The 140889-nt window shown below is 48.4% G+C and overlaps 6 protein-coding genes and 1 pseudogene across 11 annotated transcripts in view; 2 read left to right on the top strand and 5 right to left on the bottom strand.

The window, feature by feature from the left end:
• Positions 1-18965, bottom strand: part of TMPRSS6 (transmembrane serine protease 6) — a 40016-nt gene extending 21051 nt beyond the window's left edge. The window contains exons 1-9 of the mRNA XM_059726417.1: positions 18574-18965; positions 16413-16566; positions 16064-16206; positions 15822-15889; positions 13565-13749; positions 9199-9240; positions 7615-7819; positions 6624-6760; positions 2831-2943 (exon numbers count right to left, since the gene is read on the bottom strand). Coding sequence (XP_059582400.1) covers positions 2831-2943; positions 6624-6760; positions 7615-7819; positions 9199-9240; positions 13565-13749; positions 15822-15889; positions 16064-16206; positions 16413-16566 — 1047 coding nt within the window. The 5' untranslated portion in view covers positions 18574-18965. The remainder of the gene's footprint in view (positions 1-2830; positions 2944-6623; positions 6761-7614; positions 7820-9198; positions 9241-13564; positions 13750-15821; positions 15890-16063; positions 16207-16412; positions 16567-18573) is intronic.
• A 3020-nt stretch (positions 18966-21985) lies between these two features.
• Positions 21986-39934, bottom strand: IL2RB (interleukin 2 receptor subunit beta). The gene is made up of 10 exons (XM_019489687.2): positions 39651-39934; positions 38079-38187; positions 37552-37681; positions 33711-33786; positions 32960-33068; positions 32116-32273; positions 31176-31347; positions 29159-29270; positions 26499-26583; positions 21986-25056 (listed from the first exon to the last, which is right to left on the bottom strand). The coding sequence occupies exons 2-10, from the start codon at positions 38158-38160 to the stop codon at positions 24226-24228; spliced, it is 1755 nt and encodes a 584-aa protein (XP_019345232.2). The 5' UTR covers positions 38161-38187; positions 39651-39934; the 3' UTR covers positions 21986-24225.
• A 12361-nt stretch (positions 39935-52295) lies between these two features.
• C1QTNF6 (C1q and TNF related 6) lies at positions 52296-60803 on the bottom strand. 5 transcript variants are annotated; one of them, XM_006270244.4, is made up of 3 exons: positions 60595-60803; positions 56387-56636; positions 52296-55055 (listed from the first exon to the last, which is right to left on the bottom strand). In XM_006270244.4, exons 2-3 carry the CDS (start codon positions 56628-56630, stop codon positions 54508-54510), a joined length of 792 nt encoding a protein of 263 aa, XP_006270306.1. In that variant the 5' UTR covers positions 56631-56636; positions 60595-60803; the 3' UTR covers positions 52296-54507. The 5 variants fall into 5 exon arrangements, with proteins under 5 accessions (XP_006270306.1, XP_006270307.1, XP_019345116.1 ...); XM_006270245.4 differs by lacking the exon at positions 60595-60803 and adding an exon at positions 57609-57795; XM_019489571.2 differs by lacking the exon at positions 60595-60803 and adding an exon at positions 57668-57775.
• A 7330-nt stretch (positions 60804-68133) lies between these two features.
• SSTR3 (somatostatin receptor 3) lies at positions 68134-74460 on the bottom strand. Of its 2 annotated transcripts, none has more exons than XM_006270243.3 (3): positions 73506-74460; positions 73288-73379; positions 68134-70222 (listed from the first exon to the last, which is right to left on the bottom strand). In XM_006270243.3, exon 3 carries the CDS (start codon positions 70174-70176, stop codon positions 68956-68958), a length of 1221 nt encoding a protein of 406 aa, XP_006270305.1. In that variant the 5' UTR covers positions 70177-70222; positions 73288-73379; positions 73506-74460; the 3' UTR covers positions 68134-68955. The 2 variants fall into 2 exon arrangements, with proteins under 2 accessions (XP_006270305.1, XP_019344773.1); XM_019489228.2 differs by having other exon boundaries at positions 73304-73379.
• Positions 74461-78448: 3988 nt separating this feature from the next.
• RAC2 (Rac family small GTPase 2) lies at positions 78449-89404 on the bottom strand. The gene is made up of 7 exons (XM_006270242.4): positions 89176-89404; positions 84680-84751; positions 82883-83000; positions 81666-81728; positions 80704-80863; positions 79419-79551; positions 78449-78692 (listed from the first exon to the last, which is right to left on the bottom strand). Exons 1-6 carry the CDS (start codon positions 89208-89210, stop codon positions 79421-79423), a joined length of 579 nt encoding a protein of 192 aa, XP_006270304.1. The 5' UTR covers positions 89211-89404; the 3' UTR covers positions 78449-78692; positions 79419-79420.
• A 1821-nt stretch (positions 89405-91225) lies between these two features.
• On the top strand, positions 91226-91344 carry LOC132250434 (5S ribosomal RNA; annotated as a pseudogene).
• Positions 91345-101660: 10316 nt separating this feature from the next.
• Positions 101661-123462, top strand: CYTH4 (cytohesin 4). The gene is made up of 13 exons (XM_006270241.4): positions 101661-102341; positions 108247-108329; positions 111856-111920; positions 112062-112128; positions 114547-114665; positions 115148-115228; positions 116015-116127; positions 117375-117523; positions 119496-119607; positions 120032-120108; positions 120475-120546; positions 121633-121787; positions 122446-123462. Exons 1-13 carry the CDS (start codon positions 102323-102325, stop codon positions 122516-122518), a joined length of 1185 nt encoding a protein of 394 aa, XP_006270303.1. The 5' UTR covers positions 101661-102322; the 3' UTR covers positions 122519-123462.
• The last annotated feature ends 17427 nt before the right edge of the window (positions 123463-140889 follow it).

Raw genomic sequence — 140889 nt, 5'->3', positions numbered from 1 at the left:
AAGGTATGACCATCCCTCATGGGCTCTCATCTCCTCTACCTTCTAGGCCCTTAGTGCCTCCCCCACTAGTCTCCTAAGCTCATTGAAGTTGGCCTTTCTGAAGTCAAGGGCTTTAGCCTTGGTGTGAGCCCTAGACGCCCTGCGTTGGATAGTGAAATCCAGCAGGTGATGATCGCTATTGCCCAGGTGGTCAAGGACCTGCAGTCCTCTCACCAGGTCATCCCCTGTGGCCAGGTCCAGGTCCAGCAAGGCGTTACCCCCAGTGGGGCTGTGCACTTCCTGGATAAGGTGAAGGTCCTGTAATACAGCCAGGAACCTACGCGAGCGGTCAGACCTGACTGTCTGCTCCTCCCAGCAAATGTCTGGGTAGTTTAGGTCATCCATGACAATAACATCCCTTGACCTAACCGCCTCCATAAGCTGACTGGAGAAGTCCTGGTCTAGCTCTTCCTCCTGGTTGGATGGTCTGTAGTAGACACCCACCGTAAGGTCCCTTTCGCCACGCCCCGCTTGTAGTTTGACCCATAGTATCTCTGCCCGACCCTCCTCTAACCTGAAGCTAATCCTTGATGATGTGAGGTGCTCTTTGACATAGAGCACAACCCCCTCACCTTTCCTCTCTGTCCTGTCTCTTCTATATAGGGTGTATCCCCAAATGCCCGCTGCCCAGTCGTAGGTAGGGTCCCACCAGGTTTCTGTGAGCCCTACTAGGTCTGGGTTCTTACTTGCAATCAAGAGGCATAGTTCCTCCTGCTTATACCCCATACTATGAGCATTAGTGGAGAGGCACCTGAGGCCTCCTGAGGGTGCTTGTGCCTTCCTCCCATTCCCAGGACTGTTGTGGCCCCCTGCTTCTCGGATGTGGCTTGTGGCTGCCTATAAATTCATCACGGAGGCGCAGCAGGGAATTGGTGAGGCTCTACTCACCAAGGTGCCCCTGGGGGTCACAAGAAATAATGGCTATAAGCTATCAGAGAGCAGATTTAGACTGGACATTAGGAAGAACTTCTTCACAGTTAGAGTGGCCAAGGTCTGGAATGGGCTCCCAAGGGAGGTGGTGCTCTCCCCTACCCTGGGGGTCTTCAAGAGAAGTTTAGATAGGCATCTGGCTGGGGTCATCTGGACCCAGCACACTTTTCTGCCTATGCAGGGGGTTGGACTTGATGATCTATTGAGGTCCCTTTCGACCCTAACATCTATGAATCTATGAATCTATGAATTACTACTCTCTGAGCACAATGCTCCAGCCAGTTTTCTATCCAACTTACAGTCCATTCATCCAGCCTGTACTTCCATAGTTTGCCTGCAAGAATGTTGTGGGAGACGGTACCAAAAGCCTTGCTAAGATCAAGGTATGGTCTCCCTGCATCCACAGAGCCAGTCATCTCACCATAGAAGGCAATCAGGTTGGTCAGGCATGATTTGCCCTTGGTGAATCCATGCTGACTGTTCCTAATCACCTTCTTTTCCTCCAAGTGCTTAGAAATGGATTCCTCAAGGACCTGCTCCATGATTTTTCTGGAGACTGAAGTGAGGCTGACTGGTCTGTAGTTCCCTGGACCCTCCTTTTTCCCTTTCTTAAATATGAGCACCATTTTGCCCTTTTCCAATCACCCAGGACCTCTCCTGATCTCCATGAGTTTTCAAAGATGATGGCCAGTGGCTCTGCAGTCACAACAGCCAACACTTTCAGCACGCTTGTGTGTATCCCATCTGGCCCCATGGACCTGTATATAACCAGCTTTTCTAAACAGTTCCTAACCTGTTCTTTCGCCACTGTTGGCTGCTCATCTCCTCCCCAAACTGTGCTGCCCAGTGCAATAGTCTGGGAGCTGACCGTGCCTGTGAAGACAGAGGTGAAAAAGGCATTGAGCACTTCAGCCTTTTCTGCATCCTCTGTCATAAGTTTGCCTCCCTCATTCAGTAAGGGACCCACAATTGTCCTGATCCTTCTTTTGCTACTGACATACTTGTAGAATCCCTTCTTGTTACCCTTGACATCCCTTGCTAGCTGCAACTCCAATTGTGCTTTGGCCTTCCTAACTTCTTCCCTGCATGCCTGAGCAATGTTCTTATACTCTTATACTTAGGAAGGGGAGAGCAGTGGATTTGAATGGTGCCAAAGTAGTAAAAGTGGGGCACAATCTATGCTGGTATTATGCTAGTGCCCCCAAAAACTCTGCACCTGAATCCCATTCTACACCCCCCTCCCCCACCCATACCCCAGCTCTGCCAAGGTCTTAGCTCCTGCTCCCAGGTCTGCCACAGCACTTTGGTTCCTGACATGCAATAGTCCTAGCTACCCCTGTCCTAGGGTTTCATGCAGAGCTTTGCCATTACCCCTGACTTCCCATCCTAGCTATTCTAAGCCTAAGTCCTGTTTGAACTGAGTCTGGCAGGTTGTGAAGAACAGCAGGTACTTCCCAAGTGACCTACTTGAACAGTCACAAGTCACAGATGTGGCCACAAGGATTTAATTCATTTGGATTCTATACAAGAGCTTGAATTGGCTCTCCACTTTAGCCCTGTGAGGAACCAGTCCCCCCCACCCAGCCATCCACCCATCTAGCTGGAACTTAGCCTGGACTTCCTTCTGTTCAACACCAGAAGAGCTGGCTGGTGGTGACCCTCTGGTACCTGCCCAGGCCCATCTCAGTGACAGCCTTAGCTGCAGACTCAAGAGAGAGAGGAATGACCATGATACTCAGCCCAGCACACTCCTGAATCAGAGAGGAAAGGGTGCTGGCGCAAAGCAGTGGGGAGTGGAAAGGTGCCAGGAGCTCTTTGGAAGGTTTGCATAGGGAATGAGAGGAAGCCAATGATCCCTTACCATCATGTGCCAGGTGCACTGTGTGTTGGGTGCATAGTAGCTGGGGTAGTATGGAGTGCTGATCTTCCCCCGCAGCTCCAGGTCTTCTGGAAGTGTGAGATTTACCTGACAGGCTGAAAACACAGTCACAGCCCACCTCAGTATAGCATTGGGCTGGGAACACAGAATCGTCACCCAAACCCTCGAAGGAGGCAAGGACCACATCCCACCCCAGGAAAAAGGATGCGTGGAAAGTGTGGAATAATGTGGCTGTTGGAGAAACTTGGGGCTGCTTGCTGAGTTTATGGGCTGGTGTGCTCTGCTTGGAGACTAATTTCAAACTTTCCAAGCTGTTCTGGGTGAGCATCCCAGAGACATCCCGCCTCATGCGACCTTATTCCCTAGCTGGGACCCCTCAAAGATGGAAAGCAGAAGGAATCACCTGTAGGGACAGGTATCTGCTCAGCTCCATGCACAACTATGCCATCTTTCCCGAGAGAATATACTTGGAAAAGGGAGACAGAGGCACCATATAGCACACAATGATAGTGAGAGGAAATCTCCAGAGAAATGAGGCAGTGGGAACAGCACAAAAGTTGGAGGGGGATGTAAACAGGAACACCTGCTTGGGAATGAGCTTCCACAGAACCACAGGCTAGGTTCTTACAAGCTAAGACATGTCAGGCCTGGCTAATGCATGTCTGTGCTCTTCCTTGTCATTCAGTGCTGTTGTGCCAACCTGGTGTGAGGGGCTGCTGGGTTCCTAGAGTTGCATCCTTTCAGCTGAAAACCAAAGCCATGACTGATTGTAGTTGTTAAAGATCCCAGGGCACTTGATACCATGTAATGCTTTTAGCTTCCTTCTCCTGGCCAAAGATGAGTAATTACAGTACGTTTTGCTGTGACTCCCCTGTTGCTTTAGTTGAATACAGTCTCATTCTTTCTTTCTATCCACCTAGGCACTTATCACAGTCCAGACAGGGGAAAAAAGGAAGAGCTATTGCCTTCTACATGAAAGAGATGTACATGTGTTCTCAAGTGCACTACAAAGTGGAAGGTAAGCCTGTTGAAAGTTTCTGGATAAAGGTTTGAGGAGAGAACAGCAATGGGGATATCATGGTGTGCATCTGCTATGGGCCTCCAAACCAGGAAAAAGAGGTTGACAAGGACTTCTTTAAACAACTGATGGAAGTTTCTAAATCATGAGACCTTGTTCTCATGGGGAACTTTAATTACTAAAACATCTGTTGAGGGTGAAACAGTGGTCCACAACCAGTTCAGCAAATCTGTGGAATGTGTTGAGGATAACTTTTTATACAGATGGTAAAGGGGCTAACTAGGGAGGAATTGGTTGAGAATGTGAAGGTGGAAGGTAACTTGGGTGACAGTGACCACAAAACGATAGAGTTCAAGATCCTATGGGGAGGAAGGAAGGAGAGCATCAAGGTAAAAACACTAGATTTCAGAAAAGCAGACTTTCACAAACTCAGGGAACTGGTAGGCAGGATCCCCTGGGAGGCAAATCTGAGGGGAAAAGGAGTCCAGGAGAGTTGGCTGTACTTTAAGGATGCTATATTAAGGGTGCAAGAGCAAGCAATCCCAATGTGATAGAAGAGTGGGAAGTTCAATAGGAGACCAGCCTGGATGGACAGCGGTCTCTTCAATGAGTTGAAACTCAAAAAGGAATCCTACAAAGTGGAGTAGGAGCATAAGAATAAATCACACACAGATTCAGGGAGAAAGTTAGGAAAGACAAGGCATGATTTGAGATGTTACTGGCAAGGGACATAAAGGGGGAAAAAAGGCTTCTACAAGTATGTTGAAAGTAAAAGGAAGACCAAAGACACTATAGGTCCTTATGGAATACTGAAGGCAACTTAGTTATGCATGATGCTGAAGAGAAGACTGAAGTATTTCATGGGGTTTTTTTTACTTTCATTTTCACAGATAAGGGCAACTATCAAATGATGAGCATAGCTGTCAGCCAAGATAGGAAAGAAGACGTATAGGCTAGAATAGAGGAAGAATTACATAGAGAATTACTTAGAGAGGGATTACTCAGAGAAGCTAGATGCTTTCAAGTTATCAGGGCCAGATGGGATGCATCCTAGGGTGCTGAAGGAATTGGCTGAGGTAGTTTTGGAACCATGTCTTCTTTGAAAACTTGTGGAGGTTGGGTGAGGTACTGGATGATTGGAAAAGGGCAAACATAGTGCTCATGTTTAAGAAAAGGAGGAGGAGGATCTGGGGAATTACAAATCAGTCCAGTCTGACCTTTATACCTGAAAAAATCATGGAGCAGGTCCTCAAGAAATCTGTTGTGAAGCACCTAGAGAACAAGGTGATCAGGAACAGCCAGCATTGATTCACAAGAGCAAGTCATGCCTGACCAACCTGATTTCTTCTATGATAAGATGACAGGCTCTGTGGATGGGGAGAAAGCAATGGATGTGATATCCTTGATTTAGCAAGGCTTTTGACACTTTCTCCCATGACAGTCTCATTAATAAGCTGAAGTGATACAGACTAGATGAAAGAATGGTGAGGTGGATACATAACTGGTGGATTCATCATGCTCAACAAGTAGTTATCATTTGTTCAATATCTAGTTGGGAGGAGGTATCAAGTGGGGTTCCCCAGGGGTCTGTCCTGGGTCCAGTGTTGTTATATATTCATTAATGCTTCGGATGATGGGCTTGAGTGCGCACTGAGCAAGGTTGCAGATGACCCCAAGTTGGGTGAAGCTGCAGACACTCTAAAGTCTAGAGAATAGGGCTAGGATCCAGAATGACCTGGATAGACTGGGAAAATGGTCTGGAATCAACCAGATGAAATCCAACAAGTCCTGAACCTGGAACAGAATAACAGCATGCACAAATACAAACTGGGGAACAACTGGCTAAGCTGCAATATTGCAGAGAAGGACCTGGGGGTTACAGCGGACCATAAGCTGAATAGAATTCAACAGTGCGCTCTTGTTGCAAAAAAAATCCAATGGCATACTGGGTTATATTAATGGGAGTATCACTTGAAAATCCAGAGAAGTAATTCTTCCACTCTATTCAGGACTGGTGAGGCCTCATCTGGAGTACTGTGTCCAGTTTTGGTCTCCACACTTCAAGAAAGATGTGGATAGATAGGAAAGAGTCCAGAAGAGAGAGGCAATAATGAGTAGAGGTCTGGAAAGCGTGACTTATGAGGACAGGCTGAAAGAACTAAGGATATTTAGTATGGAGAATAGAAAACAGAAGGGGATTTGATAAGTCTTCAAATACCTGCAGGGCAATTATAGAGAGGATGGAGATACACTATTTTCTGTCATTGTAGAGGACAGGACTAGGAGCAATGGCCTCAAGCCACAGCAGAAGAAATTTAGGGTGGAGATCAGGAAACACTTTCTGACTATGAGAGTAGTCAAGCAGTGGAACAGGCTACCTAGAGAAGTTGTGGAATCTCCATCTCGAAATTCTCAAAAGCAGGTTGCACAGACACTTAGCTGGGATGCTTTAGTCAGGGATGATCCTACCATGAGCAGGGGGCTGGGCTAGATGACCTCACCTTCCAGCCCTGATTCCCTAGGATCCTATGATCTGGCTCCATCACAGTAGCATCACACATTCTTCAGGGAGCTCCAAGTCCAAATTGTTGTGTAGTGCTTTGGAGCACTGTTGAACAGCTACCAAGCTCCTTGGAGCATTTCCAGGCAGTGGTGAGGAAGGCTACTTGATCCAGGGTCTAAAAATGTATGAGATCTTCTAGTGCCTTCAGTTCTCCTTCCCTCCTTCCCTCCCTCCCTGCCTCCCTATGTCCTCACCTTCAAGGGGTACAGCTTGGGCAGAGAGGATGAAAGGATCATAGTAACTGTACATTGCTTTCTTCCACACCACAGCCATGACATGACCTGAAGAAAGGACCTCCACTACGGGCTCCTGACGGTTGCAGCCATAGACTCTGAAACGAGAGACAGGAGGAAGTGAGAAGGGGGATAAGCATGTGTAAAGAAGGTAGGGAACTGAGGGAGAGAAGAGAGGGAGAAAGACAAGAAGCAGATGAGATTGTCCAGACCTCTAATGAGATTTGCATGTTGCTAGACACTAATAAAACAAATCAAGATGTAGCATAGGGAACAGGGCTCAGATCTGGGTATGAAAGGGTTTCCCCTTGTTAGGACCTTTTCTCAAGCCAAACCACTCTAATGATGAATATTAGACCAAAGGATATCCCCTTGTTTGGTTCCCAACTCTAAGCTGGGGGAACATTATCCCCTTCAAGAAACCCCTCATTTTACCCTTTACACTAATATATGACAGGTCCCTCCTCTGAGGAACCATGGCATCAAATCCAGAGCTGGCATAAAATCAGTACATTTCCCATGAAATCAAAGGAGCTACATCCATTTACATCAACTGAAGAACTGTCCGTAGGCTGCAATGCTCTTTATAAGGCCTCTGTACCTAAACAGAGCTGGGCTATTCTGAAGACAACTTTCATATTCTTAGGCCCTTACCAGATACTGTGGTCTCTGAAGCACTAAAAGTGCAAAACATTGCCATCGTATCCAGAGGCTGCTATGAACACCTTCACCTACTACTTTTTAAAAAACATGCTAAACTACAGGGATGCCTCAATAATATCCCCCAACACTGAGTTCTGCTACTGTGTTCTATTATCCTGCATCCAAGAGCATTTCCTCTCATCTGTGTTAGGGGCATTTCCTTGCCCTGGTGTTGTGAGTAGCACCCTGTGCTTTCCTTTCCTTCAACCACTCTCTAGATTTGGTACCACTGTCATAGGAAGCTACCTACGAGGTGATGAGACGGTTCTCCAGCGGCCCAGCCTCGTCATACATGGCCAGTCGGTCCCTGCAGTCTGGGAGGGTCCACTCCAGATGCAGCTTGATCATATGACCCTTGGGGCCATGGAGGTGCCAAAGACAACTGGAGGCCAAGTAGTCAGGGCCCTTCAGCTTTAGGGCTTCATCCTCCCGCACATAGCTGTATCTGTAACAACCTGAAGCCATGAAACAAGCAGAACATCAGAGTGTCATCAGTCTGAGGTGGGGTTCTTGGGGCGGTCTTGATAATATGGTCATCATTTAGGGCATTTATGTAAGCCCTTAGTATGGGGTTAGGCTCTCTGTTAGCCTAATTTCTCCCACTGATTTCAGTTTATTTTCAAACTTATCCCAGTTGCTCACACTGACTCTCAGTGCCACTGGTCCGTTTTCCCTGGAATCCTATTTCTTTCTAGCAACATCACGTCTGCCTCCCTGGTATCCCAGTGACAACAGCATCCTCTCACTAGCATCCTATTTCCTCTTGGTGAACCCATGCAATAGCATAACTGAGGGGGGAGACCCAGGCAGAAGCCCTGTATGCCATTTTTGCAGGGGAGTGCAAAAGCAGCCATTGCCATACTGATTGTACTGCTGCAATCATCAAAGCACGGGCTGGCAATGCTCCAGGCACTGGACAGCTGCCCCAAATACAGAGCTGTGCTGCTCTGCATCTGACACCATGACCTTTTACTGGTATCCTCATTCCTCACAGTGACTTCCCTCCTCTCTCAATGGTAACCCAATTCCTCCTAGTGACACCAATCTATTCTCTGTGGTCTAACAGTTCTTTCCACTGACATCACTTGTATTAGTCTTCTAGTTCTTCTCATTGACATCAGCTCCCTCCCCATATTTCTCACAGTGATAATAATCCCCTTGCACTGTATTTTAGTTCCCCTCAATTCCCCTTTCACTAGTATCTCAGTTCCTCTTAGTTGCCCTTTCACTAGTCCCAGTTCCTGTCAATGTTACCAGTCCCCACTCATGAGCTAACACCATGCTAATTATTTCATTCCTCTAATTACTAGGCAGACCTTCACTCAAACTTTACTTTCCACTTGCCTCATTCTCCTGGTTCGTGGCCCCTCTCTTCCTTACCCTATAACCTACCCTGCTTTACAGGGCATCCTGTCTCTTTTCCCTTTTACTCTTCTAAATCTCTCCAGGTCTGTAGCTGTGAAATGGTGAAATACAGGGAGAGTTTCTACATGCACACACATACCACAAAGCCTGAGCATGTAGAGCTATCGGCAATAGCATTTGTGACACAGGGCAAACGTTTCAAAAACACCCATGTGACTTCTAAGTCTCAGCTTCAAACATGATGTAGGCACCTGCAGGCCTTGAGAATCAACCTGACTTAGGCTCCTAAATCATGTAGCTGCTCTTGAAAGTGGTGTCCATCGTATGCACTGTTGCCTCCTGGGTATGATTCTCTCTGCCTCAACTACCCTGATGTCCTGGTTCAGAAAAGCCAATAATGATTCTGGCCACACCATAATTCCACCCAAAACATAACAAACTGAAAAAAGAAAGGGAAAAGATGGCCTACCCAGAGTGGATTTCAGCACTAATAAGTCTTTCACACTGGATTCTGTTAGAAAAGAAATATATAAAGATAGAAAAAAAATAAGACTGTAGCATCTAAAATCCCATGGACTTCCTTTCCATTCCCAAGGTGTCATCCTGACTGTCACTGGGCACTTCCCTTCCTTTCCATGGCCCTTATCTATCTAAGGCATCCCCCCTGTTTCCCATTTCACCTGGGCCCACCTCTCCCACCTCTGCCCAAGCTTTCACAGGCCTTGCCCCCCACAGCTCATGACCCTCACCCTGCCATGCATGTCTCCCCTTCTCTTATCCATCATCTGATGCTGTTGTAGGCATTTTCTGTCCTTCCTATTGACATCAGACATTAACCAGAGCCACCACTCCCATTCATACCTCAGCTAGCTCTCCTAACTATGCTTGTTGTCAGAGCTACCATAGGGAAGCACCTTCTTTCCCACACCTCCCATGACCACAACCCTCAGCTCTTGTCCCTCAAGCTAGGTGGAACACCCCCACCCTTTGGAATGAGCCAAGAGGAAGAAGCTGAAGGATCCAAATCCCACAGGGGTCCATCCACAGATTTCAGCAGGGTTTGGGACTGGCCCTAAAAGAAAGGGTCAGCAGGGGAAGAAACCGACTGGAAATGGGATAGGGATAAGGAAGATGGGTTCGAGCAACCACGAGATATATGCGTTTGGCTCAGGGAAGAATGCCTTAATAGGATGCTGCAATCCAAAGGGGGTATACTAGCAAGAACACCAATTAAAGGGAAGCACGAAATCAGAAGCCTGATTCTCAGCACTATAGACTCTGAATATCCCTTGCTGAAAACAATAGGGGTTATTTGTAGCCACTGAGGCAAAATGTTAGGGAGAGAATGGCCCCTTATGAGCAATGCCTTCCAAATGAACTGCCTTATAAAATCTCCCTTTACAAGGAACATAAAGAAAAGACTGTCAGCAAATGCTGGAAACCTGTAAAAAAATAGTGTCACATAGTAGTTAGCCTAGCTCTAGCTCTGACTGATCAGCTCTCTCTTGGCTGGGGTGATGAAGTCAAGGAAGAGATAAGAGATAGAAGATCACTTGGTCCTGATAAAAGCCAGCAACAGCTCATTTGACTAGGAAGGCTGTTATTTTTAAACACTTCAAGGGAAAGATTGCAATTCATTCAGTTCATATTTGGTGGGCTTGAAAAGAGGTGGAGGGACAGGTGAGAGAGAAGGGATCAGAGAGGCTTGTCTTGACTCTCAGGAAGATGTCCTGAGGGAATAGACAGACTCCAACAGCAGACTGGTTAGGGAGAAGGGAAAAACTGATCTGCTGGACCTGGGTTTGGGCCTGGACAAGTGATGCATTTACACTGGTGTGACTTATATCAGTTCTGAACACTAAGTGAACAGATGGTAGCTATCCCAGGAGAGCATTCAGTAAGTGGCTCTTACAGCACTTTTCCACTAAGTAGCAGAGAACAGGAAATAGCCCATTTGACTTAAACAAGCAGATACCTGCGATAAATTGAGGGCAGAGCACACTGACAGGGCAGTAACTTATACCAGTGTGCTCCTAGCTCTGTTTCTTGCAGAAATAATTCTACAGCGGAATGGACAAAATTACAATGGTATAGGTCTGTTCCTATACCATGTCTGTTCCTTTTATTTTATACCAGGATAAATGTAAATGACAGGTATAAATGTGCTGTCTCTCGAGGCTCCTAGATAGCTTTTGCTAGGGAGATATAAAACTGAGTCTTTGAAAGAAAAGCAATGAACTCCTGTAGTTGGAGCACATTCCCTGGTGCACATGCAGCTCAGATAGCCTGCTGCTTTGCGCATAGCTGTTAATAAAAACAGTGTAAGTGCAGGTTTGGGAGATTTGCATTGGCACAAATCAATAGGTTTGGGATCAAAGAGGCAGCTAACACACTTAGAAATAAGAACAACATATTTTTATACAGCAGCTTTCACTTGAGGACCCGGAGGATAAAACAAAACAAAACAAAACTTTCATGCCTGTTAATTAGCTAAGCCTCAACACCAGCAGGGGAAGGAAAGTGTTAACAAATTACTGTGTTTTATTACTCTGGCATTCCCATTTTACAGAATAAATACAATGCAAATCAAGTCACAGACCTAAGGTCACCCAGTAAAGCTCCTAAGATACAAGGAACCTGCTTGTCGTCTCCTGCTCTAACTACTTTGCCATACTCCTTTCGAAACTATTATATCTTACTCAGCTCCTAACAGTTCGTTTTGCAGTGTCTTGGAGAAATAAGAAGAGCTGGGGAAAATTACAGGTACGTGGTATTGATTTCCAAAACGGAAAGAAAAGTGATCATGACAATAAAACCAGCAAATCTAGCCTTAGATTCTAGTAAAATAATGACAAAAGTCAGGGTAGAAGAATTAAAAACTGGAAATATTGGTTGCTTTTCTTTGATAGCATTACAAAATTAGTGGAGAAAGGGAAAGCAGAAGATGAAGGGCAGCCATATTTTGGTGAAGCACTTGGCATGGTTTTTCATGACATTTCACTTGCAAAATGAATGCAAACAGGTTTGGATATGAGTGCTGCTACACAGAGTGCATTGGAAACTAAAAACTGCAAATAGCAGTTAATAATAAATGGCAACTTATAATTAAGTTGAGGGAGGTCTTCAGAGGGATGTTAGGTTTTGGTCTTATTTATCATCTTCATTAACAAGCTGGAAGAGGGAGTAAAGACAGACTTTTAATGAAATTCATTTATTCAAATTCTAAGGCACCAAAGTCAGCAATGAGGATAGAAGGAAAAGGGGCTTGTGAAGTTAAAAATATGGGTGGAGTATGCTGAACTCACTCATATTCATCTTAGAACAATGCAAGAAAGCATGTCTAGGGAAAAAAATTGGAAACACAGTGTTTAATGAGAAAGAGACACTTGGAAATTGGCAACAGTGAAAGAGGCCTAGGTAGGGAAAGGGATATCAAATGAGAGATGAATTTGCAATGCCATATTGAGTTAAAAATGTGATTTAGGCTTCCATGTACAGAGTTATAACATCACAGAACAGAAACATAACTCATTTTAGGACAGTTGTCCTCAAAATTGTTAGACTCATGACACCCCTCATGAGACTCAAGGTATCAATCAGGAAATGTGTGGTCTTAACTTTCACTCATTTCTTGATTGTGAAAAAATAATAGAGCAATTCTTCTGTTTCAAAGAAGTCAGAATGATCACAACAGTTTAAAGTGGTTTTGACACTAAGGATTCCTATTTGAAATCTCTGGGTTTATCTTGTGAATCATGTCTAGGTGTTTGCACATCTAACAATGCTAATACTACATGGCATGCTAAGAATCACTGTTTTAGTGGCCTGATCCAAGTCCAGCTGGATTGTGGATCAAGACCTGTACAGCATATGCATTACATTAAAATATCCAGTTCAGTTCTGGCCCCTTCCACACCAGAGCATTTTTTAGCAGGCAGTGACCTCTATTTTGGGCAGTGATAAAAAACAAACTTCCAAATAAAATATAAAGAACTGAAATTACAAAGTAATACAAACAAAAGTAGTGGGTGATCTAAGTGTGTTAGGTTCAATTCTCTTTTCAGGCTATTAGACTCTGGAACAGTTTCCCAAGGGAAATCATGGATATCTTCAACTGGACTGCTCAATGGGAGGCAGCACAGTGCATAAGAAACAACTCTGCACTGGCGAAAGCCGAGGGAGGTGGCAGAGAAAAGAAAAAGTTGTTACCTAATGAGTTGCTGCCATCTCTAACTCCGGGGCTCTATAATTCTTCAGGAGGAATAATTATATTCAATGAAAAGTGCATCCTCTGCAAGGAGGAAGTGCTATTTTGGGGGTTGTCAACCGGGGGTACATGTACCCCTAGGGGTACTTGAGAAGGCCCTGGGGGGGGGGGGGTATGCATGGGTAGGCAGGGATGGATTGCCGCCATGCACCATCCCACACTGCTGTGCAGGCACCACACACCCAGCCAGACGCGGGGGGCGGGGGAAACTCGCACATGGCGGCTGCTGTCACACCGCATTTGGCAGTGCACCTCCCCCACACATCCAGCAGCTGGGGGTACACGGCTCTGCGTCTGGCCACCGGGGCTATACTGATCCAAAAAGGTTGAAAACCCCTATGCTAGAGTCAGTTCCTGTATCCATTATTTCTTCTGCTTTCCCCTCTTCCATGTGTTTTGCCCACCCTCATTCCTGTCCCTCCTACCAGTCTTTAACACGCTTGTCTTCTTCCTCCTCTTCCTTCAGTAATACCGTATGGCTCAGACTCTCACCCTTCCCTGCAAGAATGTATAGGCCACAGTCCCTGTTTCTGATGGCTCAGGTCACACCTGAGCAGCTGATACTTACCCAGCAGAACCAGAGAATTTGGGTCGAGATTGTATTCTGTCTGGTAAGAGAGGCTGCCTGTGCTGTTGATGCTGGTGAGAAGCTCCCTGTCTAGTATCACCTTCACCCTCTCAGCAGTCATCCCCTTGTGCTGACTCTCAGGCGTTTGAAGGGCGAACCAGAAGAAGACCGTCAGGGGCCCCTCCCTAGCGGGGAAAGAGCACATTACATTCCTTCCTCCTGTTCATTTCAAATCAGATACATCTGCTGCAAATCATCATAACCACAGCCCTAGAGACAAGTGCTCTTTTTTATTCGCAGTGTGAGCTCCCCAAAATCCACAGTCTCACCAGTATGCCCTAGTCCTAACCTGTACAGACAACCTTGAGTAAAATAGAGGAGTTAGCATGTCTGTGGGCTGTTCAATACTTGTTCTCTCTGTTCCACCTCTCTGCAAGCCATTTTGTGCTAATGAGAATGGCAGTTTTAATGCCATTGACACCTTCCCAAAGTAGAGTAAGATCATAGAATCATAGACAATGAGGGTTGGAACGGACTTCAGGAGGTTATCTAGTCCAATCCCCCTGCTCATCCCCAACTAGATCATCCCAGCCAAAGCTCTGTCTAGCTGGGTCTTAAAAACATTCAAGGACGGAGCTTTCACCACTTCTCTGGGTAACCTATTCCAGTGCTTTACTACCCTCCTAGTGAGAAAAGTCTTCCTAATATCTAACCTAAACTTGAGACCGTTGCTCCTTGTTCTGTCATCTGTCACCACTGAGAACAATTTAGCTCCGTCCTCTTTTGAATCCCTGTTCAGGTAGTTGAAGCCTGCTATTAAATCCCCCCTCAGTCTTCTCTCCTCCAGACTAAATAAGCCCAGTTCTCTCAGCATCTCCTCAGAAGTCATGTCCCTCATCTCCCAAACCATTTTGTTGCCCTCCATTGGCCTCTCTCCAAGTTGTCCACATCCTCTCTGTAGTGGGGGGCCCAAACTGGACACAGTACTCCAGATGTGGCCTCACCAGTGCTGAATAGAGGGGAAGAATCACTTCTCTTTATCTGCTGGCAATGTTCCTACCAATGTAGCCCAGTATGCTGTTAGTCTTTTTGGCAACAAGGGCACAATGCTGGCTCACATTCAGCTTATTGTCCACTGTAACCCCCCAAGTCCTTTTCTGCAGAGCTGCTGCCCAGCCAGTCAGCCCCCAGCCTGTAGTGGTGCATGGGATTGTTCTGTCCTAAGTGCAGGACTTTGCACTTGTCCTTATTGAACATCATGAGATTTCTTTTGGCCCAATCCTCTGATTTGTCTAGGTCACTCTGAATCATTAATTTCATTTTCAGGATCATTAATTTCATTTTTATCATCTACTTAATGTTCCTCAAGTAGAAAAGACATTTATTCACTATTGACTATGGAGTTGAACTGTTGACCATTAAGGTCCAATATCCATATTTCAGGAGTGTCAATTCATGGTTCTGCTGGCCATTATAAACCTTTACTTTTGTGCTGGGGCCATTGGTACATTGCAGAAGACAGTGAGTGCAGACAGATCCTACAATACCCAGAACAGATCAAGCTGGAGAGACTGACATGTGAAGGCCAAACTTTTGTTCCAAGTAGGTCTGGTTAAAAATTCTGAATGAAACAATTTTTCCCATTGGAAATATACATTTGTTTTCACATTCAAAATTTTCCGTAGGTGCAGAACTAGTTTGGTGTGCTCTTCCTTGGGCAAATCAAAGTGAATTATTTTGTGTTAAGTTGACATTCCCTTTTGCATCTGCCTGAGTCATAAAGGTGCCCTTTGGGAGTGGCAGGTCTCAGGTCTTCTATTCCACTGTTTCCTTTAGGCCCAGTTTTCTGACCAGATTACATTTCCCATAATGCACCAGTGTCTACCAATAGAGCAGTTCATATTAGGTTGACAAACTAAATTCATGTTTTGATTCAAGAACAGGCAGATATTTCATTTGGACTAAAAAGTCAAAACAACACTTTTGATATTAAACATTTGATTTTTTTTTCCTGAATTTTTCATTCATGGGATATTCCAATATTTTGTTTCTCAAAATAAAAACATCTCAAGATATCAGTATTTCTGGCACGATGGAAATTCCTCTTTTTGTGCAGTCAAGTCTGCCTTAATCCAAAGCTCACATTGGCTAAGGACAGAGGCTGCAGCAGCTCTTGTCAGATAAGCAGGTGCCTATCAAACAAGGTTACAACCCAAGTATAACTTTCACATATGGGTGGCATGGGAGTAATACTCACCCAAAGGCATACACTGTGCTGGAGTTGTAATATGGACTCAGCTCTGTGGCACGAATAAGTTCCTTTATCTGTAATGACAATGCCATCTGATAACTACCTGGCTATGATACGACCCAGTAGTTCTGCCTTCTCTGCTTGTGGTATAATCCCGGCAAAAACTTAATCTGCATGAGTGCCTGTGACCCATAATCCCACTCCCTGAATTGCCTCAGGGGCAACCCTACTCATGAAACCATTCCCACCATCTTCTGTTGCTTGGCTGATTCAGTCCAGAAGGCTCTGGATTCCAGCCGTCCAAGGTCCAGCGAGTACTGGCGATTGAGGATCCGGAGGCTACCAGAGTAGAACTGCAGGATGGTTGGTTCCAGAAACCGTGGTCTGTAGTCTGCCAACAGATGACACAGATAGATTAGCCTGTGAATGTGGAGTCTAGTGAGGCACTGGTGTTTGTGTTTGTATACAGGGGATGGGGTGGTGGTCATCCACTGCTGTATGTCCAGAAGTCACTGACTCCCTTAGGACTGGATGTGGACCAGTTCCATCCTTGCCAGCCCATATCAGCCCCAGTGTAGAAAGCAAATCACCCATTACCTACAAAATACCAGGTCAGCACTCCAGCTCCAGCCAGAAGAACAAGGACAATCCAGAGAGGTGCATAGCGCAGGCAGTCCTGTGTCCTCCTCTTAGGTTCATCCTCAGATGGGGTTTTCACATCCTCCTGCTCTTTGGCCTCCATCATGGCCATCTAACGAAGCAGAAAACCAATGATCAGGCCAGCTCTTCTATATGCCACTTGCTCATTACCAGCAAGCCTTCTATCATCTATTATGTGCCTCTTCACTTATCTATGCATTCCCTTGTTGTTTACCTGCAAATACCAGAGACCTTGCCCCATGCTTTCACAAGTAAAACTACTCCCAAAATCCAGTTAGAGTTCATCCAGTTTTTGCTGAGGCAGGGACTGAGTTAGGCCTTTAGGATCTTGCCCTGTAAATACATTCCCTAAATATCTAATATCTTAATCTTTTGAGGCTTCCCTAGCCTAGCTAGGTGTTCTCCCCAAATGTCACTGAATGCACCAGCATCACCTCTGCTGAGATCACAGTGCTCCAGATCTTGCTCCCTTCATTCCATGCCCAGCTCCTAACTGAAAGGTGCATTGACTATGGAGAGCGCTATCACCCCATGGGCAGTAAGAACTGAGAGAATCCAAACCACTCCAAGCCAGACTTCCTGCTGCCTTGGCAAAAGTCAACTAAAATAGGCTGGTGATTTTTATACTCTCATCACACAGGTGAAAATGATGCCACAAGGTCCCTGGACTGGGAGAATCTGACTTAAAAACTCTATTCCAAAGGATTAATCGGACTGATACTTAACTGTGACAACTGTCCCTGTGGCTCATCTATAAGAAACATATTGCTCATTACAGGAAGATCCTGCTTTTAAAGTTAGTCTGGATATAAGATCGTAAATTCATGTTATGCTACATAAATCCAAGGTGAGAGTCAGGATGCTGGATTCTATTCCCATCTTTTGGTATTGGCTTGCCTATTAATGCTTCCCTGACTTGTCCCCTTCTCTAGTTATTTCATCTCATACTGATCTGTACTGTAACAAACTAGGGCCTTGCTTCCCCACCACAGTTATCCTGCTTTAATTATACTTTTATCATTATACATGTTTGTGTTCAGGTTAAGGTGTTAGACCACCAGGCCAGGAATAGCTTTAAGAGTTAAGTTCTATTAGAGGAGGTATCTGAACACACACCCACACACTCACAGCTTGCACAACCCTGTTACTGCTGGAAAGGTGCCCAGACGACACAATTCAGTGACACCTGACCACAGCTCCCTCAGAGCTAGGTCAGGCAAAGGAAGTAATATAACCATATTAACACAGTGCTGAGCCCTGGTTAATTAACTCTGCTGAGATCTCCATGTGGTGTTGCTCAGTCCCATGTATGTCCTTTCAGAGCACTCCAGTTTCTGCTACTGCAATCACACCCAGCCTCTCCAGTTCTTTCCCCTTTGGCCTCCTCAGCTGACCTTCAATCTGTAAAGGGACAGGTAAATATAACCCTGTCATTCCATATTACAAACTCAACAGGGGTAGTGGGCTCCAGCTGCTTTTGTATGGGACCTCAGAGCTATAACCCACTCAGGATATGACTGTGGCAAGGGGTAAATGCCCAAAGGCAATTGAGTCCTTTGTCTTCCTCACTGTCCTGCTGACCAACATCTTCTGATTGCCCTTAATCACAATTCAACAACAAATGGTCCATCTTCCTCCTGTCTGCTCCCTTTCCTGCAAGCTTCATGGTCCTCAGGTAAGACGTGCCATAACCTAACAAGATGGACTGCCACCTTGATGACCTACCGACACTCATGCCTGAGTGTATGTGTGGTAGTTTCCAGTCTATGAAAATGCTTACATGAGGATATGCCTCCTAGAGGACATGTTATCCCAAGCATTTATTTGATAATGCATGCACCTGAGTGTTTCCATGACTGTGAATGTATGAAGAGTGCCAGACAGTGTGTGAGAGGAAAACACGTGCTTGAATCCTCAGGTATTCATGCCTGTGGATCCATGTACAGTGGTCTGTGCTCGTATGTGTGCATGGATGTGTGTGAGTACCAGCCAGCCTTCTCTCTTCACCTGGTGCTGTGGCCCACCTCATATACCCACCCACCTGCCCACCCCTCAGTATAGAGACACATGAACACAGCGTAAAAATTAAGCAACTCACCAGAAATGTCGAACACAACCAAAGATGGCACAGAAATGCACGATGAATCCTTTAGCACTACCACATCCTGTCTCCTGCATGCACAGTTGAAATGGAAAGCACTGGTTTCCTTCTTTTGCTTCTCCGTGGTCACCTTTCATTCCCCATCTGGGTTCCCTCTCCCAAAGTGGGAGGGAACAGGTGAGGGTCTTTAGTCCACCTTCAAGGGTTCCCTTCAAAACAACAGCAGCAAAAAGGAACTACAAACCAAGCAGAAAAAAGCCTCCCTTTGTTAGATTAATTCTAGACACTGGGGTTTCCCCCCAGAGCTACAGACCTACCTTTGAAACATGCAGCTCTGTGTGTGACTGGCTACACACTCACGCACAGACATATCAAATGACATGTATTTACTCAGGCCAAGGCCTCCTCAGTGATCAATAATCTGACGCCATGTTCTTGCATTTTGGCCTTTGCCCCGTCTGGTCATACATAGAGTATTCAATGCGCTCGGGAGAGCTGTAGCTTTTTCTGATGGAGAAGGAGGAGGAATCCCATCCAAGGGAGACTGGCAAAAAGGGACAGTGTGCATGGATGGTGGTATAAACAGCCAGGATAAGAGCACTTCTCCACCTACCTGAGAAGGTCACCTGGGAAGGCAAGTGCAGGTGGATTGCTGTTTCCTCCTCGAGGGACCACTAGTTGCTCAGCAACTTCTTTCTCTCTTAGTTACACTCATTGGTCCCACTAGAGGGAAAGGAAAAATGGCACAGAGATAAAATGACTTGGGCAGGTGAAAGGTGTGTGTACATGCATATAAGTAGGCTTTTCTGAGGGCAGTGGGTGCCTTTGAGGAGGAAGGGAGAGAGGTGATGAAAAGACTAAAGAGACAAGCTGGGACAGATACAGCATTGTCCAAACTAATATCCCTGATAACGACTATGCACAGCTCTGCCAATGGCCTCAGTCCTGACCTGCTAGGCTCCTTTTCACAGCAGTTTTGAGCTCTTTCTCTTTTTGGCCAGAAGTCCTAATCCTGTCCCCCTAAGTGCATGCTACTGATCCAGTCTCAGGCTCCCACACAACTCTGTCAATGCCCTTTACTCCTGATCTGCGACCCCCTGCTTATAAGTCACCTCACCAGGCTCCTGTATAGCTGCATACATGTAACTCTTAAAAAAAAAAAAAAGCAACTATGCTTCAACCAGGACAAAGTAAACAGAATAATCTCATTGATAATCATTAGTGGAAATTACCTTTTAGAAAACAGGTATTATCCTGATGGGGAACCGAGGAACTTTGTTATTAGAATAGCATTAGTTGGCAAGGAATAGCTGTTCATCTCAAGGGCACTGATTCAAATCTAGTCTCAAGCCAAGGGAATTTGAAAGCCATTTCTGTACACTGTCTGTTTACTCAGATCTGTGTAGTAGAAGACCCTGGTTACAGTAACATCGGAGCAGCTTATGCATCTCAGTGAAGTCATCCCCTACTTTTACTCCCCAGGACTAGGAAGGATTATTATTGCCATTTTGCAGATAGGAAACTGATACACAGAGTAACAAAGGGTAAATTTTTCTGAAATGCCTAAGCAATTTAGGAGCCCCATTTTCAACAGGGACTTAGGGCCATGTTGTCAAGGTGTTAAACACCTATTTATATGTTTAGTGGCCTAAATACTATGACTACCTACCTGCTCCTTAACAGACTTAGGGGAAAAATTTAGAAAAGACAACATGATTCAGGTGCATCAGTTACATTGAAGTGAATTGGAATTTAAGTTTCTAAATGCTTTGAAATGAGATTCTGGCTTGCAAGCAATTTAGGTCTTTTTGAAAATATTATGGCAAGTGAACTGCTCAAGGTGGTGCGGGGAGCGAAACAATCAGGTCTCCCAAGTCCTGACTCTGCATTCCCAGTCCAGCAACTTAATCCCAGGACCATCCATTCCTCCTGAAAAGTGAATGCCCTCCTTATTAATAGTCTCAGTAGAAAAAGAACTATTGACTTTTGTTCTGTTCTAATATCTAAGCACATGAACCACATTTATCACTGTGGTATCTGTGAATCAACCAAGAACATAAAAGCAAAATCAGATTTAAAGGGCTGCGTCACCAGGGCTGAGTCCAGCCCCAAATTTCCAGTTAATCATGGGGCGGGGTGAAGAAACGAAATGAAAGGGACGATAGGGTATGGTGTGTGTGTATGTGATTTCATTGCAGCTATCTTTGTTGTACGTGTGCTCAGGCTAAGTAGAGGATTCTGCCCCAGGAGCTGCTGGCCCATCACCTGTCACTAGTGCTAGAGCTGACTCTGTGTGGGTTCTTTGTGGCTTTGTTTATATGGCACTTGGATAAGTCCCACTGGACCTTCAGGACACTTCAGAAGATCCCATTCAGGCTCAGACAAGAAGGGATTGAGGGAAAAAGGCTGTGTTGTGCCTCTTACATACACAGACACACAACACCAGCTAGTCACACATTTGCAGAACTTCACATCACATGACACAGGCTTCCTGGAAGAAAGGTCCGGTTATCTTCATATCTTACATTGAGGACTTCCTGCCACAGCGTGTTACACATTCACACCCAGAGTGGCTGCTTAATATGTCTGAAAACCATCAGCAATTTCAGAAGTAAGAAAATAGGCAGAGTGATTTTCAGTGACTTCCAGCAGATTCACTCCCAGTACTGCTTCATGAGATTGGCCAAAAAGAATTCAAGTGATTAGTCTCAATTGATTCAGACTATCCCCCACCCTCCACGTCACTGTCTGAGATGGGAGGATAATGCTTCTCTTACCGTTTTCCCATTCCCCTCAACCTGTTGTCTTCATCCTCACTTGTTTGGGGCAGAGAGTTAAATCCTCCTGAAGTCTGCCTTCTGCTTCCTGAACCCAGTGTGCAGGACCCATCTGTTTGTAATGAGGAAAAATCCCCATGATCTTCCTGTTCAAGGGGCTGACCCAAAGCCCACTGAAGTCAGTGAGAGTTTTTCCATTCACTTCCAAGACCCCAAGTGCTATGCTTTAAACAGTCTCCAAAACCACTTAGATGGTTTCCACTTGAATCAAATTTCCAACCGACCTTAGATAACAGCAAATCAGGGCCAGACACAGGCACAGGCGAACCAGGCAGCCACTCGGGGCCCAGACAGAAAGTGGGCCCCAAAATGGTCGTTTTTATTCTCTGGCGAAGGGGGGCCCGATACTAAAAGTTCACCCAGGGCCACCAGGAGCCGAGGTACAGTGCTGCAGCAAATCCTCTACTGGCCCCTGAACCCATTGTCTAGGTACCTGACTGCGAGGGGCAACCCCACAAGCCCTTTTCCAGCAGGGGTGGACTGTGGGAGGTCAGCAATTACAAACTTGCTTCCATCCAGCTAGGCAATACAAGCTAAAACACAAGTTCTGCTAATAAAAGAAAGAGACTTGCTGTTTTGAAAAGACAATTTTGTTTTATTGGCAAAAGGGAAGGTTTGGTTTTTTTACTTAGTTTAGCAGCAAGAATGATTAAGCTTATTAAAAAATACACAGGCTCAGGGAAAATGCCATGGTGGATAGGATTACCAGCCCATTGCAGCTAGCATCTTGTCTACCAGGGACCAGAAATTCAGTGATTTCTCCTAGCAGTTCATCTTGAAAGCTTCCCAGCACATACATAGGCATTGGGCAGGCTGTTGTCTTTCCTATACCTTCAGTCTCTGAGATCATGGCATAGTAGGCATCCAGAGGCATGTGCGATATAATGGAGATGGACAACCTACCACAGGAAGGGGTCTTCTCCCCAACAGTTCCACTTCTAAGCAGGCCAGGTTCCATTCAGCAGCTCTTTGGTCATGAAGTCAAACCCAGTGCGGGCTTACTTCTCTGATAAACACAATGTTCAGTTTAATAACTCAAGACAAGGGAATTTAATTGCAATTGTGGCTCTGGGACATACGTGCAGAAAAAAGGAAAGCGATTCTTTGCTACTGTGGAAACAGGCGGTAGTGAACAGGTGGTACTGAACTAGCTGTAAGTGAATTTCAGAAGTTTTATGGAAACACCCCAAACTTCTCTGGTCGGAGAATTTTTTGTAAGAGATCCAATCCTGCTATCTTGGGATTGATATTTTCCACTTCTAGACAGGTCTGGAAAATTGGAAAGGAAATCTTGATACAAAAAAGAATTGATACAAAAGGGAATGGCAAGAATGGATACCATAGGACCAATAGGAACAGCCCTCCCTTTGCATATCTCCCTCTCCTCTACTGTTTCTGTCCCAAATCAGGAACTTCAGAGGCAATTAAAAAAAATCCAAATTTCTTGGGGGTTGAACGAGCGGACTGAGTTTTTGTTTCAAGCAATGGTGCTGCAGTGACGTTACTTCGGGGAGCTGCTGATTCACTTCTCTTTGCCACTAGTTAGGCAATGGTTCCCCTCAAGCAATGGAAGGAATGGGCAGCAGCACTTAGATGGTTTCCACTAATACAGGATGTGGGATGGACTCTTCTGCAATCAGCTTATCATAGTGAAATAACTCTGTTTTTGCCAGCAGGGTGAACAGGCTTTCAATTTTGCAAAGAAACTGCATCAACAATGGGAAATTTTGTGCTCTGTCTCTTGCTACCAACATCGCTCTTGTTTCCCCTCCCCCCTGCAAAGTGGGGGGATTTTCCCCAGGATGTTTTACATGGCAAAGGGTTTTTTTTTTTAATTCCATCCCTTGCAGGGCTTGACAGTTGTAGTCATGAATTTTCTTTAAACATACAAGCCCAAGCCTAAACTTCTAGTTCTGACCAAGTTGATCAAAACACTGACTTTGTACCACCTGAGAGGGAAGAAAGCAGGCAGTGAACTAAATAATGATAATTATAATAGTAATAAAGAAGCAGAAGCTCTCACTAATGTCTTACTGCCTTCTTCATAGACTTATCACTGCCTTTTCAGACATTTCTTCTGCCCCGTGGAAGCATCTATGCTTGGCTGGCTAGAACATGAGAGGGAGAGAGAAAGCTTACCAGCTCAGCCTGAGAGCTAGATGTGATTTTCAAATCATTTTGCAGGGGAGGAAGTGTTCTGGCATGGGCTTCCCATAACAGTAGTGGGGACAAACAACATAGCTCCTTTCAAGATGGAACTTGACCAGTTTATGAACAGAATTACATGTCTGCCTGTGACAGTAGGTGACTGGAGTTGATGACTCAGGAGGCCCCTTACAATTCTATGCTCCTCTAAGTCCATATTCTGTCTAATATTTTAGAAGTGTTAATGCCTCTTTTCTCAAACTCTTTCTTATCCATCTTTCTAACAATTTATGTGTCCACTACTCCATACCTGGCATCCATTCATTTGCAGTTGCCATGGCATTGTCTGTGTTGTGGAGCTATATGTCTCCCTGACCATCCCCTTTTTAGTTTTTCGTCTATTTTAATTCTACCTTCTCCCCATTCACACCTTTCCATCTCCAAATATGACTTCCCTACCAGTTGTAGGCTTGGGCTGTGCTCACCACCTGTTTGTCTAATGGCCCCATTCCCTTGTACTAGTAGAGGATCTCCATGAATGCTAGTTTGAAGAGTGCTACCGGGTTTGATGAAGCTGAAGGATCAACTTCTTAGCAGACAGACAAAGTGTCTATTCTTCCCTCCAGTGGAAGTCTCCTGCTCTTACTTACAGTTCCTCAGGAATAGCTTAAACAGAACAATGGCTGTATTGGCTTTGAAGCTCCCTCAAAGACAGATAGGCTCCAGCGTTAGGGTCTTGGCTGGAGAAAGCAATTCTGCGGACGTCATCAATCTGCTCTTGACTCAGAGGCACGGGTTGAGAGGATGAAGAGCTAGCACTGTCCACAATATCAATGGAATTGACTTGAGGGGCAGTCTCCCTGACCCCTTCTACCATTTGAATGGCATCCCCTCCTTGATGCTTTGGAGTACTTGAGAAGACCACGCCAGCCTTGTCTGGGCACTCAGAGGACTCTAATACTGTATTATTTTCATTTCTCTTCTCATTCTGCTCCAGTGCTGCTGTCAGTGAGGCACTCTCATCTGATGGAGGAGTCTCAGAAGGCACCCTGACTTCACTGACTATGTCTTCTGTCTCTCCCACAAAGGATCTGTTTTGGAAACCTTGGGTGCCTTCAGTGGGGTGAAGAAAGTGGGAGGGGAACAGTGGGGTGTTATCCACCAGCATGCAGTGGTCTGGGGAGGGGAGTGCCCTGTAGGAGTCACCATCTTCACTGCTGCTGCTCTCTTGCGTGAAAGGCTCATAGGTGAAGTATACCTGGCATGGCTCAATCTCAAAAGAGTTGGGGAGATGGAAAAAGAAGTAGCCTTGGTTGGTGAAGCAGCTGGACACAGAGTGCCCACTGGTTTCTGGGGAGCCTCCAGAGGTGATGAATAGCTTGGGAAGGAGAAGCTGGGATTCTTGGTCCTTCTTCTGCATTACTTCGAGCACTGAGATCTCTGGGGAGATGTTGCTTAAACAGTAGGAAGACATGGAGAATGGAGAGGAGAACCATTTCTGATGGGAGAGGGAGGAGACGCACAAAAGAAACAGTGTTATATTCAAAGTGACAGGAATATTATACTCTCACAAGAGACAAACAGAGACCTAACATCATTCCTCCTACATGCCCACAGCGAATAGATTCGCAGCACCTCTCCTTTGGCTTTCCCATAGGGAACAGATGCTGCTGACGTCACTCCTCTGGGATCTCCATAGAGAATACAAGCTCCCCAGGCTGTCTGCCATTTTAAACTAAGAAGCAGGATGTGGGAGCCTTCCCTCTGTGATTACCATAGGGAAAGGGCAGAAAGTAGAAAAGGAGAACAGATTAAATAAAAGGGAGTCATAGAGAAAGAGGAAAGAGCAGAATGGAGCGAGATGAAGTGACTGAGAAATGACAGACATGTGGGGCTGGAAGGCATCTAAAGAATTAATCTAACCCACGACCATACTCAGAATCAAGACAAAATATACCTAGATCATCCTTGACAGATGTTTGTCTAACCTGTCTTTAAAAACCTCCAGTAACAGGAAATTCTCAGCCTCCCCAGGCAGCTTATTCCCACATACAACTCCCCTTAGTGTAAGGTTAGATATTCAGAAAACTCTTTTGGTTCCCTTGCTGCAATCAAATCCCATTTTTTCTTGGCCAACCTTCAGCAGACACAGGAAACAATTGATCACCACCCCTTTTGCAGAAAGGTCTGAACAATTTCATGACAGTACTCTGTGGCCCCTTTTAAGTCTTCCTTTTCTTAGATTAAGCAAACCTGCTTCTTTTAACTTTTTCTTATAGACCATGTTTTCTTAATCTCCTGTAATTTGTGTGGGACCTCCTCTAAACTCCCTCCCATTTGTCCCTGTTTTGAAGTGCAGTGTCCCAAATTGGGCACAGTGCTCCAGCAGAGGCCTCACCAGGGCCAAGAAGGGTATCTCGGGGGTGTTCCATACAACACTCCTGTTAGTATAGCACAGAATGGTGTTTGTGTTTTTTTCAACAGCATCACTCGGAAGGAGAAAAGGAGGAGGAGAAGTGGAGGCAGAAGGAGGGGGGTATGGAAGAATATGAGAAAAAAATAGAACATGGGAATGGGTCCCAGGAAGTAAATCCAGTAAAGACAGAAACAGGCTGGGGGGCAGAATCCAGGCAGCTCAAGCTGTCCTGCAAGCCCTTTGATCTCTCTCTCTCTCAAGCCTTCCTGTCAGTGGAGCAAGGCACTGAGGTTTGCGTGGTTTGTAGTTTCTCGGTTCTGTAATTAGAGACGCATCAGCCAAATGGCAATTTTTAAAAGGTCAAAAATAAAATTAAAGCCAATATCTTACAAGCCAGTGCTGGACAGTCCAGTACAATACATGCAAACCTGGATCACCATGCTCTTTGCAGCGCAAAGGAGGCAATGGGGCCCTCCCACTTCATTTGACCAGGCAAATGCCCAGCTTTTCCCTAGGCCTCATACCTGAACATCACCTCCTTGAATAGTGCCAAGCGGGGGGAAGAACTTGGCTGGGTCTGGAATGTGACTTTTCAGGAACTTCTTAAACCTTCAGGGGAGAGAAAAAAGAGTGCAAAGTGAACATGACCTTGAAGGAGAACAGCTTTAAATCAGTTTTTAAAGGGGTCAGATCCTTCACTCACAACAATATAAACTGAACTCATTTGAGCTACACTGGTATAAAAGTGGGGTGAATGAGGGAGAAGTGTGGCCTACAGCTCTCTATCCTTTCTTGTAATCTTAGAAAAAAACCCGGTTGCACTAGCAGATAAGCATATAAGAAATATAAAAGTTGATAGATGAACATGGTGCTAGAAGATCTGTTTCCCTGCAAGCCTGCCCCCAGGGAAGCAGAGCTAATAACAATGCCACCACCTACCAACCTCCACACCTGCCTCTCCTTGTTGCCCAGGTCTGTCCACTCCTTTCATTTCCTGCCAAGTTGGCAAGGTCGCCCTTGAGGCTGCCAATGGTTTCTAAAGCCTGGTCACCTCAAAGTGATACTGCCTCCCTTTATTGCCATCATAGCTACACAAAAGATTGCAGAGCCATGGAGGCTCAGCAGCAGGACATGGTGGTCTTTTTGGCAAGGTCATAGCTCAGCCCCCTATTTTTAGGTCACTGCATGGCACCACTGGAATATGCCAATGATGTGGCAGTAATTTATAACACTTGCAGCCCTTGTGGCACTGCTTGCTATACTGGAGCAAAGTTGCTGCCACACCAGAGCAGAGCCATGCCCATCCCATCTGCTTTGCTGCCGATACTGAATGGTTTAGGTGCCCAAAATCTCCTTGTGTGTCTTAACAGTGTGGCACTCTACTGTCAGAGATCATAGGATCATAAGACAGTAGGGCTGGAAGGCAAGGTCATCTAGTCCAGCCCCCTGCTCAGGGCAGGATCATCCCTGACCAGGACATCTCAGTTAAGTGTCTGTTTAATCTGCTTTTGAAAAATTCCAGGGCTGGCAATTCCACAACATCTCTAGGTAGTCTGTTGCAATACTTAACTGCACATATGGTGAGAAAGTTCTCCTGAATCTCCAACTTATATTTGCTCTGTTGCAGTTTGAGGCCAATACTCCTAGTCCTGTCCGCTAAAGCCGCAGAGAAAAGACTATCTTTATCTTCTTTCTGAAGCATGAGGATGTGACAGGCTAGCCCACATCATTGCAAATGGTATTCTTAGTCACACATATCTAATTCTTTCTAGAATCGTATTCAGCATTACCCTGCATTGCTGAGTTCTGTAGGTTAACTATGTACCAAGAGGAAAGGAGGTCTTTTTATCTGTCTATATTCGTTGTAAACTGACTGCTCCTTTGCCCTTGTTTTAAGACACAAGGTAAACAGGAGCAGCCAGTCATCTCTCTCTCTATTTTGGTAATTCATTTCTACATTCCCAATACTTTCCTTTTCTTCACAAGTGAAGCAGCACCATTCTGCAATCCCTCCTTATACAAGGCCCCCTTACCCTCCTACCCCCCTGGGTCCTTCCACCTCTGATGGCTGTGCTGCATCTGTCCTTCTCCTATTTCCGTGTGTCCCTCCTCAAGCTGAGGCAACTAAACTTGAGGCCTCTTAATTTCCATGATGCTGTCAGACTCCTCTCTTTATTGTTGTACTTCATGACTTTGTGCCACACGTTTGGCATTAAGAACAGCACCAGGACAGAAATGAGGGGAAGGAGCCTTCAGAAACAGCAGTGGGTCATTATCTACCACAAGGCTAGGGGACAGTCTTGGCTGGATGGCCCAGCCTAGGATCTGTGCATGGAGGATGAAAACCACCCCTGTGCAATGGGATTACAAATAGAGCAAGCACCACGTACATCCCACCTGAGCTTTGTTCTTCCCATTTAAGTGCGACTCAGTGAATCACAGGCTGTGCTCTGTGAGGGGAGGGAGGTGGGATTTCAAACAGAGGGCTAGATTTTCAAAAACATTCGGGCACTGGGTGATAAAAAATGGGTCCAGAGACAATAAAAGTGCCATACAGTCAGTGCTGGATTATGACACACTAAGGCCCTAAACTATGTCCATTTTAAGATGCCCCATATGATAAAAATAATCCACGAAAATGGATTTTCATGAACTGTTAAGATGAATTATTATTATTTCTGCACAAATTTATGAACTCAATATGAATAATAACTGTGGAGTCCCATATATTTTTGTCATATAAGAACGAAAATGTCCAGGTTTTTTTTCTTATTTAGAGTCCCCTCATATTGTGAGGCACTAAACTGTAGCTTAAGTAGCTTAAACCTAAATCCAGCGCTGCACATTTCGTTAAAGCCAGGTGATGCCATGACATCACACTGTGAGTGAGTCATGACATCACAATGCAAACACTACCATGTTGTAGTCATCCACATTAACGCTATGCTAACTATCCTTCACGAACCTGAGGGGTTTGACTCCAAATCAGACTGGCCCACTCCTGACCCACTCCTGATCCTGCTTGATGCCCCATCTCCTGCGTGGCCCAGTCCTCATCTATTTTGGCTTGTTCCTTCACGTGAGTATCACCATCAGAGAGAGAGAGAGCAAAGGACAGAGCGCGCATCAAGAATACACACCGGCGTGTGACAGTTCTGGAGAGTAACACTCCACTATTTTTTACCATTTCAGTGTCCGGGAGTTAAGAAGCAAGATGACGAGGATGAGGAGAGCAGTGCATGAGCTTCCTATAACAGCTAGCAGCATGGGCTGGGGAGCAACCAGGGCAGCTGATTCTGTCAATTTTGCAAAAGCAAAGAAAGGGTTACTGGGAAGAGCCAAGCAGAACACAAGACCTGGGGAGAACAGGTCTCAGACTTCTTTTTCTTCATCCATTCCCATCCAGTTTTTAATTTTCCTTCTGGGAAAAGAGACTTGACATACAAGTCTCTGCCAGCTAGCATGCCTTAATCAGCAAGTCCCCTTCTTCTCTCAGCTCTGCCCAGACCCCTTCAGCCTAGCCTCCAGCACCCTCTGCCACTCCTAGCTTGCCACTCCTACGCAGCTCTCACAAAGCACCTCCACTCCATCCTGCTGTTCCTCATCCTGTGTGCCCTCTGCCAGTGCACGTCAGCCTGGGCCTGCAGAGCTCCCCTGGAAAGGACACAGAGGACAGAAGGGGAACAGAGCAGGCTGCCTTTCTGCAAGGTTCTCTCCTAGCCTGTCCTTGAGATGTTAGCAAGTTCCCTTTGTTTCCTCAGCCTTGGGTACCTAGTTATCTTTGGGTCCCAGTTGCTATGACAACTGGTTGTCATTGTATCCTTTTCATTGACATCACACTGGTAAAACTTAAATGCTGCAGCAGCACAATGCCCTTTCTAAACATAGCTCCTCTGGTTATACCACTACCAGGTGCAATGCAGGTACCACCAGCTACCTGTATCCTATGAAGAAATGACACATGCCTGGAGTGGGCAACTCATGGGATGGATGTGGTTTTTTCTAAGGCTGCAAGTTATGTCCTCCTTGCTGCCGTTTCACTGTGGGGCTCTGACTGGGCAAGATATCCAGGGGATGCAGAGGACTGTTCTGTGTTACCACATGAGACAGGTGGGTCCAAGTCTTGGAGTAACACTTTCCCAAGTGTCATAGGAGTATAAGTCCTGTTGATTTTCAATGGAGGCTTAAGCTGCCTGATTACTTTTGATACTGAGCTTGGGGTCCCGAGGGTATAAACATGTGAAGCTTTTACTGTGGGTGAGAAAGGATGAGGCTTCACTGCATGTCAGCTGCTTTTGTAATCATCTGTGCGCCCACTCTTACCCTGCTGTAAAGGGAAGCTAAATCTTGGTAGCTTAGCCCTCAGTGAAAGTGGGACTACTTACTATGGAGCTGCTGATAGGCCTGGCTCCCTTTTACCTGGCAGCAAACTGTTAGTGCCGTCTATACTGCAGTGGCAGGGTGCTTAGCTGTGCCTCTGAGGAAATAAGGTTGCCCATCTGCATCCACTCCACATACATTAGACCTCAGAAATGAGATGATGAGGGTGCCTTTGGGGCATGCCAAGCCACCACTCTTGAGCATGTCAGAAATCCAGGTCCTGAATGCAATGCTGAGGCAGCCCCTCAGGGGCTCTCTCCATCTCCTTTCTGAGTTGACATATGAGGAGTGGGCAACAGGTTGATGGGACTTGTTTTCTCAGCAGTGACATGGATCTCTGCTGCTGTGGTGCAGACACACACTAGATCAAATGGGTGCTTTGGAAAATATCCTTCCTGGTCCTTTGCTTTGCAGGCTAGAGGGATGTCCCACTGCTCTGTGAGGTTTGAGTCTTGAGGGGAAACTGTTGGAGGAGTTCTGCCAGTGACTTCAGTGGGGCTCAGGCCCGGTTCACCTGTGTCTGGTTTTAGGACCTGCCAAAGTGATCTCTAGTGTTTATATTGTTCTTTCATTAATGTGCTCCTCCATGTCCACACAACTCCATGGCCTGTTCTGTAAGGTCTAGACTCTGCAGGCATGTCTTCACATCACCAGGACTTCCAGGGAGGATGACTCTCAAGTATGCCCTGCCCATCTTGTTCATACATGTCAAACCTAGAAATGAGGTAGGGACACTGCCTCCCTTGTCTTCCCCGGTCTACAGGCCCTGGCCTCCACATTCCAAACCTGCTTCCCTGTGACCCTTGCCCACAGCTCCATACCATTAGGATGGGTCCTCCATGTTATGGTTTTGCTCCAGTTGCTCCACTTGCCTTTGAAACCACTTTGACTGCCTGGTTTCACACGAACTGCAGCTTCGTACTCTGAGTCAGGCAGAAGTTTATCAAACTTCACCCACTCCTGATCCTGCTTGATGCTGACAAATGTAAAATTCTGGGCAGAGTAAAAGTTACAGAGTTATTGCCATTCCCCATCCCTTTATACATTTCTGCAGTTCAGTTGGAGAGGAGTCCCTCACAGCGGGTTGGGAACAGGGGGACAGCCCTTGCCCACATCGAAGCCTATTGGACAAAGGAAAGGAGCCCCTCTCCACCCTTTTCCTCTCCAGACTCCACACTCTCCAATACTGGGAGGAGACCATTCCTCTCATCTTAACACCGGGTACACTGGGAATTCTGTTTGCTTGCATGGCACCTCCATCACACCTCAGCAAATGAAACGGATTAAGTTGGTCTCCCTAAAAATCTGCTTCTCCCAGGAGAAAGGAGCTGTTTGCCCTTGCAGTGAGTGCTGCAAGGGTCTAGCCTCTACATTTATGTCTTCACCACATCACCAGGACTTCCAGGGAGGGTGACTCTCAAGTACACCCTGCCCACCTGCTCCTGTTTATACTTGTGAAACCTGAAGGGAAGCTGCTCCATGGGTGCTCCCACAACTGCTCTTGAGATCTCTGTTTCTGGCATGCTCAGAATTGGGGGTGGAGGGTACCCTTAGAGATCCAGATGAGAGTGGATGGGTGGTTCAACCTTTCCAAGGCCTTTCTCTGCTTAAGAGAAAGGCCAGGAGTGTTAGGTATGTGACATAGACAAACCCTCAGTGGGAAAGGCAAGTTCTTTGTGGGAGCAAGGTCCAGGCCTCCACCTATGGTTACAGGCCTGAGGTACGACAGCAGAAGAAACCCATCCAGGCCCCTGCACTCACCTCCTTATTATAAGAGTGCTTATTCTGAGCTCGGAACCGTACTTCATATTCCCGTTTTTCATTTAAGTAATGAGAGGAAACACTAAGTCTCCACGTTAAGTTGTAGACGTGTCCAGTGTCGTTTACCAGTTCGAGGGTGTCTGGTGGCCTCATCTGGACTGGAGAGAGAAGAGGGAGAGACGGGCTGACACAGATACTATGAAGTGCCATAGCAAAAACTGAAGTAGTAATTCACTGTCTCTGTTATTGGGCCTCACTGGGAAACCCTGGCAACATGGACAGTCTCTGGGCAGTGCGGCACAGCATGTTCATTTGCAACCCCATCCCAGTCATTTCTCTTAAGCAGTTCATTTCAGACCTTCTGCCTCTTTTCCTGTTCTCAAGCACACTGTGCTCTTGTCCCCACTAGGCTCAGCAGCAAAACACCCATGGACTTCTATGGAGCAGAACTGGATTCCAGCTGTGTCCAGACACAACAGGGTGGCTCCTCTCCCCACTCTGGAGGTACATGAGGCCATCTGGTGTAAAATGGAGATTCCCTATCACCTCTGTTGATTTACACCAGGTGAAGAGCTTGTTCTAAGTGCTTTTGAAGACAACGAATGTGTCTTTTTTACAGTTCACTGCCAGTAGATCCAGACCCCAGGCTTGGGTAGCTAGCATGAAGCAGCAGGTCAAAGCCAGAGCAGCATGGTGGGCCTCTGGTGGCTGAGGGAGCAGACAATTGCAGAAGAGGAGGGAAAAGCAGTGGGCTCCATATGCTTGGTGAAGACCAGGTTGCCCACTGGGCAGGTAGTCTGGAATGGAGAAGCCTGAGGGAATGGAACGACAGGTCAACACTCACTGTTGTTAAACGGCGAAAATTTCTTCTCTTGCTTCACCATTGTCCAGTTCTCCCCAGTTTGGCAGGACACAGTCAGGGTAAGCCTGTCTGAATAAGTCAAGGCAGGTATCTGCAAGGGGAATTTGTGATTAGTACAAGTTACCTGCCTTGTAACCATATTTCTAAAGTGTCTGTCATGGCAAGGTCTACTCCTTTGCATGACCCTTAGCATGCAAAGGATCCTGCAGCACTTCACAGATACTAATTAGCAGGGAAAGGGCATTAGCCTGACTGGGGAAGCTGAGGCAGGAAGAGGAGAGTATTTGAATATTCAAGGCTTGCCATCCCTTCTTCCCCAAGGGAGAAAAATGGGCTGAGTCAGGTTGGAATGGCAAAGCAGCTACTTAAGTATTATTGGTCAAGTTGTGTCACAGCTTTACGGCTGATATAAGTGCGTGGGTCCCACAAACACAATGTGAGGGCTCTGGACTAATCCATAAAAAAAGAGGCAGGATCCTACATAAAGCATAACAGGTATCAAACAGAGAGGGAAGGAAGGGATACTAAATTCACTATCCCCTGGAGACTACAACAGCTTGGGTGGGATGGCAATGGGATTCTGACCTGTGCCAGATGGCTATAATTATTACCACTTTTGTAACCGTGCCCCAAGTCAGATAACTGGAATCAGGAAATGAAATTTAGTCTCTTAAGCAGAAAACTACAACACCCAGGTTTTTATTAGCTGGTTAATTCCAGGGAGGTTACCCACATTAGTCTTGTTGTTGAAGGCAAGGTCACATCTCCTGGGGCCAACCCCGCATAATTTACATTTTCCCTTGCAGCACCTGTAAGAAAGAGGAGACCATAGTTTGCTGGTGTGAGAGCATTGATGAACTTGAGGACTTTGGATGTATTCATTTTAATTTAACAAAAATGAGGCTTCTCCATGACTCTTAGACCCCTAATATCATTGATAAGAAAATCCAAGGAAATCCCAGCCACAGATATCTTCAGGCCAACAGGAGCTTAACCAGCTCCCTACAGAGTCCTGCATCATACAATTCTTATACACATAACTTTGGCAGAAGGCGCAAAAGTCACCCAGTCACAATGTTTTTCAGGCCAAACTGGAATGAGATAAGTCCAGAATCTGAAAGCCCTCATGCAGAAGGCCCTGCAACCACTCTCTCTTTATATAACCAGGGAGGCTCCAAGACAAAGATCAACAAGCATCCAGTGAGGATCCCAGGCCTCTGATGTCACTTGGTCCACACAAAGTGTCCCTCTCACTGGGTGAGCTACTGTGCCCTGCACTGTGGTCTCCTCACAGTAGGTGTAGCCACAGGCAAGGTGCATAGCAACACAGGTTTCCCTCGATTTATGCAGGTTCTGTATGTGTGAATTCGCTCTTATGCGATGACCCTTTTTATACCAAAAATTTGTTATATGCGAGGTAAATTCACTCTTACGCGATTAGCATGGTGGAAGCCAGGGCAGCTGGTACCCGTGCTTCTGCAGCTGCAGCTGCCCCAGAAGCAGTGTGATGCTGTGTGTGTCCCACTGCCAGGCAGGCAGCACGGCACAGCCCAATGGTGCTGCTTCCAGGGCAGCTGCAGCTGGGTGCAAAGCACAGTGTGCAGCGGCAGCTGCCTGTGTGCTGTTGGTGAGTACCAAAATTGTCTTGTAAAAGTGATAGAAATAAGTCTGGGGGTCAGTACAGCTGAGGTCTTGGAACGTATCCCTATTTGTTACATTGTAAAGTGGGTTCCCTTTATGTGAATTCGAGTTACACGCCATTTTCCAGGAACGCACGTATAGCATAAAGCAAGGGAAACCTGTAATTTGACCCCAACATTTAAGAAGCGCCTGGATGAGCTTCCAGTAGGCAAAGCTGATCTTTGGTTCTCAGGAAGGACACAATCTGCTTTTCTTATTCAAAGAAGTAGGTGTCTAGGCCTTTGCTTTGCCAAGATCCCCTTGGAAACAAAATGATGCAAAACAAATGTAGGTGCTGTGGGAAGGAATAGGGCAGTGGGCTCAGCTTCTGCAGCAGGAGCCTGGGGAAGATTTTTAAAAAGAATCTCTCCTCCCCCTCATCAGATGAAGACTGAGTCACCCAAATTGAGGGCTCCTTACACAGACTTCTCTTTCCGGCCCTGCCCTAATCCACATAGGGCTGGTTTGGTACAAGAGAGGCAGGGTAGGGTCATGCTACATAGATGCATAAGAACGGGAAGACTTATGTGAATGGGCCAGAGAGGGCAAGGACACAAGGAACTCTATCAGGGTGGATCTGGAGGGGGTAAAATGGTGTGGTCGCACCTCTCTTTGACTGTGTCACATGTCAGCTGTCCACACAGGGGCTGCCTAAAGCCAGGGCTTTCATGTAGCTCCAGAGCCCAGGGTGTGAGCACTGTCTTTGCCAGTCTTCCCTTTCTTTCCCTGGCTGTTGATCTCATTGGGAAAGGGGCTGGGGCTGGTGAACAGCAGCACTGTTATTGGGCTCCATTGGCAAACCCTAGAAACATGAACAGTCTCTGGGTGGTGCAGCAGGGCTTGTTCATTTGCAACCCCATACCAGTCATTTCTTTCCAAGCAGTTCATTTCGTACTTTCTGACTCTTTTCCTGTTCTCAAGCACACTGTGCTCCTGTCCCCACTAACCTGAACCTCAGCAGCAAAACACCCATGGACATCTGTGGGGCACAACTGGATTCCAGCTGTGTCTAGTCACAACAGGGGGGTTCCTTTCCCTGCTCAGTCTGAGGGTGAACAGCAGTACTGCTCACCCCCTAGGCTCTGGGACTGAGCAAAAGCAGGGGCTCTCACTGGAACCCACCCTAGTCAACAAGTGAGCTCAGAGCTCACAGTTCAGGCAGAGCTCTGGCAGGAGCCTGCACTGACCAGGCAATGAGCTTAGAGCTCACTGTACATTCACAGCACAGCCAAAGCGGGGGCCACATTGCCTGTGCCTTGTTCCTGGATCTGCTGCTAAGTTCTATCCCCAGCTTCCCTAATACATCCACCCTCCCAATGTGAGAGGCAATGCAATCCATTCTCCTGAGGGAGCCCAGGGACCGCTCCATCTGTAAACACTACCCAGTAGAGAGCCGTGAGGAAGCCAGCCCGCTAATCCTAGGCAGCAGGGTGGGGCACTAAAGACAAATAGGAAAGTTGCTTCCACGTTGTCCTCAAAGGGAGCTCATCTCCAGAGCTGTGCTCCCCACCTAGCCAGGTGCTGCACCCATAAGTAGCTTCCATACAACTGTGGCAGTTGCTGCCAAACAAACTCCCTCCTACAATGACCCCCAGGACTGCTGAGAAGACTGAACTGTGCCGCATAATCATTCCTACATCCTACCCCAGCATGGGCAGGTGGAAGGGGAGAGAAAGGGAGGACATAAAATAGGTGGTTTTCTGAGTGGGAGTCCTCTTCCCACTGTTGCTGGTATATGTGGTTTCTGGCCCAGGGCAGAACTCAAAGACCCAGTACCAGAAAGAAGCCCTGAGCCCTCTGACCCATCACTGTCATATGGCAGCCCCCTGTTATGCCTTTTCCATAGCCCAAGGAGAGCTGTTACCTACTGGACACTCTTATACCACTTAAAGGAAGCTGCCAGCCATCAACAGAGACCCACCTACTACCATCTCCAAATGAAGCCTCTTTCCGAAAGGATAACCTAGCTAACCACCATAAAGCGGGCCTCACACCACAGCTAACCACTACAGAACCAGCACCAGCTTCCACTGAAGTCAGTGGTGGTGACAGCCCTGCCACCATCACCATGGAGAACAGGGAGTGAATGAGGTACTAAAGAAGGGCATGAGCAGATCCAGGATTTTGTGAAGTGGAGCACGGCGGCTGCACGCCTTGCTCCCAGCTCCTGGGCCACCCCTGGCAGGCAGACTAGCATGGGATCAGTCCCCAAGACAATTAAGAATCTCGTTCCCAGTCCCACTGTCCCCTCTTGGCACCTCCTCCTTTCCCCTCTGCCCTCAGCAGCATGTCCCCTCACTCCCATCCCCCCTCCAGGGTAGAATATTTCTTAAGAAGCCCATTGCTGCTTTAGAAGAAGCCAATATAAATCTACTTCGGGGCAGGCAATTTTTTCGCGTGGAGGGCTGCTTACTGAGTTTTGGCAGGCCATTGAGGGCCGCATGACAGGAAGTCAGGGACAGATAAATATTAATTTTCTAAAATTTTTAGGGCCCCCACAGGCCAAATAGAATGGCCTGGTGGGCCACATCTGGCCCACAAGCCACATTTTGCCCACCCCTGATCTATATCCTCTTGCTAGGCAGACCAGCAGTGCCCTGGTCCAGTTACCAGTGCCCTTCATGGTCTGAAATCAGCCAGTCTACTGGTAGGAGAGCTCTTAAGACAATGAATCAAATTACAGAAATTAAACAGGAAAGGAGAAGCTGAGCTAGATTTTTTGTTATACCATGGAAAGAGGAATGATGCATAAAGGGGTGGCCAACATCCTAGCTACTCCAGGTTTGAGAAGACATCCCAGCTTCTCTGCTTGTGGACTCAGCCCAGCTGTATTGGAAAGAATCATGTTACCACAATTTACTCCATGCTTTTCCTAAATCATGCCAAGAACATACCAGTGGTCAGGAGAAGGGTCCTGAAGTTCAGCATGAAGTTGACACGGTACTTCTGTGAGAGTCCCATCTGGAATCCAGGTGCAAAAGAGAGTTACCCCCGAGTCATAAAAGCATGCTAGTTCTGAGGATCCTGTGAACAGAAAGGAGATTAATTCCATTAATTCCCTCATCCCAAAAGGCATTAGGTATTCAGGAGCATTCCATCCAGCTCCACCCAGCATCTAATGCACGGGTGGACTAACACACTGCAGAAACATCTCCAACCAAGAATGAAAGAAGCTTACAGCCTCTTCTTACCTGCTTGCTCACACCCTCCAAAATGGGGTGCCTCTGAAAGAACACTACCTATTGCGTTACTCATATAGTCTTTTGCTTCCATGCTTCTTGACAGGCTTCAGGGCAAGGAGGAAGCCCCACATCAGGTTGACCTCCTCCCATACAGCAGAGTGACAAACAACATTGTGCACTGTCTCACCCACACACCTCCCTGATATCCCTGATTGAGTGTAGAAGGGATCCATTCTTACCTTGTGTGGCTTCTGATTCCAGTGTGATGGCCAGGAGAGCAAACAGCTTGACATGAAGGAGAAGCGGAGGGGAGGACTTCATTGATGTTGAGTGCAGGAATGGATCACACTGAAAAAGAGAAGAGGATGTCACCAGCGCGGGTCGGGATGTGTTCTCCCCCACTTCTTTTCTGGGAGTGCGTGAGGGTTTCCTACAGCAATCCTCCCTCAGTGCTATTAGCAGTAGTTTGACTTAAAAACCAATAAAGCAGCAAGGTGGCACTTCTCAGCACAGGCCCTAAGTCAGATCTCTCTACAAAGCAGCCTAACTACCCATGTCACACGAAGGAGAATCCACTCCTCTGACTGCACATCTCTTCATCATCTGAGTCGTCTCCTCCCTTGTTCAACTGCTGAACAAAGCTGACTATCAGCAGTACTGACATTTATATTGATTGCAGAGTTACAGTGTTCTTGAAATGAGTATAACAGCACCCCACTCAGCCCTATTGTTTCAGGCTGGTCGCTGACTCAGGCAGAGAAGCTGCATAGGTCACACCCAGTGCATGGTGTGGGAAGACTCTTTTTGTAACTGCAAGCATTAGAGACTGCAGGGAGGCAAATACATGGTTTCATATCATTAGCTGCAGGGGAAAGGGAGCTTTCTGGATGTCAGAGAGAGAGTTAGCAGGAGAATCAGCAGACAGAGCCTAGAGGGCTTGAATGAGACAGGGATTATATAAAGGGATGAGGAAAAAGGAGCCCAACACGTTAAACAAAGGTTTAACCATACAAGCACACATGCCCTTCAACCACAACTGCTTCTCTAGAAATTTTCCATGCTGCCTCAGAGGGAGCCCTCCATGGTGGAGGAATTCAAACTCTTTTGTCCTTCCCTTGCATATATGGCTCCTTTCAAGGCAGGATGGGGTGAAGCTCTCTGCTGCCGTAGGCTGAGTGGGACATTCATTCCCCATATCCTTATGTTCCCCAGTCTCCCCCATATCCAGGTGATCTTACTTACCCCGATAAGAGGGGACAACCCTCTTCCTCCATGAACAGGGGGCTTGGGGATTGTTGTAGCAAGCAAAAACACATGGGGTGGGGGTGGCGGACGTGGGTGCTAAGGCACATGATTGACAGCCCAGAGGTCTCAAGTTTGAGGTCACAGCAGAAGCACTCGCAGCATGGCCCTGTCAGATTCCCGCGAATCCGTGAATTCTGCTAAATATCTTGTCGTAAGGATATAAAAAAGGAAAGAAAAGCAAGGACACAAGCTGAAGCCCAAGGCAGGAGAGGAGGTGGATTACTAGAGGGCTAAGGTTGCCATTGGACACACAAGAGAGATTTCGGTTCTGATAAACGATGTCAGTTCAGAGAAAGAAAGACAACAACAATGAAAAAAAATAGAAGCAGTCTGTGAGAGGTATGGGACAGGATGAGAGGAGAAGGGATGTGGAAACAGAAAGAAAGATAAATAAATGATCAGATCTCCTCAAGTGCTAGGAAAAATGCGTCAGATTGAAACTCCTTCCAAGAACCTTCTGCATTCAGCCGCCTCTACATGGGAGCTGTCTGGCATTACCCCATTACCTGTCTGTGTGGTGCCCTCCTGTGCTGGGTGGCCCGGTTGCAGATGCCCCTCAGTGGCTGGACCTGCCCATCGAGTGGATGTAACGTGGTGGTCCTCAGTCAGCGAAAGGTGAAGACAGCAGGCTCCCAGTTCAGCACCTGGCTGCTGGCTAGCTGGGACTGCTGGAGCCAGAGGAGAGAGACTGGAGCTGGCCAGCTCCGTGAGAGCACAGGGCTTGTGCTCAAGTAAGCTCTTTTCCCTCTCACCTTTGCACAGGAAGCTGCAGCTCGTTCGCCCCGTCAGAACGAGATGAGGCCCCGAAGTATCGAAAAGGCTAGCGAGGCCGAGAATAAAAAGCCCCAAACCACGTCCCACTTCCTGACTGGTACTGAAAAAAGGTACAGGCGGGGGACGAGGAATCAGGTGTCTGGGCTTCAGCTTGACAGTGCTGGGTATCCATGTGCAATCATTGCACGCACCCCCAGCATGCAGACACACCTCCAGCTACCCACAGCCTACCCTTTTGAAACACACATGCAGACCACGCTGCACATTCGCCACTTCAGGCTTGCATACACACCTTGGCTGAGTTTAATCTAGTTAAAAAAAACTGCTAACTATTAATCCCTGTGTGGATGCATTTACACCACAGGAAACCTAGCTTGCCCCTGCAGGTTTCTGCACTGGTGCAAACCAGGATGAACTCCATTTAAGAGCATCCACACCAAGGCAGTGCCCGTTTGTTTAAGCCAATCGAAATATCACACCTTGCATTGAACTGGTGTGCCCTTGTATGTAAAGCAGGCCTCAGATACAACCACCACTCTTGCACAGCCACACCACATGCAGACACCCTTCCCACACACAGAGCTCGCCTACCCACACAAACAAACATGCCCCTCACTCTGCACAGACACACAAACATTTTCTCTTTCCTTCCACCTGAGGATCTCAGTGTATTACCTCTCATTGCACAGCTGCGAGGAAGGAAATATCCCCATTCTACAAAAAAAGCAGAAGAGAGGTGATTAAAGGGACTTCTCAACAGGGCAGTGGCAATGCCATGAAGAGAACCCAGGAGTCCTGAGACTTTGTCCCAAACAGGAACCACCACCTTTATAAGCACAACCGTCACATGGACATTTTCACCGTGTAGAGACATAGTCTGCTGTATACCCAGGCAGTCCCAAATACAACCTCAAGTGTAACCCCCCTGCATTTTGCAAATGAAAATACACATCTACCTAACCTCAAAACCCAATACCCCTCTCCCCTCCCATCGCATGCACAAACTCTCTAAAGTACAATGTGTAACGTTTCCTGTCTGGTCAGGGCTGGACAAGCATGGCCAGTAGGGCCGGGCAGGAAGATATTGAAATACTGACATGCAGAGTGGTGACAGAGCTGAATGCCCCTTAAAGCCATATCTCAGAGTCTCTGAGGAGTTAGCATAGGCCCAGTGACAGCGTTTGAGTAGATGTGACTGAGTGATGAGCTCCAAGTCACAGTCAGCTCCAGGTCAGTAATTTCAGGGAGCAGAAAGCAGAGCATGTGAAAGTAGACCTGTGGAAACCAGCAATGGAGCATGTGGTTTCAAGCCTATTTACTCAACAGGGTTGGTGGATTGAGGCCCACAAGGACATCAGGAAGGCCACAAGAAGCACGACAGAGCCTGGGGCAAAACAGGGACAGGAGTGAAGGCTGCAGGTTAATAATGAGGGCTTGAGGAGGGACATGGAGCGGAGAATAGTTTCAAGAAGTGGGGAGAGGGATGCAGGAGGAGGATTAGCTTTTCATCATTGCAGTCCAGAACAGGACTCTCAGGACTCAAATACAGAAAGCAGAACAGTGATTTGAGGGAGTGGGTGGAACTATTTTTAGGAAGCCTGCAGCAAAAGGCCATTTCAGGCACAGCATTAAAATCTAAACCCTACTGAGACTCATGCTCCAAACTCTGCAGTCAGGAACATGCCTCATCTATCTCTCTGAAGCAGGACTGTGAATGACAAAGACCTCAGGCCGGCTCCTCAGCTCTGATAACGTATCACCTATCAGTGTAAAGGGGCCATAAAAAGCTGCCACCAGTAGGCAGCTGAGGATTCCTGGTATGGAGACTCTTTGCAGGGTGTATAGCCAGAGAAGCTGGCAGCTAGCTTCTAGCATGTAGGGTTAGGCCAAGGAGAAGTGCAGTCAAAGTGTTACTGGGCTCTAGCAATCCCTGACTGGTATAATGGCTGCTGCTGGGCTGTTGCTGGTTAGAGCAGCCTTATCCAGAGCTGACATGCCCTGGGAATGAAGAGAGGTCTTAGAGCAGGTCAGCTAGACCTGAAGAATGGCTTCAGAATCTCGTGCTCAAAACTCTCATTATCCAGATCTCAAAATTCATTTTCTGGCAGTGCCTGCACCCATCTCCTTTTCCTTTTCCCTGGTGTAAAAGGGCTGCACTGGGATAAAGCACATCTGCCACCCATCTCATTTATCCTGCCTTCACTGGGGAGTCTGCGTCAATGCAGGTCCTTAACACAGATAAGCTCCTTAGCATACACTACTCTGAGAGCAGCTCAATGGATTGCAGTGGGTCTCCTTGCTCTTCAGCATAAGCAAGGGTAATGGGGCCATGCTGCATGTGTTTAGATAGGTTTTGCGCCTGTGAGAGCTGCCACGCACCATGTTTGTGATACCCACCCTCTTCTCTGACTCCCTCGTGGGCTGAGAGCAGCTGTGCACTGTCTCATTCCAGAGATGAGTGTTTTTGGAAAGCATGCGGAAAAGGCACTTAGTTAGTTTTCAGTTAAGCACATTGACAGAAAGAAACTCCTTTTTCCTCTGGCAAAGAAAAGCGCCTCTGTGCACAAATGGCTGCAAAGTAGCAGAAGAATAAAATTTCAGGATTTTTCTTTCAGTGAGGAAGAGGCGCTGCTGTTGCTATGAAACAATACATTCAAACAACAGTGATTTGAGGGATACTTGTAATAAAATAATTGAGCCAGATCCTCAGCTGGTATGAACCAGCATAGACCCATTGGCATCAACTGATTGCATGGATTTTTGCCAGCTGAAGACCAAGCCCATTGCATTGAGCTAAGTTTTATTACAGCCAATGAAGTGGTGCTGCCGAAACTGTGAAACTTTTCCTTTTTGCATGAGCAGAGTGATGAAGTTCAAAATGTGGGAGACCAAGGCAAAACTGCATTTTCACAGGGCCCCAGATAAGAAGCTGTCCTTTTTCTTTTTGTTTTTTTATTTAAAACAAAAAGTCAAAGAACTTAAGTACCAAGCCTTTGTTTGTGCAGCAGAATATACCCATGAAAACATTAGAATTGAGGCTCTCAGAGGAGTGTGAATTGGGCCACCAGAGATGTATCAGTGGGGAAATATTAGTTAAGGGTGAAGCCTAGTTATCTGTTATGAGTGATTCTATTTCTCCCCTCAACTTAACAGAAACTCATCAAAGCCACAAGAAATCTCACATGCATGCCAAAGCAGAATGTCTCAGAAACATCTGGGGCAAACAGAAGTGAGTTATGAGAGTGTTAAAAAAAGTAGGTACAGAGCACTTCTGTGGAGTAATTTGGTTTGGGTAGGTGTGGGACTTATGACATAAAAAAGTAGTTTGGCCTAGAAATTCAAGATTGGTCTCATTCTGTTGCCTTCAGTGGAGGTAGAAAATTTGGGTTAGTTTTGGAGACCTTGGGTGTGTATCATTATTGGTTAACTAAAGTTCCTGGTTATGCTAAGGTATTTGTGGGGTTCCTGTGACAAGCATGCTGTTCAGGTATGGATGACTGCTGCCATGTGTTTTGGAATGGAGCTTGGGAGCGGATGGAGGCTCCATGCTCTAGCCGCTTACTTGAAGGGCTGGAGCTAGGGACCCCACAAAGTTTCCTCCCAAACTTCAGCCATATTTTAGGTCTTTCAACACTCTTCAGGTTAATTCTGGTACTTTCCAAAAAAAAAAAAGCGCTTTTGAGCGTAACCTTTACTTTGAATTTCCTGCCATTCAGACATTTACATTTCTTAAAACTACAACATTGTGCCAAGTATGTTTTCCCTCAAATTGCGGTTCTACTCTGAAATATGTCTGTTAAAATGGCACCTGGGGGAAGTTCTGCTTATTGTACCAGTGAATGTGCTTGTGTTACCCATATAAAATAGGCTTGTTTTTGTTCACTAACTGCCAGCTCTGCAAACTTGGCCTAAGCGCTGAGAATAAAGTTGGCTTCCTTCCTTCTCCTGCATAATCCCCCATAATCAAATCCCCTCAGGCCGCATTCTGCTCACAGTTCCAGCTCTGCAGTGCCACGAGAGGCTACTTGGTCTAACACATAGCCAGGCCTTAAAGACCCAGAGTTCATGTCCTAGACCTGACCCTGTTTCCCCTTGTGATCTGGAACCTGGCCAAAAACTTGTCTGAAAATCTATAGAGTAGTGCATAGATGAGACTATGCAATACTCTCCCCCTTCATTAATCTATCATCTTGGTATCATTCTCTGTTTCTTAATCACTTAATAGAAAAAGGACTGGTCCAGCCAGGACAATGTTATTATTCAGTTAGCAGTTGCCCTAAACAGATTCCTGAAAATTCCCTTGCTGGAGGAGACTTTCCAAATGCAGCGGGTGTAGCTGGAGTCCTGTGTGCCCTGGTATTTCACATCTGTGTTGGCAACAAGGAGACTGGCCCTGCACCAGAAGCTATACTGAAGAGAGAAGCTCTGTGGAAAAAAGCAGGTCTTCACTGGGGACCAGAGCAGTTCTGGCCAGGTGATGCCAGCCTTACACCACAGGTGCCCCAAAATGAGCTCCTCACTGAGCATTCACTTGGCTGGTTGCTTTTAAGTGACAGCTACTGGTTTTGCCTGGAGAGGAGATGGTGACTTTGTTGCCTGGGTGAGCTTAGAAGTGCTTTACAGACAGCTGGGGTTCTGGATGCCTGCATATTTACAATGAGAATGGCTTGTATTCAAATACATGATGAATTTATTATGCAGCAACAAAGGCTTTAAGGCCTAATAAATTAAGATAGATTCAAAGGTTTATTGTGCATTCAGAATTACTTAAAGAAGGTACATGCTGCTTCAGGGAAATTCATGGAAATAAGCCCAGAGGTGCTGTTATTACGTCTGTTCTCTGTTTAATCACAGTTTCTTCCTTCCGTCAAAGGAGTTTATCATTATAACCACAGTCCCCTTTTTGTTTAAAACATTTCTCCTCCTCCTTTTGTCCCATGCTAGATCTCCTTCTGTCTACCTGCCTGTGTATCTGAGCAGCTTTAGGGGATGGTGTTAATTAGATTATTGACTTCTTAATATGTTTTATTATGAAATTATTGCCCAGGGCCCCTGAGGCTTAGCAGGGGAAGGTAGTTCAGGAGCATAACTATTATTATGTTCACTGATATTAATGCAATAGAATAGAAGCCATTTATTTTCAGTAGGTTTGTGAGATGTGTGCCTCCCTAAAGCTCTGTGCTGATGATCTGCACTGCCAGCTCTTAAGTGGTCCTTGTTGCTGCAGCCCTTTATATTTGCTGTTCAAGTTTACCTGTGCACTCACACAGCAATGTGTGCTGCCTTTCCAGGCACTATGTATGTGTTCCTGTATTGCAGTATATGAATACTTCACAGCATCCCTGGTAGGCAAGGGATTACTGTGGCAGACTTCTCCCCAGGGACCTGTGTGGAAGAAACAGGTAAGACTGGGAGTAGCTCTGATTCAGGAGCTGAGTAGCCTGAAGGAAACTGGCTTGTAGACCAGAGATGCACCCATCACGTTAGAGACCAAATAGCCACACTGTCCTCATTGGTATGACAGCATGAAGTTCTTTCACTCTGCTTAGGGAGGGTAGGCTAATGTCTTAGTAGCTTTGCTAGGGAACTATTTTTCTGCAAATCTTTCCTATGAAAGACTCCAGATCCTGGCTGGGGTCAGCTGTCTTCAGATGAGCCAGCAAAGCCACAGAGAGGAGTTTGGCCCTAAAATGCGAGCAGGCTCTATAAGTAGCTAGCTTCAAGCAGTAGACTATGAGAGGCAGTAGGCATGATTAACTTATGTGGGAAGAAAGGCTGTAGGTTCCCTCCTGGAGGAGCAGTCATTGGGGCTTGGCTTTAGCTCTTTGTAGGGTCTCTGCATGAGTGTCAGTCCTGCAGTTAGTGCTGTGTGGCTTGCCAAGGAGGAGACAGAGTCAGCATGGAGATTACTTTTATTCATCTGTGGTCACTGAAGAGCCGTAAGACTCAGCTGGACAGAAGCAATACATAGCAATGTACACATAGCGTACCAGGCACTTTAAAAAAAGATCACATTAGCTGCCCCATATGGCAAGTCCGGCTCAGGGGAGCAGTGTGCAAAACATCCTGGGAGGAAGGGGGTCTAACCTTTGAGGCGAGAGGCCTGGCAGGCAACTTTACCATTTAACTGCAGCAGTTTCCTGGGAGGAATATGTGTGTGTATGTGTGCATGTGTTGGGGGTCCTTTGAAATGCCAATACTGTATGAAGTGCTGGCAACTCCAGTGAAAGCAGCAGGTTAGTGCACAGGACTCAAGCAATAGCATTTTTCTTCTTGTTGCTTTTTGTCATCAGAAAGAAAAATTCTGCTGGTGCTTGGAGGATATCAGCCAATATTCCCCCAGAGGTGACTGGGGTGTCGTTGCACAGTCAGAGCTATGTAACATGCATTTTGGGGCAAGGGAGTGGAGAATTTCTCAAGCATCTTCTATTTACACACACGTGCACTCACACACACACATGCTCACATTGCTGCTGGTCAGTGAGAGATTCAGTGAAGTCCATGTGCTTTGTATGAAGGACAAAATGAACTGAGAGACTGACCTTCCTTTTCCCTCCTTACCCATGGGTATCTTTGGGTCAAGACCAGGACCCCTTGGCTTATGTGCATGTTTCCATGTGTGCAGGGGTGTGTTGGGGTTGGGGAAAGCTTACACGGTTGCAGATCCTGCTGTGCAGCATCTGGTATAGGGATCAGATGAACACTTCCATTTCAAAGCCTGTCAGGCTAGTACTATTCATCAGAACTGACCTTCCACCTCTTTCTCTGCACCCCAGGAGACAGCACCCCAGGAAAGCTGTGTGTGCCCCTTTAAATGGTGAGCTTGGTGACTAGAGCCGAGTAAAGCTTTCTCAGAAGCCCTGTTACATTTGTCCTTTGGCAGCCTGGTAAAATAGCCTCTACTTGCTTTGCTCCCCCATCCCCTGCTTCTAGCCCTTAGAGGGGGAGGAAGAACGTGGGCGGTGGAATAAGCTGTGGTCCCCAGATGTGTGAAGTGCCGCTGAGGCGACAGAAAGCAACACGGACAAACAGAGAGGCAGTTCAGGTAAGAGAGTGCAAGCCTGCTTCTCTGAGTTTGCGTCACTGACCTTTTCCTGTTGTACTGCTCAGTCTTCACCTGACCCTCCTACTCCTTCCCCTCCACTATGCACCCAAAAGATTTCTGTGAAAATACAGTTCAAGCTGGCACTGGAATCAGAAAAGAATAACTAAAATAAAGTGTAGAAAATGGGCTCTTGAAGGCTGTCACCTGTTTACTTGCTTATCCTGCAGGACAAGCGTATTATGTAATAACACAACACATTCCCCTCTTTGTGCCAGGCTGGTTGTCACAGTCCAGTGTGTAGCATCACTTCTGACAGCCTCTCAACAGGTGAAAGCAGCAAGGCTGGTTTAAGGCATAAGTAGCACAGGCCGGTGCTTATGCCCCCAGCTCCTGGAAGCCTGTGATTATATTGGACTGTCTCACCTTTTGTTAAAGAGAAGTTTCTCTGGCTGCAGAAACAAAGTTGAAAATGTGACAGCTGTGTATCCAAAGCAGCAATGTTATCCTGAGTCTGCTGAGAGCTTGAAACAATAGCCCCAACATAGCCCCTAGATCTAGATAGGTAGTAACCCTGAGATCCACTGCTCAAGAGGAAGAACCAAGGACTCCTTAGGATAGGGGCAGGCACTTATTTCAGGCAGACGGCCACTTACTGAATTTTGGCAAGCCATCGAGGGCCACATGACAGGCAGCCAGGGGCAGATAAATATTCATTTTCTAAATTTTTTAGGGACCCTGCAGGCTGGATAGAATGGCCTGGCGGGCCACATCCGGCCCATGGGCCACATTTTGCCCACCCCTGCTTTAGGAGGAAAGGAAAAATGCAGACCACCCACTCCAGCAACCACTAGGTTAAGGGAAAGGGGCTTCTCCTGTTACCTCTGCCTCTTTGTGTGGGATCATGGTGCAGGGACAGGGCTGCAGTGTTGGAAGATCCTGTGTTGTGGTTTGGCCAGAGCTAAAGACTGCCTTAATCTGGCCTTTGAAAGCATCTTTGGCATGCCATAATACTTTAAATAAATGCATGGCTTATTTAGATGTCTGGCAAGCTGAACTTCTTGGGCAGGGGCCAGGCCCTTGAAAATCATGTGATCAGGATGGGTGTCAGTCCATATAGTTTCATAGTTTCATATTGGTAGGGTTAGAAGGGACCTGAGCAGATCATCAAGTCCGACCCCTGCCATGGCAGGAAAAAGACCTGGGGTCAAACAACCCCAGCAAGGTGTTCGTCTAACCTCCTCTTAAAGACCCCCAGGGTAGGAGCCAGCACCACTTCTCTTGGAAGTTGGTTCCAGATCCTAGCCGCCCTGATAGTAAAGTAGCGCCTCCTGATGTCTAGTTTGAATCTATCCTCTGCCAGTTTGTGACCTTTAAACTCGCTCCCTGTGTTCAACACATACACGTTGACCCCCTGTTGCAGCAGGTTTTTTGCCCAGGGTTTTGTGCCCATTCTCCGCAAGGATTTGGCCACATCTGACAGTCAAGGACCCATATGTCCATCCATATTGGAGGTGTTGCCCCATGTGCGTGGGAACAGACCGGGGATTAAAGTGGGGAAGCTATTTCTTCTCTCCTCAGCTGGGGCCTGATCTTAAGGTCAATGGGCAAACTCCTATTGACGTCAGTAGGCTTTGGACCAGCATGGTGAGAGCTCCTGGTCTGTTCAACTAACTGTTTCTGCTGGAAAGGAATGGAAAAGGGTCTGAATCTGCAGTGACTCTCTGACAGTTTGTGGGTTAGGTGACTCAGAGTCAACAAAGGGCCAGTCCGTGGGCTGAGAATGTCACGAGCTTCAGCCGGTGCCTTGTTCCCTGGTGCTCACAATAGTACAACAGAAGGGGAGATGGCAGTGGGCTGGTGAGGGGGAAGGTTCATGTGGTGCTTTCTACAACAAATGCCTGGTGCCCTGGCCCCTTCACAGACACTTCCTGATAACATCTTGCAGCAAACTGTGCTCGAAAAGGGCAACTCTTCCACTGGCAGCGAGGCAAAATGTGTCCACCCAAAGGTGGCCTGGTGGGAGACAGCAGAGCTCCATCAGGCCCTTGCGAGGTTCCTTATCCCAGCATGACAGTGGTGGCGCTGCGCTGTTGTCCTTTAGCCACCTTCCACCTCCAGATCCCAGCACAGAGCAAAGGTATCCCTGTGTGGGTGGAGACACTGTCCTCAGATAACATGCAAAACAGCTCAGCGTAGGAGCCATGGAGATTTCTCTTTGCAACCAGAAGATCTGCCCTTCATGCACTCCAGCAGTTAGCATGGAACAGGGACTGGGAAAGAAGAGATAACTGTAGAGATTAACTACTTGTGAAGTGTATTGGGAAGGAAAGCTGGACTAGTCAGAGGGTTTTATACTGGATCTCAGTGTTGCTGGCCAGTGTTATTCCCCTGCTCTTTCATATAAACATCTCTGAGGTTAGAGCTGGCTCAGTGGTTTCAGAGGGGAGGGAGGAAGAGCAGGCTGGAGCAGAGGGGAAATCCGCCACATCATAGCACAGCTGGATCCAGAGCAGCATGCTCTGCAAAAATCCCCCATCTCAGCAGAGCTGAGCAGGAGCAGATTCCTTGGTTACACTATGGCAGGCATTCAAACCCACATCAGAGCTCCCCTCTGCTCTCCCCCAGCTCCTTTGGGGCCCCCACTTCTGCATCTGGCAGACAAGGGGGCTGACACAGAACCAGTCCCCGCACTGCAGCCTGCACCAGGCGGCTGCTGGACTTAGCAGCTGAGGATACACATTGTCCACAGCGCTTCTTCAAGGACCCACTCTCTTGCTGGCCTTGGAGTCTCCCTTTCCTCTCCCTGTTTTTAAAATTTTTCTTTCCCTCTTTCTGGTGGGGGAGTTAGGGCAACAAGCTACTGCAGGGACCTCCAGCTTCCCACTGGGTGGGCCGGGCGTGCAAGCTGCCATTTCCTCTTCCAGACAGCACCATATCCTGCCCACATACCTCTGTTCTCCCACTGCCCTCTTTTTACCTGCAAGACCACAAACCAGCAGAAAGCAGCAGGAAGTCAGTTAAAGGGCCAGTCCTGAGACAGACAGCTTCAAAGAGCTAAAGCACGGTAATTCCTAGCTCTGCATTTTTCAACTTCAAAGGACTTTACGAGGGAGGTTGGTATCGCTGTTCCCATTTTCCAGATGAAGAAACTGAGGCAAAAACCCTAAGATTTGTGGCAGAGCAGGGGCCAGAACTCAGGTCTCTTGACTCTCCAGTTCCTATATTGGGCATTAGGCCACATTGCCTGCTTGGTATCATACCATGCATGTGAGTCGCCTCAAAAAAGAGTGCGACAAAGCCTCTGCTGTAGCTTCACTAAAATAAATGAAGTCACCACTAGCTTTATACTAGCTAAGAGCCTGGCCAGGGACTCTGAGGTGGGTCAGGTGGACAGGACCTTTTTGTTGACTGAACAAGGTTTCTGAAACCTGATGTACAACTGGACTCTAATGAAATCCTGTGGTCAGACAGTGACAAAGTCAGCCTGGCCAAGGGATCTTTTTGAGCCGTAGAGCTGCTTATCTCACTGGCACCTATCCAGAGTCACTAAATGAAAGGGGCCAGCCCACCTGAGATCAGTGTAAAGCCACTGGCTATGGAGGGGCGGCCTCCCTGACCAGCCCTTGCTGAGGCTAAGGGTGGCCTTTTCATTCACTCAGAACGCCACTTGTCACCCAGTCCTGGGGAAGGGGAGAGAACAGAGCTATAGGCCATTTCTGCCTGCTTCCCCCTCTGGAATCAGAGGAGATGATCAGTGAGGGAGCAATGAAAAGGGAACAAAAGGTATTACTAGCTCCATTCATACAAACCATTTTAAAGGGTTGGGGAATTAAATTCCCTTTTTTCCCAATCCAAAGGACTGTCACCATTGGGGACTCTGTTGTGTATGACAGACCTCACCAGTTCCATCAGAATCTCACCAAAATGGCCCCAGGGTGTGAGTATGCAAAATCCTGGGCTTCCTGAGAATCTTCTTCTGTTTGGGTAGCTATGTAGGCTGTGGAGTGGCTTCGGAAAGACAAGCAACAGGAGGCTGGGGTGGGACCTGGAGGAGTACCAGATGTGCCAGGAGATGGCTCTGGCTTCAGGTTTGGCACTGGGATCCAGGCAGCCTGAGGGAGCAGGTGGGAGATTGTAATCAGATCTGTCACAGGTCATCTCTAATGAGTTACAAATCAGTCAGAGCTTTGTGACATAAGAAATGCAGCTTAGAGCAGTTGTTTAGAAAAGAAAAAGACCCAAAGTGAACTCCCAGACTGATGCTTCCTCTCCCCCTTCCCTGTGCAGCTGAGCGTGCACTCTCCCTTCAGCAACAGGCCCCAAAAATGGTGAAGTAAGTGCCATGCACTCACTTATTCTCCCCACGCTCCCACAACTTTCCACCAACCCCAGGATCTGATCTTAGGTCCCCACCCAGCCCCTTGTTTCACCAAACTCGTCCCTCCAGGTTGATCTTTGTATTCCTGCCCATTCCTCCATATATTCACCTGCTTAGTGCTTACCACTAAATAGTCACCCATCCTTCTCAAGCATCCCTGCTTAACACTAAACTTTCACCCATCCTTCTACCTGATCCCCAAGCTTCTCTCCATTCCAGTCTTCCTACTTACCAGATCTCTAGCGCCCATCCCTTCACCCCGAGTTCCTGTTTTTGCACATTCCCCTGTCATATCCCTCCCCCCCATCCTGATCCACAACCTGGCTCTGAAACTGTCCCCTGTGGTACTACTGATACTATAAATGTCTAGTCAATGATTTAATCTTCCTCTCTGGTCTGTACTTCCTGGCTGTCAGATCTCTGTAGCTATGTGGAAATACCAGAGAAAAGCTGTTCTTACCATATCTGCCACACAACTGAAACCAGGATGTACCAGAAATCTGACCAGAAAGAAACGTCTGTTCTCCCACAAGAGATTTCCTGAATTTGCCCCTCCCCAAGGGATCAGCTAGAAATATAGAGCCAAATCTTCCTGTGGTTGGTACACCACTGATCATCACTTGCTTTCCAGTGACTCTTCCACGCGACCTCTTGGTGCTTTTCTAACTTAAAGCATTTTCCATGAAGGATGAAAATGGTCCCAATAATAAAACTTGTGTGGCACTTCTCATCCATGCCACTCACTCTTGTTTACAGAGGGGGCAAAGGGGTCATGATCTGCATCTTAGGCAGCATGGAACAGAAGCACAGAGAGTGACTTGACAGAGATCACTGAGCAGGTTCGTGGTGGAGCCAGTTCTGGAACCCAGCTCTTTGGACTTGGTGGCCAGTGTCTGCTCTGCTGGAGCATACTGCCTTAACCTACAGAAAGAAGAGACCATGGGGGTAATCCTCTCAAAGTGCAAAAAAAGTTTTAATATGATTGAAATATATATATATATATATATACACACACACACAAACGCACACACGCACACATACACACGCAAATTCTTGGTTTTGATATTGTAAAGCACCATTAATTCCACAGTACAATATGTCTCTATTAGGCCTTCCAGTGGGCACCAGTGAGTCTCCTGAAGCTTCAATTAGCACCAAGGGACCATCATTTTATTTAGCACCAGTGGGTCTGAAGCTGGCCAATTAAGCACGCACTGACTCCCCCATGCACTTTAGGCCCTGATCAGCTCCCCCTTGAAGGCACTGGTCTGCAGGAAACAAATGGTGAAACTGGAAAGCAAAGGGAATTCAGAGCTCAGGTCTGGAAGTTATTCAGCATTAGAGATTCCTGCTGTTCCCTGAGGAGACACAGGGACGCACGTACTGTAAATATGCAACATCTGGGATTGCAGTCTGTGGCTTCTAGAAAGAGGGAGGGATTCAGTCCTAGTTCATTCATGCCTAAATGTCACCCCCCTCTCCCTTCAAACACACTGCTCCTTTGCTACTTGCCCAAGCCCTGCCCTGGAGTGATTCAGTACTCCACATCTGCTAAGGGAGAGAGAAGAACTCCAGCTTTCATGTTCCTTCACATCCTGGGATTGTCTCACCACACCAATTCCCTAGTAGCACCAAACCTTGCCCTGGAGGCACTCTTAATACCAACTGTCTTGATGCAGTATGTGAGCAGGTGTGGAGCATGGAATTCATTTGCATCTCCCCAGCTCCTCCTCCTCAGCAAAGCAGGGGTAATAACACTGGCAGGAGAGAAATTGGCCCACAATTCTCTTGAGTGTGTTTTTAACATCTATTCCATGTCTCTTGTTGTTTCCCTGGTGAGTCCAGTCCTCTGCCAGCCCTGTAAACTTCTCTCTGCTCTTTATGGCATCCTCAGAACATGCAGGGCTGGGTTTCCAGGAGCTCTCAGAGTTGACCTCATTCTCCTCCCTGATGCCATCTTCACTGATGACAGTGGAAGCAGAGTCAGGCCAATGCCAAGAACACTGGAAAATGCTGCCTGCGTCAAACAGGCCGGGGCAGCCCAAACTTCAGCACACAGTCCTGCTTCTAGCCTCAGCCTTGACAATGGGAAGGTGTTCCAGTTTCTGTGGCTCACTCCAACTAAGTGCTGATAGCAGGGGGACAGCCAAAGGCAGAGAATGGGACTGAAACCCCCGACACGTTTCATGCAGGCTATCAAACAGCTCTGGTCTATCTAGTCCCTGGGATCTCAATATGTGCTTTAGTAGTTTAAGAACCCATGATGAACTCCCCCCCCCCCCCACAAGCCAGTCCCCCTTCTCCAGATTGTGCTAGTAAATGGGTTGGAGGGAAGGGTGGGGTTTGAAAGGAAGGACCGTCTCCTGGCAGAGCCATGGGAGCCACCTCTGCCGGATGGACACAGTGTGAGCCCAGAGCTGATTCCCTGGCTCTGAACCTCCTCTGTCACCAGCATGTGAGAAGTATCTCTGCTTATATCAATGGAATGATGTAAATGGAAAGAGTGGAACCAATTCCACCTTCAGTTTTTGGAAAGGGAACACTCTGCTCTGGGCTGAGCTGGCTTTGAGCCCAACACAGGAATGGAGGCTGCAGAGGATCCCAGGATGCTCTGCAGAGGGAGGCTTACTGGGTCCAAGAGAGGCTGTCTGTCTCTCTCTGATATGCAGGACTTAATCCTCAGCAGGTGTAGAGCAGTATGACTCTGCTGCTTTCTTCAGTGGAGATGCACCAATTTGCACCACCTGTAAATCTGACTGGTTACTGTCTGGAGAAGCAGCCACTGACACAACCTATCACAGACAGCTCATCATAGACAGCGATAAACTAACTGCCTGACTGCTCCCTGGCTTGACATTGATGTCTAGGACCCTGTCAGCTGACCTAAGCCATGAGAGGGCTGAAGCAGTCATAAACTTGGCACCCCCAATGCAGTAGGAATGTCTCTCTCAAGGCAGTCAATGACCTTGAATGCTGACAGTCCCCTTTGGGAAAGATGGGTTCCTGTACCCTCCCATTTTCTGAAGTATCCTGGAGCTTCCTCCATCATGACCCTCCTGTTTCATTCCTTGTGGTTTGCAGTGATTGTGGGCAGTGGAGAGAGAGAGAAAGAGAAAGACTGTGAGATAGAGAGGAAGGAGAGGAGAACAGCAAGAGAAGAAGCTGGTTAATCAATACTGGGCTTGACCAGGTAGCCATTGAAGGTTATGTAGACATCAATGTCATCGCTGTAGATGGCATTCTCACGCTCACGCTTGTAGAGGCGCACCCAAACCTCATCTTTCTCCTGTAGCTCTAGCATGAGGCTCTGGCTCTGCATGATGCTGCGGTCACTGGGCTGGGCATAGAGGATGACTTCTTCGCTCTCATTGCGCATGATGTGCATGTAGGTCTCCTTGAAGTTCCAGGTGTGGACATTAAGGCTGAAGAAGTAGAGGCCAGCCACGTAGCAGTAGAACTTGCCATTGAACATGTTGAAGTGGCCATATAGATTGACGAAGACAGTGTCAAAGATTAAGGCCTGGTAGCCCTCACTGCTGTGGAGTGCCTTCTTGCGGCCCACTGAGAAAGCAGCATACTGATGCTTGCAGGGATCACCTGGGGCACCCATTTGGCCCTTGCTGCCTTTCTGACCCTGGGGACCCCGCTCACCTCGTGGCCCTTCTTTTCCCCATTTCCCTGGCATCCCAGACTCTCCCCGGTCTCCTTTTTCACCTGCAAAATAAGCAGAGGACATGCCCCATGTGATATTTTAGGGAGATGGAGAAGGTGCCCAAACCAGGTTCTTGTGAGAAGGTGCCATAAGGAGACAGTGGCTGTGGCCAGACACTAGAGTTGCACATTCATCTTCTTATTGGCACCAGCACAGGGGGCAGAGTGGATGTAGTCTGTGCCTTCCACAGTAAAGGTCTGGGGAAGATGGTGTCGCCTCCAACAGAGGCGTTATGCCTTATACCCGTGCTTCAATGTGTCCTTGCAGGGAGGAGAAACCATTTGAGACCAGGTTCTCCCAACCCCCACTCCCTCTTCTACCCCAGAATGCCCCCTGTGCTGGGGAGGCAGTCATGGACATGCTCCCTGTCATGAATACGGTTCAGTGCTCACCAACACTGGAAATATTTCCTGGAAAGGATGGGTAGCTTAGGCCCAGCTAACCCAAGGGGGCTGTAGGGCAACAGTAAATGGCCCTGAACAACAGGATCCCCCATCACTGACAAGACTCACCACACATGCACATTTTAGACATCAGCACAGTGCAGGCTCAAATGAGGAGCAGCTGCTCTGAAACAGAGAGGCATCCCCATTCCACCCTACGCTCAACCAGCAGGAGCTGCGTGGGACAGGTCTTGGATGGGAGTCGCTCTTTGCCCATCTAAGTGTGGGGGTGTCCGTGCAAATATCCTCCTAGCTGCTCAGAAGAAAAAGGAATGTTAGGGCTTCCCTTGTTCTTTTTCTCCCTCTCCAGATTGATGTGAGAGCTGGGAGAATGTCTCCCTGCAATTTTTCCTGTGCAAAATGTTAGTATGGGACTTGTGCCTTCACTCTTAGCATATGCTCTCTCCCTCACCACTACCTCCCTCTGCACCACATAGCAGCGTGATCCTGAAGCAGATGAATCTAGAAGGAGATCTCTTGTCCTGGTCAGAGGCACTGCCACTGCCACCCCAGGACTGTTAATAAACAAGAGCCAGTGGAAATCAAGTGAGGAGATGGCTCCCCTCAGTTCAGAGGTAAAAGCAGAAAGGCTGGTAGGTTCAGGGGATCATTAGCGATCTCTGGGATAGTTCTACCTTTCTAGGTATACAAATGTAAGCCTGCCAAGTCAGCATGACAGTGGCGTGCAATGGGAAGTCCGTCCATCCAGACACTGGGCACTGACATGTTGATGAATGGCTTGCAGTTTAATATCTAACTGATGCCACTTTTCACTTGTCTTCAGCATCATAACATGAAAGCCACTTTGGGGGGCAGCCAGAATGCAAGCACACAGCCTTTATCTTCAGCACAGGGACCCCACATTATAAGCATACAAGCATGGCACTCACCTTTCAGGATGGTGATGTTGATGTAAGGGCGGACCTCAGGCATCGGGTAGGGCAAAGAGTGGCGGCTGGCCAGGTCAGGAGCCGCTTCTGGGGACTCATGAGAATTCAGCGGGTCGCAGCAGCGTCTGCAACTGCTTGGGGTGGTGGTCACTTCTTTGGGGTCTGGCTCATCCGTGGGTACCCCAAACACAAACAGGGGGAGCATGAGGAAGGCCAAGTGAGCCCGCAATTGGATCGTTACCATAATGACCTGAGAAGATATCAGAAAGTAAGGGAGAAAGACAGAGCCAGGGGACAAGAGGGAGCTCAGGTGGAGGGTCAACAGGAAAGGATGGAGGCCTGTGCTTCAATGCTGGATGGCTATCAGCAGTTCACTCACCCTGGGAGCAGAGACAGAGGCAGAGACAGAGTTAGTAACTGCTCTGCAGAGAGGTGCTATTTGGAAGCCTAATGCATAGTCTCTTGAGGTCTCATGCTGCAAACCAAGCTGCTGCGGTGTCACTGCTAGGGCATGCCCAACGCCCAACAGTCTGGACCCACTGGAGACTGGGGCAGTGCCGTTGTAGGCAGATCTGATCTCTGGAGCCTACAGCATCAGTGCCCAGAGCCTAACCACTGGCACCCAGGGCATCACAGGCTGTGGATGCAGTCTTCAAGCTGGAACAGGAGGAGCGGAGGGAAATTCAACAGCCTGTCACCATGAAAACAAACTCACCTCTCAGGAGTGAACTGAGAGATAATGGTTCTGACCTCGGAGTATTAAGTACATCCCCTTGAAATACTTACTCCCTTCATGCCGCTGGCAAAGCCAGAAACACACCGGGCCCTGAGCTGATGATCAGACAGATCTGGGGGAAGTGAAGAAACTAACTCTAGGGTACTCCAGATCTGCCTGCTCTCAGGATAGACTCCACACTTTGTGGGCGGAAAATCACCCATTATCTCACCAGAAAGCATCAAATCAGCTTCACAGCTTGAGGGAGAGTTGGAGGCATACATCTCATCCACAGGCATTAACTCTTCGCTAGGAGCCTTGACCCAAGTAGCACAGGACAGGATCTTACCCCAGCAGGCACTGGCAGGGTCCAACCCACCAGTGGGGTCTAGTGACCTGGGATGCAGAGGCACAGAGCTTGGGTTCCCCCTCGCTGCCACCTTGGCCAAATTTCTAGTGTGCCTCAGTCTCCCCTCCCTCCTCCCCCCCCCTCACAGAAAACCTCACCCTGGGGTGGCCACCAAGGGCTCCTGCCTTGTCCCAGCTGCTCAGCGTCCACCACTTGCCTGGATCCCCACTGTGAGCCCCATTGCTCCAGCCGCTGCTGCTGGCTCCAGCCTGTGCCTCCCACCTCCTCCCCAAGCAGCCAGCTTGGGTTTCTGTGCCTTTAACTCTTTGCTGGGCTTGTGGGACTGGCTAAAGCAGCAGCCTGATGCATCCCAGTCCCCACCCTGTGCCAATGAGGGCGGGCATGCACACAGTGGGGACCTTCCCCCATGAGGTCAAGCGCCTTGCACCCTTGCTAGGAAAGCCTCTGGCCTCTGCATCCCATGACACCCACACACACACATACACATACATATACATGTCCCTGCATGATCACATACACACATGCCCCTGCATGATCATACACACACACACAACCTTGCATGATCTTTCACACACACCCATGCCCCTGCACAATCATGTGCACACACACCCATGCCCTCGCACGATCATGTGCGTGTGCACACACACACATCCCTGCATGATCATACACACAACATGCCCCTGCATGATTGTACACACATACATGCACCCTTCCATGATTGCACACCCCCCCCCTTTCATGACTGCACATGGACACACACACACACACAAATAACCCTGCCTGATTGCACACATACATGCTCCTGCATAATATCATATGCAGCCCAGAACAGGCATGTCCCTCTGCACCTCTCTGCTCCTGGCTGCTCTTTCCCCACTGTTTCCTGCTCCCCACAGTGTCTCTGCTGCTTGGGAAAGCAGGCAAGCTCTTCTTCTCTTGCTGCCTGCCTGACATGTCCTAAGGCAGCTTGGCCTGGAAAGGCACTGGAGTGTGGTCTTGCTGAGGTGTGCTGACTCCTCCAGGGCACAAGGTCCCCACTAGGTTTCATAGATGTGGGACTCTGCACCCCACTGTAGGTTTCGTGTCAGGTCAGTCTCTTCCTGGCATCAAGGACAGGTGCCAGGTTATGGTTCTGGGAAAGAGAGTCAGAGAGGAGATTCCCCTTGTTATTTGCAGTCCCTCAATCTCATTCCCCACAGAACAACAGCCTAGCCTTGATCCTCCTTTCCCTATGCTGCAAAGCAGGATGGAAAGAGACTCTCCCCCAGGTCCCTGGAGTAAAGTCAAGCCAGGCCTGACTCTGGCTCATGGCCTGTTCCCTGGGATGGAGGGGGTTGGGTAGCAGAGGCAAGAGAAGCCATTTTTCCTTTCTGCTGAGGTTGGAAGTGCGGAGTCAGCAGCTTTGTTGTATCTCTTGTAATTTTAGAGGGAAAGTGGAGAATGTCTCCCAGCCCTTTGGCTGCTAGGAGAGGATTTTTTTTCCTCCTGAGTGTTTAGGCTAGAAATCTGAGGGCGGCTGTGGCCAGCTCGCTTCCCAGAGAGCAGCTCGTGCTTGGCAAGGGTCCCAGCACCCTTGGAGAAGCAAACGGAAAGTCTGGGAAAATATGTTCAAGGGGAAGAGGGGGAGGGGGAGTAGAGAAAAGAGGCCAAAGGTAACATGAGTCTGCTTGGTACGTTGGAAGCCACAAATGAATGGAAGAGGAGTGGATTCCCCCCTTGGCCCAGGAAGCAGAGTGGGCGTGACAGGGCAGGGTGTTAGTGCCCTGTCACTCCTAGGTTCTCCTCTGGACTCTGCTACTGACTGGCTGTGAGACCTTGAGCAAGTCCCACTTGCCTCACTGTGCCTCAGTTTCCCCATCTGCAGAATGGGGAGACTGGGCCAATTTGCTGCTAGTGGAGTTGTGGCAGAGCTTTGTGCAGAAGGATCCTGAACCTTCTGCTTCCCACTGCTGGATGTGGCTTAATCATTCAATAATGTGCACGAAGTGCTAAGGACTGGGCTCTCCTGGGAGGTGTGAGGGGGACAATTGCAGCGAAGACAAAGGCAGTGGCAGTCTCTGAGATGTCTTGACATAACCTAGCTCCAGTGGGATCCTTTTCAGCCCCTTTTGCAGCTCTCATCCACGGGAGGCATTTTCCTTTCATGGGGAGGTGGCAGGAGAGGGTGGCTGGTGTCTCCTCAGCACCTTTCATACCCCATCCTTCCGAGCACTCAGGGAAGGGCATGTTAAGGGATGATTTTGTTGGCCAGTGCCTTTGCCCTTTCATTACTTGATCAGAACAGTGGGGGAATCCACAAGCCCTTGTCTACTGGTTTCCAGGAGCAGGCGGCTTGCAGAACTGTATCAACAGCCCCCTCTTCTGGAGATGGAACTAACACTAGCCAACAAACTTTTGCTGTTATAGTTTATACCAGTTCCCTGAATGGAATATGCTGCATCAGGCCTTGCATGCCAGTATACCTGCAGCAACAATGGGGTTTCTGCCAACGCAGCTGTCAATCAGGAATGTGGTTTCCAGGCCACTAACCAACACAGCTGTGCCAGGAAATCTTTTAAGTGTCGACCAAGCCCAAGGCATCTCCTGTACATAACTCCCCTCCCCTTGCCAAGCACACTCTGCCTTGGAACCAGCCCAGGAAAGCTCTTGCCAGCTTGGATTCAAGCAGTTGCTGCTGAAGGGCAGCTGCTTACCCTGTCCCAAACACAAGTTTAGTGCTCAAGGACTGAGCCCAATGTCCCCTTCCTCATGCTTTGTCCCCTCATTGCATGCACACAGCCCCAGTATGCTCAGGACCCCCCACCCCCGCTCAGCATTGCCTGCGTCTTACCCCCACAACTATGCAGCTCCTCCAGCCTTCACATACTCATCACATACACACAACTCCCCCTATACACACACACTCAATTTCTCATAGCTTCCCCACATGCCAAATAGGGCTGCACTCTTCCTGGATCTGCAGTGGACATGTTATCCGTATCTGAAGGCAGGCAAAGAATCCCTTCTTCCCAGCCACGTAAGCAATTTTCCTTTTCCTGTTCCCCCCCCTCCCCTAAGTCCAGTCCGCTCCCCTCCCTTTCCCATTCTTTGGGTACTTTGAATACAGAGCAGAGAGCCCCTTACCTCTGAACCCCGTAAGCAGGGTCTTGTGCTGGGCTACGTGTATCCTCAGCTGCTCCTTGTTAGACTGGGAGAAGAGAGGGCGAGCAAGGACCCAGCTGATTGAAACCAGATGCCAGCCAAGTGGTGTTATGTAATTACTGTCTTTTTCATCCTGCCTGGAAACCTAGTGCTTTGTGCAGCTCTCCCCCACACTCTGGATGGTGCCAGGCTGAGTTCTCTCTCTCCATAACATAACTTACTTGGCTCAACAGCTGATTCTCTCCTCGGAATGGGGCCTACTCCTTTGGACTACCTCCAGCCCTTTCCTTAGAAGGAAGGAGTGAACGTTGTCTAGTGGCCACAGCAGGGGAACTGGCAGTCACGATTTCTCAGCAATGTTCCCAACTCTGCTACTGACATCCTGGGTGATCTTGGTCAAGTCACTTGGGCTGTGTATATGTGATAAACTTGCCAAGCACAGCAAAGGTTCTTTCAAGCATGCTGCACCAGTCCAGGCAGGCTGCATCCTGAACCAGCTACATCCAGCCAGCACAGCAAATTGCCCAGTTAGCAGCAACTAGGTGTCAGCTAGTTGGCTGTCACCCAGCTGTGCTGAGTAGCTTGCCCAAGGTGCCATATGAACATGGTTAAACCATTTTGGGTTCAGGAGAAAGCCTGCTTGAGGGTGTCATAGACATCCATGGTATAATTTACATACTCCTCAGTGTCCCCATCTGTATAGCAGAATATTCAGCCAAAGTATATTGAAAAACAGCCACCACCAATTTTTAGACCCCTTTAAGGCCTCATAAGTTGGGGGCTCAGAATTATGAGCCGCATCTGATAATCTTGGCCATCATTTTGGCCCTTTGAGGTTGTTGTGAGGCTAAATTCTCCAATGGCTGTAGAGTTCTGCCTGGAGTACCAAAGCGGCCTTTCAAGTACCAGAGAGGCCTGAGGGGCAGGCAGGAATGCTGTATTGTGGGACATCTAGAGAGCTGCCTAGCCCACCTGTTGCAGATTCTGTAGTATGACAGACCTAGGGATGTCCTTTGAGATGTTGAGGACCAAAGCAATGTCACCTTCCTCCCAGTACACTTCCGTCCCGTTTTATCACAGGTTAGCAGCTGTGCACATCTGTACACTTGCATTCTGTTGTGGGATAAAAACATCTGTCCTGTATCAAACATGTAACAAATGTGATGCTTGTCCATACCCCTGGAGGCCAGGGGCAGGTAGTATTATAACCTCAGAGTGTTGTTCTATGTTCCTCATAAGGCAAATGGCCCTTTGCTCTCATGTAAGGACAAATTAGGGCTCAATGGGGCCCACATCAAGCAGGAATAGGAGGTACAGACTCACCTGTGTCTTTCTGAGAACAGCTGCCAAATGTTAGGGCCCTTTCACAAATGGGGGGGTAGGGAGCTAAGCCCCCAGTTCACCTGCTCTGTCAGACCAGCAGTCCAACGTGAGGATGTTTGCTTTACCATGCCAAAGCCATGACACCTCAAGGCTGCACCAGCTGTATTTGCACTGCTTTGCACTGAGGTGCTACAGTGAGGGATTCATCAAAGACATCTCAATGGCAGATGTGCACCTGGCAGAATCAGTCCGGTGGCTGGTTTGGATTCCCACCTACATCACTGGCCGTTAGTAGATGGATAACATCCTGTGGCTCATGCGTCCCTCTCCCTTCCCATTCACATCCTTTCCACCTCCAGCTAAACCAGCCATCACGGATGGCTCTGTGCAAAACATGTTCTTGTCGGATTGGATGGGACTGAGCCCTGCTCAGCGGGTGGTGTCCCACACTAGGAAAATCCTATTTTTCCACAGATGTTATTTGTGGGAGAGAATTTCCTAATATCATCTCCCTCTGGGAGACATTTTGTTTCATGAAGCAAGTCAGGATTTTCCCTTGCACGCACCGAGCAACAGGATGAGATATTTTCTCCTTGTGTAGCTGTGACCCAGACAGTTACCTCCACTGAAGAGTCAGCATTGACCAAGCAACCCTGACTCATAGGTTAGTGACTAGTTGGCTGTACTGACCACTGGCTTGATCCAAAGCCCAGTAACTGAATGGGGATCTTTCCATGGGGCGCTGGTCAGGCACCAAATGTATTAGTTACATTGGCCACAACTGAGGATCATCTGTGACCAGCTGCATTCTCATATTTTGTGCCCTGCTCCTCTCCCATTCCTATGAGCCCTGAGGGCAGGGCTGGAAACTTAGGAAAACAGGTGACCCTATTGAGAGGGGCCTGGGTGGGCAAATAGCTCCACCTGCAGGAGAAATAGAGAACAGCGGCTAGAGCCATTGGTGGCCTCTCCTGCTCTCCTGTGCATCCTCTACCCTGGCACGGTATGCACCTGGTGTCAGCAGTAAATGCTGCTCTCTGCACTGACAGCACTACACATGGGACTGGGTCCAATGCCGAATGAGGTCCGTGAAAAGACTCCTAATTATGTCAGTGAGTGTTGTGTGAAGCCATGGTGCTGAAAGCAATTTAGCGCTGTCTACCCAGTTCTTACGTTAGCGTCAGCACTGTGAAGCTGCCCCCTTGGCCGACAACCGGTACAGTATGAACTAGACAATGCTTCTATCTACCCCACTGCCCCAGATAGAAGCCCCCTTTCCTAGCTAGAGACTGTGATGTAAGACTATTTGAAAAGTGCAGGTTGTGACTATGTGTCCTGAAGTGGATGCACATGCACCATATATGAGTTAGTATGTGTACGCCTGTTTTAAACATGTGTTTGTGGGTGTATTTTTAGGTCTGTGTGTATATTACACAGTTGAAGTGTGTGCATATTTTAGACAGTACATGTTATCTTACATGTATGGGTGTGTTTAGGTGTCTGTTTTTGTGTACCCAGCTGTGCACTTGGTATGTGTGTGAGGCTGCATGACCTGCTGAGTGCGAGAGCTGTGTGAGCTGGCTGCATTCTGTGTTGCGTTTGCATATTTTATGCTTGGAAAGACACAGAACACCAAGTTTGCATGAACAAATATTTACATATTTTCCACTCGTTCAAGCACATAAAGCATATCATGTCTCTGTTGCATCCCCAAGAGAGAAGGGAGCGTCTCATTTCTGAGGGAACCTCTCTTCTTTCCCACCCTCCCTATCTCTAGCTGTTGGCTTTCCTGCATCAAGAACAGATTAGAAACGACCCCCTACACTCACACACAGACATACACATCTGTAGCCTTGATCCCTTCTCCCAAATACATCTGAAGTGAAGGCGCATGCTGCAAAGCCATAGGTCATTTTGCCGTTCGCATTATCTGCGCTGCTGTTTTATCACGCCGATCGCGTAATGGCTTTCTGACAATAGCCAAGAAGGACGTCAAGGGCAGGCTGCGCTAGCAAGACAGCCTTGCAGTGTGCCTTCCCCACACTCAATTTACTCCTCTCTTGAGATGCTTTTCATCCCTGGAAAGTTCTCTTTAAAAAAAAACTGCCCCAAAGGGGGAGGGTCAAACAGAGAGTGCGTGTATGAAACTGTGTGATTCTGTTCTTGCACGGGTACAGTGTGTGTATTTGACTGTGTGTGTGTGTGTGTGTGGCATAGAACATACTGTGTAGGGGTGTTGTTCTCAAGGTCAGTAGGCATATCCCTGCTTGAGATACGCACTCACACACACTTGCATGCACGCACTTTTGCATAGGGTCTTCATACCCTTAATCACCCTGACTGTGATCAAACGCAAGCTGAGAAGAGGCATTGCAGGGGCTGCTGGAAGCATTGCGGCCTCTGCTAGACTTGCAGCTCTGATCTCTACGTGAGGAGAATTAAACCTTTTGTGTAGTGAAGGGTTTGATGGTGCCCTTATCTCTGCGTCTCTGCACCCAGAATAGAAAAATCCATTTCTACATCTGACTGGAACAAATCCCCCAGAACATGTCCAGAATTCATCTCTTTGCTGGGTGCAGGACCTTGAGCTCTGACTGTTCCCAGAAGCAGCTCCCTGCCTGGCACAAGATAGAAAGTACTCAGGAGGCCTCTTCTTGGTGGCCCACAGGCTAATGCTACTTACACACAGACACTGGTGAACTCACCAGGATGGAAGGAGGCCTGTGCGATAGAATGAACTGTGATGTTGCGCTCAAAGCTTTTTTTGTGAAAAATGGCTCCACATCAAGAATGCAAAAGGTTGCAGATTTTTTCCAGCATGACATTTTTTTCCTGAACTTTGGATTAAAAAAAAAAATTTAAATGTTGGTTTTCCCCCCCTGTTTTCTGTTTTGGTTTCATGCTTTTTTCCTGTGCTGTCACTCAAAAGGGTGGAGGTGGAGAAACAGGTAGAAAATTATGGGGAGGGGCAGGGTGCTGTGTTTTGCACTTGAAAAAAATCAGAAAACATTGACTTTTTGCTTCAAAACCCTTAAAACACATTCAATGTGGTCCACAAAATATTACCTACAAACCAACTCCACTAAGGGAGCTGAGGAGTGACCTCCTCAACGGACATGAACAAACGAATTCAGCAAAATGACCCTGTGTCCCATTTTGCAGGCAGGACAGTCAGTGATTTCTGTCCTCAGGTACTGCAGAGACATGAGCCCTGGTGTTTCGTTTGTGGTGTCTTATCACAGTGGAGGCTATAAAGGCTGAATGCAAGCTGCCCTCAAGCCAGTGATCCTGGATAAAGTTCTGTGTCAACCTGTGATGAAAAGAGCATCTATAGCATTAGCACTGCAAGTTAATGAATCATCCAGGGACCCCCATAACTCCTTAAGGCAGAAGCTAGAGCATCTATTTAGCAGTCTAAGGAGATGGAAAACCTTGGCATGTCTACACCCTGCATAGTCTAGGCTGTCTTTCTCCAGCTGAGTCCTCTTATGGCAGTCACATATATGCACCTCACTCAGTAATAGCCACTAGCTGCATCATGTGCTTCCTTCCCCTAAGGTCCATTCCCACTCTACTATATCTTCCAGAGGTGCCAGTTTAGCAGACATGGAGCAAAGCAGAGGGAAACACCCTTATACCACCCCTACACAGATGAACATTCATGTTTTTAACTTACATACCCAGATCAGAGCACCTCCAGATATATATATATATATCTCATAGATTTCATAGACATTAGGGCTGGAATGGACCTTGGAAGATCTTCAAGTCCAGCCCCACACCCCAGGGGCAGGAATTCAGCAGGGGTCATAGGATCCCAGCAAGATAAACATCCAAATGTCTCTTGAAGGCATTCAAAGTAGGTGCTTGAACCACCTCTGGTGGCAGTCTATTCCAAAACTTGGGGCTCAGACAGTAAACAAGTTCTTCCTTATGTCCAGCCTGAAACAGTCGTGGAAGAGTTTGTGACTGTTCAACCTTGTCATCCCTTGGGGCGCTCTGCTGAACAGACATTCGCCTAGATCCTGGTGAGCACCCCTTATAAACCTATAGGCAGCCACCAGATCACCCCTGAGCCTGTGCTTTTCCAGGCTGAAGAGTCCCATAGCTCTCAGCCTCTCGTCAAAAGGTCTGTTTTCCTGACCTCTGATCATGCATGTGGCTCTCCTCTCCACCCTCTCAAGCTTCTCCACATCCTTTTTGAAATGTGGCGCCCAAAACTGGATGCAGTATATATGGAGGAAGAAGGAAACATAACAGTGTGCTGCACTAAGTGATATAGGAGGATGGAGAACAGGTACTAAGGAACAGGGTAAATTTCCTCACATTAAGCTAAAGACTGGCATTTATAAATACACGTACCTCCAGGCTAAGAAAAGGGAACACATTTCCCTAGAGAGATGAAAGAGCGATACGTGGAATGCAAGAGAGGTTGCTTTGGATGTACAGACTGTCACAATGGAGAGGAAAGACAGAAGTGTCCCAACCCTTAGACATCTGGGTCAGTGGCATCGGCCCTTCACCTTCCTCCCTTCCCCCACTCCAGCACAAAGTGTCTACCACTGGAGAAGCAGGATCATCAGGATCAGCTCCCCCTCCCCAGTCACAGGCAGTTCAGCCCTGGAACATTGAGCTGAGGGGTTGGCACCCCTGTGTCACAAACTTTTCAGCACTGGGACATCAAGGTGAGTAGGATCAGCCCTCCAGACACAGGTCCCAGACAGCTGGAAGACTTCCCTGTGCTGGCTGTCAGACCTTCACTCACTGCGCTCCCTGTATGCAGTTATCTGTGCTCTTTCCCCCCGGTGCTCATTCACTCTCATATTGATTTTGAGTGAATTTGTTTCCACTGTCTCTCCCAAATTAGATTTCATTCCTCTACTTGTCTCAACATTCAAAGTCTCCTTTTTCTGCTCTTCCAGCTATCCCTTTCAAATCTGTTATGTGCTTCTGGTCCTGTGGATGCTCTGTATCAACGTGCCCGGGCCACCCTGTCTGTTTACCTCCCCTCCCCAACATCTCTCACCTGCCTGCAATGCCTCACGGCCTTTAGCTGATACTGTTTCCACATTTCCCATGAACTTTCCTTGGCTCTCTGAGCTCTTTCTCCTCTTGCCTAGCCTCTTCACCCCTCCCACCTACTTCAGAAAAGACCCCCCAGAGGCAGGTGCCCACAAACCTGCAGAGGACTCTGGATTGAAAGTTGGTCCTCCTGATGGCTGTAGCTTAGCAACGGCATTTATAGAAAAGTTCAAGGTGCGCAGAGAGGCATTTAACAGCGCCTGCAGGCATGGAGCAAGGCAGAGGGAGATACCCTCACACCACCCCCACATGCACCATGTACAGCTACCTTTCTAACATGCAGGCACAGATCAGTGCACCTCTAGTTGCATAGGCACCCAGCTTTGAACAGTCACACGCACTAATACCACTAGACAATCACCCCCTGCACCTGTCTGAACACCCCCAGATACACCTGCAGAGACAAATCAGTCCTCAGCACCTGGAAAGAGATAATTGCCCTGCACCTGTTAAAAAAACCCACCCCCACAGACATGCCCAGAAAGAAACCAATCTCCTGCACCTGTAAAAAACACAACCCACGTATACCCACAGGGACAAACCAATCCCCTATACCTGCCCAAAAACCTAACCCTCGTACCCTTTTAGACAAATCAGTCCTCTGGCATCCAAACAAATATTTCCACAGGCACTCACACAGAGAGACATCAGTCTCCTGCATAGACACCTCCACATAAACACCTGTACAACACATTCATCCACTGCCTGTACACAGGCACCCTCACACATATACCCATGAAGAAACAAATTCCTTGCACCTGTAAAAAGACTGCACCAAAAATCAGTGCCTCATAATTGTCAGACAACCATGTGTACACATGTAGAGTCAAATCAGTCCCCTGGACCTGAACCAACAGCCCCCCATAGACACAGCCAGAGATACATCAGCCCTCTGTACCTGTACAGACACCTCCATAGACATCCAAGGACAAATCAGCTCCCTGCCCCTGTATAGACACTCACTTCCATATAAATTGACCCACCACACATGCACATGGGCACCACCGCATTCACAGGATTACTGACCAGAGACAAGCCCACCTATCTGTTTGCACATCCACCCATACAGCCTCTCAGCACAGTCATACATACAAATGGGTCAGCTGAAATAATCTGTAAAGTCCCAAGTCTTTTTGTTTATTCATAGTAAAATGGTTGGGAGTGGGTAGGGTGGGGGAGGATGGTTGGAAGTACAGCTTGCAGGAAGCTCTGCCCTCAACTCATGTCCTGTTGACCCTTTCCAATCATCGTTATCACCCTCCACCAGACTATGAAGCTTCTGGGGATTACAGAAATGGGGAAGAGAGTGTCTCTGCCCAGTCAGAGCAGCCTGCCCCTGAGGCCTGGGAGCATTTTAAAGAAACAGGGCATTTTATGCAACTGAAATGATATCAGGGCAGTCCAGGGGTGTCCCCAAGAGACATCCCAGAGAAGCTGGAGGAATGAACAGGACAGATCTATGGCCCAGGTAGCTTGTGTTTGTGGGCAAGAACAATTTCCATGTTCCTTTCTTAGAGGGTTTAGTTCCCATGAACATTGGGACAGGCTTGGAAGCTGATTTTGGTGCAGACATAGTTGGCTACCTGTTCCAACACCCTGTGTAGGTGATAGAGGAGGAAGGGGCAGTGTTGACCCTTCTCTGTGGCTTCCCCACCTCCCATGCTGATGATATGTTCGTTAACACCAAGGCTTTGCCCCTGTCCAGTCCCCCTTTCTACCCTCACCCAGAAGCTCTCATATTGCCCCCCACCACCCCTCAATATGGATGTCAGACGTTGCTTCAGAAGTCCAAGGCCGTGTTTTGCTCTTCCACATGCTTCTTCAGGTTTCGTCTTCTTTGTGTGCAGGCTGGACCTTGGTACCTTGTTGGCTGGCAACCCTCATGCGTCACAACTACAACACCCTAGGGAGAGAAGAAAAGCCACATCCTCCCGTTTGCTACAAGTAACTGATGTTCAGGACACTGGTTTTCTCACAGCTCACAGGGTCCTCTGGGAGTGGTTTCTGTTCACTGCTACCTCCAGCTCCACTGCTCAGGGGGCACTCCTGCTGGCCATTGCCATTCTGGGCAATCTTGCTGACCCGTCTTGCCTCTTCTTCCTCCTCCTCCTCTTCATCTTCAGACTTCTCCAGGGGACATGCTGCAACCTCCTGGCTCTGCACTCGACGGGAGGGCCTCAGAATGGCCCGGCGGAAGCCCTGCTTGAACCGGTAGGAGAGGAAGCCATAGATGATTGGGTTGGCACAGCTGTTGGCATAGGGCAGCACCACAACAAGAAAGTAGACACCAAAGAGAGATGGCTCCTCGGGTAATGGGCAGACCACGTTGATGATGTTGAGCACATAGAAAGGAAGCCAGCAGAGCACAAATACGGCCACCACGGCCACCACCATGCGTGTCACCCTGCGCTCCGATAATTTGCGTTTGGCTGACAAGGCCTGCACTCTCCTGCCAGAGGACCGTACCTTGATGACAATGAGCAGATAGCAGAGGCAGATGACCAGCAGTGGCCCAAAGAAGCCCAGGGCAGCTGTATAGATGATAAAGCCAGCTTTCCACACTGAGGCTGGCTCAGGCCACTGGATGTGGCAGGTACTCATCCCCAGGGGGACATCTGAGAACACTACGACAGGCAGCACCACCACGGATGACAGCACCCACACGGTGGTGCTAACCACTTTGGCCACACGTGCCGTCCGCCATTTTGATGACTTCCCTGGGTGGACAACAGCCAGGTAGCGGTCGACGCTCATCACAGTCAGACAAAAGATGCTGGTGAACTGGTTTATGGCATCTACAGCCATCACCAGTCGGCACATAAAGGAGCCAAAGGGCCAGTAGGACAGTGCATTCTGCGCAGCCAAGAAGGGCAGCCCTAGCATGAACAGCTCGTCTGCCAGGGCTAAGTTCAGGATGTAGACATTGGTCACTGACTCACTAACTGAGTGGCACAGGACTACATAGATAACCAGGGAGTTCCCAACCAGCCCTACCACACAGACAATGAGATAGACCAGCGGGACGAGGACTCCACTAATTACAACTCCTGGGCTGGCAGCTGTTGATAAGTTCCCTGAGATGGGCTCTATCCAATTGATTGTGGTATTTCCCTCCTCTGGTACCATGGGTGTGGGGAAGCTGAAAGCAGGTGTGTCCATGGCAGAGGCAGAAGTGGATCGATCTCCCACTTGATCAGCTGGAGACCTGAAAGTGAGAAGAGGAGAAGAAAGATACCTATGCTTTTAAAGAAATCATAGTGAATGCACCACGGATAAAATAACAGCTATAATGGTATGTGGGTGCAGACACATGTGGGAAGCAGAGATGGGCTGTCAGAAGCTGGAGCCTCTGAAGAACATGGGAGAATGTCAGCCATCCCCAACTCTTTTAAAATGACGATGAGCATGGTAAGGATTGGGACCAGCATGGAAATGGTCCAATATATATTTTCATAAAATTTATATTTTAAAAATATATATTGGACTATTTCCATGCTGGTCCTAATCCTTACTAAAAGGCTTCCCAAGGGGGAACCCAAGGAAGCAATTACAGACACAGAAGCTGGTGGTGTCAATCTCAGGGAGCCTGATTCCCATCTACCAGGACCATATTCCTTACCAACATCCTACAGGGCAGGCATTCCCAAGTGAAGCCACCCCACTTAGGCCTTGGGGAAACCTTGGGACAGATTAACTGAGCTCTTTCATTGTTTCCTAGGCGTTTGGACTGAATCCTGCTGCTATTAAGCTGGTCTGACCTTATCTGCTTCCCACGGAATCAGAGAGACCCTCAGAGTATCTCCCCTCGAAACCCGGAGCAAATGTGAAAAGCTTAGCTTAGTGCTCTGGAAGACAGAGGAGCTGGTTTGTATCATTACAATCTGTGAATAAATGGGGAGATGGAGTATTTACAACATCCCATTTGGTGCAGACGGCACGATCCATCTGCATACCCCCCTCCTACCCCACATCCCAGCAGCTTCATGTATTCTAGAGTACTGGCTGCTAATAGAAGGGGCAGCACCTGCCTCAGCCTGCAGCACCAAAACAAACTTCATGCCCTCCTAATCTTTGATGTCCAATTGCCCATCAAAGCAGGCTTTGGCATGGAAACGGCACACACCCACTCAGAGCAAACCATGAACAAACAGCTGTTCGTGCCAGCTCTTGGCTGATAATGAGAGAGGCGTCACAGCAGGGGCATGACTGTCATCCTTTACCTCCTTGAGGCAGGGCTTGGGACATGTGGGATTGGCAGCTCAGCATAGGTCAAAACCTGGAGAGACAGCTGCTTGCCCTAACCTATGGCTGAGGCTTCTCCAGAGATGTATCTGCAAGGCTCTCAGATGATCAGGGCTATGAAAAAGCCCTTCTGAGATTCTAAATGGCAGCCTCGCACATCCCTCTGCCTTCAGTGTATTGATCCCTCTGCCAGGTTAGCTCCTTGAATGGCAGGTTATAAGTGAAGGTGACTAACACAGAAGAGACTGGGATAGCAAGCCCCAGCAATAGGTCTCTTGCCCATCACATTCTTACCTAAGGTCTCAAGACAGCAGAACTCTCAATGGTTCAAAGCTGACCCTGGCTTTTCGCTTTAGTAATGATAACTGGGAATCTCAAAAGAAAGGATTTCCAGTACTGCTTCCTTTTAGAATGCCAGTAATGCCTTGGGATTTTCAAGCAGCCCAAAGCTGGGATACAAGGACACTTAAAAAAATAAATAAAAATGTTATTAAAGTTCTGGAAACCTTGGGAGAGCTTTGAGGTGTGGGTTGATTTCTATAAAGTCAGAACCTGTTCTAACAGGCACCCTCCCCAAAGGGTCTCTAATGGGCACCACATCACATGCCTCTAACTTTTCAGATGAGGTTGTTCGGGTGAATCTGATGTCTTTTATTAGACCAACTTTGGTCTAATAAAAGACATCAGGTTCACCCGAAGAACCTTGTCTGCCTATGTCCTTAGGCCAACACGGCTACAACCTACACCCCTCTAACGTTTCACACACCCTTCATATGTCCATGTTCTTCTTGGGACGTGCTACCCTGATTCTCCACTAAGTACAAGTAGATTTTCAGTTCTATCCATATGCCCTCCCCACCAAGCCTTGGACTGCTGCCTAGGAAGAAGCCTCACTCATTTGTTCCTATTCCAGGGCATGCGAGAACAATAGACTCTTTGTCATCTAACTGCCCAGCTGCTGACCTGAACCTGACTGCGTGGGCAGGGCAGCACAGACATGACCATCACAACTATTCTTGGTGGATAAACTTCTGTTAGGATGGAAATGACCTAGGAAGGGGGATCCAGGAGGCCCAATAGGATGAACCTGAACAATAAAAAATTCAGACTGAATATGAGAAAAGGTTTCCAACAGGGAGGACTGCTGGGCTGTGGAACAGTCTCCCAATGGAAACCCTGTCATTTGAGTGATTTTATGCCAGGTGAAAGAATACATTGCTAGGAGCCCCTCCCTCTACCTTCTGTCCCCCGTGAACTGGCTGGGAAGGACAGATGGAGTAAAAAGCAATGACACCCTTCTCAGTGCTAACATCAATGACTCTCTCATCTCTTCTCCGAGCTATTCCACAGTCATCCCAGTGATGCAGGTGGGCTTCTGTCTGGCAACAGGAGTGGCTGGAATGGGCATAGAGAGCCCTGGAACAATCAGCGGAGACAAGGATCAGGAAGACCGTGGGAGATGAGAGGTGGGGATAGGGTGCAGGTCTGTGAGTACTCTGACTACAAGCATACGAGCCTTGGGAGGGGAGGGGGCAGGTGTCAGAGCCCATCCCAGGTTAGCTGCAGATGCTGTGAAGCTGTAAAGGGGTAGAGGAGGCTATAGGGAGATACCTGAGTTTAAGTATCAAGAGCCTGGTGCTCATGGAACATAGTTATATACTTAGACTGCAATCTTTTATGGGCAGAGACTGCCTTTTTGCCACGTGAATGTACAGCGCCTAGCACAATAATGCACTGATCCCTGAAGGGGGAGGTCTCCAGGTGCTACTGCAATACAGACAATAAAGAAGAAATTCCAGTGCATGCTTGGAGCTGGGAGCCAGGGGAAGTTAACCCCTGCTATATCTTTTTATCCAAGAAATCTACATCCCTTAGGAAAAACAAGCCTCCTCCCCATGGTTTCAGTGGTGGGGAGGGGTTGGTAGGTGGTAGTAGCTGGAGGGATCCTCCACAGACCAGGTTTGTTAGTGGCTGGAATCCCACCCAGAAGTTAGTACATCACACCCCCACCCCCGTTGCCCCTCTTACCTTGTCTTGCACTCACATTTTCTACTCCAGTTCCAGACAATCTTGTCTCCCAGCTGCTGGCAGAGAAACCCTGCCCTTCACCATCTGCCTGTCTATAGGGATAGGGCACAGAAGGGACAGAAGGAGGTTCAATGTTATGGGAGTGCAGAACCAACTTCTGCATGTGACAGTGCCTGGGGAATGAATGGAAAGAGGAGGCTGATTTGCCTGGTACTTACGTGTCAGTGGGATTTACATTTTCCTCTGCTCGCTGGGAGCATGTGTCCTATCTCTCTCTTTCTCTTTTTTTTTTCTCTTCTTCCCCTTTAAAAATAAACTAAAACAGTGAAGTCATGTCCACCATCCACCTTGTGGAGCTGAAATTCCTCCTTGCACTTCTCTTCAGAGGTGCCAGTTGCCCTCGCCTCTTAACTTCTGCTCCAGCTGTGGGACTTCCCCCAGTCCCAGAGCCTCCACATCTGCCTGCTCACACTCTCCCATCAGGTTTCCAGGGCTTGCCTACTGCAGGTGACAAGCCCATCTCCTTGCACTGCTCGGGGAGCCACGACTCCCCTCTCCAAGCATTCCTTCCACTGAAGTGGGAGCTTCGATGCCAGGGTTAGGTAGATCAAGCAGGGAATGATCCCACCAGCCAATCAGCACAGGGCTGGGAGGTGAGAATGGGAATGAGAATGAGAGAGGGAGAAAGGGAGAATGAATGATAGGAGGAGAGAATGGGGAGAAGGAATAGGAGGGGAGTGACAGAGTCATTATGATGGAGAGAGAGGGAACGAGGGGGTGGGAGAGAATGAGTGTGACAGATGGTGACGGAGGGAGAGCAAGAAAGGGAGAAGGAGTGAGGGGGAGTGGAGGCGAGGAGAAGGAGGGAGAGATGCAGAGAGCAGCTGCGTGTGGTAAGAGCAGCATGGCACTAGAGGCCGGCTGCAGGGAGCGAGTGGCTCAGCTCAGCTCTCCAGGGCAGAGGGTCTTTATTTATTTCAAGTGCTTTTTTTATGTTGGGGTGCGGGGGGGCTTTCCAGATATGCCAGAGGGGAGTGCTTTGATCAGAAGAGTTTACTGGCTGTTCGGGCGCAAAAGGTGCCTTCAGAAAGTCAGTGCATCTGGATTTATAGAGCTCCCAGGGTTGCGCTGTGAACAGAGACATCCACTGGACCCTTCTTCCCAGCACACTGTGCCACAAGCATCCCTGGCAGGCAGGGGATGCAGGATGGGGGTCATAGGAATGTGTCCCTCTCTACCTCTCCCCTATTTGCAGACGCCCATTTCCCTGGCACTCTCTGAAGGAAAAAGGCTCCAGCCCTGTGCCCCAACCTCTGCAACCAGGTGATCTCATCGCTGGCACAAAAAGGAGCTGGCCAGAGAGGGAGGAATGCAGCCCCCTGTGGAAGGACATGAAAATCCCAGCCCTTTATAGCTCTTCTTCCTACTAATCCCAAGCTCCTTTCCCCACCTCATTCCTGCATGACATTTCTGTAGGCTGTCTCTTCAGCCCCATCATTCAGTGGCAGAAAGCCTGTCAGTTCCCATTTCTCACCTGCAGTCTTTGAGCTCCCAAGACCCAATTTGGGCTTAATATAAGTGGATGCCGCTCCACGGACTGACCACGTCCACAGCCTATGCCCTGGGCTCCTCCTTCTGAGTTGCCTGCCAGCTCACCTGCAGCAAAGGGGCCACAAATCAGTTTAGCCAGCCACCAGGCAGTTCCTCCAGTGCAGAGATGTTCTCCAAGTAGCAGAGGGGCAATTGAGCAGCCCTAGACTGGCCTCAGGGTAGGACTCTACCTGCAGCATAGCTCGGAGAGCAGATATGTCACGGGGTGAGGGCAGAGGGAGGCCAGTGTGCACTGCACCCTGGCTAGTATGGACAGGCAGAGTGGCTCAGAGGCAGGCTATATTCAAAGCTAGCTGGCAAGTTATTCTAATTTATGTCTGGGGCTTTGAGAGGTGCAGCTTATATTCAGGGTCTGTGTGTGTGCCCCTCATTTCTGCGTATGTATCCCTCTTTGTGTGCACATTGGTTTTGTTGGGAACACCTATCTCTCCACCCACGGGTGGAGGAGTAATTTCACTCATAATTTTACTGTGAGTCTCAAGATGGTTGGCCTTTTTGCTTAAACCCCCAGCCTCTGGAGTCAAGAGGCTGTGTGAGGATCTCTGCTTTTGGCATTTGCTTCAGGCCCTCCTTGTTGGAGAGAAAAGCTAGAACTTAGGGCTCAGAAACCAGGGGAGGATTAAAAAGACCCCACGCTTAGGTCATTATGTTAGAAAATGTCAGGATCTTGAAGCCACTCTCCTGAGTTTGTGGGGGCTGACTCATGATGCCTGAACGCCTGGGGTTGTTGAGAGGGAGGGGTCCTGGTACATACCCTGTATGCTCCTGTGGGTGTCAAACTCATCTAGCCCTGCGGGTCTGGGTGAGGAGGGCATAGCTGGTCTGCAGTCTGGATCAGGCCCACTGACCAGCTGCATGTGCCAGAACCATTCCTCAGGACTGGGCCAGTGTCGGTACTGCACGCAATGTGCAACCTGAACTGGCCTACAGGCTGCTTGCAGTGCACACTCTGGGATTTTTTACACATGATCCAGGAGTTGAGTGGGAGGATACTTTAATTATAGTGGTTCCGAGAGCCGCTCTAATTAAAGCGCTGCAGCATCTCATGTATCAGCACCCCTGTGCTTCAAAATGACAGTGGTGGCCCTTTAATTAAAGCTTAATGAAGAAGCTTTAGTTAAAGCACCCTTGCTACCATTTTGAAGTGTGGGGACACGAATAGACAAGACCTGGAGGCTGGCTGGAGCATGCTAATTAGCATGCTCCAGCATGTGCTTCAACGTGCTGTAATTACAGCACATTGGAGCAGCCTCCCAGCACATCTACAGGTACCCTCTGGTTCCAGCACAACATGCAGTACTTGTACTTGTTGGTCCTGTGAGCTGAATCCAGCATGCAGGGCCTGCCTGTAGGTCTGATCCGGACCGGCCATGGATACAAAGTGCAGGGCCAGTCTCATGCAGGCACTGCGTGCAGCATGTGCCCTAGACTGGCCCCACATGTCACATGAAGCACATATAGGCCTCAGTCCCACGCAGAACATGGTGCATGAGGGCAGTCTATGCTGTATGTCATGCATGTGCCAGGCTGGACCTGTGCTCTGGCTCTGCCACACGGGGATGGTCTGTGGGCCCAATCCAGCATGTAGGGCTGGTCTGGCATGTGCTACATGTGGTGTACATTGTGCACGCCAGCACCCTGTGCACCCCATGTCAGATGGGCTCTGCACACCACATACAGCATGCAGTCAGGGACAGTGCATAGATTCATAGATAGATTAATAGATTCATAGACTGTAAGGAGCTGGAAGAGACCTTGCAAGCTCATCAGGTATAGCCCCCCTGCACTAGGCAGGGAAGACAACTGGGGTCACATGACCCCAGTGAGATGATCATCCAGTCTCCTCTTGAAGATTTCCAGGGTAGGTGATTGCACCACCTCTGGAGGGAGCTAATTCCACAGTCTTGACACCCTAACTATAAAGAAGTATTTCCTAGTGTTAAGCTTGAAATGGTCTTCCAGAATTTTGTGGCCTGGTTTTCCCCAAGGGTGCCCTGGCAAACAACTGTTTGCCGAGCCCTTGATATACTAGCCTGATATATCAGGGGACTATATCTGCGGGCTGGATGATGGGATTCTGCAGGCCAAATCTGGCCTGCAGGCCATATCTTTGACACCCCGGTGTAGGGAATCAGAAATCCAGTTAACATGCACTGAGTTGTGCCTGCACCAGCTGTGAACTGGGCCCAAGCATCTTGTCTGACAACACTTTAGCATGGCAGATCTTGGTGGAACCGACTGCCACAGGTGGTTATCTGACTAGAATACTCTGTAGTACTTGGAATATAGCTATCTGGAATACTCTCTAACAGGGGTGAACTCAAGCCCGAGTCATCCCTGAAGTTAACCTGTGGAATTGACTGTCACTGGGTTGTAACCCAGGGAATTTACAGCCATAAGCCAGCACTGCTGTTAACCTGTGGAACTCCTTGTAGCAGAGTAGGGAATTTGGAGCTTAAGCGCTGAGTTTTGTCACACAGCTGGCTCAGCTCCACAACCTCTTCCTCTGTTATTGCCACCTCTGGTTCTTAGTTCTCAAGTGTTTTGCCTGGAAACTGCCTCCAACCTGCTGAGTGGTAGAGGGAGGCAAGAGGCAAAGAGTGCATGGGTGAGTCTGGAGCTGTCCAGGGGAAAACAGTGGTCTGGAATGTGTCCAGGCATCACCATAGAAAGCTGCTTTCTCTGATTTTAGCAGCAGCAGCTGGCAAGGTTTTTGGAGCCCTTGCAATGAATCAGACATCCAGGTGCTGGCAGCTGCTACTTCCATTGCATTGCTGGGACAGCTCTCGTCTGCTTGATTTTAGCAACCCATGGGCTATTTGTCTGGGTTGGTGACTCATTCTTCTTGCTCTCCCCCTCCCCCTTACAGCTCCCTCTCTCTGTGTAAGCATACGTCAGTATGCATATAGCAGTGAGCATGTATGTGTGCAGGAATAAGTATGGTTGAATATAAATGCCTATGGCAAGCACTGCAGTAGCTGAGCTTGAGCTTTCTGAAAATCCCTAAATTCAAGAAAGCCCCTTCCCCTGGCCTCCTTCCTACACACCTCAGAACAAGCCTGCTAGCCTTACTTTCTTTTCTGCCTTGGAAGAAGGCAGGCTTGCTGGGCTTAGGTCAGCAGACACCTGAGGAGAGGAGCCTTTATACCACAAAACACACAGATTGGAAAGGAAGGTTAGTAACAGAAAGGCAGGGCAGGTGCTGTCTGAGCTGCCTTCTCATCATGGCCTTGTCACACGCCTGTTCTTTCCTCCCCATTGGAAATGCCTGTTGTCCAAGAGCACCTTGGACCAAGGCAGGGCCCCTCCTTCTTTCAGCTCACACTGAAATGCCCAGTTGGGGCTCCACAGCTTGAGCCTCATCTGCCCCCAATGAGTCTGACAGCTGGAGAGCATCTGGCTGGCTACAATGGCTGGCTACAGCCCCTCCCTGTGTCCAGCTCCTGGTTAGCGGGCATGCTAGAACCATCATGGACCAGCTAGAGGCTTCAGCCATAGACTCGAGCTTGCACTGAAGATCTAGAGAAGCGATACCACATGCCGCCAGCAGGAAGGTACAGTCGGTTTATTGAGTCTCCCTCACTGTATAGTAATGGATGGTGGGGGAAGGCGGGAGGGTTGTGCAAACAGATGAACTGGAGCTACGATCCAAAACCGTCTTCTTTTTAGGCAGCAGACACAGAAAGCGCAATGATCACCAAGGGGTACTAAGGTCTGAGGCTGTCCATCTCTGTTGAATCAGCAGAGCTTGGCTCCGGGATGCGATTTTAGGGATGGGGGGACAAGGCTGGAATCTGTATCCAAAAACAAGAAGACCCAGGGTGTGAAACCAGCTCATACACATCCACCCAGCTGTCCCCAGCCCACCTATCCCTCCCCATCCTCACTCAAGCTAGATAGTCACTGTGATGTGAGGAGATGGGAGCTCTGGGATCCAGGAAAGGCCCCTTTCCTCTCTTTCCCCAGGCTTTGCCTCCATCCCTGGCCACTGCCTCTCTCCTGCCTCTCTGCTGCCTCAGAGAGAAGGCGGAGGACAGGGGAAGCCATATGACGGGTAAGGGGAGGCAGCAGCTGCCTGACATAAAAGCAGCTCTGAGTGGCCACGTAGGGGAAGCTCAGGCAGGGAAATTGGGGTGTCTGCAATTTTCTGTTTACAGGGAATTGATTCTTTAATGGGGAAGGGCTCCATCTTCACCAGTCCTACAAAAGGACACCCCCACCTCCCAGGCTGCTCTGAAGTCCCAGGGCAGAGGCTGGGTTGGGAGTCTCCACTGGGGGTGGGGAAGGGCAACAGTTTTTCTTCAGGGAAGAGTTAGGAAGTCCATGGAGCAGGTTAGCAGGAAGGAGAGTCCTCTGAGGGGTAGAGTGGGGGCCATTGTGGGGGCTGCATAGTAGAAGAGGGTCTCTGCTGACAGGATTAAGGGTTTTTGTGGCTGAGAAGGAGTTGGAAGATAAATGACTGTGCTGAGTCTCCCTGGTAGACTATGGACCTGAAAGGGAGGAGGGCGTTTCTCACTTACCCCTAGAGGAGACTGCACCCCCGTTTTTTCGGCCTGGTGGGCTGGGGGCACAGCACCGCTCGGATCGCCTCGTCAAACACGGTTTTGAGGCCGCGCTGCGTCAGCGCCGAGCACTCCAAATATTTCACAGAATCTGCCCAGAGAGAAGAGGACGCTGTTAGAGGCAGGAAACGGGGCTGAAGGCAGCAGGGAAGGGGCCTCCCCCAGGAGAGATGCCAATGAGCAAGAATCACAGGGGCCAACACCAGGCAGGCAGATGTCCCTGTCTACCTATCCACCCATCTACCTACCTGCCTATTGCATCTACCTGGCCCTTGTCAATCAACCCTGGCTTTAATGTATTTCTCCTTACAAAAGCTGAGGCAGGAAGGGGATATCTCTCAGCCCCATTACTACCAGCATGTCTTTCTACCCAGATGAGATGGACTTGATGGGATTGCTAACCCCCAAAGAGCTGTCCAGGTCTGGGAGCAACCCAGGGGAACTGACTTTGACCAGAAGACCTGAGGATGAGGTGGATGTGTAGAGAACGGGCACTCAGGGTCGAGGACAGAGGTGAATGCTTCTAAAAAGGCCTTGAGGAAGCTGGGCTTCACTGAGTGGCCACCTTTTCTCTGAAACTGCACCTGGAAACATCTCATTTCTCACCAGCCTGTGTTTATGTGCCTGCAGGGTATGTAGTGTACTGATGGGCTGAGCAGGAAGAGAGCAAGAAATACCCAGGGCTGTGTATCAGGGTGAGGAAGAGCTGCCATCTTCACTGAGCTGTTTAAGCAAACCCCAGATCACAAGGACAGGAACAGGAAGCTGTGGTTGTATTTCTCCTGAGAGGAGTTAAAGCACTCGTTCCTCCTACTTCCGGACCTGAAGAGAAGGGCTCTGCCTATGAAGCAGCTGTGGCTTTCACAGCAAAGCCTGACCCAACTAGAGGCAGCAGAAAGGAGGAGCTGTTGGGGGATGGGGTGATGTGAGATCCTGCCCCAGACAGGCAGAAGGCAAGGAGCTGAAGTGTAGGACTCCCTTATGGCATGGCCAGAGAAAGTCCAGGCCTTATCCTTCCTGAGCCCCCAGGCCTCTGTTCTGTCGCACACCCCTTAGAATAGGTCACATTCCCTTAGAGCTACACCAGGGGCCCAGTAGCAGCTCCTGTTCAGGTCTCTGACATTCTGGCTGTGTCCCTATCCCCTGTGAGAGGCTGCCAGTAAAGCACACATCAGGCCAGTGGAGAACATGTGTCTCCTCTTTTCCCTTCAGCATGCTGCCAGGACTGCCATTGGCCACGTACCAATCTCCTTGGCCAGTGCAAGGCCCTGTGGATAGGTAATGGGTGCCAGCTTCTTCTCCTTCAGCTTCTCAATGGTGTCCTTGTCATCTCGAAGGTCCAGCTTGGTTCCCACGAGGATGATGGGGGTGCTGGGACAGTGGTGTCGGACCTCAGGGAACCACTAGCAAGGGACCAAGATTTAGGGTATGGTTGGAAGAGGCCACACAAACACATGCGCAAAGCAAAAAGAAATGAGAAAACTTGGCTGTTGCTATTTCTTCCCAAACAACCCTATCGGCTATCATGAGCAATTACACCCATGACCTGAAGCAGTTCCCTTTGTGCAGTCCAATATGCATTGACCCTAACAAATGAACCCATCGGGTGACTTCTTTCCCCCAGGGGCTGAAGCACAGGACCAGGGAGGTAGGAGGAGACAGTGCTGAGCACTGTGTTCTGAGTAACTGCTTCAGGCCATCCTCTTTGTTGCCTTCTGGTCTCCCCTCTAGGTGGGGTGTGAAAGTTGAGGGGAAACACAATGTTGTTGAATGTTGTTCTCTCCTCACACCATCACCTAGCTGCACATATCCTCATATCCCAGCTATTACACCCACAAATCAGAGTTGTGCTGAGTTGGTCTGGTCTGAAAGCTCTGCACATGCAATGAAAGCTGAGAAGGGAAACTATTGGGGAAGCCCCCAGTAGGAAGGGAATAGATTCTCCCCTTGTGGAGCAGCACAACTGGATGTGTGCTAACATCTGGCCTAGCTTGGCCATTCATCTCTCGTGGAATGACCTAGAGCAGGTGACGGTTGGATGCTACTATTCAAGACACTCCTCACAGGGACACAGGAGAAACTAGTTCTCTGGGTCCACCACCCATTACCACCCAGCTGCATCATCCACATGACTGTCTTTTATGAGTTCAGGTCAATTCTTTTCCTTTTCAAATGACACTTCTACATGAGCCAGGATGCTCTTACCTTAGCGCGGACGTTTTCATAAGATGCCGGGCTAACGAGAGAGAAGCAGATCAAGAAGACATCCTGTAGACACACACAGCATGATAGAGTTAGGCAATGGGCATGGCAGGGCATAGCATGATGGTGAGGGAGCCTGGGAGGCAATGTCCCTCACCAAGCCAATGTAAGAGAGGTGTATGCTGGTGAGAGGGGTTAGACTGACAACACTGTCAGCTCAAGCCCAAGTTTATACCCAAACTAGGCATAGTACCATGCAGGTTCCCTCCATTCCTCTCAACCAGTATGACTTAGCCCTGACTTCAATGAACCACCTGTAGGGGAGAGAAGGATGTCCAGACTCCTGGTGCATTCATTTCTTGGTAACAGCTGATACTGCTAACCAGGGCTCCACCCAGCGCTACTGGTGATGGTGGAGTTTTTGTGAGATGGATGCCTGCCCTACTGGGAAATGGACTGACCCTTCTTTTACTTGTTTTCCACAGGTCACCAAAACAGCTACCATATGGTAATGGATGCTACCAAGGTAGGGGCAGGTTCAAACTAGAAACTATGAATGATAGAGCAAGACCCAAATGGGGGCTTGGGTGCTCAGAACTGAAACTTTCTTTTAAAAAAAGATAGACTCTCAGTTTCCAACTCTTTCAGTTGTGAAGGAAACTTTCTGAATAGAAACTAATGTCCTGTTGTCCTCCTAGGTTTGCAAACGGGCTGCCTCGAACAATCAGTTCCAATGGGAGCTGTCTCCATATCCTGGTGACAATCAACTCAATGCTATCAACTCTTTGTTTGGCAAAGTGTTTTGGCAGAAATGTTCAGCTGCTCTGTGACTGTGGAGAGAGCCTGGTACCACCATTACAACCACCATTTCATCCCCTAGATCCCATAAGAAGCACTGTTTCCTGGAATCAAAGCTATTTAGTCTTACAAGCAGGTTACAAAATGATATAAACGACTCCTTCCTTCGTTTTCATATTCCTTAAAACATCCAAGCCATGCAAGAGATGCCTCAGGATTGACTTAAGATTTAGATGGATCTCCGTGTTATTCCAAACAGACCCTTTTGGTCTTCAGGGCTGACTAGATCTCAGAGAGGAACAAATCGAGCGATTTAAGCCCCACTGTGTTCTGAAGCTCTCCAGCATGGAGGGAGATGTGTTTGAAGCTATCCACCCTGGTGTTATGAATAGGAAGGAGAGGCATAGTAGATAGCAACCTACCGTCTGAGGATAGGAAAGTGGCCTCAACCGGTCATAATCCTCTTGCCCGGCTGTATCCCACAGCCCCAGGTTTACGGGCTTGCTGTCAACCATCACATTGGCCGAATAGTTATCAAACCTACAAGGCAAAGAGAGACAAGAGTGATCGAACCTACAAGGCAAATAGCGTTGGCTGTTCAGAAGTGAGCTGAGGGCCGAAGGAGGCTCTGTCCACGTGGTAGCTCTCCACTGTCTCTGGAAGGGTGTGTCCCCATACTTGTCCCTTGGGCGGCTGCCTCACTGGGTGCCTTTACCTCAAAATGTTTCAGCCAACCACAAGTGTAATCCTATCACTCAGCTGCTCAGAATACTTGCCAGGGTGCAGTTTCTCCTGCTGCATTTGGGGCTCCCCTCTCTTTGAAACACCTTAATTTCTTTCTCCCCCTGTTTTCCCTTCCCAAACTTTCCCTGTTTAGCACTCCAGCTGTGTGCTTGTTAAGCCTTGGCTTGTGGCCTTCTTGTTGTAGAACCCAACCTGCCATCTTAAAGTGTTTCATGCCACCCTGCTCTCTTCTCTGCATCTGTCACACAGCTCAGATCCCCTCCTAGAACCTGATCCAGGAAGCCACAGTTACACCCAACCTTTCATGGAGTTTTTTTAGGGCACAGTGGGTAAGGACCTTGTATTTTGGAAGCAGAGCACCCCTTCCCAGCACCATGCTGGGGCCTGGGGCCAATAACAATTCAGAGAGAAGACTGCCTCCCAGGTGTTCCTTGGCCATCTCCCAGCCTGACCCAGCCTAACATTTTTCCATACTCAGAGAGCAACCCTAAGCCTCCAGTTTAAAGTGAACCCAATCAGCAGTAAGAAAGAACCTGAATAAAGTTCATGAGAGAGAGCCCACTGTGTGTGTCCCCTTCTTAACAAGTTGCATCTCCCTGGACAACAACATGGCCACCTCTTCTTGCGCACAAGCAGAGATCTTCGAAAAGCACAGCTGTGGTGGGACTAGCCCATACCGAAAGGCAAGGGGTTTAGGTTCTCTTAGCCCTGTGTGGACAGAGACTGGTACACCACCTCCCAAGATGCTTCTCTCTCCAACTACCCTAACAGCAATATGTGCCTGATCCTGCCAAGAAGTCTCTGCTAAAGGGCCAGATCCTGAACTTTTACACCCTGCGCTAAGTGGTCCCTTGGACTTAAAGGGGCTGTTGGTGAATAAGGTGCTCCATAATGTAAGTAAAGGTATGTTCTCACCTTGGGGTGCAGACCTCCCAGCACTGGTGCAGGGGAATTGGGTAGCTTGTCCTATCTTATTCAGGGGCTCCTGGTGCCTGGTACAGGCTATGGCCCACCCTAAACTACTCTTTCAGTGAGGACAGGTTTCTCCCAGCCTTGCTCCCTTCCTCCTCTCTCCAGCCTTCATCTGGCCTCCACCCAGTTCCCAGGCTGACCTCCTGAGCCAAGGTTGCACAGAGCAGACAGAGCTGGCTGTGCTCCTAGCATAGAGGTTTACTGCATTAGAGGGTGTCCTGGGTCTGCTTGTGGTCCCTCTAAGCCAGGCTTGCGGGTATAAAAGAGTCCCCAGGATCTCATGGGTTAAACCCCTTGTTTGTTGCATAGGTGACAGGTTGGGACTATCTAGAAGCCTGTGCTGGCCTGGTGGCAGGCCCCTCCCCTCCAAACAAGCAGCCTTTTGGTGATGCAAGGGGAGCCAAGACTGACAGGTGGCTCTTCAGGTGACCTTGCATCCCTTTAATATCCTGCCTGCCCTCTCCCCAGCACAATCCCCTGGCCCCTGGCTTCAGGATACTCACACAGTGGGGATGTATTCTCCAGGAAAGGCATTGGTGGTGTAGCTGATGAGGAGACAGGTCTTGCCCACAGCTCTGGAAGAGAAAGAAAGCACACACAGGACATGTTACTGTGACTTCCTGGGGAGCATGATTCCTCCCCTTGCCCAAGAGCCAGCCAGATCAGGAGGGTTGGCAGAGAAGGAAGAAAATTCAGACTCACAGACCTGAGCTCTGTTCCAGGTTGGAAACAGGAGGAAAGAGAGGCATGCAGTTTCATCACTGTAGTGCCTTCTAGTCTGTTGGTTTGCAGGACATCTTTATAGACCTGACAAGGGTCTGAAAGGCAGCCAGTCTGTGGTAGAGGAGGACTGCTGCTTATCAGGGCACAGCACTAAGCAGTTTCAGGCAAGCTGTGATGGAGAGTACACAGCATCTCATACAGCACTGAGAATGCAGGGCAACAGTGCTAGCACCCAGATTGAATCTGCTCTGGTTCTGCTACCCCGGCTAGACACATGGCTATGTGCTTGCCACACCTCTATTTTATACCTCATCCAAGCAGTGGCATCTTTGACAGGATGGCACTTGCTAATGCTCTACTGAAGCAGCACAACCAGAGCCAGGAGAGAGCACCTCACACAGAAGACCAAAGGCTTGCCTGGGCATTTCTTGCACATTCCTGCCAGCTATAATGTCATTTCTGAGGGGGCTACAGGCAGCAGGCAAGGTGCCCTCTTCAGCTCCTCCTCCCACATATCAGGGGCCACTCTTGGGGCTTCTGGGCCTTCCCCTCTGGTCTCACCTCCAGGGGAGCAGGGTGGGGCACCAGGTGGCAAGAACTGCAGAGCAGTCCACCTCCAAGAGAGGCACTGGTAGACAGGAGAGAGGCTTTTTTTTAAATTTAACTTGTATCCAAGGCCAAATTAGTCAAAACTAATTCCAAATCCAAGAGTCCAGAACCATAAGTGGCCCTACTACCGGCAAACATCCTCCACCCGCACCTGGGGCTTCAGATGTTTCCAAAGGAAGAGAAAGAACTAGGAAGAACTTCTTCACAGTTAGAGTGGCCAAGGTCTGGAAAGGGCTCCCAAGGGAGGTGGTGCTCTCCCATACCCTGGGGGTCTTCAAGAGGAGGTTAGGCATCTAGCTGGGGTCATCTAAACCCAGCACTCTTTCCTGCCTATGCAGGGGGTCGGACTCGATGATCTATTGAGGTCCCTTCCGACCCTAACATCTATGAATCTATGAATTAGCTGTTGCAATAGTCCACAGGAATAGAGATGATATCTCAGAGAGTTGTAATGGATGGGTCAGTATCGACCTGGAAGGGTGTGGGCAGTGGGGTCCCGCAGGGCTCAGTCCTTGGACCGATACTCTTCAATGTCTTCATCAGCGACTTGGACGAGGGAGTGAAGTGTACTCTGTCCAAGTTTGCAGATGACACAAAACTGTGGGGAGAAGTGGACACACCGGAGGGCAGGGAACGACTACAAGCAGACCTAGACAGGCTGGACATATGGGCAGAAAACAACAGAATGCAATTCAACAAGGAGAAATTCAAAGTGCTGCACCTAGGGAGGAAAAATGTCCAGCATACCTACTGCCTAGGAAATGACCTGCTGGGTGGCACGGAAGTCCTAGTGGACTCCAAGATGAACATGAGTCGGCAGTGTGACAAAGTCATCAGAAAAGCTAATGGCACTTTATCGTGCATCAGCAGATGCATGACAAATAGATCCAAGGAGGTGATACTTCCCCTCTATCGGGCACTGGTCAGACCGCAGTTGGAATACTGCGTGCAGTTTTGGGCGCCACACTTCAAGAGGGATGTGGATAACCTGGAGAGGGTCCAGAGAAGGGCCACACGTATAGTTAAGGGCTTGCAGGCCAAGCCCTATGAGGAAAGACTAGGGCACCTGGACCTCTTCAGCCTCCACAAGAGAAGGTTGAGAGGCGACCTTGTGGCTGCCTATAAGTTCATCACGGGGGCACAGAAGGGAATTGGTGAGGCTTTACTCACCAAGGCGCCCCCAGGGGTTACAAGAAATAATGGCCACAAGCTAGCAGAAAGCAGATTTAGACTAGACATTAGGAAGAACTTCTTCACAGTTAGAGTGGCCAAGGTCTGGAACGGGCTCCCAAGGGAGGTGGTGCTCTCCCCTACCCTGGGGGTCTTCAAGAGGAGGTTAGATGAGTATCTAGCTGGGGTCATCTAGACCCAGCACTCTTTCCTGCCTATGCAGGGGGTCGGACTCGATGATCTATTGAGGTCCCTTCCAACCCTAACATCTATGAATCTATGAATCTATGAAAACCTTTGGCAGGCATCCTACTTGCAGGCCCAAGCCTGGAGGCTTGGGGTTCGAATGCCCCTGAGTTTTACTTGCCCTTAGCCATAAGGCCCTTAGACCAAGCAAGGGAGGAGACTCCCATTTCCATAAACTGGGCTTAAAGCTGCTGCACCTTGGCAGGTAATGTACCACACCAGAAGAGCAGTTCTCTTGTGAAGTGGATCAGGAAAGCTGTCTTCTTGGAAGCCCAAAGAGGAAAGTGAGCCTGTCTGCTTGGGGAAGGAAGGCTAATGGAAAAGGGAAAGAGGAAGGGCTGTGTGGTGGATCACTGAGAGGTGATGGTGATGGAAACAAGAGGGTGGGGAGAGATTGGGGTGGGGAGGGGAAAGGGAGAAAGGAAACAGAGCTAGCTCCAATGAGGGAAGGATGAGCCCATAGCTAGTAGACTAAGTGCCTTCTCTACCTCTGCCATTAACTCCCTCGTGCCTCCTTTCTCCAATCAGAAAAATCGTGACAGCAATAGTGACCTGTTTCTTAGGGCACTACCTGGGTTGGATTATGGGCACTCAGGTATAATGGTGAGAAAAGTGAGAGCCTGGCTGGCTCCCTCCATCCACCCACCCACTTCTGTGAGGGTTGTCACACAACGTGCTGCTTCAGAGGTGCCAGTACACCTGGCAGGTCTGATGCCCAAGGTTTTCTCCCCAGCCTGGCCTACTGCACCTTGCAAGTACAGAGCAAGGTAGTGATGGAAATGAGAAGGAACATGAGTCATGGTCTCACAGCCCAGTTGCTAGGTCATGAAGGCTCAGAAGGAAGTGCAACATTTCTCTGGAGTCTTGCACACATTTCCTCCTCTTTTGGATCCCCTGCCACCTTTCCCGTCTCCCTTTTCTCAATCCTTCTCTCCCATTCTGTCATCATTCTCCAAGTTCTTTCATCCCTCTCAGCAGAGGTCTCAGGGGAGAGCTGCTGGGTTGGAAGGCAAGGGAGTTAGTGAAGCTGTATTTGGAAAGAGAGGTTAGTAAGCTCATGGGGAAGGACTATAACACTAGGAGAGTTATGGGGGACTACTCGTGGGGTGGTCATGAGGTCAGTGCATGTGGGGCCTAGCAGAGATCTGCAAGAGGCTCTGGGGTTAGTCATAGAGTATTTCCTGTGTGCGTAGTTTCAGGTACGGCTCTGTAACTTAAGTTCTGGTCTTCACAGCACTTCCTGGAGAGATACCAGCCTTTGTTTGGTTGCAGGGTTTTTGCCCTGCATTTCTGGCTCCTCCTCTCTGCCTCCCTCAGCCCCCAAGGTGTTTTTTTTATAATTTGATATTTTGCTTATAAACTTCCTCCTTGAGCTGGTTTTGAAGGAGGAAGTGACTGCGGGGAGCTGGGCCTCTGCAAATGTCTCTTCATCTGCTACTCGATAGCTGCCCCAGATAACAGTGCTGCCGGCTTGCAACTCAGAACTAGCTTAACTCTCACACCACCAAACCCTGAAACCCACCTCACATGTTTCCTCCTATCCTCTGGCTGCATGTCTCATGGGGCAGAAGTGTTCAGTCCATTTTGGGGGTTACCCTGGGGAAGCTCTCTGTTGAGGCCTCGGCTGGGCCACAGAGCCATCATCAATGGGGTGCATCAGCCAGGGTAACGTTTACTCTGCACTTATATGGCAGAGGTAGGTTGCCTTCTAATTCTGTCGGCAGCTGGAAGCCTCATCTTCGTGATAAGGGGGGAAAAGCAAGTCCTTTTCTCTGTGTCCAGGGGAGCCTCATCTAACAGACTCCTCCAGGCAATCAACATAGAGACACGGTGGGCTCTGAGACCCAAATGCAAAAATGGAGGAAGACAAGCTGCACTCTCCACATCCACTGTCATGTATCAGTTTCTCCCTCCTGCCCCGGCACTGAAGGCTTTTGTGGGGAGCAGTCATAGGGAAACCATGATTCCCCTCATTTATTCTTGAACCTGGCTCTGTCCACCGTAGATAGCTGTGCCCAAGGGAGGCATCATGGGGATGACACCTCTTTCACTGAGGGTAGATTTGCCAGCCCTGCAAACAGCTCTGCTTTCTGTGGTCCTGTTGCAGCAGCTGTACAAAAATGCCCTTCCCCTATCCCACCTAACACACCTCCTCCGTCACAGGCTGACTCCCTTCATAGGAAGTTTTAGCAAGAACAACCTACCTCCTTCCCTTTCCCGCCCCCAGCCCCTAAAATAGAAAGGTACATACCCATCTCCCACCACCACACACTTGATGGCCTGCATGGCTCTGGACTGGTGGAGGAAGGCTGGTCCTGGGGTGGGGGAAGTCAGGCACAGGTAATGCTCACAAAGGAGAATGGAAGGATGGTCGGTGCAAATAAAATGTCAACCCTAGAGCTGAAGTGAAAGGCAGGTCGCTGGGAGGGAGAGGAAGAGGAAGAAGGAGCATTACTCAATGTGCCCACAGGTCCCCTCCTCCTCAACTCTGTAGCCCAAGCCGTTAGCTAAAGGCGGAGCATATGCAAGTATAAGGTTTGGCTTCTACTGCATCAGAAAATGACAGCAGCTTTCTTTCTATGCTTCCTGTCCTGCTGGTTTGAGCAGTGGGGGGCGCCATGCTACTTTTACTCAGGGGTTAAATAAAAAATTGTGCCAAAAGCTGAGAGATGGCTTCTTCTCTCCCCTTTGCTCCTCCTCCCTCCCCCCCAGCTTCCCAAGGCTTCTTTTCATCTTCATGAGGAAGTGAAGATTTTCCAGCTGAAATGGAGCAAAGGGAGGGGCTGGCTCCTGGCAGAGAATACTTTCTGGGCCTTCCAGCCTTTCTGCTGCCAGGTGACAAATGCAGAGGGAGCTGCTTTCCTCTGATGCTGAACAAGGAACTTTACTAGAATAGGAAAAGCCACATTGTTCCCTCTGTTGCTGCTGAATTTCTCTTTACCTCCCTCTCATTCAGTTAATTGCCACGAAGGAGCTGGCGTAGGATGCAGGACCTGTGGCGGTATTCTCCCCCTGACTCCCAGCAGCCTCTCTCTCACTATGATTGGCATCAGTACTACATGGCATAAGCAAATCATTGCACCCAACATTACTCGGTTGGTTGTTCCCTTGCTAATATTCATATGATGCTATGCCAGTTTATAGGACCATGTACTCACCAGTAGGTGGAGCACCAGAAGCACCTAAAGAAGGGAGAAGAGACCTCGCAGCCTGGAGTCCCCTTTCTGCTCTAAAGAGGGTTTACACCCATCACCGTAATATTTAAGGACCTTGTTTCACCATAATTTTGGGTGGCTCCCGGAGTGCTTAACCTCTGGACTGTCTGTATGTTACACCTTAAAGTGGTTTAAGCACTCGTCACGTGGCTTAAAGTTATGCCGCTCCAGGTCAGGGTTATCTCTGATCTGCACTACCCAGCTCCTGTTCCATAAGGTTCGCCCTCTCCTCACAAATGTGCCACCCAAGTTGAAGTCCTCCATTATCCCAGGATCTTTCACACCCCCACACAAACAGCAGGGATGGAAGCCTGTCCTGGCTCATCAGCCACAAAGTGGCAACTCATAGTTACAGATCCTAACCCTGCCCCTGCTCACCAGGTCTCATGGCAAGTCACAGCTGTGCAGGCAGGGAACAGTTAGAGAAGGTTTCTAGACTATGGGTGTGACTGCTTGAAACTCCAAGCTAGCACTAACACCAATCACCATTTGTACAGCTCACAACATAAGGTGTAACAAGGCCCTATATACCAATTCACCTGCCCCACTCCCAAGACCCATAGCTGGCTCCCTCTCTCTTCTGAAAAAAGCCCTTATCACAATATATAGAATCACAGTTTATCTTAAATAAAAGGTGTATATTAATTGTCTGCTACGACTACAGGACAACCTAAAAAGACTTCTGTCCAGCTCTCCTCTAACAGAAAGGACTGAGCAGGGTGTCTGAGAGGAGAAATGTGTGGAGGAGCTGGGAAGGAAAGACAGGTGCAGGGGCAAAGTGGGACAGGAGACAGGGCATAGAAGGGGCAGGAATAATGCTGGCATGGAGGCAGACTTTAAGGTCCATGAAAACTCTTGAGTGGTTGGAAAAAAAATCATCCTGAATCAGGCTCTAAATTCAAAACTCAACCCACATTCTTTGTGGACCTGGAAGTCTGCAGTGTCTCATTTTGGAGACACCAAGAGATCCTCACAACAGGAGTGTCTGAAATAAAATATGTTCCTGTGCTCCCAAGGAGGTAGAGAGCCCATGACAGCCCAGGTGAGCTGCTGAGGAGCCAGGTGTGATGAGTCACTGCTCCAGCTGGATATGGCCATACTGGACTGAATGCACCTGATTTCATTTGATCTTGGAAGCTAACCAGTCCTGGGCTTGGCTAGCACTTGGATGGGAAACCACCTGGAAGTCCCAGGTGCCATAAGTCCCAGCAGAGGATGAATCATCCCTCTGACTGCCAGCCATTGGCTGTAGTGCTTGTAGGAAGCAGACCCTGCTCTCAAACAGCCTTGAAACCAGCAGGGCAGATAGTAGGGGTCTTTTGGTGAACTTGTAGGCTGCTCTGATCCTAGCACTTTGTGCCTTGATTCTTGGCCCTTTTCTTGCTGATTATGTCTATCCCTGGCTTCTTCCCTTGCCTTGTTCCTGACTACAGTCCTCAACTCACGACCCTGGCTTGTATCCCATCTCTACTCCCAGGTCAAGATCCTAAACCTTAGGGCTGACCACTCACGTCCCACTTGCTGAGGGCCGGAAATCTGCAAGACCCAGGAGTCCTGGCATCTAAGGCCCCCAAAGCTTCCAGATTCCCTGCCCCTTGGTAGCCCACCAGGCAGGAACCTGTCGGGTATGGAGCTCCTGCTCTCATGTTCCCAACTGGATAGATGCGGCTGCTGTGTGTTCTTCTGAAATGGAAACATTCCCATAGACTGTTTCAGATTCAGCAAACAGGCATTGTCCAATGAAAATGTGTTCTCTGAAAATACAGGTACACACTGGGGGTAAAAAGAAGTTGGAAAAAGTGAGGCATGGTGGGGCGATGTCCTGCCTTTATCTGACACTAGCTAGACACTGGTTTTCAACTTTCTTAGCCTCAAAGCTTCCTCCATAACTGTTCTGAATGTAAATTCTAGCTCAGTGACTCTCAAAAGGGGTGCTGTGAAATTTGGAATAGTTATGGAGGAGTGTCTTGAAGCTAAAAAGTTTGAGAACCACTGATACAAGCATCAGTCCCCTCTTGCCTATAAAACCTGACCTGAATCCTTTAGTCTTGCATCTCAAGATGCCTCTGCTCATAGCCAGCACCCATAAAAATCACTCCCTCCCCATCTTGTGGCAAATCAGGAAAGAAGATAATAGCTTGCTGCTGCTACCATTTACTTTATTGCCCCTTGGCACAGAGACCTGCACTGTGGATTGATAGGTCTCAGTTTCACTGATAGAGTTCCAGTGGGGCAAGACACAATGAAATTTCTGCCCCCTTGCCCACCCCTTCCTCCATGCAGCAATGTGTTGGCTTTAAAGTATTCGGAAATTGCATCTAAACAACCTCTCCTAAATAAGTAAGATGGCACAAGTCAAGTCTCTGAAGTTAGAAAATGCCAGTATTTACTGAGCAGTACAGGTACCCAGAGCTTTGGGGTCTACATGGCAAAACAGAGATTCATGTCCTGGAATTACTTGACAGCTGCATTCTCAACAAGCTGTTAGTCTCTGTGCTTTGCTCTCCTGCCACTAAGGGGTACTCTTGATTAGGGGTTTCCTTCTGTGTATCTGAGAAGGAAAAGGAGAGGCAGGCTTTCAGCACTTCTTATTTGTCTGCCAGCATTTGAGGAAGAAGTTGGTGGGAAGAGGAAGAGGAATTGGTCTGTGGGGTAGTTCTACAGTGAGAGACTGCCAGAGGCTATGCCTGGCCATCTGTATGACCCATGGGAGGTGGGATTAGTGCAGAACCCAATAGATGGGCATGGGGGCAAATAATGGAAGAGGCAGGTGTGAGATGTAAGGTTTCCCCTGCCTGAATCTAAGGGAAGGGAGAAAACCAAGTGACCTCATTGCTCCTCTCTCCTGTCACCTCAGACTTTATCCTGACCCACCTGTTGCCCCTGCCCTGCTCTTTCTTGCTCAGTTTCCCCTTTGCCATCCCTGTGCCACCCCCCCCCCCCCCAGCCCAGGTACAAAATCCTATTAGGAGAATATTCTGGGAGGGAATATAGGGGAATCCCAGACATCCTAGACATGCAGTGGGGTAGGCAAAGAGCAACTTTCTGAATGGCAGGTGGTGTGGGGGGAGGACGGTATCTCTCATCACTGCAGTTTCCCAGGGAACAATACAGCAGCACAATATGTGGCACTACTGCTTGTCCCTGGGACACACCTGTGTATGTAAGCACTGGACTGTGGTACATTGCCTTGGGTGGGGTAAGGGAGGCTGGGGCCAGCACCTGGGGCCCTGAGGGCCTCCAGGAGCTGCAGCCATGGCAGTCCAGCAGCATGGGGCAGTCCAGCAGCATGCAAATCAACAGTGCAGGGAATGCCTGCATGTGTGGTATGCAGTGTGTGCAGTGAACATCGACAGCGAGGAACGCCTGCACATGCAGTGAATGCAGTGTGCATCACTGTAGATGGGTTGCTGCACCACATACCGCACATCTATGATCATCTGGACAGGCCCATGAGGGTGGAGAGAGCAGAAACTCTCTTTTCTCTGCGTGGGAAGAAAGTTTGATGTGCCTAGTGCCTTAATGCAGTTTCGTCATGAAGAGGAATGCAGCCTTCTCCCACCCCACACCAATGGCAGTAGGAGTGAGGGAGGTGGGAGAGGGGAAGTTTTCCTGACTGTATGTGCAGGACCTGTGCACAAGGTCAGCCCAATGCAATGGAGCCCCAGCTCTATTCCCCTTTTGTGTCTTACTTCCCTGTTGCCTTGGCTCTCCACTTGGCTTCCTGTCCCTCTTTCTTTCTTGACGTCTACTCCTTCTCTTGATCTCAGTGGTCTTTAAGCTACAAGCATAGTCATTTCCAAAGCCAAAATTGAAAGGCGAGGTAAGGTCACTAGGGAATGACTAATGAGTGAAGAGGGTGTCTGACTGCATTGTTCAGTAATCACTCTGAGATCAGGCGGTTAACAGGGATCTGCTTAGTTCTGGGTCTCAGATCCAGCTGCAACTGTGCAACAAAACAACGGATTTCTTCAGATCCCATCCCAGCCACTCGTCTTTGAAGCCAAGCCACTGGGAGATGCAATTTCCAGTATCCTTTCCCAGCCAAACAAAACAGTGCACAATGGATATTCACATGACACAGAATTTCAGCCTGTTGGTTATAAGCAAATAAATCTGTTACTTGTGTTCCATTAGTCTCTCAGGTGCCTGAGATATTATTGCTATTGGAGTCAGGAGGTGATAAACCCTTTGCTGTATATCCTTGGGCTTTTCTGTCTTAATCTGTAGTGATTGGCCTGTCTGAGACTTTCTTGAACAATATGGCTGACACAGTGCCCTTCTCTTCCTCCTTTAAGATCGTAGAGTTTTTACCTATTTACCTCTTTGGTAGAAGGCAGGGCAGAGTTGCACCTTATAGACTAACTAATTCAGCATCTGATGAAGTGAGGTGTTGCTTCCATAAACTTGTTCATCTCTGAACCGATTAGTCGATAAGGTGCAACCCCACCTGGCCTTCTGCGTGACTTCAGACTAACATGGCTAAATACTTATCTCTCCTTCTCTCATAAAGGTCCATCTGGAGTGATAGGCTCCCTAAGCTACAGGCAGCCTCTTATGATGATCACCAATCCACACTCCCTCATTTTCTTGAAGCAATGGCATCTCCCAAGGCCCTGCATTTTTTGTCTGTTTGGCTTTATCACTCTCTCTGTACTTCTCCAAATCTGCAGCAACCCCGACATCTGTTTCTAACAGTATGGGTATTAGGGCTGCCAGCTCTGTTTCAGTATATTCTCGGAGGTTTCAGCACATAACGTCATGACATTAATTACGGTGTGCAGACCTTACATCAGGAAGGCAAAGGCACATTACTACTACATTTTAAAAACCCATGGGAGTACTGTATAAATCGGATTCAACATTTAATATTTATTTTAATGAATGCCCTATCATTTATCTCCCAAGCAACTCTTAGCCGCCTCCTGGAGATTTATATCTAATTCCTGGAGACTCCAGGGCAAACCTGGAGGTTTGGCAACCCTAATGGGTATTCTTATTCTCAGCAAGTGCTTCATGCATGTCATTCTGTTGTTTAACAATGTTAAATACAGATTAGGGTCTGACTCCACAATCTCTTTCAGTATTGTACTTTATTGGTCTGACACTTTTTCTACTTATTAGTTTGGAGAAAAGGTGGACTAGAATTTGAATGTCTAGACCCGAATTTCAATGCAAACTGCTTGAAATCTTACAGGTGGTCTCTTTAAGATTTCTCTGACAGGTATGTTAGGTCTAGCAAAAACAGAATTGAGGTGTCCAGTTACCTGGTTATGTGTTGTATGGTCTAGTAAGGCTAGCTCAGGAAAGTGAGGAGAATGGAGAAGTGAATAATATTTTATAGGTAGTTAAAAAAACGAATAAACCTGTGCTTATTTTAATCTGCAGGGGAATGTATGGGAGACATTATTTTCTGTGCCATTAATGGGGGTTTTTCTGCTTGATTTGCCCTGTTATTTTGGGTATAGGCAGAAAGGCTTGACAACTACCATGATGTTGCTGTTTACCTGAGATCAATATGAAATATCTTTTAGCTTTTTCAATGCCTAAAGGATCTCATGTACTCTTTATCATGTTTTCCTCTAGTAACCTAAGGATCACCATCTTGGTGCCTTTGAACAGCATCCCATGCAGAGCTTAGCACTCTTCCTTGAATTAGTAATGAGAGCTGGGAACATGCTGTCTCAGCAAACCTTTCCTAATAGACTTAGTCACTTCCTGCGGGTTCTTCTCCTGAGCTGTTCCTCTGTCAATCACAGTCCACATTTCCTTTATGACTGGCAGAGGTTTTTGTTTTTTTTTAATGAGATTGATGCTGCAATCCATCACTTTGGACATTGTTCCACGGCTGCTTTTTTTCTCTCAGTCAGAACGTCACCTGTGTAGATCTTAGTACTTTGTATGCCAGGAAAATGTTGTTGCAAGTTCTGCTGAAATTCTTTGCGTGTTGAACATAACCCACATGGCAGTATGTGGAAAGTGTCTCCACAAAGGCACTACTGAATAGATACAAATGTGTACTTCTTTTTCTAAGTGCACCTGCCTAGCCTTACAGACACATCCAGTATAGATAAGTATTTGGCATCATCCATCTCTCTCAAAATTTCTCTTCTTTTAGGTAGTGGAGAACATATCTTTCTTACATGCTTGTGTTATAATTTATATCCATATAGAAGGGAAATGGTGATTAGTGAGCAGGAGTGGAAAGAGGCCAGGAGTGCATAGCTCCCCCTGTCCTCCAACACATGCACTCTTTATTATTTTTTACCCTATTTACTTAATTATTTGATGTCTATACCTAGGCAAAACAAAGACTAATAAATGCTCTTACTCCATTGGTTCTTTTAATCACTGTATAACTCCCGGAGCAAAAACCTATCAGCTTTTCTTAGCCTCTTTCTTCGAACGAAAACATATTGCTCAAAGCATGGGGCTCTATTCTGTTTTTTGTTGAGAGCTTCCTTATTCCCTGGGGAAAAAGTCTTCAGACTCTGTTTTAAGTGTTTATCCCTCTTCACCTCCAATGAGTACAGCCTTTTGATGAGACCAAGGACTTGACACACTTTAACCCAATAATGAGTACTCTCTTCCACGGTACTGTTACAAACCCTTTCTTTTCCAATTTATTATTTACTCATACATCTAGTTCCCACAATCCTTAAGTGGGAATAAACTCTCCACGGTAAGCTTTGAGTGGTATCTGTTTATCTCCTCCTATCGGTGCCTTTTTTTAGAATTGCTAACGGTGTTTCTCACAACTCCTTGACTTGTGAACCAGTGTCCAATTTAAAGGTAATAAGTGCCTTGTTTGCTTTCAGGTTTGTAGTCCCCTCATCTTGTGCTGCAGCCCTATCTACCACTCTTGTGAGAAATTCATATGAGCTAGAGAGGACACTCCTTTTGTCCATGCTGCATGTTCTTTGCTGGCCTACCATACTCTTGAAAAGGGCTGTAACCTGTTGCAGATTTTTTCCATCTCCTCCCATTTGCTGAGCATTGCTGTGGCTTGAGCAGGTTGCTGCAGCATGTTCAGTTCCTCATGCTGCTGTTCATGCTGGTCTCTGACTTTTGAGTTCCCTGTGTTTTTCTGCTTCACATCTCTTTTTTGTGGTATTTTGGAATCTCCATCATATTGCACTGTCCACACTCTGCACGCCTCATTCTGGACAAGGTGATTCCCATTCCTGGCAACCTTAAGCTCTTTGCTAGGAGTTCATTGTGGGCCTTCCAGGAATCCCTTTCTGATTTTTTTTTTTTTTTTGTTCAAAATCCCAATGTAGTTATCCCTGCAAAAATTGCAACAACTTTGGCCTCAGATTACCCCACTACAGTTTCACATTCCTGTTGTCCTCTCTGATAAAAGCCACATTGTTAGTATGTTTCTTTTTTACTTGGAGTACAGTAATCCTCAAATTTCTGCACTCCAGTTTCATAGTTAGGTCTCTGCCTGAGTTAATTGAAAACTATTAAGCACATCAAGGACCGTTGCCAAAAATAAGTCTTCCCCTTTACAGTCATCCACTGCTTCTGGGGCAGAGTAACGTGCTGTTTGAACTTCTTCCAGGGGCCTTCCACATTTCCAAAGACTATCAGCAATTTGGGACCAATAATATATATATTATCAACGTATTTTTTCCCTTTTGGTGCCATGTGGTGTTCAGGCATCACTCTGAGACAAAGCAGGTTGTGGCATCAGCTTTGTTTGTGGTCTCAGCTGCAGCTGCCTTATAAAAAATAGGCTCCTACACCCCCTCCCCAAACTTCCTGTCTTGGATGCCAAACCACATAAGGACACAATTTCCAGTGCCACACTCGCTAGTATGTGCTAGACGTCTAGCTGCATTATAAAGACACCACATGGTTCCACAAAACAGATGATCTTCTATCTTAGAGCTTAAGCCTGGAATAGTAGAACATACATAGAATTTCTCCCCTTGTAGGTAGTGGTCAATGTCCCTTTTTATATATTTTTGTTAAAATTTATGTCCATATAACCTGCTGTTGTGGTTCAGTGGTAAAACCCTTGTTCTGTCATGCAGGAGACCTGGGTTTGGTTTCCCAGATGTGCATGTAACTACAGTCATTGAGGTTCCAGATTTGGTCTGGCCTTTGGATACTGTCTAAAGGGGGATGGAAGGTCTAGACAGCTTCGACTTCTCCATACTCCTGCCTAGGTGTATGCATCAAAGGTCCTGATGACATCTCATGCGTACACCATGGTTTAGAAGGATTGACAGTTGTTTACTATTGCTATGCCTGTATAGAAGGGACGTGGTGATTAGTGAGCGCACCTGCTCTTTTGGGTTGGGTCAGGAGCCAGGAGTGCGTAGCAGAAGGTGCTGTAGAGCCAGAGTGAGGTGTATTGGCCAATAAGGCAGTGCGAAATTTTGCCACCAGTTTTGTTTTGACTCTGTTTCGACCTGTTTTGAGGTTGAAACAGCAACATCAAAATGAAACAGATACGGCCAAAACAGCTTTGAAATGAAATGAGGCAAGTCAAAACGTTTTGCTGTTTCGATGCTGTTTCAACGTTTCGCCCATAGGCTATAATGGGGAAGGTCAAAACAGCCTATAGTTTTGCCATGTCTAGCCAGATTTGGATAAAACTTGCAGAAATGGTAGCTTCTTCTGAGGGCATAAAGAGTTCCAAGTTTCAAGAAGATAGGTGCAGGGAGATTGGAGAAACTGCACCCCAAAATCCTGAGCCAAATGTGTCCTCTGTATGTGTTAAGCCACAGGAGGGTCAAAACTACAGGAATGCTAGCCCCTGCTGAGGCCAGAAAGCCTGCTGTGTTTCAAGGAGATAGGTGCAGGGGGTTCAGAGAAACTGCACCCCTAAATCCTGAAAGCAAAACTCATGTCACATGTATATGTTAAGCCACAGCAGGGTCAAAACTGCAGGCTTGCTAGCCCCTGCTGAGGCCACAAAGCCTGCCAAGTTTCAAGGAGATAAGTGCAGGGGTTTGGGGGAAGCTGTAACTCAAAGCTGCAGACAAGCAAAACTCGTGACATGGGTGACACTGTGTGTGTTAGGGCACAGCAGGGTGAAAGCTGCAGGGGTGGTAGCCCCTGCTGCAGCCACGACACCTGCCAGCTGTCAAGGAAATCAGTGCAGGGGGTTTCTGGGGCCCTGCACCTCTAGCTGCTGACAGGCAAAACTTGTGAAATGGGTGCTTGTGCAACTGACTGAGTCTGTCTTGGGGCCGTTGATTGTATGTATTGATTATTTCCTCTCCTTAGTCTGTGGTTTTGTAGGTGTTAATCCATGCTTGTTAAGTTGTTATGTAGTAGCTAGGTCCTGTGTATTGAGCTAGTCCCTGAGTGAATCATGATTAATTGGTAACTGGTAACACAGTAGCTTAGCAGCCAGGCCTGCAGTAGTCCCTCCCCCACCCTCCAGTGCCCGAAGACAGACACAGGTGCACAAGCACCCATGTCACGAGTTTTGCTTATCCACAGCTTGAGGTGCAGTTTTCCCTAAAGCCCTGCACTTATCACAGGGGTGGGCAATTATTTTGGGCAGAGGGCCACTTACTGAGTTTTGGCAAGCCATCAAGGGCTATATGACAGGCAGCTCAGGGCAGATTAATATTAATTTTCTAAATTTTTTAGGGGCCCTGCAGGCCAGATAGAATGGCCTGGCGGGCTGCATCCGGACCCCAGGCCACATTTTGCCCACCTCTGACTTATCTTCTTGAAATCTGCCATGTTCTGTGGCCTGAGCAGGGGCCACCACCCCTGCAGTTTTCAGCCCGCTGTGCCTTAACACACATAGGGTTATCTATATCACGAGTTTTGCCTGTCAGCAGCTTGAGGTGCAGTTTCCCCCAAGCCCCTGCACCTATCACCTTGAAACTTGGCAGGATTTGTGGCCTTACCAGGGGCTACCACCCCTACAGTTTTGACTCCACTGTGGCTTAACACATACATGTGACATGAGCTTTCCTTTCAAGAATTTGGGGTGCAGTTTTCCCCAAAGCCCTGCACCAATCTTCTTAAAACTTAGCAGGCTCTGTAGTCTCAGAAGGGGCTAGCAAGCCTGCAGTTTTGACCCCGCTGTGTCTTAACACATACACATGACACAAGTTTTACTTTCAGGATTTTGGGGTGCATTTTCTCTGAACCCCATGTACCTATCTTCTTGAAACTTAGCATGCGTCATGCCCTCAGAAGATACTACTATTCTTGCAAGTTTCATCCAAATCTGGCCAGAAATCACAAAATTGTAGCCTGTTTCAACCTTCCCCATTATATCCTATGGGCGAAACATCGAAACAGGGTCAAAACAGCAAAACGTTTCGACGGAACGAAATGGAACTGCCATTTCAACTCAAAATAAAAGTCAAAATGAAACACTGTTCTGTCAAAACATTGGTCAAGATGAAATGTTTCTGCTTCACACAGCCCTATTGGCCAATATGTCAAGACTGGAATAACAATGGGTGCTACATGCCACAATTGAAATGCATCAGGGTGGGGTATCCAGTCCTGGGGTGGCGTGGTATGGTTTCCTGAAAGTGAGCAGTGAATTCTTCAGTAGAGCTGTGTTGGGATCACGGTACTGGAACAGTAAGCTGTACACCAGGACAAAGACAGGGAAATGTGTGAGATACAGGTTTGGAGAGTGAGGGATTCAGTCGGTATAAATGAGGTCTGTCAGCAGAGCTCTCTATATGACTGGATTGATGGAGAAATCAGGAGGTCAAGACTGATCAGTGCATTGCTTGATCTATATGGGTCCCCTGCAGGGTTGTTCTGTTGGATCTCCTCTCACCTGAGGGACCTATAAATGGTAGCTTACACTGGACAACGTTTTTCACCCCCCTCCGAAAGGAAATTTGTAGCCATCTTCCTTGCAAGACAACCTTGACTATGGAATCTGAAGGGTGAAGACTGGTTGCTGATTCATCCTAAAGACCACAAGCTATTCACAGTCTTCCCTAGGGCTGCCTGGCTATGGTCTTCAGGATGCCAGTCACTCACAATCATAGAGTGTTTGATTCTTGGCAGGATGCCAGGCCAGTGTTAGGTTTAGAGGCGGTGGTTATACCATCTTGCTGTGTTGTTGACGGTGTTGGGAGGCTAAACTGGAATGGCCCAGAATGATACAGAGCAGGGTGCTGCTGCATTGTCAAAGCAGTGGGAGTCTTGCCAGGCCCATGCCCATTGGGCATGGAAAAGTGGCATCCTCTCAACATTTGCAGCTGTAATTTGGACAAGGGGAAAGCTTTGTGCCCAGACAGCCATACTCCTCATGTGCTAGATTTTTCTTAGTCTGTGCTGATTCTTTGCCCTGCTGATTTGGAAAGGGGGATCTCAAGGTGTGCACGCCAGCTGCTGAGCTTTCTGTGTGGGCATGAAGGCCCCTCCTGCAGAAGTTATGAGGGCTGTCACGTACAAAAGACCACGGACATAGCAACCAAGAGTGATTAGCTTAAGGGGAAGTGTGCAGCCTTCCGGGGCTGGAGAGAGAGGAAGAGAGTAAGTGACAGAGAGACTGACTGCTCTGCCAGCTAAAGCCCTCTATTTTTCATCAGAGCAGACATAGCTCGGGTCAGGTCAGTGCCAGCTCCCTCCATACTGGGACACTCCCTCCATACTGGGACAACTCTAGGCTCGATCCACTCCTTCCTGATGATGCTAGTCAGAAGAGAACGCATTTGAGATGGGAGTAAAGGATCCAGGTCATGTCATTTCATTGGCAACAGGAACCTACTGGAGGCCCACACAAATATTGGAATATTCATCCACTCTCTACCAATTGCTGAGCTACTTTGAGTTGTGGTAGGGGGGGAGTCTTTCTCCATCATAAAACCACACCCTAAGGCAGCTGTTTTATGCTCCCTCTGTCTCTAGAGCAGGCTGGATAAAACCAGAGCACAGTCACCCCCAGCAATGAGCTGAGCGAGTGCCAATGGAAAGACACACTGGCTTTCTCTTGTGGGTTTTTATGTAAGAAGTAACCGGAGTCTGCGTGCTTCTAACAGTCGGAGCTTGTAGTTTCCCTCACCCATATGAGCTTGTGGGGAGGAACCAGGGGGTGGAGCCGCAGCTCCTCCAGCTGACACAATTTTAGACTCTGGGGTGAAGTCGCATTAATTCTGCCAGACGCCTGAAAGAGCAGCGGGGAAAGAGGAACTCGCAGTCGCACAAAGAGAATTTGCCTCTGAGTGACATTTCAGCATGGATGTTTGTCCCATTGGTAAGTCTTTCCTTAAAGAGATTTGGCCACATCTTCTCCCTGCCTTGTTGATCAAAGTGCTGCTCATTCTGTAAATGCTGTCAGGTCAGATTGACTCAATTAGGGCTAGCAGCTGCCATGGGGATGGGACGGGTGAACATAGCCAAGAGGTTTCTTAGAAGCTCTGCAAAGGGCTTGTAGTTTTGTGGACGATGTGCTATAGGGAGAGGTGTCTTCTCTGTCGAGGTATTGGCTTCCCCCCCTACCTCCAGACAGTTCCTCCCTGACGTCAACCAGTGTCACCCTACCGACTTGAATTGGAGCTGGGTCAGAACTGTATTCAGAGGCTGACCCTCAGCCTAGGTAGGTGGCAAAAGGGTAGAGTGCAATTTTCCTGGCCCAAGCTAGGGTATCAGGAGTACGTGGCACTTGGGATGGTGGTCAACATGTGACTACAGACAATGGTTTCCTTTGATGTAGCCTCAGCGTGACAGGAATAGAGGTGCAGAAAGAGCAGACTGCAAATGCTACAACATAGTCCTCCTGCACCAGGCAGGGCTGATTCACCCTTGCACTGCACCCAGCATAGTCATTTCTACCAGGATCAGACCAGTGGACAGTGGCTGTAAATTACCAGTGTCTTCATGTGGTGCAAATCTGCACCGACTGTGCATTGCAAGTGACTACCTGGGGCACAGTAATAATAAATCAGCCCCCCAGAGAGGAGGGTTGTTAGCACCTGATGAAGCAGTCTGTTGCTGACAAATGCTTGTGCTTCTTTGAACCAGTCACTCTCTAGGACAGTGGTTCTGAACCTTTTTAGATTCAAGGACCCCTCAGAAAATGCCAGCTTTGAGCTTTCACTTGTTTTTTAACTACAGAAAAATAATAGAGCAATTCTTCTGTTGCAAAGAACTCAGGAAAACCACAATAGGTCAAAATATCTGTGACACTATGGATTCCTATTTTAAAATCTCTCTGCTCATCCTGTGAAGGTTTTTGCACACCTAACAGTGCTAATATTACATGGCACTGCAGGACACCCTTAAAAGTATATTGCAGTGCTCTGGTTGAGAAACACCAACCTGAAGTGCCACCCTGCCCTGCCTCTACCTGACTTTAGGATAGCACAGCTAAATACTTTTCCACCTGCCCCCACCCCCACCCCAAGAGAAGAAGAAAGATTGATCAGCCTGAATCTCTCGCTTTCCTTGCAGCAGTTGTTTTAGAGGGGTATAGAGAGGCAGAAGTAGGTGGGAGGAAATTAGCCACAAACCCAGGGGCTGAGAAAGATCAAAACTCTTTGATTTCCTGGTTTGCTGGGTGCAGTGCAGCAGACCTGGGATCTAGTAGACAAAGGTGCTCTGGAGGCAATCCCAAAAGGCAGATATTGGGTGTGACCCATGCTGAGAAAGGACATGAGGTTTCAAGGGAGAGGACACACTTTCTCCAGGGGGAAAAATACAAAGGATCTTAACACAAGGACACAGCTGCCATCTGTCTCTGATATCACCTCACATCCACATAGATGGCATAGCTAAGGCCATGAACAAGGAGTGGGAGCTGAAAACCCTCTGGTCCCCACGTCAAATCCTGCACCAAGGGGCCCGATTTCCTTGAAGTTCTCTCAAGCTGTTGCAAGAGAGGCTGGGCACTGAGCGCTTCTCAGTCTCTGGCCACTTCCTTTAGCTGTCTAAAGGGGACTAGAGTTCTTAGGAAAATCAGGCCCTTAGTGCCTGAAAGGAAGTGTTGCAACCAGCTCATAGACTAGCAAAACCAGGGCAGGGAGAGCCCTCACCTCTCTGTACAAAGCAGGGACATATTTTTTTCAGGTTAGTTGTTCAAGGAAAACGTGGCTCTCCAAATGCATTGTCTGCCATGTAAGGGAAGTTGTCCTACTTTTGTGAATAGACAGAATGAGTTCTTTTTACCATTTGGGATTTGTCCTGGAGTGGTGCCCCAGTATCCTGTGATGTTAGGCGCTGTACAAACACAGAACGAGATGATGGACCAGTTGCAGAAGACCTACTTTGAAGCAGTGCAAAAATGCCTAGCTACCCCAGGACCACAGCTAGCCAGCACCACTTCAAAAGCCAGCCTCACTCTCTGTGTCAGAGGCATTGTCTAGGGATCAAGAGATTACATTGATTTGGTGGCTCATTCAGTGATAAAAGCTTGCTGATCCGTAGTTTTTGGAGAAATTGTTCTGCCACCAGTGGGCCTCAGCTTCCATCAGAGTCCATGGCTGAGGTGGAAAGGTAGACACATTCACCTGTGCTGTGGACTTACACTGGGTGTGCTGCTATACAAGAGAACTGTATGCAGATGGAGACGTTGGTTCCGTTAGGTGAGGGAGAGTCAGCTTCTATGCCGGAGCAGGGGGGAACGGATGGGCTAGGTTCAAAATGCTGGCAAGGCTTGGAGCGGCATCCATGCCGGAGTAAGGGGCTCAGTGCTCTGCTGCTGTTTCACACTGACTCACAGCTCAGCCTGGGCCCAAAGTGGAACGCAGGCCTCAGTATTGTGGGTTCTGGTTTTCAGTCTGGCCCCAGCCCCACCTTCAGTATTGCTGGCACAGTTTTGCACCCATTACTAAACAAGGGAGGAAACTGCAGAGACAATAGTTTGTGCTTACAGCTGCACCCATTTGGATGCCTGGCCTCTGTGTGCATACACGGCAGTCCTATTTAAGTATCTCTACACCACATCCCCAGCAGTAAAGAGCTCTGGGAGAGGCCCCCAGGGTGACTTTCCCACTGCATTTCCAGGTTTTCGCATGTGTAGGTAGCTAGGGCACGTCCAGAAATGTCTCTGCCCAAAAGCATCAAGGACACAGTGTGGAAACACCCTGTGTGTCACGGTGTGCAGAGGGGCCCAATCCCACTACCAGCCTCTCTCAAAGCCCTCAAAAGTGTACCTAGAGGTGAACTGAATCTGGGTTGAGAAGCTGGCTTGCAAGTGTGTGGTTGAGCTCATATAGAGCTGCCACCCCCGCCCTCACCCATTCACTTTCCAGTACAGAGGTAGCAGAGTTTGTGGGTACCTGGGCTTGCGTCTAGACAGTTCCCCACTGCCACACTCACAGTTCATCATGCTTGCATCTTCCATTTTTTCTACTTGTTCCCTTCCTATTTACTCTCCATGCACCAGAAGCATGGTGGTTTGTATATCCCTGTGTGACATTTAACTCCTCATTGTTTACACAGCCTGCTCCAGTCTCTAAATTGGTCTTCTTCTGTGGACCCCAGGGGTGGGGCTATAAAAAGCATCAAGCAAATCTGCCTTTGGGCCTTTCCTCTTATTAGTTGCACCCAAAGACAGGTTGGGTACAGCCCAGCTAGGAATTTGAGGCAGAGTACTGTAGCCCCCACAGCAGGCTGTGCATCATGATAACCTGTGATAGTGGTTGTTGAGGGAAGCTGGGCAATTGGGGTTTTCCTGCCCTACTCACATATCATGGTGGCTTGAAACATGGCATCTTCCTCCTGTTCCCACAAAGGGCTTCTTCCCAAATTGGAGGAACACACTGCCACTTAGCCTGAGCTTCCAAGCTCCTGTTCACCCAGCTCTCTCCAGCCTCAGCAGTCTCATCCCAAAAAAGGTGATTTTCCTGCATTTATGGCACTATCTGGAGGCAGGCAGGGAAGGGCTGTGGCTTGGAGAGACTCTGAACACTGTTCAGCCCCATGGCATGTGGAGTAGTAGCATAACAAGGGGTGAATGACTGGTACACCAGCCCTGGGCGTCATTTAGAGGGGCACCAAAATGGTAGCTGCCACTGCTGCCAGCCCAGTCATTGCTGCTGTCCTAGCTGGCCCAGCCACTTCTGCCACCATTGCCATCCACAGTGGTGATTACGCCTTTTATATGAAATGTGCAGGGGACCCACTCCATTCAGTATGTAGCGCTATGGAGAAGGGTGGCAGATAACAGAAGACTCTGCAGGAGCTCTCGAATAGGGCCAGCCCACCCCCACATCTTCTGTGATGCAGTGAGAGGGGGCACCTGTGATCTGGAGCACATTCTTTTTTCTTGTCTTCCCCTTCCTCTCCCTCACTTCTGCCAGTTCCTTCCCCTTTTCCATCACATTTTTAGAAATGGTTCTGAGTGAGATATCCACACTGAGTTTCCAAGGCAGCTGGTAAGACTTCCCCTTTCTCTCCAGACACGGGAGGCCCAGGGGATTTTGGCTTATGAAACAATGGAGAGAGATTGCTGCTAGACGGACCTGACACGGGGTGGAAAATTTTTGTACCCTGTGGGTGTCCCTTTGCCCGCTGGGCATCTCTACAAATGCTCTTAAGGTGACTGAATAAACTCCGCTGCAGTTTGCACCAGAGTTTATTGCTCCTGGGCATGCTGTTTGCACATGTGCCTGGAACTGCAGCACATTGAGCCAGGCTGGAGCAGCCCCGGCTGGCAGGGGACCTGGGGGGTCAACCTGCCAGCCCAGGGCTGCTCCAACCCAGCTCAATATGCTGCGGAGGGGTGCCTGGGGCACAAGGGTGCTTCAGTGCAGGGGCTAGCTGGCAGGCAGCCCCTGCACTGAAGCACTCTCATGCCCCAACCAGCCCTATCACCATCTACACATGCATTGCTGTGGGGTCAGTAACTCCACCATAAGCTAGTACTTGTGTTTGGCAGTACTGTTCTATAATGGAGTTAATTAGTTTGCTCCATACTAATAGCACCACATGTGTAGACAGTGATGTTTTACTGCAGAGCTAACTAGACAACTGCAAAGTAAATGTCTTGAGTAGATGGGCCCCGTATATATCTACCAGTGCTGACTCTGACTTGAGGCTCAGCTAGAATAAATACTCCCAGTGCTTGCAGGCTGATCTGACTCCTTGGGGTGCCTTCCTTCAGCCCTGGTACGGACTCTTAGTTTCTGCTGCTTCAGGTTCCTGTTTCCCTGCTGTTCTTGCTTAGCATGCTGTGCAGTGCTCGGATTATATTTAGTAGTTATGCTGTCACCCCAATTTTTCTACTTGGTCTTCTGTGAATCATTCTGTGGTCTTCTCATTTCTGTCGTCATTTACTTGACTTCCTGTAAATTAGAAAGGAGACAAGTATAGCCCAGTTAGCGTCTTGATGGAGTCCATAGTTCTTGGGAAACAAAACCTTCCCACACTAGTTCCTCTGGTGCTCTAAATCCCCAAACTGCTTCCTCAACCTGGAATAATCTTAGGCTGTCTCCTCAGCCATTTCTATTGATGTTTTTTAAATAAAATTCCCTGGATTGCTGAGAAAATATGTACAGAAATGGGCAATACTTAATATTTAGATCACTGCCTTATTGAAGCTTGCGATTCTAATGGACATTTATTTCAGTGCACCTACTATCATAATAAAGTTGTTATAAAAGTTCAAGTTGGATTTATTTGGGGGAGTTTTTGTGGTAGAAGTATATATTGTATTTAATATTTTATCTGCTCTTATGAGTGGCTCTGTTTTTGTTTGTTTGTTTTTATTGTAAGCTGCCTGGAGCCTTTTTGGCATATAAATCCAACAAATACATTGGCATGTAAATCCAATAATTAAATAAAACTTGTTCACAAAACACGCTTGTTTGCATGAAATAATGTGGAAAGGACAATTCAGCTCACGGCAGGCCTGGGAGTGAAAACAGGAGGGTTATTACAGACAGGAGTTGATGTAAAGGTGTGCTGATAAGGACTGGTATAATATGGGTACTACAGGGTCAGGACTGAGGAGCATCAGTGGAGCAAGGATTGGTCCTAGGATTATAATAGCCAAGGGAGGCCTCAAGACAGAAGCAAGGTACCCTGGCAGAGGTTTATAGGATGAAAGGGCTCAGCAGGGGTGACTTTGCCTTACCTAGGGATGTTGTGATATGGGGCTTTCCTAGCCCTGAGATGGCACCCATTCTCCATGGCATTGATCTTTCCTTTTGTATTTGCAGGGTCATCTGACCTGACTGAGGCTGAAGAGGCTGAAATAGAAACTATCCGAAAGCACAGGAAGGAGCTGCTGGAGGACATTCAGGTAGGTACCATCCTGCTTCTTCACCTCGTGACACACAAACCTTCCCAGAACCCCTTCCCCGGTGCAGCTCTTTACAAAGCAACACATACCATCCATAGCAGATCCCTGACAGGAGAGGCTTTCCCTGATGTGATCCAAACTCAAATTCTGAGGTTTCAGTTACACCAGTATGGTCTGTAACCAGCATATGCCCAGCTTGTGAAACCCTGCTGCAGGAGATCTGCAAGTAAGATGCTTTAAAAAAGGCCGGCTAGTTTAATGGATTAGCAGCCCAAATCATCAGCTAGTGTAAACTGGGGTAGCTCTGTTGACATCAAAGCCTCAGTGCTAATTTGTGCCTACAGAGGATCTGGCTCAGTATTGGTGGTTACAGTTAATTATTACACATTACATATCTAATGCCATGAAACCATTACTGACCTAGTCCCAGGTACAAGGTTCTTTACAAAAAAGACAGTATCTGCCTTTCAGTCCAACACCTTGGCAACTAGGTTCAAGTCCTGAAGAGCAACTCACTGGAACGATGGGGGACTTGTACACATGACAGAAGTTTAATCCTCAAATAACACATGGGTAAACAACACGCCGGCATGCGTCAGCCGATGCATCTCATGTAAAACTAAGGAAGTGATACTCCCATTGTACTCAGCACTGGTGAGACCACAGTTGTAGTACTGTGTTCAGTTCTGGGCACTGCACTTCAATAAGGATGTGGAAAAACTTGAGAGGGTCCAGAGAAAAGCAAGCCGTATGATCAGAGACTTGCACGGCAAGCCATACGAGGAAAGGCTGAGGAACCTGGGCCTCTTTAGCTTAAAGAAGAGAAGGTTGAGATGGGACTTGATAGCGGCTTACCGCTATATCAGAGGAGTGCATCAGGAGCTTGGTGAACGACTGTTCATTACGGCAGCCCTGGGGAAGACCAGGACCAATGGATATAAACTCCTGGAAGGCCGCTTCAGGCTTAATAGCAGGAAAAACTCCTTCACATCTAGAGTGTCCAGATTGTGGAGTAAACTCCCTGTAGAGGTGGTGCAGTCACCTACCCTGGAGGTTTTCAAGAGGAGACTGGACAGTCACCTCACTGGGGTCACTTGACCCCAGTTGTCTTCCTGCCTCGAGACAGCGGGCTGGACCTGATGATCTGCAGGGTCCCTTTCAGCCCCGTACACTCTATGAATCTCACTAAATTAAATAGGTTTATTAAAATTGACATGGTGTGTTTTAATTTGTCACATCACTGTGTACAAGTGACAGCTTTTAAACTGAATAAAGCTCAGTGAGCAATTCACAGTAAATTACAGCAGGGGGTGATAATAACAATCCACCCCACTGATCTCTTTGGTAATTACATCAGGGGTGCTGGCAAACCACTAATCCCCTCACTGCCAAAACCCAGCCCTCCCAAAGCCACAGCTGCCCACAGGGAGCCCCAGACCCACCCCTAGCCCTTGGCCCTGACTTGGCTGGAGATGAGGAGGTGCGCACTTCCTGCCCCAGATTGTAGCCTCCAGACTGTTTTTTTGTTGCATGGGCATGACATCACAGCACAGTCAGACCCACAGGTGCTCCTGGATTGGCATCAGGCAGCCCTGCCAAGCCTTCATGGTCATCCAGCCCCCCACACATGGCCCTGGCATAGGTGCCTTGGGCCGTGTTGCCCCTGGCTCCCCAAGGGGTGCCCTTATTCACAATGGGACCATCACCCCATAATCTGCCCCTGGTTCTATCCAAGAATTAAGAACCACTTAGCCAGTTAAAGGGGGTGCCCTTGAGCACTTTTATTTGCCCTACAGAGCAACTGGAATCCATCCATTTATAGGACTACAGCCTGTAGCCTCCATGCATCATAATTTTTTTTTCCTTGTGCTGCCACGCTGGTCACGAGTGCATGAGCTCACACCACAGTCAGACCCATGGGTGCTCCTTCAATGGCAGCAGGCAGTGTCACCAAGCCTGTATAGTCATCCGCCCTCCCATGCATGGCCATGCCATGGGTGACCCCTGGGCTGAGCTGCCCCTGGTTCGCCAAGGGGCACACTCACTGACAACAGCACCATCACCCTATAATCCACCCCTGGTTCCATCAAGGAATGAAGAACTGCTTGGACGGCTGAAGGGGGAGCCCTGGAGCACTTTCATTTGCCCTTTAGAGCAAATGGTGCCCACCCGCTCACAGGACTCTCCAGATCCAAACAGGCTAGGTCCAAAAGACTCCTAAGGTCCAAAGTGAGAGGCATCATATCAATATTTTTTCCAGTGTGCAGGCAACCCCCCTTCCCTCATGCTCATTCATAGCAGCTGGAATTCTGGCCCACAATGTTTAGGTGCTCAGATATCCTGGACACAGCATAAAAACCTGAATTAGAAGAGAAAATTAAGCAAGGCTGTAGCAAATAGGTAATTACAGAGGGATTGTCACAGTCAAGAAGGGATTTCTCTCTTTGTGGACAGCACTGCACTCCTCCCATGTGCATTGTTTGCTTGTGTGTGATTGCCTCCAGGCACAGACCAATTGAGGAGGTAGGAGACCTGATCAGGAAAACCAAACCATCTGAACCTGGGATGGTAGGAGACAGGACACTGGACTATAGGTCAATGGCGTGAATCTACTATAGTCTCAAAGCTGGCTGGTGATAGGTCATTGTATGGTGTGGCTGGGTCACAGGGTCCAAGAGCAGACCTTTTTTTCCCTGGGGAATTTCTGTTTGTCTGTGGTACGCTATTACAAGTGTTGGGTAGCCGGCATATCTAAAATTACTTGCTCTGTTACTGAAAGACACAGTCCCAGGAAAACCCAGAAAGTATTGGGTTTGGCAGATATTGGCAGTGATCAAAACCAGGGCTCTATTGTTCTAGCTGCTATATAGATACTGAGACAGTCCTTGCCCTGAGGGGCTGATCAGCTAAGCAGGCACAGAGACATAGGCCCAAATAAAATGCAAAGAACTCAGTTCCTTTTGCCATCCAGTTGCATCTGGCTGGAGGTCAGCCTTACCAAAGGCTCAAAGGGTATGAACTTCAATTTAATACCATCGATAAATGTGTGCAGCAACTGCTGAATGACAAGTGACTGCGTTTCACAACTTAGCACCTCCACACTCAAAGTGACTCTCCTTGGACAGTCACCAGTCCACCTGCCTTCTCTTCACATTCCCTGGCTGTGTACACAATGTAGAGACTGTAGGTGAAGGGTCTCAATGGGTTGGGCATAGTATCCAACATCCACTCAAGAGCCAACGTGGGTCTATGTTCTCCTACCCCTTGGCTCTGCTTAACTAGGTTTTTCAGCCATGTTTGACAGCCATGTTTCAAGCTGCATCTAATTTGGGTAGACAAAGTCATGAAAGAGAGTCATGCCCAGTTTAATAGGGCAGCATGAGTAGTTCTTGGGTGGTGGAGGGTTTACTTGGTTGACTGCCCACACAGCAGGGCTTTAGTCATGACTGAGGGATGAGGTGGAGCACAAGACCTCTCTCCCTTCCCTTTGTATCCTCACTCACTTGGTGTGTTTTTTCTCCTCCAGAAACTGAAGGATGAGATTGCTGAGGTCATTGCCCAGATAGATGGCTTCCAGAATGAAAGCGAGAGGTGAGGACCTGTCCATTTCCCAGGAGAGCCAGCAGTGGCGTATGACCACTGTACTGATGTTCCAAAAATTTCCTAGTTTTCATAGAAATCCCATGCTTAATATTGTTTTTCAAGCTTGATTCTCCACCTTTGTGTCTGCAGCAAAACAGAGCAGAAGGACAGACATCTGAGTGCAGGCCGGAAGAAATTCAACATGGATCCCACAAAGGTAGGGTGCACCTTTCTGGCTGCTAGGAAGTCGGGCTGCTTAGAATCTTGTGTAGACTTGTCTTTGCTGCATATCAGCCACCCACTACAAAGACATTTGCCCTGGGATTGAAATGCACAAAAAGAGGATTGCAGGAACTGAGTATAAGAGCTGTCAGGCTCGTTTCTCATTGCTCTGGCAAGCAACATTTTCCCCCTTGCATCATGATGTCTTTAGAGAATGCTGCTCCATACTGCCTCCCCGTAACTGGATGGGATGTCTGCGTGGGCAGCATGGGCCATTTCAGTTAAAGCACCCCCAAACCAGAAGAGAAACAAAAAGAGGGGTGACATGGAGAGACTTAGTTTAGTCACATTTCTTCTGCCCCCCAAGGGAGCTCAAGTGTGTTTTCCCTAGCCCAGACCCTGTTGCTCACATCTGACTGAGGGTTGGATGTTCCCTGGTAGGCATAAGAAGAGAGTTCCTGCTCATTAAGAGCAAATTAGTCCAGGCTGCCCTAATTGGTCTGGGAATGAGACTAAGAATTGGACTGTAAAATCAGATATAGGTTTCATGTGTGCTCAAACGTCCACAGATATAAGTCTGTGCCTTGCTCTGGCTTCATGCTAAAGGCCACCCCCAAATGAGTTACTGTCAAAGGCTAGTGGATATGAAAGTAGCCACAATTCTTCTGTGTATGCCACAAGCTACAGAAAACTGTTGTACCTCAACTGTAGTAGCCCAATGGATGATATAGACATGAATAGACTGATATGGTTGAGCAGTCCACCCACATGTCTCAGGCTCCTCATTTCTAAACCCCTTCAGCAACTCAGAGATCAGTTTGAATAAGAGGAGACCTGAGGGAGAGTTTTTATTTAATTTTATTTTTCCCCTCTCCCCCTCTCAGCTGGACCACCTTTCTGTGCTCAGCAAGGGAAACCACATGCTATGATACAGATATCGGTCCTCAACACTTTAACCACAGCTACTGTCTGAGTGACTTTTGTTAAACTGTTCTTGCTCTTAGCAACTTTCCATCATTCTTCCCCACCCACACACACATGCACAAAGACCAGCAAAGAGATCCTGGTGTGCCAACACAGCAACTGTAAAACATAGCAGTCCACTGAAGGGCATGGTACACGCTGAATGGAGGCCAGCACAAAGTTGGCTTCTGCTTATGCCCCACAGAGGAACAGAGGAAACCTTTTTGGTGTTTTATCTGAAGTTAAATCAAGCCTGTTTGGGGAGATCTGAATAGTACATTAGTGATGCAAAGAACTTGATTTGATCTTGTGCACATGGGTGAAATTCACCCATCCAACTCAAACCCTTTAACATGACATAACTTTATTCCCAGACAGGGCTGTGTGTGTTGTGGGCATTGCTATGGAACAGAATTGTCAGAAAAACACTGACAGAAATGGTTTCTGAAACCAAGTCAATCTCACCCAAATTTTGTTTCTGAATTTAAAAAAGGGGGGAAAACCTTCTAGCAGTGTGAAAACAGGAGGAAGTGTTATGGCTCTTCTTTTGGAAACAACATTTCTTTTTGAAATTTTATTATAATATCATATTAAAACAGTTGGAATGAGCCAATCTGCTCAAAATGTAATGTGTTGAGTGCCCCAAATAAAAAAAGTTTTGCAGAGGAGCCCAAGAATTTGGGGTATTGTTTTGAACTCATAGAAAAAATACTTTGAAAACTCTAAATTCCCAATAGATTTGAAATGCCATTTTCTGCACTGCTCTGCTTCTAAGCCTGATGACTTCCTGGCAAAAAAAAACAATCCCATCATAACACAGGGAAGGATAAAACTGTGGGGGGAAATGGATTTTTCAGTTTGGTGGCCAAAAAGAAAAACTAGGGTAGAAAACCATTTCAAGTTGACCAAACCAAAATCTGGGGATTTGTTTCATTTTTTGGGTTATTTAACTCCCCTTCCCCCCTCCCCCTCCCCCTCTTCCCTCCCCCCTTCCCCCCCCCCCCAATTGGGTTGACTTTGAATTAAAAATGGGCTTTTGAAACAAGAGTCAAAGTAATTTCAAAATAACCAAATGAAACATTGTGGTAGTGTTGGAGTGATGGTGTAGCCATAATACCATGGGGATACTATTTTTTACTGGACCTTCTGTATGGTTTAGATGAGCTTTCAGGCAAAAAGGGACCTTTCCTCAAGTCTGACCTGCAGAATTGCTCAGCTCCAGGGTAGCGGAGGGAGGGGTATGTTGAGGGGAGGGAATAAGATGGGAACCTGGCTGGGTGCTGCTCCCCACCTATGTTCAGAGAGGGAGAAAATGTGCAGCTGGAGTTACAGCACAGCTGAATTTGGCAGACAGGCCTGCAAAGCTCAGGGAGGTGACACCCAGGGCTGTCCTTCCCTTCTTCCCTTGAGTTGGTGCCTTACTCACAACCTGTTGCCTCTCCTCCACCAGGGGATCCACTACTTGATTGAGCATAAGGTGCTGTCCTCAGACTTACAGGATATTGCCAAGTTCCTCTACAAAGGAGAAGGCCTGAACAAGACAGCCATTGGGGATTACCTGGGGGAGCGGTGAGTCCTTCCTTGCTCATTAAACTCTCTTAGACTGCACTAAGCATGGGACCCAATTTCAGCCATCAGCTTCTAAGCTGAATGAATCATTGTTACCCATCGTGTGGACAAATAAAGCTGGTACTTGCCCTGGGGGAGCCCTGCCTAGTTAAATCCAGACTACATGAGATGGATGAGATCTTAGCTTGTAGTAGTTTTCTCTGAACATGCCGGGGCATTGCATGGCAGGTAGATGCCCTGCCTTTATGGTCCATTTATGGATTATATTGAGGCAATCCCCCAACATAAAAATAGTGCAAAAGGGTCCTGGCTGAACATTGTTGGAGGGAATGGCATGAGATGACCCAAGGAAGTCAGAATACAGAGGATCCTAAACCTAACTCTGCTGTGGGTCATTTCCTTGGGGTATATCATAAAAGAACGTAATCATCATCTCCATCTTTCCTTCCCACCTCCTCATTCTGCCCTGTTCTCTCTACCAGGGACTCATTGAACATTCAGATCCTGCAGGCTTTTGTGGAATGCCACCAGTTTGCCAACCTGAACCTGGTGCAGGCGCTAAGGTGAGTGAGGGCCCAAAAAGAGAGCAATGTGGCGAGAGTGGGGTGGGTTCTACAGTCCCATGGCCATTGTGCCCCATCAGCTTGCAGAGAGAGACAAACCAACACACTCCAGATGTCTCAGGACTGGGTGGGTGGCCCAGAGCTGAGATGGAACTTCCCATAGCCTGCTGTGGGAGGACCCACCTGCTTTCAGACATGGGTGTCTGACAGCAGCAATACAAGGGAGCCCGTTTCCCAGGGGCAGCGTGTCAGTCCTGTGTGGGGTGTTGGGGAAAGTGATATGCATTTCCCAGGGGAGCATCTTGCCGTGGCTACAGCCCCCTGGGTTAGGAAAGAGGAACCTCTGTGTCTTAGAAGGGCCTCTTACTCTTTCATTTCCACTGGGGTGTTTCATGATGCACCTGGGTGGTAAGAGAGAGAGGCCACTTTTTCCAGAGATGGGTGTGTTGGGGGACCATGTGTGGTGAGATAGGGGAGAAGGGATGGTGTGTCATGAAGAGGGCAATTTGTGCCCAGGAGGGTGTTTCATGTTGCTCTTACATTTCCTGTGAGGTTTTATTGTACTATGTTGCACTTCACTGGGGAGGAGTGGGACCTCTATTCCACATAAAGTGTTGTGTTGTGTTGTGTTGTGTTGTGTTGTGTTGTGTTGTGTTGTGGGAAGACTCCCCAGTTTCCATGGAAGAAGGGCTGCTGATCCTGTGTCGAGGGGCCATGGAAAATGAAGCTTGTTCCTACGTGTCTGGCTGCTCTGTGACCAGTCTGCTGCCTTGGTGTCATTTGCAGGCAGTTTCTGTGGAGTTTCCGGTTGCCTGGGGAGGCCCAAAAGATTGACCGGATGATGGAGGCCTTTGCCAGCTGGTACTGCCAGTGTAACCCGGGCGTTTTCCAATCAACAGGTAGCCATGAAGGAGGGAAGGGGTGGCCAGGGTGGGCACTGGTGAGGGGCTGTGCTCTACTATGCGCCAAATGTGAAGGGCAGTGTTTGAATAGCATGGGTGGTTCCCCTGGTTTTATTGTACCGTAGGTAATGGGCTTTAGCCTTGCTCCCCTGTTATCCCTGCCTTGTCTTAAGCCTAAGAGAACAGAGGAGCTAATGCTACTGAAATCAGAGCCATATCCCCAGCTGGTGTAAATCAGCTCAGCTCTGTGAAAACGAGCAGTCCACAGTTTTACACTACCCGTGGATCTAGTCCCAGATTTTCTAGCTTTTCATTTGATAAGAGGAGTTGCCTCCTGTCATCTTAATTTCTCTCTTTGCCAACTGCTGTCTCTGATTTTTCTTTCCTGCCTTCTTTCCTCTTGCCAGTCCCTTCTCCTCCTTCCTCTTGTTCTGTTCCTTCTTCCCCTCCTCCATCTTGCTGATCTTTCTTTCACTTCTTGCCTCCATCATGCACTCTCTTTAGGTGTTAACCCCTGCCAGTATTGAATATCTCATCAGTTTAGTGTTCTGTGCATTGACAGCAGCAGGCCTGTTATGATTTGCATATAGAAAGCTGTTAGTAGCAGGGTCATGATAATGTCAGCTCTGTCTATCTCCATCAGGAGTGTAAGCCCAGACAGCAGCTCTGTCTTTTAGAAAGACCATCCCCATCTATCATCTCTGTACAGGAAGAGTCCACATCACTCCTAGGGTCCACGGTGTATTTATATTCTGATGGAGCTGCCCCTGTTTTGTGCATGTTGTATCATACTCACTAGTGGTGTCCCAGTAACTGTCTTCCCACCATCTTGTTCTACCCTTCTGTAGAACAAGAAAATCCAAAAATGACATCAGGAAGTTAAAAAATAGTCATATCCTCCTTCTGGGTCTTTTGTCCTTTCTACACACACACAGAGCTGGCCCTCAATAGGCTCTGAGTACCTGTTATTAGAATAGGCACCCTCTCAAGATCTCCATGGGATCCAAGTACTCAGAACTGGAGACCTAGAAATAGGCAATCCTTCCTCCTCATACATGTCATAAGACATTGGGAGAGCCCAGGGATGGAGCGGCAGGTCCTGTCCACAGTGAATAGAATCCAAGTTCCCCTTTCTGGAACCTGGATGGGTTTGGAGTAGCTGTCCTGGCCTGGATGTGGTGTTTGGGGTTGTGGACCCTGCCCTGCTCATACTCTCTTGTGCTGTCTGTCTCCTTCATTGGCAGACACCTGCTATGTGCTGTCCTTCTCCATCATCATGCTGAACACCAGCCTGCACAACCCCAATGTGAAGGACAAACCCCCCTTTGAGAGGTTTGTGTCTATGAATCGAGGCATTGACAATGGAGGGGACTTGCCTGAGATGCTTCTTAAGGTAAGAGGTGCTCTGGCCCTTTCTGCCTTTCTGCTGCCTAGTGCTGAGTGGAGGGAAATATCAGACCCTCATTAAGTCATTGTAAAGCCCTCTCTTTGTGATGTACTAGGGATCGGATGAAGCACCATCCCTATTTCGGTGGCTCTTCCTGAAGCCCCTGATCCCTAAGGGTGACAGAGTGCTGCTTTTTCCCCACCTCCTCACTGGTGCTGAGCTCATAGAAAGTCTCAAGGCCACTAGCCCCAAGGTGAGCCACAGACCCACTGAGGAAGGAATAGTCGGTGGATTTTCCTTTATTTGCCAAGTATGGCTACTCCAGGAAGGGACTGCACATGTTTGCAGGACAAATGAGATAGGGGGGAGAGCTGCTGCCTAGGAGAGAGCCCATGAATGCCTGCTTGCTGCTGAAGGCATGCTGCAGAGCAGGAGAGCATAGGCCTGAGGGGATAAGAGAGAAATTACATGTGAGAGAGAGTACACAAGCATCATAGTGAATCTGTGAGGCCTGTGCATATATGTAAGTCAATGTGTGTCTGACAGGTTATGAAAAGGGGTGAGGGAGATTACGCTTGTGTATGCCTGTGTAGTGCATGTGTCTGAGACTGTCCCTACCTTTATGCTTTGTGGGGCTGGGCTTTCAAAAGGCCTAAGAGAGTGAGGTGTCTGGTTCCCAGTAGTTTTCCAAGAGAGATGGATACATTTCCCTTCACCCCCTTTAAAAAACACAGCCTTTGTAATATGATCAGGGCAGAGACTGACTTGTCTCATGTGGGTACAGAACTTAGCCCATTTGGAAAAGAGTATGATGTCCTTTTCTTCCTGGTCCACATTCTCACACCCTTACTGACCTACAGCAGCATCTCTGCCATGAATATCCCCATTACTTTCTATAAGACATTCTGTAGAGTAAGAGTTAGTGTTCTGTGCATTGACAGAGTAAGGTGTTGGTATAAATAAGCAAAGTGGAGCCTGGCCTCTGACTGCAATACAGGTTTGTATATGACTGTCTTCTCAGACTGGAATTTGTCAGCTCACGGAGAACATGGGTATATAGGAGAATCTAGGATTTTGGAAAGGGGGGGAGTGCAGATGGTGTAGCACATATAATACAACAAACTAATTAGCATGCTCCGGCAAACTCAATTAATTGAGTTTGCTCCAACGCGCTGTAATTACAGCACATCAGAGCAGCCTCCCAGCACATCTACAGGCCTAGCTGTGCTGTCTCATGTCACTTCCCTTTGGCCATTTGGAGGAAGTTACAGGAGCCCTTTTGTCAAGAGTTTGCATAATGAATGATGTCAGATCCCAGTAGCACAACTGAAATCCCTTTCCAGAATGAGAAACTGGAATCCCCCTCCCTATTACGCTGCTATCACATATGTGGAAGGGATCAGGGTGTTCCTGGTAGCTCATAAGTATGATTAGGCTTCTCATTGCATCCCTCCACACAAAACATGTCCTATGCATGTGCAAGATGGGGTAGAAGTGTGTGGCCATGCCAACTGTTGACTTACAGGAGTGTCCCCTGCACATTGTATACATGGGCATATGGTGAATGTGGGAAGCCTGATTTTTTTTGCATATAGGAATCATTCCTATAAGGGTGAACTTGTGTGTGTACCTGACTGATTGCTTTTAGGAGAGTTCCTCTTAGGCTGTGCTTGCGGTGCATGCATGTGTGGTGCATGCATGTGGTGCATGTGTGTGTGTGCATACATGTATCTATACACAGTTGCTTACTGGACTGTTTCCTGAGAATGGAGGGTATGCATGTCTATTTTACTAAGGTCTGGTTGGGGCTGGGGTGTTAAAAGGAGACAGATCACTCCCCTTTCAGCCTTGACTTGAACATCAAGGAATATCATGTAGCTGGTGGCCTCTGTTTGTCCACTTGTCAGTGCAACAACGTAAGACAGCCAATGCCAGCTTTTTAGTATTCTCTTTCCCTTCTTTTCCATGTGTGGGGCAGAATCTCTTTGAGAGCATCAAGAATGAGCCATTTTCCATCCCAGAAGATGACGGGAATGACCTCACACATACTTTCTTTAACCCGAGCCGTGAGGGCTGGCTCCTTAAGCTGGGTAAGAGCAATGACTTTATGCATTTCTCTAAATTCTCTTCTCCTGAAAATCTCTTGCAAAAGGGCCCCTAGAGTCTCCTAAGCATCAGCGTGGATGTCTGCAGCAGTAGCCCTTCCTTCTGCTGCAGTGGGAGGAGGCTGACACCTGGTGTTCAAACCTGCTGCCTGCTCTGTAGCTAGAATCCCCCTTCCTGCAGCTCTAGCAGACTGTCGGCTTAGAAGTGTGTTAAAAATGGTGTCCCCCTGCACCCCTCCTCCCACCTGTTCTGAGCTATGCCCAGCTCCTAGCCTACCTTCACATTCCTTCTTTCTGTATGGGGAGGAAGCATTATGTCTTCAAGGATTAATCTTCAAGGGGTGCTTGAAGTGAGGTGGGGAGTGATGGTGTATGCAAGACTTAACAGTTTGGACCTTGCTGCCCTTAGGAGGCCGGGTGAAGACCTGGAAGCGACGTTGGTTCATCCTGACTGATAACTGCCTGTACTACTTCGAGTATACTACGGTAAGGGCTGTGCTTCAGTCGAACAAATCTTAACCAGGCAGCTGTACTCCTGGAGAAGAGGATGGGGAATGTGGGATGGAAACATTTTCTCGTTCCTCTCTGGATTGAGTTTAGACCCTGCCGTTCCCACCCTCAGACTCTGGCCATGATGGTGAATCTGGCTGCCAATCCAGACAGAGAAAAAACAGCTGTGTGGCACTTCCTGCTAGCCAGAACTGTAGCTACAGCTGTAGCCACAGATGTTAGGTGCCCCCTTGCTTTACTAAGCTATGTTTGTCAGGGGCCTGCTTTTCCGTGACTACTGCTATTTTACCTCGCTAGGTCTACCTAGCCTCTAACTCACAACTGTTCCTGCTTGGCTTCCAGGACAAAGAACCTCTAGGTATAATCCCTCTGGAGAATCTATCAGTTCAGCAAGTGGATGACCCCAAAAAGCCAGTAAGTCTTCACTGCCTGTCCCCAGGACAAGAGGGTGCTCTCAGAGACCCTAACATGTGTATCTCCTCCTGCCCCCACTCACTCAGCAGACCAGTCAATGCTGAGAAGAAGGTCTGTATCAGCAGTTCCAGGGGAGTGAATTCACCCTTCATTTCAAAAGCAGTGGTAGGCACATCACAGACAGTGATAGTGTTGACTTCCCACATGTTAGCCCTGGCTAAAGTGCTTCAGCCACGACTAGGACAAGGCTGTTGCTAGTGTAAGGGGCGGGAGAGGACATTCAGTTTCTCTAGGCCAAACTGTGCTTGGCCTTACTGTAGAGGTTGGCTGTGAAACTGCAATTCTGAACTTTCAAACATGAGTAACACCCTCCTACTGGGGTTAAGCTGGTGTCAGAGAAGACTCAGGCCCAATACATTTGGGTTCCTTGTTGGCAGCAATTTTTTTTCAAGTTAATAATTCCTGGTATGCTGTAGTGGAGTCCAGAACACATACCTGACAGCTCAGTCCAGGGTTGTGCTAATTCTGGCCCAAACAGACATGGATTTACTTCCCAGACCTGAACTGTGGTTCATAGTCAGGAACACCATAGTGAGCTGCTTATGGGGTGCAGAAGACCTCACTCTATAGTGTGAAAGAGGTTGTCCTCGGAAACTGTGTATCTCTTCTGCATACCCAGTGTAGGCTCCGTGGCATGGTAGGTGATGTTGCACTGGTTGAAGTATGATCCTGTCCCAGAAGGGCAGAGCTCCCCTCCAGTATGCCACGTGGAGTGAATTATGCACCCTACAGGGTCACTGTTTTATCTCTGCGAAGCGTGTTTTCATGTTCAGCACTGCACAGGAGCTGTTGCTGGGGGCAGGGTTTTGCCTGAATTTCTTATCTTGGCTTTGAATCTCTGGAGCCTACCCCAAAAGTGCTGGGATCTCTAGGCTTGGAAAGACCAAACCCTGGCCCCATTTTGGGGTATAAGAGCCCATTCACTCTTATACACTCTCCCTCATCCTAGCCCCCAAGGCAGGAGGTAGCACGGCAATGGTTTGACTGGCCCTAGTCTCCTCATCCCTGTCGTCTCTCTCACCACAGAACTGCTTTGAGCTCTTCAATCCCAACTGCAAAGGGCAAAAAATCAAAGCCTGCAAGACAGACGGGGATGGGAAGGTAGTGGAAGGCAAACATCAGTCCTACAAGATCTCTGCACCCACGCCAGAGGAGCGTAACCAGTGGATAGAGGCAATACGGTAAGAGGTGGGCCCCAAGTGAGCATTGACAGGCTCCCCGTGCATGAGTCATTCAGCTTAGGAGAGGCATGGCACTAGGAGAAGAAAGCCCTGTCCAAGCTGCACTGGAAGGCAGCAATGTGAATGGAAGCCTCATGCCAATATTCAGAGGTTAGGGGGGGCCTAACCTTAGAATCATAGAAAATTAAGGTTGAAAGGGACTTCAAGAGGTCATTTAGTCCAACCCCCTGCTCAAAGCAGGACCAGGCCCAGCTATATCATCTCAGCCAAAGCTTTGTCTAGCTGGGCCTTAAAAACCTCCAAGGATTCCACACCCAGTAAGAAAGATTTTTTTCATAACCTTGTCTGTGTGGGACACTTCAGTGGGTACTTTATGGGCAAAAGAAGAGAAGTAATTAGCCCCTCTGGGTGGGAAAGGCAGTGGACCCTATTAGAGATATAAACATTCCCATTTCCATGCCTGGGGAGCCCCCATGGTGCTGGAGATTAAGCCATCTAGAAGCTAGGAGCTCTGGGCTAAGAAGGATTTCCTGCTAGTCCAAGAAGAGAGTGTTGCTTAGGGGCCCACAGATACTCCATTCTGGAGCCCATGGAGATCTTGTCGTTCCTTGTGCTCTTCCTCAGCCCTGACTTGCTTTCCTGTTTCACTCCTTTCCAGGACCAGCATCACCCAGGATCCCTTCTATGACCTGGTCTCAGCCCGTAAGAAAAAGATTGCCAGCAAACACTGAGTCGGGCTGCCATGGGCCCACTCCTTCGTGCCCAAAACACTTAACCCTCAGGGAAGTGTCCTCTGCTGCTGGGCTTCACCAGCAGAGGTCTCTTGGAGGACATCAGCTCCCTCAACCCCCTGAATGACTGGAGGATAGTTGCTGGGGGTGAGGCCAGGGCTGTGGCCTCTTTCATCCTTCCACTCTAGGAGGCATCCCTACTGGGCTCCCATGCCAGCCTCTATGCATTAGGTAGGACATGGTGGGGAGGTCATCAGTTTTTTTTACAGGACTGGTGTCTGATTTCAGCCACTGAGTGGGACTTATACATTTTGCTGGGGAAGTCCTGGAAAGGTTCCTTGCCCATCAGCATGGTCCAGGCCACCTGCACAAACTGAGGACCCAACTGTATCTCTGATCAAGGAGCCAAGGGCCCTGGAGAGAAGAGTGCTGGGCTGAGGAGCCCTACTGTGAACCCAGAAACTCCTGTGCAATGGGGAGTCCTGTCTGCCCTGTCTGCCTGCCAGTTGCAGGCACCTGCTCCGTGCCCCTGAACACAGCACTGTGAGGTTTGGAGGTCTCTATGAACAGAGAGCTTCAAGGACAAGGACATTTGGGGCTCTCTGGTACTGTGTGACCAGGGAAACAGCTCTGGTTCTCTGCCTTCCTGAGTTCTTTCCACTCAGAGCTGGCATACATCATGCCTCCATCAGGAGGCTCAGCTTAGGGAAGAACGCTCTATGGCATCTTGTTACTGCATCCCAGCCTGCAGTGCCCTGAAGTGCCCCCCAAGCCATGTTCTTTCAGCGGCTGGGTTTTGGCATCACAGGAGCTTGCAGAGCATTCTCCTTCACTGCCCATTTGTTTCACTCGTATCCTGTGTTCAGAGAACATGGATCTCTTGTGTACAGAAAGCTAAAACCTCAGGGTGGAATGATCATTAAAAGATAATTATAAGAGCTGCACAGAGAAGAGATGATAAAGTCATGTCACGTGCCCTTGTCTGGGGAGTTGCGCGCTCCGGATAATGATGAGCACAGCATCCGCACACAGGAGGGCACAAACTGCTGGCTCACAGGGGGTGTCTGTAGGATGGAGTAACTCACTAAGCAAAGGGTGGAAGAGCTAGAAGCTGGGGGTAGCAGGTGCAGGACTATTGCAGGCTGGTATCATGCCCTGCTCAACTGTGCTAATCACCTCCAAACTGTCCCTTTGTTCCCTGCCCTGTTTGCAGAGGTCTGTAGATGTCCTGTTTCCTTCCACTTGTCTCTCCTCCTCCTCCTCTGCCCCTTGCCTTCAAACCTCAGGTCTCCTTGCTCAGCTGGCTCTCATACTCTTCCCCTGTCTGCCTCTTTCCTCCTGCAGGGGGCTCTGTCCACTAGGAAATCCACCATCAGGTTATTTATTTGATTTACTTTGCCATGCAATGGGGAGGCTGAATTAATTTTGAGAGGCAGGGAACGTATCTCAGAGTCAAAGCATGCGCACACCCAAGAGAAGGAATGTGAAGGTTTTTGTCTGGTCTTCCGTGAATGTCTCCTGAGGTGAACCTCCAAGCCCCTAGGTGGGCAGGGAAGGAGTCCTCCCTACAACACCCCCAGCCCTTGTAGGTCCCAGTATGAGCAAGGCTGGGTAAAGGCCAGGGGTAGGTGGGAAGAGGCTAGTGTCTTGCCCTCAGCTGGCAGCTTCTGTAAACATATTCAAATGGGGACAAGTGCCAGGGGGTCTGAAGTGGGTTTCCAGGCCCTATTACCTTTCCTCCTCCATTCCCGTGGCCACAGGAATATGCTGCAGGCTCTTCCCATTCTCTGGAGTAGGCTGCCCTGCTCCACCTTCCTCAATGCCTGTGTGCATGTGTATACAAACATACACACATGCACGCGCTCGCACACACACACACACATACAGAATTGTTTCCAAGTGGCAAGAGGGGCAGTGGTTGAGTAATATGAAAGGACTTGGGGATGGAGGCCATGCAGCTCATCCATCCACCAGGCCAATCCAGGGAGAGAACAGGGCAGCCCATCTCCCAGGGACTGAGGAGTGGCGGATGACAAGGGGACATTTTTGATCATCCTTTCAGAGTTCCACTGCAGATATCTTCTCTCCAAAGCTCATGCGTTACTCACTCTGCACAACTCTGTACACTGTTAATGGAGTGGCACGAGATGCTGCATACTGCTCACTGACAAGACAATACACCCAGTGTTCACGACACAGACACACACTCCTGCTGCTCCAGGACACGAACCTACTTGGAGCATAACACAGATGCATGCATGCACAGAAGGAGCAAATCGACTGACAATAAACTTGAGGTGCTTCACATTGGACTCCAAACCTTGAGCTCTACCCTGCAGAAGGGTGCAGGTGTGCGGACACCCATTCACTCACTCACTCACTCACTCACTCACTCACTCACTCACTCACTCACTCACTCACTCACTCACTCACTCCACAGCCTATCAATGAGTTCTGTAGCTACAAAGGCCAGATGGGGATATTCAAGGTCTGACTGGTCACATACAAACATGCTCCGCCCTTGCTGGTAGAAACCACAGCCCAGAACACACACACAATCAGATAGTAATTTCTGACAGATTGCTGGCTGGTAAATGCATTGCTCCTTCTCATCGCTGATGCCGCAGGTGACACAGACACGCACACACACTTGGAGGGAAGGCTGCCACTTGTTTTTTTTCCTCACCCTATCAAGGACTCCTGCACGCAGCTGGTAATTTATTTTCATAATAAATGTCCATCTATTTTCATAAAAGGCCAGGAGGAGGGTAACATAAAGCTGGGAACATGGCAATTCATTGCATCCCACCTCCTGCATCTGCCCCTCCCTCTCCTGTTTATCAGCTCTTTTTGGAAAGACTAATACATTTTAAAAAGCTTTCTAGAAATCGTTTGCAAGCAGTGGAGACGTGATCTGGGAGAGGAGCCAGGGGTTTCATTCAATTCTGCTTAGCTGTAGAGCTACAGGGAGAAGGGAGCAGGGAGCTTGTGTGAGGGAGGCAGAGAAATGGAGAAATGGGCAAGCTCCAGACAACATTCTGGGTTAAACTTCAGATCCAAAGCCAAGCATCAGGGTCTGAGCCTGTTTCTGTGCACGGATCAAGACGGATCCCCAAACCCAAACCTCCTGCCGAATGCTGGGGAGTTGGATTCTCAAACACACTTAGCTCTTAAGTGTGTCAGAAGGGATTGCAGGAGGTGTACTAATTAGCTTGACCAGTGCATTTCTCCTTAAGGTATTTGTATAATACCTGTTACTGTAACATTGGACACACTGCCCTCTACCTGGTGGAATCGGAGCTGCTCAGCTGTATGTCATGCACCCTATAGTGCTGAGAGCAAACAGAGCTCTCAAGTGGAGCTTGTGGAAGGGGAGCCCCACAGTTCTGTCCCCTCCATCCGTGTGACTCTGAGTGAGCACACAGGGCGGTACTGTGTTTATTTCCCCATGGTGAGTCTGAACAGATCTGTTTGCACATTCTCTGCATGGGCAGAGGATGGATGGGCAGTAGCACTTGTGTCACTGTCCTTAGTGACAGATGCTTGTGTGAAGACCCTTTGTGCTCTATCCTTTGGAGAGGGAGGAGGAATACAGGCCAGCTTTGCTTGGCCTGGCCTGGGTCTCATCAACAGAGCTAAGTCACAGCAGAATGGCAAAAGAGGGGATGGAGACAGGGCTGGGGAGGACAGTGTTGCATAGGAGAAAGGAGGGGTATCTGGCTAGGACAGAGGCTGGCTGGTTCTTAATGGCATGATGTAGTATCTAGACTTGCTGCCCCCATCTGCCCCTACTCGCAGAAAGTCTACCCAAAGTCCAAGCAGAGCTGTGCCTTGTGGTTCTAGGTGGCCAGGGCCATGGCTGATGCCTCTGCAGGCTTTGCTCTAAGTGTCTGTGACAGGGATGTGCTGCAGTCTAATCTCACCATGCCGTTTCCAATTCTGTCTCCTCTATTTGACGAAGATGAATGAGGCCTGTCCCAGGCAGAAGGGAAGGGAAGAGGAGAGAGGGAGGTTAACACATTATTTCACTCTTGATGGGCCAGATCTTTTCTGCCTGCCACACAGGCTGTGGTTCCAGGGGTGCAGGGGCAGGCTGCACTGTAAGGGGCACACAGCTACAGTGTAAGGGGCTCGGGGGGTGGGGATGCGGTTCTGAATCCTTCTTACTGAGCAAGAACCACTTTTACATGCACGTGTATATGCATTCCCCTTCCACCACCAAGCATGTGGTTTGCCTAAAGGCCACAGGTAGCCACAAGAGACCCTTCCCTCTAACTCCAGATATCACATGCCACGGGGCTGTTGAAGGGGTGAGACTGGAGAACATGTTCCAGACAGAGCTCCTCCATTCCAGGCAAAGAGGACTTAACCCTCTACAAGTCCTCTATGAAGCTCCAGTTCCTCACCTAGGCCAGGGAGCCCTATGATGCAGATGCTGTCTCCTGCAGGGCATTGCTCTTCCAGATACTCCTGCTCAGCCTAGTCTCAATAGCAGGTACACATGAGCCAGCTGGGATTGCAGTGTGTGCCTACAGTGGCAGGGATGTGATGGCAGGCTGAACATCTGGGTATCACTGACACACAGCCCCGTGTCAGCCAGAGGAAGGAGTAGAGAGGGGAACCAGCTCATCTCACCTCCCCCTGTGCACACATGTACATGCACATATGCACTTCACTTACACTTTTCTCCCCTATAGTTACAACACTCTCCTTGCATATCAACATGCCCACATGCTCACCCCTATGCACAAATACACATGTACTCCCCCTACATACGCACACCCTCCTATTCACAAACACACACACACACACACACACAGAGTCCTCCTCCTACATGCTGAAGCTCCACCTCTTGCACAAACACATACAAACACACAAGCATCCTCCCTCCCCCCCTCCTATTCTCACACACCCTGTGTACCAGTATGCATATATTCAGTAGCATAACTGGGTTGGGAGGCCAGATGGGCACCATCCCCAAGCATTGACTTAAGAGGGGATGCCAGAATGGTGACACTCCCCAACCACCCCAGTCTTTTCTGTGGAAGAAACAGTACTGCACTGCACAGCTGGAGGAGCTGGGCAAATACAACCCTGCAGCTCCTGGCCAGAGGAGCTGGGTATGAGGACACCCAAGACAGGTAAGACCACCCTCCTTCTTCCCACTGCAACTCTCTATTACTCAGCACACCCCTTCTGTCTCTGGGGCACAAGGGAGATTTGCCCAGGGTATGAAAGGCATTAGTTATACCTCTGGACACATTCCTCCACTAAAAAGATACAAATTCCTTACCTGTACACACACACACACTCATCTTGTACTCCTAAATACACTCCTTCCATCACATTCCAATATGTATACCTATGTTCCTCAATATGCCCATCTCCTACACATGTGTTCATCCATACCTGCACACACTGCATATTCAAGCCCCAGGTGCATCTTTACTTCCCATTCTTCCCCCTTGGACAGCAGGAGGCTGAAGGAGGAATTAATGTACTGCAAAGTCTCCTAATAATGGTTGAGTGGAGACAATAGAAAGCTGCAGGGAAGAGTTTCCTCCGAAGTGAGAGAGTAGGCAATGTGATGGCAGGATGGACAGAGACCTATAGATAGCCCCAGTCCAGTGGGAGATGGAAGAAGTACTTGGAAGTAGAGAACCTCATTTCTGGGTGCGTGAAAGGACATGGGGACCTATTTGGAGCAGAAAATTTTGTAGGGGTGTGTGTGTGTGTGTGTGTGTGTGTGTGTGTTGTGTGAAGTCTCATGGTAGCCTTCTCATTAAGTGACAAAGACATCCTAAGCACACCTTGAGGGGATATGCTGCGTGTTGCCATCTTTTCCCCTGTGCCGGTCACAGATTGTGGAGCTGGGTGAAGAGGGGGTGATTTGGGCTGCAATTATGTCTAATCAGTTCTATGAATATTTATTTCTATTAAGTAAATTTGTCAGCTGCATTCAAGTCCTAACAGGCTGCCACCACACCCACTCAGCCACCCCACCTGCCCCCAACTTTTCTATGAGCCATACAAGGACCCTCCTTCACCCCCGGTCCATTGGGGAATGGGCTGTAGCAACTGTTGTGTCCAGTGTCACACAGAAGTACCTATGAGCCAATTGAAAACTGTTGCTGAATTTTTCTTGGGGAAGGTGGAGGAGGAAGATAATGAAAAATATTTAATAGATTTTTTTCCATTTTTCGCTGATACATTTTCTAATCTTTTAATCACCCCTTAAAAATTCAGGTCTGGTTTCTTTTGTTTTTATTTTTCTCTTTAGCCACTGTCACCCTTGCTTTCCCTCCTCTTTCCCAGCCTTGGTAAGAGGAGGAAAAAGAAAAGAAGAACTCTCAAACAAAATGGCTTAAAAAAATCATGCTTTGGGGGAGCTTTTTAATGTAAAGAAAAAATTAATTTTAAAGTGTTTTCATAAATATGTTCATGGGCAGGAAAATGAATTTATTCGTTCATGAACTAGCTCTCCTTCCAAGAGTTCAGACTTTAGCCCTCACCCCCATCTTTGCCCTGTCCCCTTTCCAACATCCTCTCACCCCTATCTATCCCTCTATCTTTATTTGTCCCCTCACCAATATCCCCCTCCGTCCTCTCTTCACCATTCATGTTTCCCTGGGCAGGCTCCAGCCAGGGAGATCAAGCTCTTTCTTGGCAGAGCCCTGGGAAAGCGCCCTGTTATCAATGAAGACCAGCCTAAACCGGAGCCAAACTTCACAGCACCTGCTGGTCACCTGCAGCTTGAGTTTGTGCTGTCAGCCTTGCCAACAGACAGTTATTATCTAAATGGAAAAGATACACAGCTTTCCCCAAGCAGAGGGAAGGAGAGGCACAGATTACAGTGATTTGTCTGGAGCCAGCAGGATTCCTCTGCTCCAGCTGCTGACTCTTGCCTGGAGAAAACATCCCAGACTCCTTCAGTACCTAAGACTGGATGGGCCAAGCACCCTGAAGACAAGAAGTACCCAGGGTATGCATGCCCCCACCCCAAAATGGACCAGGCCCAAAAGGGAAAGAGAGGCTACTGATAGCATCAGAGAGAGAAGGCCAGCATTTCATTTCCTGTGCTGATATAACCCCAGTGATTTCTGTGGGGTTCTTCTAGATTTTCATGAGTGAGTCTTGGCCCCATGTCATTACTCTTGGCTCTGCATCTGCAAAGGGCTGGGGAAAGGCAACATTCAAGTCAACCATGGAACAAAAAGAAATTAAAAAAAACAGGGCGGTGGGAGAGGGAAGGACTAGTAGGACTAGTAGGTATGAAATCTTTGCAGTGGTGGAAAAGGGATCTGTTCTGCCTATTTCATGGGCTTATTTTCCTTGCTGAGACCCCAGGTGGTTGCTGCCAGTTCTGCCACTGTTGTTTAGGCACAGTGATTTCTATAGCCAGGAGCTAATGTGCTGCCCGGCCTCCTCTCTGGAGGACACCCTGCAGGAGACAGCTTGCTTCACGGAGTGAGGAGGCCATTGGGATCTGGCAGGAAGGAGGGGAGTGCTGGCTGCTCAGCTGCACCGAGCTATAGAGCTAGGGGGAAAGAAAGGCACAGTGCCTCATCAGCTACCCAGGCAGCTCCTAAACCAGGGGCGGGCAATTATTTTGGGTGGAGGGCCGCTTACTGAGTTTTGGCAAGTCATCGAGGGCTGCATGACATGCAGCCAGGGGCAGATTAATATTAATTTTCTAAATTCTTTAGGGGCCCGACGAGTGAGATAGAATGGCTTGGCGGGCCGCATCCAGCCTGTGGGCCGCATTTTGCCCACCCCTGTCCTAGACCCTCCTCCCTCCCCCCATCACATACACACAGCTCCCAGATCCACTTTGTCTTCACCCTCATGTGCTTACACACCTACCTACTCCCAAAAAGACACATTCATACACTCTTCCTCCACCACCACTGCCTGCGCTCCTGGCCACCTAGAAGACGCGCACACATTTTCCTTCATCACTGACCCACCCACCTTCTCACCCTGCTAAAACATGCACCCTGTATCGCTAACCTCAAACAACTGACAAGTAAGAGCCAGGCACTGAAAATCATAAGAAGGCTTAAACCCTTGATATTTTTTATGAAAATGGAATCAGGACTCGTAGTAGAGATGATATCTTTTATTAGACCAACAAGATTTTTGCAAAAAAAAAATTCTTTAATTGCAAGCTTTCAGGAACAAACACCCTTCATCAGGCATTGAAGAAAAGACTGTAAAAGTTCTCCTGGGTAGAAATGAAAGTTCATATTTCATAGGATTTCACAATCCTTACAATCTTTTCTCCACAGCTGGCAGGCGTCATGGCCGCAGCAGGGGCCACCATCCCTGCAGCTGTCACCCCGCTGCGCCTTAACACACACAGCGTCACCCATGGCACCAGTTTTGCTTGTCCACAGCTTGAGGTGCAGTTCCCCCCAAACCCCTGCACTGATCTTCTTGAAACTTGGCAGGCTTTGGGACCTCAGTAAGAGCTACCAGCCCTGCAGTTTTGACCCCCCTGTGTTGTAACACACAGCCATGACATAAGTTTGGCTTTCAGGAATTTGGGGTACAGTTCCCCCCAAACCCCTGCACTATGAGAGTCATGGTAACACTTCAAGACTCGGTACCACAGCTCAGCTCTATTCCTTTCCTCACCCAGCAAGCCCCTACCTACCCTAAGGATAACCAGATCTAATCCTTGCCCATGAAGGTATAGACACTCACTTCTGCACCCTATATATCCATGCCTTGCTGTGCTTCTGAGCGTATACCTTTCACCATAAATGTATATTTGCTCCCCTGCTCCCATCACCATAAATACAGCCCCTAGAGTACTACATTTCCTACCCCATACAACACAAATGCACTCTAAGGATATGCATGTGTGACAGTGAAGGCACAGTGCTCCTGATGCTTACAGGATAGCACCTACACATGGGAGTGGAGTTATGTGACCAGCTGTGACTCAGACTGAGCTTCAGCAGATCACTTTGCCCCTCCAGTCTGTGTCTTCCACCTATTAAATAGGGGTCATGACAAGGACCTATGTGCCAGAAGGCAGTAAAAGGCCAACACTCATGAGTGAAAAGCATCTGGAGATTCTTGCATGGCAAGTGTTGCAAAGGTTGCTGAGGGATGTGACTACTCAGATTCCCCCAAATCAGCTGGACAGATTAAAAGAAGACATATCCTTGCCACATCTAGTCAGCAGTGATCACCCTGTCAAATATCAGCATTCATATTCATATTGATTCAAATGTAGCCTCAAGCCAGGTAGCCAACTCATGGTCAGATGGAGTGAGTACAAGCTGGTTGGACAATCTCTGTTCTATTTTTATAGAGGCTGCACCAAACCCAGGGCTTTGTTGTGGTAAGCCTGGTAGGAGAGACAGTCCCCTCCCCAGAGAACCTCCAGTCTAACCAGACAGGAGAGGCTCTCCATACCCATTTCACAGGCCAGAAATGGAGGTACAGGGAGACACAGTAACTTGTCCAGGGTTAAACAGGCTTGAGTCAGAAACGGAGCCCAAATTACTGAGGTCCCAGTCCAGTGTCCCAACCCCAAAGCTGTCCTTTCTCTATTGCTAGGCCAAAGGCAAGCAGGTATGCATGTGAGACCTCTCTGAGCTGGGAGCCTGTAAGCCTGAATCCCAAACTGGATTTGAGCCTATCCAAGCAAGGCTACTAGTTAGGGTGGCCATTTGTCCTCTGTCCTCTATTAGTAGAAAACCAGACGCCTTTATGTCCTCTATTTTTCTCTTGAAGAGAAAAATAGAGGACATAGAGGCATCTGGTTTCATATCAGTAGAGGACAGAGTAGCAGAAAACTGGAATGTCCTCTATGATGGCCACCCTACTACTAATACAGCTCTGTTGTAGGCACCCACCATCTGCCCAGACATATCTTTCTCCCTCATTAGCTTGATTTTGCAGACACAGTGCACTCACAGGTCCAGCGGAAGCCAGTGAGAGCTGCCAATGCTCATCAGACTTTCCTGTGGTCTGTGCTGCTGGTGATGGGCCCTACTGTCCTCCCCTACTGTCGGCTGGGAGCTGCTGCCTTGTCCTCCCCCATCCCCTCCAAAGCCATGCTGCTATAGTTGTGAGCTGGGAATTGCTGAGAGATTGAAAACCTGTTGGTGTGAATTACAGAGGCGCCCGGCAGGGGCAGCTGGAGCCGCAAAGGGTTCACTGTATTAAACTCACCGTAGTAAAACCATAATGGGATTTTGCACGCTGCTGCGACCAGAATACCCAAACCAGCTCAGCGTCTCCGCTGGCCACGCTTGTGCTGCAACAGTACCAGCTGCACCAGCTCCCCCTCCCACATGCTCCTCAGGCCTTCAGAAGTGTGTGGCAAGGGGAACATTCAATGGAAAACTAAGGGCCTGGTGTCCCCAAAGCTGTCCAAACCCCAACAGGATTCTGAGGAGGACAATAGGGAGGAAGGGGTTTGGAGAGAAAGGGGAAGTGAGTAGAGGTGCTCCTAGGCAGGGATTTTGGGGAGGAGAATGGGACAGTGGGAGGTGTTGGATGAATGGAGGGGAAAGATGCTTGGGGAGAGAGAGGGGACTGGCATGGGGGGTGCGAGGGAGAGATTCTCTGTAGTGGGAGGGTTGCTCCAGGCAGAGGCAAGAAGCGGGTAGTGGAAAAACCTCCAAGGGCACAGAGGTGAATGTGAAAGGAGGGAGGGATGCTGGTTGTGGGGAGAGGAGCTCAGGGGAGAGGGGGCCACGTATGGAAGGGAGGGAGATGTTCAGAGGAGGAGTAAGATGCTAGGGCAGGTCCAAAGGGAGGGTGTGTAGCCAAGGGGAGAAATGCAGAGCTTCTTCCCTCATAGCCTATAACAAGGCTCCTTTTCCTCACCTAAATCAGAGCAGCATTTCCGGGAAAAAGAGAAACAGCAGGATGCAGTTGCCCCCAGAGGTTGGATAGAGATGGGGAGGTGTGGGGAGGATGGGTTCTGGTGCTCACACTCTCAGTTGTGGATCCCACTGGGACCTGAGGCTATGCACTAGTACCCTAGGCTGATGGGATCCTTCAGCCTGTTCTTGCCTCCTCCACCTCTGGGTCAGTTCAGGCAGAGGGAGGGAAAGGAAAGGACTGGGTAGCTTTCTAGTCACCCACAGCCTTGAATGCCAGGCAAGATACCAGTGATGCCAACCTGAGCAAGGGATGTGTGTCTGTCTGTACCTGCATCAGAACCAGAGACACAGGGAAAGCAATAAAGACAGAGCAGGGCAGTGAGGCCCAGCTAGAGGACCAGCCTTGGGTGGGTGGGGCCCAGAGGGGATGTCTCTCCATTGCCAAGTGCCACTGTGTGTATTTTCTGCTCATCTTCTACCCCATGGTGTCTCCAGGGTGAGAAGGAATGAGTCAGAGGAAGCACAGCCCAGACTCCTCCCACCTGTCCTACTGCCCAAGGGTTGATGCGGTGAGCATTGCCCTTCTTTGTCCAATCTGTTTGTACTGCCCTCGAGGTCCCCCGCCTGGTCCCTTCCCCCACTGGCCATGTCTCCCTAGGTGCAGTGGGAAGGGAAATCTGCTGCCATACTACTCTCACTTGGCCAGGCAAGCTTTCTGTCACCTGGAAGGCCTGGCTGTGGCCTACTGCAACCCATATTCAGGGCCCTGGTGTGGAGCCACCATGCCTGGCAAGCCCTGCATATAGGAGCCTATGTAAGATGCACTCTTGGAAGCCCTGCCCTACAAACCAATGGTAGATAAAGGGTGTGTGTAGTGGGGAGCTCTTGAGGAAAGCCCCCCCCCCCCCCCCCCGAAGGAAAATGAAATTAAGTAAACCCTATTCCTGCCTTATTATCCCAGTATAGTATGGTAGCATCCAGAGACCCCCAGCAGGATTGAGGCCTTGAGTGTGCCTAGCACTGGACATGTAGTTATTTAAATGTACACCCACATCAAAGAGCTTGCCCTGCAAAGGCTCTCAAGGAGCAGAGCTCCCCCCCTGTGCTGAATAGTGCACTCTAAGTGGGGTGGGAGTCTCTGAGGATTGACCCCTATAGTGTATTTCTTGTATATAAGGATAAAAAATGAGTGGGGGAATAGCTAGTGAAAGAAAAGAGGTGAGGAAGGCAGTGATAGTGGGAAGGGGAAAGAGTGTTGCAAAGCAGAGAAAGGTGTTGCCTGGATTCTAGCAAAAGGTGAAGGGCTGGATACTCCTTTCTTCTGGGGCATGTGCCTGATCCTTACTCTTTCCCTGTTCTTTTGTCATTTCCTGTTCACAATGGGCAATCTAGGGCACAGGGCTGGAGTGGACCCCCTGGGTCATCATGCCTAGATGCCTACCATTACCAGCACCACATTGTATAGTTCCATCATAAACTGATGCAGCTCCATTTTAGAAGCAGCAAGCCTCTTTGCCCCCACTGCTCCTATTGGGAAGCTGTTCCAGCACATCGCTTCTCTGATGGTTAGAAACTGCCTTCTAATTTCCTGCTTAAATGCACTCATGGCCAGTTCATACCCACTGGCTCTTGTGCCAGCTTTGCCTTTTAACTTCAAGAGCTCTTCTCCCTCCTTGGTATTTGCTCCCCTGATGGTGTTACAGGCAGCAATCACAGCCTCTCTCAGTCTGTGCTGTGTTAGGCTAGCCAGCATTGTGGGCAGGGAGGGGAGAAGCCAAGGATTCATCGTGAGTTGGGAAAGGCCCTCAACTGGACCCAGAAAGAGCTGAGCTGAGTCTCTCATGCCCTGGCCATGTCACTCTGTCTCTCTTTGTGTCAGCTCCTCATTGCTAACCAGGGATATGGCTCCAATTCTCCCACTTCTGGCCTGTCTAGACTGTAAAGTCCTTGGGGCTGTCTGTCACCATGACTGTACAGCATGGTGTACAGCACACCCCATGGGACCCTGACCTCAGCTGGGAGCTCACAATGAAACCCTCATGCAAATGACAGTGTGTCGGTAGGGGCCACAGACACAGGAACGGCCTGTTCCTTGTGTTGTGAAGCCTCAACAGCAATTTAAATCATAGCCTGGGAGATTCTGACTTCTCCCTCTCCTTCTGTCTTCCTCTTCCCCTCTTTTTCCCCCTCCTTTTTCTCTTGGCTTTTCTCCTTCCTTTTTTATTGCTCATTTCTTGCTTTCACCCTTCTGTGTTTTCCTTCCCTCTTTGGATCCTCTTTCTCTCATGCTGCTTTTCAGCTCTCCTGAGGTTTGGAGCAGGGGGCATTGCTGGGCTGCTTTCTGGCAAGAGTTGTGCACTCAGCTGAAGTAAGTTCATTCATCTTCTGAAGGGCCCTAGTATCTGAATCATCATTATGGAAATTAACTCACCGATCTGCCTGAGCCCATCCTGCACCTAGATGCTGGACCTGAAGCCGCCTCTCAGGTCATACCTTGACCACCCTGAGAGAGCTAAAGTTGAACTGGATCCAGGTGCACTTCCAATTGTTGATCCTCCCTCCACCCCAGTCCCTGTGCTGACATGCTCCTCCCAGCATGAGATGGAGAGAGGGATGCAGGTTACAGGTATGAAGAATAGCCCTGCAGAATTTGTAGGAATAGGAAATGGCCCTGCAGAATTTGTCAGCAGGGGAAGAGTTGTTATGGCACAGTGGTCTGGGCCAGGAGTCAGGAGTAGGCTGGAGGAGGTTTTCCAGGCACCCGACTCTTTCCCAGGATTGAAAAAGAGAGAAACTTCCAGATGGCTTGTACTTTAGATGAGAGCCGGTCTCCAAGAGAAACCTCAGCGCTTGGGCCGTTGCTAACTTGACTGGCCAGGGCCCTAAAGGGAACCAGGTGGAGGGATGGACTGCAAAATTGCCCGATCCTAACTCCTGTGGAACATGACAACCAGCACTGTGAAGAGATATGGGTCCAGGGATCTTATTAAAGCCATGAAAAGCCAGGGAGGAGGAATGGGGGCAAATATGGGGAGACTGAGGCTACCTGCAAAGGAGGAAAAATCCAGTAAGGGCTTTTCTTTGAGTCTCCTAGGGGGTAAGATTTGGAACTGACTTAGAGAGGGGCTGGATGCTAATGGACCCACCCTCTGCTGATGCTGGAGGGCAGGTGTGGTCCTGGGGGTGGGGCTCCGTACTTAACCTCCCTCAGCCTTTCCACCCACTATCCAAACTAGCCACTGGGTGTCACCCTTGCTCTTCTGAAAGCCCCAGCTGCAGGTGTAGTGATGTGGCTGGGCCTGCCATGGGGGGGTAATTCGAGGTGGAAAGCAAAGGCTGCTCCAGAAGGGTGCTTCTGGGTGCTTTTCACCTCATTCCCCCTCTTTTCCATTGCAAAGACCTGATAGCTACCTGGCTTCCACTGGAGGAGACCTGGGCAAGTCCCTCTCCAGAGCCCCCTGGTGCTATACTTCAAAGAATCCAGAGACAAGGCCTGGCCAGGTGCTGGAAGACAGCAGCACATTGTCCCTGAATGCCATGCTGGGGAGTAGGGAAAGGGACCTTAGCTAGGTTAAGAAGGGTGGCACCTCCACTGGTTGGCCTGCTAAGGGCTGGTGCACACCTGGGTAAGGAAGGAGAGACTTTCCCAGCTCCCTGTTGGGAGGCAGCATGTCCAGGTGACATGGACTGGTAGCTCCTGCCCCCTAATGCCATGCCAGGGTGCAGCAAGGATGGCACGTGGTTCAGTCTGCTCCAGAGAAGGGGAACCTGTCTCCCTCTTTTCTCAGCTCAGGGAGATCTGCAGGCTGTCCATTACCATGCCCAGCCAGGGAGAACAAGCTGAGGTGAAGACAGAGAACAAGCATCACCAGCCAGCAGCTAGGAAGGCGCGCACAACCCAGAAACCAGCTGCTGCACCTACACAGACACATGCATCATGGCAAGGTGGGAACTGGTGTGAGTGAGCTCCTAGATGGTGTGGGAGGGGACAGCCCCTGCAACTAGCATGCATGATCTGCTGTCTGGCTCTCATCTCTCCCCCTCCAGGCTCCGAGTGCCAGGAGGAGATGCATCAGGAAAGGTACCGTTTTGCTAAATCTTGAAACTGACACTTTTAATATCCATTAGTGCAGCTGCTCTGCCGGAGAGCATTAGCTGAGATATATAGACGGCTATCTCTTGGCTCCCCTCCCCCTAGCCCAGCACAGCTGCTTGTTATGCTATTGATGACTCAGAGGGTCTGGGGGGCGGGTTATCCCACCCACCCTATTCCACTGGTCCTGTTTTTGAAGGCTTTTGCCTTTCAGAGAAAGGTTGTTGCTCCCTTCTTCTCATCCAGGGCCAGACTAAACCAAAGAGAGCTATGGGACCCTCTGAGGCACTTGACCTGTGTGTAGTGATGGCCATCGTCCCCTGGGGAGACTGTTGGGGCCCTTACCAAAAACCACAAGGCTGAGAAAAGGTGATTGGCATGCAACTCTGTGGAGGCTTCAAGAGAGTATGACAGGGGCTGCGATGGAGATCAAAAACATGAAGGGGACCATGGGAGCCAGGAGAGATAAAGTGCTCCCTCCTCTGATGAGGGTGTGGGAAAGCTGAAGGACAGGCAGAGAGGAAGAGTCCACAGTGGTTAAAGACTCAGGGTATGTCTACACGAGATGCTAACTGTGCAGTAGTCTAATTCTACTGTGACATAGTGTGCAGGGCAAAACCCATGCTAATATGCTACTGCACAGTAGTATTAGGTTATTGCACAGTTAGCATCGCTAAAAAGCTGTGTGCTGGTGCTACTGTCCAGTAGCACCAGTTACTGTGCGTTGACTTAGTACTTGGTTATACAAGTACTAAACTTAATGTGCAGTAACTATGGCACATTAATGAATGGGTAGATGCACCCTCAGATTCCTAACTCTAGTTCCTACACATCAGTCATATGGCAGTACCGTCTAGAGGCTCCCAAGGAGATCTGGTCAGGCACTGGGCAAATATATAGTAAAAGACAGTCTGTGCCCCCAAGAGCTTACAGTCTAAGTAGGTAAGACCCAGAAAGGGTGATCATCCATCCTCTTCTACACATGGGGAACTAAAGCAATTTGGCCAGGGTCGTGCAGGAAGCCTGTGGCAGAGCTAGAAGCTGAGCCCCATGCCTCCAGAGCCTCAATCCCATGCCAGAAAGCAGCCTTCCTTTCATTCTATCACTGATAACTCATTGTGTGGCTTTTAGTCAAACACTTAATAGCCCAGTGCCTCAGTTTTCCTACCTTTAAAATAGGTTTAAGTTTGCAGGGGTGTCTGATGGAAATGGACTTGGTTGTTTTTGTACCTCTTGAGACATAGGGAGCCTTTAGAATGGCACTCTAAACCCAGGGGAAGGTACTGCTTGGTACAAAGGAAAGCAACTAGCACAAAGGCATGTAACAGGAGGTGACTCAAAGTGACAGTAACAAGGTCAGCGCATGCTTGTGAGAAACACCCAGTTTGTTATGGGGAGCTGAGGTCACACAAAGGGCCCAGGCAAAGGGTCTCCAGCTGGATTTCTATCTGGCACCTGCCTGCCAGCCCCAGTGTGTGTGTTAACACTCAGGCCAACAAGGAGTTTGCCTGGGGGCTGCTAGGGTTGTATTCCTCCCCCAGAACATTTCTATTCTATTTTGGAGGCCTTTACGAAGATGCTGGGGACTGGTAGACACTGACAGAAGTGCAAATGTAACAGTAATCTTGTCCCTGATGCCTGGTTGTGCTAAGATACTTCCGCAAGGTGTAGAACAGCCTCATTTTGCTTGTATAGATGGGGAAACAGAGAAATTGGGGCAGGTGGGAGGGATTAAGTGACTTGCCCAAGGTCTCATATAAGATGTCTGTAGCAGAGGTAGGAATAAAACCAGGTGCCCTGCTCTAACCACTCTGCAGGAGCAACACAAACCCAGGTGTGTGCACCATTGCAGCAACCAAGCACTTGGTGGGGAGTGGGAGTGAGTGAGCAGAGGCTTCCTCCTTGTGCTCTTGGCTTCCTGACACTCCTGAGGCATTGGCATCAGCCGGCAGGCTGTATGCCTGCCAGCTTGCTCTCAGAGTCATCAGCTGCCTGCTGCAGCCATTGCTGCTTCTCTCCTACCACCTCTGCTGGCAGCAGAGGTAAAACCACAGTGCCAGCATCATCCATGTCCTGCCACAGACACAACACCACTGGGGCACAGGAAATGTTGCTGGCCTGCCTTTTGTCATTTTTCTTGGCACCGTTCTCTCCCAGCATCTGGGAAGCCAGGAGCAGCTGCCTCATTGTTCAGTGCTTTCTACCCGCCAGGGACCCAGCTGTGGGGGAGGCCTTTTTTTGTAACACCTTGTCTGTACTCTGCCTCTCTCTGAACTCTGCTGCCTGCTTTGGCAGTGGGACAGGGAGGCTTGTGGATGTGACACATGTGGGTGTGCAGGCAAATAAGAGAATCTGTGTCAGTGAGTGCTAACACAAGTATCTGCATGTGTGCATGAGAGAGATGCAGAACTGGGTGTGGACTATCATATATTCATGTGAGAGGAGTGCAAGCAGGGGGAGGTCTGTGTAGGATAGGGCGTGTATATGATGCAGCGGTGCATGTGTATATATCTCCAAGTGTGAATAATATAGGACAGCCTGTAAATAAGGCTGGAGCATATATGTCTGTCAATGTGAGGGATATAGGACTGCATGTATGCAGGTGGCAGTGCATAGGTCTGAGATTGGACTATGTATGTGTGTTTGCATATGTGAGCAAGAAAGGAGAAAAATAATCTGAATATCAGTACATGAGTGCAGGATAAAGAGGAGAATGGGGGAATGCCAATGTCTATACAGTGTCAGTGCATATACCATGTGAAACAGGAACATGGGCTGTCAGAAACCAGCCTTTGTGTGGGTGTGTGTATACATACATGTGCTTGTGGATGTGTTATGAGATGCCATGGCCATGTATGTGTGTGTTTTGGTTATAGGAGACAACATATGTGTTATTGTGAGTATATGTGCTCATGAGGTATGGGAAAATGTGTGAGCCAGAAAATGCACTATTTGAGAACATGTATTTTCGTGTGTGTGTGTGTGTTTGAGATGTACAGCTGCATACCCCTGTGCAGCAAAACAGGGATAAATGCTTGCACATTGTACACATGGACAGGTAACTAGAGCTCTGCACATCATACAAGTGTAAATGACAGTGTTAGTACATGAGTAATGGTAGGAAGGAAACATGCACATTCCTGTCAGTGTCATATAGGGAAACATATGTATAAACCTCTCTGTGTATTGGGTGTTTGATTAGGATTTGTATTTGTTATCATTTGTGCAATAGTGGATCTTATGCATATATATAGAAATACATGTATGTGCTGTAGGAGAACATGCAAGTATATGTCAGTGTGGGGGACATTATTAGGATGCATGGGTGTAATATCAATGAGTTATAGCAGAATAAAGTATGTGAGTCATTATTTCCATCGGGTGATGGTAAATGTATGTACGCACCATTGCACTGTAATATAGGAACATGC

The sequence above is a fragment of the Alligator mississippiensis genome, chromosome 4, assembly GCF_030867095.1.
Source record: "Alligator mississippiensis isolate rAllMis1 chromosome 4, rAllMis1, whole genome shotgun sequence".
Classification (NCBI taxonomy): domain Eukaryota; kingdom Metazoa; phylum Chordata; order Crocodylia; family Alligatoridae; genus Alligator; species Alligator mississippiensis.
The sequence above is the reverse complement of the archived record's forward strand: the minus strand, read 5'-3'. Positions and strand labels throughout refer to the sequence as shown.

Excerpts from the sequence above, each read along its gene's own strand:
- CYTH4 (XM_006270241.4), top strand. Across the intron at positions 111,921-112,061 it reads TTCCAGAATGAAAGCGAGAG|CAAAACAGAGCAGAAGGACA; the intron begins GTGAGGACCTGT and ends TTGTGTCTGCAG. Across the intron at positions 117,524-119,495 it reads TGCCTGAGATGCTTCTTAAG|AATCTCTTTGAGAGCATCAA; the intron begins GTAAGAGGTGCT and ends TGTGTGGGGCAG.
- RAC2 (XM_006270242.4), bottom strand. The coding sequence starts at position 89,210 with ATGCAGGCCATCAAGTGTGTGGTGGTGGGAGATGG. Across the intron at positions 83,001-84,679 it reads GGAGAATACATCCCCACTGT|GTTTGATAACTATTCGGCCA; the intron begins GTGAGTATCCTG and ends TTTGCCTTGTAG. Across the intron at positions 81,729-82,882 it reads CACTTTCCTATCCTCAGACG|GATGTCTTCTTGATCTGCTT; the intron begins GTAGGTTGCTAT and ends GTGTGTCTACAG.
- C1QTNF6 (XM_019489571.2), bottom strand. The coding sequence starts at position 57,691 with ATGGGGCTCACAGTGGGGATCCAG. Across the intron at positions 56,637-57,667 it reads GGCTCACAGTGGGGATCCAG|GTCATTATGGTAACGATCCA; the intron begins GCAAGTGGTGGA and ends ATATCTTCTCAG. Across the intron at positions 55,056-56,386 it reads CAACATCACCATCCTGAAAG|GTGAAAAAGGAGACCGGGGA; the intron begins GTGAGTGCCATG and ends CTTATTTTGCAG.
- IL2RB (XM_019489687.2), bottom strand. The coding sequence starts at position 38,160 with ATGAAGTCCTCCCCTCCGCTTCTCCTTCATGTCAAGCTGTTTGCTCTC. Across the intron at positions 33,069-33,710 it reads CCTTCAACAACAAGACTAAT|ATACCTGCCTTGACTTATTC; the intron begins GTGGGTAACCTC and ends TTCCCCTTGCAG. Across the intron at positions 25,057-26,498 it reads TTCAAGGAGGTGATGTTCAG|AAATGGTTCTCCTCTCCATT; the intron begins GTATGAGGCCTA and ends CTCTCCCATCAG.